At 42.3% G+C, this 118,832-nt stretch overlaps 1 protein-coding gene and 1 long non-coding RNA gene across 8 annotated transcripts; one reads left to right on the plus strand and one right to left on the minus strand.

Annotated features, from left to right (window-relative positions):
* Positions 1-27,571: 27,571 nt before the first annotated feature.
* Positions 27,572-31,289, minus strand: NPBWR1 (neuropeptides B and W receptor 1). Its single transcript, XM_067712339.1, has one exon. The coding sequence runs from the start codon at positions 31,287-31,289 to the stop codon at positions 30,297-30,299; it is 993 nt and encodes a 330-aa protein (XP_067568440.1). The 3' UTR covers positions 27,572-30,296.
* A 953-nt stretch (positions 31,290-32,242) lies between these two features.
* On the plus strand, positions 32,243-110,457 carry LOC137210457 (uncharacterized). 7 transcript variants are annotated; one of them, XR_010936532.1, is made up of 4 exons: positions 32,243-32,387; positions 44,378-44,543; positions 95,616-95,822; positions 108,647-110,457. It is a non-coding gene; the product is annotated as an uncharacterized lncRNA (long non-coding RNA). The 7 variants fall into 7 exon arrangements; XR_010936535.1 differs by lacking the exon at positions 95,616-95,822 and adding an exon at positions 107,377-107,594; XR_010936531.1 differs by lacking the exons at positions 95,616-95,822; positions 108,647-110,457 and adding exons at positions 55,978-56,527; positions 68,250-69,910.
* The last annotated feature ends 8,375 nt before the right edge of the window (positions 110,458-118,832 follow it).

A 118,832-nucleotide genomic window follows, 5' to 3' on the forward strand; every position in this document is an offset into this window, starting at 1 on the left:
AAGCATCCCACTCATCAGGAATGAAGTGAGATATTATGAAAATGGAAAAGGGTGATAAAGAACTGGATTTAAAGTAACATTTAAAGCTTTTAAAAAGCTTTTGTCAAATACAACCCAACTGGTTTCCTTGGTGGTGCAGTGATTAAGAATCCTCTTGTCAATGCAGGGGACACGGGTTCGAGCCCTGGTCCGGGAAGATCCCACATGCCGCGGAGCAACTAAGCCCATGCGCCACAACTACTGAGCCTGCGCTCTAGAGCCCGCGAGCCACAACTGCTGAGCCCATGTGCCACAACTACTGAAGCCTGTGCTCTAGAGCCCGCGAGCCACAACTACTGAGCCCGCGTGCCACAACTACTGAAGCCCACTTGCCTAGAGCCCGAGCTCCGCAACAAGAGAAGCCCGTGCACCGCAAAGAAGAGTAACCCCCGCTCGCCGCAACTAGAGAAAGCCCGTGCCCAGCAACGAAGACCCAACACAGCCAAAAAAAAAAAAAAAAAAAAAAAAAAAAATATATATATATATATATATATATATATATATATATATAACCCAACATTTTGAAACTTTTCTCCTTTCATCTGCTAAATGTGTATGAAATCTACAGTATGGGACTAAGAAAATACCCTCTAACGGTGAATTTTCACTTTATCCACAGAAGTTTAAAGGCTGACACAGCCAGGTGTTTATTTACAACAGTATATGTTGGCAAAAGCTATTTAAAAAGCCAGCTCATGTTAACTCAGTAGGACTGGATTTGTCATCACTCAGGACGTGCACAAGGCAGCCCAGATCACGTCTCTCGGCAGTTCTTTCTTTCTGGCTTAGAGAGGAGCCTGAGAGGGAGAAACAACCTTGCTGTCTTGTGAGCTCACTTCTGCTCAGCCCTGTCTACTCCCTGGGTTATGAGCCTTCTCTAGACCCTCTGTTCCCATGAGATTAGCATTTTCCAGAAGGAACCTTGAAAATGTAAGCAAAGGAAAATAAAGAAAATTCCATGAGTGCAAAGACATGGACGTGTTTGTACAGTACAGGCAATTGGGACGGCAGAGCAGGTGGAGAACACAGCCCTTATTATCTTTTCCTCAACATTATCTGGCTGAGCTGAGCTACTATCTTTCAGTTTAAATTGATTCGAACTTTGAGTCTGAGCTGATAACATCTTAAAACCAAGTGGAATCCTTGACCCTTCCTGAATCGGTTTATCTTTAGTTGTGGATAAACGAGTTGTCCTTCTGGGCTCCTGGCTGTTTTGCTCTTCTATCCTGGAGCCTTTTTGTTCTCTTTAGCCTAGCTCTTGCCACTCCAATAATAAAAGTAACGTAAAAATAATAACATCAAGTATTTAGTGCTGACTTTGTGCCAGGAATCATCCTCACTTTCCGGATAAAGAAAGGAAGACTTACTTAACTTGCTTCAGGTCAAAATCTGCCGAGTGGTAGAATGAGATGCAACCTAGATCTGACTGCGAGCAAAGTGCATGCACTTAACTCACTAGAGAACCCCAACTTCCTTGGCTTTGAGGTTGTCCTGGCAACCCCTCCCCCTCCTAGCAGGATCTGTGGTTCTCTGCAGGAGGCCTCACCCTAACCTCCGCCCTGCGCTGCTGACTTAGCAGCTGCGAAGGCCAGCAGTGTCTAATTATGGAGGGTGCTCAGCAAGGTCTCTATTACAAGGTAGACTCTTGCCCTTAAAAGGGGGGTGTAGAAGTGATCTCAGAGGTCTTGCTACCTAGAGCTCTTCAAAGAGGCTCAGCTGAAAACCTTCTTTGTGCTTTGAAAGCAGCTCTGTCTGGGCCACCACTAAGCTACTCTTGCTGGAATGTTTCCAGCACTTGTTCATTTCCAGAGTAAGGAATAACCAGACAAGGCTTTCCCTTGCTCGCCACTGACAGCTCTTCTCACTCAAATCCTTTCTCTCATCTGGAGGCATCTTTTACTTTTATTCTTACAACACGTGGAATTTTAAATACATCTCCATATAACACCATGTGCACACACGAGCCCCTCAAATTATCCTACCCTACCATAAGGTGAAAGTTATTTCATTTACAATATTTAAACAACACTTGATATATACCAGGTACCATATTCTAGGTGTCAGAAATATAATAATGAATAAGAAACATACCTACATGTGAGGAATTAATAGTCTAATGGTGAGGTAGGTCTGAAAACAGCTTGATATGATTTAAGATAGAATGACAGCAATGCTATAATAGAGACAAAAATAAAAGTCTTTTGTGGTGCACAGGAGGGGGGATTTACTTCTATTAAATGCAATGCAGAGTGAAAATGCAGTATGTTTTAGGCCAATTATTTGGGAAACTAGTTGTCTTCACGTAGCTGGCAGCTTCCAGCACAAGTGAAGTACAATTACTGGTGTAGATGGCGGGAAGTTGGGCAGAGTGCCTGGTGAGAGGCCAGCAACCATCACGAACAATTCATGATTAAAGACCACCAAGCGCCACTGAAGCTTCAGTTCCAAGGAAAAAGCACTTCTGTTGATTGCATGTAAAAGCATTACTTGAAAATGTTCTAGGATCTGTGGGTCAGGGCTTTGAAATGTCGATCCTCAGATAAATAACCAAGAGGGAAAACTATTACTCCTGTCTGGGACTTGTCAAATCACCTCTTGAGAGGTAAATTTTGTGTTCCAGAAAAGAACGTGTTCATTTTGCAAACAATATTCATGGGCAAAGTGGGAAGGTGACAACTGTGGCATAATTTGAGCAGTCCTCCTAAAAGCCCTCTGCCTCGCCGGGCCTCTCTTGCAGGGAAGTACCCTTTCTACCTTCTGAAACCCCACTGAAATTGAGGGCAGGGCTACGCTGGCATATTTTGAAGTACATGCCGGTGCCTGAGGGGCCGTGGGAGGAACACGTGGAAAGGAAACGTTTTTGGAGCACTGTTAAAAGTCTCAGCTCCCCCAAATGTCTACCCTTTATACCAGAGCACCAAAACTCCTTCCAATGAATGTGCACTTGACCACAAGCGCGGCTGCAGCATTTGGAGGATGTAACGCCAAAAGATTTTGTAAGCCAATGTTATTGTAGCGTACTTCTATTTTTAAGCTCTTTTGGTTGAATAAGTATTTTTCATAAAAATTTTAAGATGCCCCCTACATAGAGGCATTTCTTCACCTCTGGGGAGAAATAGCAAAGTAAGCAAACACAAAAGGAAGCATAATAATAGGTAAATGTCATTTCATAGAGTTAGGATTAATGTTAGGCTAAGGGTAGGTGTTATGATCAATGTTAGGGTCCAAACTAATTTAAATGCATTTTTATAAAATCAAAATATGCCACCCCAAAATACACCACTTTGGCATAAGGACTATTTTTAGCTGAAGACATTTGAGAGTCAATAGATGCAGAAAGATACCTTTTTTGAGCTTCCCTTATTCGACCAAAAGCAGAAACTTCTGAGAAATCAGGACTGCCATATATCCCCTCTGCAGGGATTTTTTTTTTTTTTATAGCCACATGGAGGACAGATGAGGTGCAGAGATGCACCTGCACAAACATACTTTACTCCATAATTTCCCCCATGTTTACCTACCCATAGTTTGTCACCCTTGGAAGCCTAAAACCTTTTCCTTTGTCTTGTCACTTCTCTACAAATGTATAGGTCTTTGGTAAGATGCTATAGATAGAAGCTCAAGTTCTAACCACCCTTTTACTCATCGCTCACCTGTATGTATGCGTGCTGCACATGTTAGTAAACTTCTGTTTGCTTCTCTCTGATGAATGTGTCTTTTGTCAGTCTGATTTGCAGGGCCCCAGCCGAAGAACCTAGGAGGGTAAAAGGCAAAACCTTTTCTTCCCCCACACATTCTAATCATATAAGAATTAATTTTTCCCCAGGTTTCAAGTTCGTAAGATCATTGTTTGGCTTGATTATTTTTAAAACTTTATTATTTTTCCTTTGAATTTTAAAACTGAATCCTTCGGTATATTTATCAAGCAGATTTGTGTACCTTGAAAAACAGTAGTTTTCTTATGCTATTCTGAGAATGTTTATCGACCAAAATCCTCACATCTAAATATATTTTACTGCTTTCATATTTATGCTAATAATTTATGCTGTGCCAGCCAGCATGTCCTGACACTGAAATTACACTGTCTTAAAGTTTTTTCCTCCCCTTGTATTTATTAACCCACCTGAGAGAAAGCCTCACAGCAACCTTGGTTGGGATGACAGCCAACTCCAGAAAGATGATCTTTCAAACTAAAATAAGTTTAAATGCTGTATAAATATCAATTTTACAAACTGATAAATTGCAAAGAAGATCTGAATAATGCATGTGAACATATTATATATCTTGCATTGAAATGTTCAAATACTAATTTATTAAATGCTACATGCAGTAGAAGGAGAAGGACACAATAATTTTTTTTTCTCTGACATTGTTCAAAAAGAGCTTTTTCAATAAATTCTTAAAGTAAGCTGTAAATTTCCACTTTTATGGAAAAACCATTTTTAGATAATGATCTTAACTCTAATTCATTCTGAAAAGCAATGAATTCACTGCTTTTAAACATTTAGTCATTAAGAAATATCTAAAATGTTCCATACTTATAAGAATTACAGTCTAATGGTCAAAATTCAAGCACTGAAAATCGGGGATATTTAGGTCTTGTTTTGCTCTGATCTATTACATCAAGATGAGTCATCAATTCACCCAAATAATTTTGCTTAACAGCAACACCAACAAAAATAATAACAAAATTACCTCTTCCCTGAAATATTCTTTCTCTTCTAAAGTTACTTCTCTATGCCCCCAACTATTAAATTTATCTTTTTTTATAAATTTATTTATTTATTTATTTTTGGCTGCATTGGGTCTTCGTTGCTGCGTGCGGGGTTTCTCTAGTTGCGGTGAGCGGGGGCTACTCTTCGTTGCGGTGCGCGGGCTTCTCATTGTGGTGGCTTCTCTTGTTGCAGAGCACGGGCTCTAGGCACGTGGGCTGCAGTAGTTGTGGCACGTGGTCTCAGTAGTTGTGGCTCGCGGGCCCTAGAGCGCAGGCTCAGTAGTTGTGGCGCACGGGCTTAGTTGCTCCGTAGCATGTGGGATCTTCCCAGACCAGGGCTCGAACCCGTGTCTCCTGCATTGGCAGGTGGACGCTTAACCACCGTGCCACCAGGGAAGCCCTAACCTAATAACATTTATATGTTGATTTTATATATAACTTTTGAGTGTTTCTGATTAGAATCAAAAAAGATTACATTTTACTTTTTTTTGTTTTAACTTGGTAGATTGTTATTTGCAAGGAGAGGACAGAGAAAAGAGACACTGGAATTCCTGTAACAACCAGGTCAGTTTTTTAATTTATTTTTTATTTTTTAAAATTATATTTTTGGCTGCGTTGGGTCTTCATTGCTGCGTGCGGGGTTTCTCTAGTTGCGGTGAGCGGGGGCTACTCTTCATTGTGGTGCACGGGCTTCTCATTGCGGTGGCTTCTCCTTGTTGTGGAGCCCAGGCTTTAGGCACGTGGGCTCAGTAGTTGTGGCATGTGGGCTCAGTTGTGGCTCACGGGCTCTAGAGCTCAGGCTCAGTAGTTGTGGTGCACGGGCTTCGTTGCTCCGCGGCATGTGGGATCTTCCTGGACCAGGGCTCGAACCCGTGTGCCCTGCATCGGCAGCCATATTCTTAACCACTGCACCACCAGGGAAGTTCCTAAACTTATCTTTTAGAATTCTCCCAGGGCTTTTCTATTCTAGTGAGCAGGTGCTTCAAATTCATCACTCTTACCTAGACCCACCACTCTCCTCATCTCCTTTGGGACAGAGAACAGAAACACAAAGGGGGTTTTGGATTTAAGTGTGCATATTAAAAGGAAGAATCTATTAACTTCTGACTGGAATAAGCACTTATTGAAGCTTGGAATGAAGGAAATATTAACTAGGAAGTTTTGCAGGAGAGAAAGGTATAATGATGTTGGATGACTTAGTGTTAGGGCATGAGCCCAAACACTTATTTTATTAGTAGTATATTTTTCAGATATATAGAAATATAATATAATATATATTAAATTATACACACCCAGACTTAACATTTTACCATATTTGACTTCAATTTTTAAGATATAAATAGTATCTAAATAATCGAATCCCAACCCTGTATCTCTTTCCTCTCCCTGCCTGTAGTTTACCACTATCCTAAAGTTAGTTTGCATCTTTTTTATGTATGTTTTTAAAACTTTGTACTATATTTGTATATATTCATATTGTTTACACCTTACATTTTTCTAAATAATTGGTGTCAGACTGTGCATCCTTGCATTACTAAGTTTCATTCACATAATGTTATGTTTTTAAGGTTCATACACGTTGATAAGAGTAAATCGAGCACATTCACACCAAAGGCAATGACTGTATTTGTTTATCCATTCCCTCCTGATGGGCATGTATATTATTTCTAATTTTGAACAACTGCAAATGATGTCACAATGAACATGGAGTATTTGTCATCCCTTTACTTTCATCTTTTCTGTGTAATTATGTTTTGTGTGATTTCCTTGTAAAAAGCATATAGCTGGATTCTCCAATTTATCCAATATGAGAATCTCTTTTATTTAGTAAGTTTTATCTGTTTACATTAGTGTACTTAGAGATGTATTCTGATTTTTCCTACCGTTTTAGTTTGTGTTTTCCACTTAGCGTGCACTAACTCCTTTTCATTGACTCGATCAGATTTTCACTAGTCTTACTTCTCCCCCTGTGATTTGGGAGTTATAAACTATATTTCTGTATCTATCATTGATACCCTTGACATTTAACATGGATATTTGATTTAACAAGTTCTAGTATCGTAACTCTTGTTCTTCGTGAATGTCCACTTCAGACGTGACCAAGGAAGATGGTGGAGAAGGAAGAACTTCCCAGAGGCTGGACCCAGGGGACACATTAGACAAGAGCATGTACCCCAGAGAGCAGACCCCAGCCAGGGCACAGGAGAGTCCTGACACCCACCCAGGAGAATCCCATTACTTCTGTGAACCTGGGACTGCCCTGCGATACTATCTGTCCTTTTACTGCATAGAGTTTTTGCTTCACTTACCTTGTCCTTGCTCTACCATCATATATTATGGGATGGGGGATGGCAGGTGGAGCACAGACCACCTGCCTTTTAGTTCATAAGTGCCAGGCTATGGGGAACTACATCAGGACCTAACAAAGAAGACGGCACAGAGATCCAGAGTTGAGCTGAGTGCAGCAGTCGGATGGGATTTGAGTTGTCTCTTAAGAGGAGGGTGAGGGTTTCACATGTGTACAGTGGAAGGCATGATGGGTACTGGGGGGTCTCTGGAATGGAAACCATCAGCTGCTCACCAAAATCCACACCAATAGTTCTGCAGTTAAACATGGTCCAGTGACTGCATTCTGTATATTGGACTGTGACCTCAAGGAATGTGGCCCAGAAGGTTCTTCTTTCTGTGCTCCCCCCACCCCCGCTTTTTCCCCTTCTACCTGTCTGGGGAGTGGCTGAGCCCCTGGTCACTGCACGGAAGAAAGTTGTTCCTGGCTATGGAAATGCCACGTGAGGCCACCGCAAGAAGGTGACCACCTGTGAGCCAGGAAGAGCGCTGTCACCAGAAGCCTCCCAGCCTCCAGAATTGTCAGGATATTCACTTCTGTTGTTGAGGCCACCCAGCCTACGGTGTTCGTTACGGCAGCTTGAGCTAACTCATCGACTGAGGGATATTCTCCTGAGCATTCTGCTGTGTCCATGTTTTACCAAGTTGATTCCCTGTAGCTGGTGTGAACATGAACTACGTCCAGTCCAGTGGGAGCGCCGCGTGCTCTCCGACTGGCATTATTGGGTGGTTCCTGCGATACTTGCCAGAGACTCAGGGGGGCCCGTCTGCAGCTCTCAGAGCCTCCCCCCAGAATACTCCTAAGGCCCTTCTTGTCTCAATTAACATTTGATGATTTCACGACAGCCACATATGTGTTTATCCAGTTGTGTATTTAATGGACAACTAAGAGATTCTAGGTGATCAGTTGTGTCTGATCTTGAAATTCAGATTGATTTTCCTGCTGATCAGTAGCAAATTCAGGGAGAATTAAATTTTCCAATTCAAATTATCTGCCCACCCATAAGCCAGGGTGGCTCAGTCTGCTTAATTATCTATGACTCACATCTGGCGTTGCCTGATATAACATCTCTACTGTGATATTGCACACGCCAAGAGCCTGAACATTTTAGAGTATCTCAGGCCAGCAGTTCTGCTGTCGACATCCCACGGATGGTTGTGAGGAAGGAGAGGCCACATCAGTACAAATACTTCTTGTGTGCTTCTTGTGGGATCGCGCCATGGAATCTAGGGCGTGCGTGCGCCGTTAATCTGAGTTCCTTAGTCTCTTCCCTTCAGTGAAATCAGCATTTTGCGTCTGGCATTCCAGTTTTAGGGTAAACAAGGAAGACCAGATTCAATTGAGGACTTCCACGAGTCACTGAGCTGCTTGCAAGTTCCAGAACTGTGGGAAGTCAAGAGCCCACCAGGAACCAGCCCAGATTCCTCCTGGGTGTGGGCAGAAGGTGATGTTTCAAGGGCAAGAAAGCTTGTAGAAGCATTCCACTTAACCTTCAGCCGTCAGGAGGAAAGCAACTGACACTCGGAGTCTAGGCCACTTACTTCAGAAATAATAGGCGTTTATAAGGGATTTCCCTGGCGGTCCAGTGGTTAAGACTCTGCGCTTCCACTGCAGAGTTCCGTCCCTGGTCAGGGAACTAAGACCCCACATGGTGCGCTGAGCAGCCAAAGAGAAAATAATGATAATTATAGTAACAATAATAGGCATTTATAAGCTACAAGGACACTGCATTCCCTTGGTAACTGTAAGATTTATACTCCTGAAAACTTAACATAAAAATCACCACTATAGGAAGAGAATTAGTGGTTTGGGGAAAAATAAGCCTCAAGTGGACGTAAGAAATGAGGCAAAGCGATAAATGCAACACACGGAACAAAAAGGACATCACCAGCATTTTGCACCTTTGAAAACAATAATGAAGGATGCAGTGCAGTTAATTTCCATTGACCTTCTCTTGTTAATTAGAAATTTGAAGGATCACTCGTCCCCAGAGTGTCATCTGGAGGCAGACAACAGGAACGCTAAGAACATCCTTGACTGTCAATCGAGTGCGTTAAAACATCACGACTCCGCTGTCGACTTCCGCTTTCCAGATCTCACTATGAGTCCAAGGACGCGCAACAACTTGAGTGAGAAGGCTGGGACTTCGGGTTCTTTTTATTTAACAAGCACTACCGAGTCCCAGGGGGATAAACCTCTCCTCTGCCCCCTCCCAATACTTTCCTCCCTGGCTTCATCTTCGACCCATTTGTGCCAGAGGACTTGGGCATAAACCCCCAGAACCTCCAGTCCCTCCTTCCTCTCTAAGGCATGGGGAACACATTCAAATTTTACCTCCTTCTTCCCCAAAGCCAAATTTAGAAAAACCCTCTGCTTCTGCTCTGCCATTCACCAGATTTATCTTTTAACAATTTTCTCAGTTGTTCCCTGGCGGTTCCAGTGGTTAGGACTCGGGGCTCTCACTGCTGAGGCCCGGGTTCAATCCCTGTTTGGGGAACTAAGATCCTGCAAGGTGTGAGGTGCTGCAGCAAAAATAAAAATGAAGTTTTCCCTCCCCTGAGAACAAGGAAAATAAAGGGAACAGTGAACAGGCTGGAGAAGAAGCATAACCTGGCCTGAAAGTTAATCACTTCTTGTTTTACTTTGTCACTCATTTGTAGTAACTAGATTTTTACTTTACAAAGCTAACCTCACTCCCTGACACGATGTAATTTACATTCGGCACCAGTCACCCCTGACTCTGTGTGAGTTACATCCCGTGCCTCTCACTCCTTAGCCTTATTATGTCCCCAGCACTTACATTCTATACACCCCTCGTAACAAATCACCCCCTATAGTTTTTGCATTTCAAGGTCACCGGTGGATAAACCAGAGGCAAAGGACACAATTACCAGACTGCCGGACCCCAATTACCGGGCAGCCTGACGCCACTTCTGACTGTTTTGAAATAACGTAAAGGAAAGGAAGAATGCAAGGCTTTGGATCATTACTTTGATTCTTATCATAGACCCTGGCCTGCGAGCCCCACATATAAAATCTTCCCTGATTCCCAAGGAGGGGGGGCACAATTCTTGAGGCGCTAACCTGCTGTGTCTTCCTTTCTGCCTGGCAGAAAAATAAAGCCATCTCTCTCTGCCTCCAAAATCCCTGTCTCCGTATTTCTGTTCGGCCTCGGTGCCCAGGGAAGCCGATATTTCAGCAACAGCAGCACAGCCAAAAAAATAAAATAAATAAAATTTGCCTTTCCAACTTAGTTTTCTTCTAATTTTATTTTTAAATTATTTTTATCATTCTTCTTTTTTAAATTTATTTCTTTTATTTTTGGCTGTGTTGGGTCTTCGTTGCTGTGAGCGGCTTTTCTCTAGTTGTGGCGAGTGGGGGCTACTCTTCGTTGCGGTGCATGGGTTTCTCATTGCGGTGGCCTCTCCCGTTGTGGAGCACAGGCTCCGGACGCGCAGGCTCAGCGGCCATGGCTCACGGGCCCAGCCGCTCCGTGGCATGTGGGATCTTCCCGGACCAGGGCATGAATCCGTGTCCCCTGCGTCGGCAGGCGGACTCTCAACCACTGCGCCACTAGGGAAGCCCAAGGCCCCAATTTCTGAACTGAAGAGCGTAGAGAAAAAAAGTTTTTCCTCCTCTACAAAAAGAAGGGAGAGAGAAGGGGAGGAAGGAAGGAAGGCAGGGAGGAGAGAGGGAAGAAAGGAGAGGATTCCAGTGAATTAAACTTTCATATTCTCCTAATAACCAAAAAGGGAAATAGTTACTAATATAGAGACAAGCAGGAGAAGATGCGTGAAACACAGTGAACTGAGAATGACATTTATGAGAAAGAGCCCCATGGTCGGGAGGCTACGTCTCTGCAGGTGTTTCCAATTTACATTCAGCTCCTCTTCCCGAAGTTCCATTCTACTGAGAGTTTATGGAGCTTTAAATGCATTTTCCCATAGAAACAACGTTATAAATGAACTTGGTTATGCAGGCTGGCCGTAGTAAATGTAGCTGTTTCTAAGAATGAGAATATTTTGGTTTTCTGTGTCAACACTGGAGAGCTACCTGTCTGGGAAAAAAAATAAAGACACTCTCTACTTCCTCTGAATAGGGGAAAAAGAGCACACCCCAAATCCCAAAAGAGGAAGTTAAAAATACCAGCCTCAGGGCTTCCCTGGTGGCGCAGTGGTTGAGAGTCCGCCTGCCGATGCAGGGGACGCAGGTTCGTGCCTCGGTCCGGGAAGATCCCACATGCCGCGGAGCGGCTGGGCCCGTGAGCCGTGGCTGCTGAGCCTGCGCGTCCGCAGCCTGTGCTCCGCAACAGGAGAGGCCACAACAGTGAGAGGCCCGCGTACCACCAAAAAAAAAAAAGGGGGGGGATTTCTAGTTCTGGCAAAGACCCTATTCCTACCAATTCCTCCCTTTTCCAACTAAAAAACCCAGATATAATAAACAAACAAGCATAGGAAGACTCTGGAAGGTAGAAGGAAGGAGGGCAGCCCAGGGACCTTGGATTGAGGACAGCACAGCAGCAGGTCCCCTGGGTCCCTTATCACCCAGACATGGCGCTCCAGAGCCTCTGGTCCAGAACTGCCAATGGCACAGACTCAAAAGACTCTGAGAAAAGCCTGCTCCACTGGCCGAAGGACTGGGATGGTCTAACACTGGAAAACCTTTCTGGCAATACCCACCCTACTTCGGGCAGACACCAGCAGGAAAACTGCACCCCTTCCAAACTGCTCCACACCTGTGGTTCCCGCAGGGCTGAGCAGGGAGCTATCTTCTGCCCCACACCCGTGCCCGTGGAAGCTGAGGGCAGCACCCTGTCCTTTCATGGTGCTGTCTGTGCAGCCAAGAGAGGGCTCATCCTCCATCCTTGACTCCCCTGCCAGGGCGTCCTCAGGGGGGGCTGCACGGGAGCCGCTGAAATTGTATGGCTCCCGCCCCAGTTACCAGCCACAAACTGAAAGACGTAAGGCATATTTTATATACTCCCGCTAAGCCTTAAACTAGAGTCATAACAATGCAATCATGTAGATAAGACAGTCTATTTCTAATTAAATGGGCAATCCTCGTCAAGGATCTCTCATGTACTTAAAACCTGGAGGTACCCTATAAATGCTAGTATCTTTCACAAGACCCTCGTCTAGTATGTAGCTGTTAGAATTAGGATTTTGCCATTTGGGATGGGAAAACATCCACAGTATTTTCTAAGAAAAGATATAAAATGCAGACTTCCAGAAAACAGCCTTTTGATCATAAACAAGCAATTTGCACTTTATCCTTGAGGATAGATCTCAGCCTCTTGAAGTAAAAGTGCTCTTTCCGATGAGTGGCAAGTTCTCAGAAAAATGTATCATTTATAAACATTAAAAGGCCTCTGTTGTTTGTTCCTCATGCTTGTAAACAGTGAGAGAAAGTGCTGGCCACAACTCATCATTCCCTTCCCTGTAAGTTTTTTGAAGGCCGTCAAATAGCACTGAGCCAGAGAGATGCTTTTTCACTCTTCATCTTTTCTTTGATCTAAAATTTAAAACTTAACACTAAAAGCATGAGCAACAAAGAAAAAGGAAATAAACTGTACTTCATCAAAATTAAAAATTTCTGTGCATTAAAGGACACTATCAGGAAAATTAAAAGACAACCCGCAGAAGGGAAACCATTTTTGCAAATCATATACCTGATAAGGGTCTAGGATCCAGAATATTCAATGTTTACAACTCACCAACAAAAAGACAAATGATCCAATCTAAAAATGGGCGCACTTTTAGATCCATGGTGCAGTCTATTTCTATGACCACCTTCTTTCAATGAAAATCTTTCTATTAATCTGCTACTCAGCTTCAGACTTCCCACATAAACGAAAATTTAGTAAATTACTCAATGCAAGTTTTAGAACTTCAAAAATGTATGTCACCGTTGAGCCTGACGGTGACATCAGGTGTAAATAGTACATACATACATACATAAAAGTGGGCAAAGGACTTGAACAGACATTTCTCCAAAGAAGATGTGCAAACGGCCAACAAGCACATGAAATCGGGCTCAATGTCATTAGGGAAACACAGATCAAAGCTGCAATGTGATACCACTTCATCCCCACTAGGAGGCTGTGATTTTTTAAAAGGAGATAATAACAAGTGTTGGTGAGAAGGTGGATAGATTAGAACTGTTAGACTCTACCATTAGGATGTAAAATGGTACCACCACTTTGGAAGAGTCTGACAATTCCTCAAAAGGTTAAATATAGAGTCACCATATGACCCAGTAACTCCATTCATTTTCACTCAAGAGAAATGAAAGCATGTCCACATAAAAACTTGTACCTGAATGTTCATAGTAGCATTATTCATAACAGCCAAAGGTAGCAAGTGTAGAAATCAAATGTCCATCAACTGATGAATGTGTAAATACAACACGGAACAGTGGAATATTTCTCAGCCATAGAAAGGAATAGAGTACTAATACATATTACAATGTGGATGAACCTTGAAAACGTTATATTGAGTGAAACATGTTACGTATTATATGATTCCCTTTGTATGTGACCCAAAAGTCACATATTGTATGATTCCCTTTATATGAAATGTCCGGAATAGTTAACTCGTTAGAGACAGAAAGCAGGCTGGTGGTGGCCGGGAGCTGGGGAAGAGGGGTGAAGGAAGACTGCTTAGTGGGTACAGAGTTTACTCTGGGAGATCAAAATGTTTGCAACTGGATGGAAGTGGTGTTTGCACAACTTTGTGAATGTACTAAATACCACCAAATTGTTCATTTTTAGGTTACATTTTTGTTACGAGGATTTCACCTCAATTTTAAAAAAGAATTCTAAATTAAATTGAGACTAAATTATGGTGAACCTTGAATGACATGATAAAGGTTTTAGATTGGATCCTGTAAATAATATAGACAACTCCTTAAAATATTTTTTAAATCGAAGTTCACATTTCAGAATGATTAATTTCTATGTCTGTACTGTTTACCCAAGACCAAAGCATCCAGTTCAGAAGCAGAGCGTTCAGTCAGCTTTGCTGTTCTGTCTAAACGAGGCTCCCCAGTTGTCAGGACTGATTTTTCTCCCATTTTTTCCCCCCATTAATGAAACCGATAAACAAGGAGGCTAGTTCTGTATTCAGTTATATGTGATCACAGAGGCTCTTTCAATCTTTAAAAAAGAATCATTTCATGAGCAGCTAAGATAAAAATGGGGTTTGGAAACAGTAATTTGTGATGACCTGGAGAGAGGATGAAGACATAGATGCAATTAGTGAGAAGCATAAAACTCAGGCCAGTGAGTCCACAGAGACGTGTGGGAACAGAGAGGGGAGCTGGCTGGAGTCAGAAATGAGTCAGAGGGACCCAGGGGACAGCCTGTAAGTCCTGACAGCTGCGGCCTGCAGGGAAGTGGGTGGGGCTCTGCCCCTTGAACATCCAGCTGAGGGACCTTGCTTCCGTAGGTCTCAGGCAATCGTAGCCATAACTCAAGACAAAAGCAGGTTTCTGGCTACTCGGCCAACAGTAGGCTCTGAATCCTTTAGGTTTGCCTGGGTTTACACAGTTCTCTACAGCTGTGCAGTTTATGTCTCAAATTATTCATGTTCTTGTCCTCAAACTGAGCGGAGGAAGAGGAAAAAAATTCCAAGGTGAGGTCCCGAGTACCTGTGGCTGGTGACCACAGTCAAACCCCAGCCTCCAACAGTGGCCCAGGGACGTGATGGGCTCCAATGTAGGGAACCTGTTTTTTTTACCTCGAACTCTTGTTTTTGAGTCAGAAGCCACATCCATTGTCATTTATTTCTGTATTTGTTTCTCTTATCAGTTTCTTTAACGCATTCATTTCTGTAAAGCCCCATAGGCTCTCAGTGGTAAACTCTCATCTCCAACACAAATGGTGATGTGTGCTCTAAACCGACAGATCGATACTAAATACCCAGCTTAATGCTCTAAAGTGGCTTCTTTGTGATTGAGTGACACAGCGTTTCAGCAGCTATTGAGATAAAACATGGTTACAGGTCTAGTTCCTAACCATCTCCACAGCACCTCTTACCTATCTCGATGACATGGCATTTCATCTGCACTTGGACGTGGCCCTCTCCACCACTAGACCATGAGCTCTCTGGAAGTAGGAAACCTTTCCTATATTTCTTCCTATATTGGTCAGCCTGGTGCAGAGGGGCAGAGAGGATGCTCAGTCAGTGAATATGAACCCCACGTGTGGTTCATGCGGACGGGGACCCTTCCTGCCTGCTGTATCTTCCATATGAGTTCAGACCTTGCCCACAGCAAGACCTCAGATACGTATTTGTTGAATGAATGAATATGTTAATTAAGAGATGCATACATTCAGCTTTTTTCACTCGTTTAAGCTTATTGTCAGTATTCAAATATCCAAATAGAAATCTAACAAAATAAATGGCCCCTTGGGTATTCTGCCCACGGATTGCCAAACATCTGCATGGTGGATATGTCTAGATATTTGCTATTATGAACGAGAATGACTGAACGGTAGACCTCCCTGGCTATCTTGATGTGGGTAGGTACAATCTTTTCCTTTGTGAGCAGTATTTGTTAGCCCTCCTCTACATAAAACTAAAAAAAAAAAAAAAAAAAAGGATTTCTAATCTAGCTCCTTTCTAGATGAGAGCTCTTCTGTGCTGGGGAAGTCAGCATGCTGAATGCACATGATTTCTCTGCTTTCCCTTCTTAGCTAAACTATCCTTCTATGCTGGGAAATGACCTGAAATTTCAGCTCATAATTCGCCTCTCAGAACTTTGTGTCACCAGGGGTGGCTGTGGCCTGGTTTCATGCCTTTAAAGTACTTTTGATCAGAAATGTTCATATGCCCTTTTGTACCACTGCAAAAGCAACGTGCTTTCACCCTTGGGAAACAATAACAAAAGTAAGTGGGAAAAAGTAGAGTCTCTTCAGCTATAAAAACATGCATTTTTACATTTTCATATAGTAAAAACTTGCTTATTAGATACTAGAGCAGGTATATTTTATTAACTAGCAGGTCAATAAAAGCACTATAAAGCAATGACAGATATTCAAACCTGTAATAGACTAGAGACATTAAGAAATTTAAAGTACCTTAGAATCATAGAAAAATATGTTATAAAATTGTTCGGGCAAACACTGTTTTAGCCAAAGCCTCAAGTTTCTCAAATGATTTATAGTAAACACTACTGTATATGTGTATATAATGCCAACCAAAACGCCTTTGTCTTATGCCAGGAATCTGTTTTCTGGTCTGCCAGAATGTTCTGATGAATAAAGTGTATAATACTAGTATATACAGATAATCAAATTGGTTTTATGTGTGGTGGATGCTAAAATGTTTGGGTTCTGGTGAAAAAAAAATCCTGTGTTCATCTTGCCAAGAAGTTCTTTACCCATCAGGAATGTTTCAGGAAAATCTAGAGCCTAGATCTCTTATTCCTTTGCATTTAGTTACTGACTATTTTTGATAAGAGCCTTTTGACTCTGAGCTTGCTTTATGGAGCTGTTCCAAAACTGTTCTCTTTACAAGGGAAATTTTCCTTTGCCAACATTAAACCAAATCTAGATGTTAGCTTGGTTACTATCTTATATATTTGGACAGAGGATTATAATTGGGACCAAAAGCAAAGGCATCTACAGATACTGTTTCCAAATACACAGTTTCCAGCATCAGTACTGTGAGCTAAACGAAACAAAGAAACAGTGGTTGCTTCATTGCTAGGGCAAAGGAGTTGTGACAACCTTGTGGGTTTGTTACTGTTGTTGCTTTTTTCTCCTAAACCTCCTTCCCTGAGAATTAAACAAAAAAACACTTACGTCATCAGGGTTGTTCAAATGTCAACAAATGTTTAACATGTCATATCTTCATACTTAACTTCCAACTGTTAAGTATAAGTCATCAAAGAAAACCAAATGGTTATACAGATGTTACGGATTAGAGTCCTAGATGTACAACCCAGCTCAGATTCATGGGGAGATTTCTTGACTCCCTAACTGTCAGAGTTGAGATTCACAGCTTACTACAGTATTGCTAAACTGCGCTGCGTTCGAGTATAATTGTCAAACATATGAAATCATTACTCTGGTGCAGATATAAAATGAAAGTTTCTTTTAACATATTAATCAGTGAAGGAGCCAGTAAGATGGTAGGTCAGGTCCAAAGCACTTGAGCACTTATGTGTATATACGCTATTGGATAAGAAAATGTTAGAATAAGATTGCTACGTTACATATAAAACCGGTGTCCACCCAACGAAACCATAGACCACAACCTCTGAGTTAACTGAACGAACAGAAATTACTTGTGTCTCTGCCAGGAAAAATCTACAAGCTAATCTTTGCTTCTGCAGAGGAAAATTGTCCAGACGATAAAATCAAGTCCAGCTCTGCACTGAAAGAGTAGCCAGATCTTTTGTTTATTCCCAAGTTTCAGATAAGTTTTCTGACTACTTATTTGTAGAGATTGTGTGTCTGGGTTTTTAAAATATTCAACTAACTTATTTTACCATGTTCCTAACCCTATGCACCAAAGGATGAGAAGTGTCCACATCACAGCGGCATCAATAACCCAAAATGATAAGTGTTGGTTTCAGAGAATTTAATCAAGATTCATTCATTCAACACATGTTTCTTAATAATAATAATAATAACAATACTAGTAACAGGTAACTTTTTTAAGCTTTATTTTATATCCGAGGACAGTTGATTTACAAGGTTGTGTTGGTTTCAGCTGTACAGCCAAGTCATGCAGATCCTCCTGTGTTCCAGATACCATGCTTCACCTCTGTTATCTCATTTGCAAAACTCTATGGAAGAGCTACTCTTGTGATCTTCACGGATTTTATTCATACCTGGTAAGTGGTGGAGCTGAAACACAAACCAACATCTGTGGGTGGGGGGACAATACGGAATCCACATCCCTAAAACCCACAGAGTGTCTCCTACATACAAGGATGGTGATTGATAAGACACAGCTCCTGCCTCCAAGGAGCTGCAAGTCAAGTGCAGGAGGTGAACGAACTGTGAATAGAAGATGCAAGCGCTATGATGTGCTGAGTACAGGTAAGAGGGTGCGAGCGTATATTGGAAGGACACTTTGTAAGGGGAAGGCTTTGTAAGGGGATGTCGTTATAAGTATCATTTAGTTTGGTACCGTGACTTGATTTTATTGCTGTTTGTTTTCTACACTCATCAAGCCCACCACAACTAAACCCAAAATTGCAACCCGTTACCAGCTTATCTCCTTTATTTATCCCTTAACTGGAAAAGAAGATAAGAGGGACTTCTCTGGCGGTCCAGTGGTTAAGACTCCACGCTCCCAATGCAGGGGGCACGGGTTCCATCCCTGGTGGGGAACTAAGATCCCGCATGCCACAAGGCTCAGTCAAAAAAGAACAATGTGAATAAGCACCCGGGTCTTGTAAAGGACCATTATTTTCATGTTATAATATAAAACCTTTTAATTTTTCAAATAAAAATTGATCATTGTAATACTTTGAATTTTAACCTCTAACACGATTTGGAAATGGATTATTAGACATTCCGTTTATATACTAATATCATCTTAAATTTCATAATATGGACCAGTATATCTTAGATTTTTAAAAGGAGAGAGATATCAGTTCAGAAATCACATTCAGCCCAAATGTGCACCTAAGGTACACACCCAGCAAGATTTTCTAATCTCTCTAGATCCTAATACTTTCAATTCAGAGTATTCCTTGAGATTCTTTTCACGGAACCTTCATGATAACACTTAAGCCTTCCCAGCATCTGTTAAAGTACTGGTCTCTCTGCATTTCTACTGGTCTCTCTGTATTCCTGGCCTCTTTGTGCCACCTAGTGAACGTTTACAAAGTTTTCATAGAGAAGGAAATCCAGGAAGCTTCCGCTGAAGATGTGAAATTTAATAATATTTAAGGCATATAATCTTTTTAAAAAGCCATTTATCTTTGCTATTACTGAATAAATATGCCCTTTCCGTAAAATTCATAGTCTCACAAATAAAGGTTTTATGAAACCTAAATAAACAGAAAATAATGTTGAAGTATTACAAAGGGGTTTTACCTTTATGAAAGAGCATTTCCATTACTTTTTACTTTTCTTCTTAAAGAGTTTTCTTAATATTCACACTCCATGTTTCTGTCTGTCATTCCCTTTACATGAATGCATAGCAATTTCAAATAAGATAAATTTCAGTTCTTTGCTTAACTGGGGAAGAATTTCTCATTTAGATTTTTCTCACGTTCCTAGTATTTACCCAAATGAGTTGAAAACTTTTACTCACACAAAAACCTGCACACAGATATTTACAGCAGTTTTATTCATAATTGCTAAAACCTGGAAGCAACCAAGATGTCGACAGTTCAGTAGGTGAGTGGATTAACGAACTATGGTACATCTAGGCACTGGAATATCGTTCAGCACAAAAAGAAATCAGCTTTCGGGGGAAATCGTGGTGGTCCAGTGTTTAGAACTCGGCAGTTTCACTGTGGGAACCAGGGTTCAATCTCTGGTCAGGGAATTGAGATCCCGCAAGCCACGTGGCACGGCCATGGAGGAAACTTAAATGCACGTTACTAACTGAAGGGAGCCGGTATGAAAAGGCGACACACTGTGTGATTTTACCTATATGACCTTCTAAAAAGGCAAAACTATGGAGACAGTAGAAAGATCAGCGGTTGCCAGTGTTTGGGGGAATAGGGGATGAGTAGGTAGAGCACCGGGAACGTGGCGGGGGTGGGGATGACGCTAATTCAGTAGGATTCTATAATGGTGGAAACATGTCATTACACATTTGTCCAAACCCATAAAATGGACACCACCAAGAGTGAACCATATGTAATGTCAGTGATGTGTATGTAAGTGCAGATCCTTCGGGGATCTCCAGGGAAATTGTTGCTTTCTCAGCACAGGTGCGACCTCTTCCTCTTTCTCTTTTCTTTCGTCCTGAAAGGAAGAAAGAAAAGAGGACGGCATTGGGGCAGCCACCTTGTGACGATGAAGTGGCAAGACAACAGCATATGCTAGGAATGGTGCAGGGAAGGGTTTAAAGGACCCCAGGACATTCACAGCATCATGGAATCATTGCATCAACTCTGAACTGCCGACTCCAGACTTATCAGAAAAATTGCCGTCCATAAAAGGAGTTATATGGAGACAAATGTTACTCACTTAGTTATCACTTATTAATTACTAATAGGCTAATCTATCTTATGGTTAATTACCAGGTTTATCAACATTCATATAGCAGAACAAAGAAGGTTATGTTTAAATTGACTGTATTTGGAAAAATCCAAATGTTTGAGATAACATAAAAATGATATCCAAGTATAGCTATTGTTAAATAAAAATCCTGGTGTTTAAATCCTGTAGACATAAGCGTAGAATGAAAATTTAAATTCCCTAGTAATTGTATCCAAACATATTCTCAAACTCCAAAGTATACAGAAGATTAACATAATGACTTGAACTTTTCAAGCCAGAGTTATCTTAATTGTGGATATCTAAGAATAACTCTGTGACTGTCAACATTTTTAATTTGGGGGGTTGAACTTTGTAATTTTTGATTTACTGTATCAGACATAGTTACATAGTCCTAAGAAAATTTTCTATTCTGAAAGAAACCTGGTGAAATTTCTTATATAAAAGATCCAATGGACTTGAAAAATTCTTTTTTTTTTTCTTACAAAAATTATCTCAGTGCTCCCTCTGGTGGCTTTTCTCAAAAATAGACTTTCATCTACTCTGAATTTAAATTGTTTTCAGGACTCAAACTTTCAAAGAAAATTTACCAAAACTCTAAACGATTGATATGAAAATTGGTATGAATGATAAAAGATGCCGTGAAGCTCCCCGAACCCTAACTGCCTGGATTTAAAGCTACTCAGTCATTTATCCCTCCATTCAAAAACATTCATTGAGTACCTGCTGTTAAAGATAAACTGAGGCATATTAAAAAATGTAAGAGTTTATTTGAGAAAAAATCCACTAGCATCAGGCAGCACCAAACCAGGAGTGGTTAGGACCCTCCCACCCATAGAAAAGACATGGAAACAAAGCAAGGAAGTTACTTGTTTGGTTGTGTAAGAGGTTACCTTATTGGGAAAGGTGAGCTGTGATTGTCTTCAGGGTTTGATTTCAAAACCTTGAGGCATTTACAGGCTTAGGTTTGGGTTTGCTCCCTTTAGGATGCTAAGGTACCAGAGCCATCCCAGTCTCATGGCCTTGTTTGTTTAATTTAACCCCATTATGTGACAGATTCCATTTTACGTGTATCACAGATTCAGGTAATTGGGAAGCACAAGCCTGCCCTCAGGGTGCTCTCATTCCAGTGGGGATGGCAGATAACAGTCAGGGAAATAAAGAAATAAAATACCTAGAAACTGTAACAGAAACAAACAGGGAGTTGAAATAGAGAACAGCAGTAAGTAGTAGGGCAAGATCTTCTGAGGGGACAAAGTCTGAGGACGAGGAGGAATTGGCCAGGTGAGAGCTGGCTGACATCGCTGGCGAGCAAAGAGCAGGTGCAAAGGCACCGCACAGAGAAGGGCTGGGGGGTGAGGGCAGCGCTGCAGGGCTGGGTGAGCAGAGTGGAACCATGCGGTCCCCCAGAACACAGCAAGGAATCTGGATTTCATCCAAACTGTGATGAAAATCTACTTAAGAGGCATATTCAGGGCAGCAAACGGAACAATTTACCTTTTCATAGAATCAGTCTTGCTGCTACGTGGATGGAAAGTGAATCAGAGAGAAGTCAGAGTGAAGGCAGGACATTGGTTACAGGGTGTTTCAGGAAAGGGTAGTGGCTTGTGCTAGGGTGACTTCAGGGAGGAGGGAGAGAGAGCGGGAGGGAGAGAGGAAGAGGGAAAAAGAGAGGGAGAGAGACAGGGGACAAGTGCAGAGCCCTGAGTCCTTATTCAAGATCTACTTTAAAGGCAGAACCAAAGCTGATAAACTGGACACAGATGCAGGAAAAGGGAAAGAAACTGAGAACAAACCTCCAGAAGGGGCGAGGTGTTGATTGGGGGGGAGGGGCAGAGGTTTGGGTGAAGCACAAATGTTCTCCTGGGGCTTGTTCACATAAGGCTGCTCTGAGACATCTGAGTACAATCGGTGGGGAGCAGTTAGACAAACAAGTCTGAAGATCAGAGGAAATGTTTCCTGGACAGGAAATCTGATCATTGTCTCCTGTAGACAGCGTATATATGGGTCTTGTTTTTGTATCCATTCAGCGAGCCTGTGTCTTTTGATTGGAACATTTAGTCCATTCACATTTAAGGTAATTATCGATATGTATGTTTCTGTGACCATTTTCTGAATTGTTATGGGTTTGTTTTTGTAGGTCCTTTTCTTCTCTTGTGTTTCCCACTTAGAGAAGTTCCTTCAGCATTTGTTGTAGAGCTGGTTTGGTGGTGCTGAATTCTCTTAGCTTTTGCTTGTCTGTAAAGCTTTTGATTTCTCCATTGAATCTGAATGAGATCCTTGCTGGCTAGAGTAATGTTGGTTGTAGGTTCTTCCCTTTCATCACTTTAAGTATATCATGCCACTCCCTTCTGGCTTGTAGAGTTTCTGCTGCGAAATCAGCTGTTAACCTTATGGGAGTTCCCTTGTATGTTATTTGTCGTTTTTCCCTTGTTGCTTTCAATAATTTTTCCTTGTCTTTAATCTGTCAGTTTGATTACTACGTGTCTCGGCATGTTTCTCCTTGGGTTTATCCTGCCTGGGACTCTCTGTGCTTCCTGGACTTGGGTGGCTATTTCCTTTCCCATGTTAGGGAAGTTTTCTACTATAATCTCTTCAAATATTTTCTTGGGTCCTTTCTTGGTTTTTCTCTGTTAACCAGAAGTTAGTCAAACGTCTGATTAAATTACAGTTAAACATGCCACAGTGATGCTGTGTACAGTATGTGTGTATGCATACATGTATATATGTTAGAGTGCACAGTATATGTGTATGCACACATGTATGTATATGTTATAGTGTACATTATGTGTGAATGCAATATGTGTGTATATGTTATAGTACACGGTATGTATGTATGCATACATGTATATATGTGTGTGTTGGAGTGCACAGTATGTGTGTATGCATACATGTATGTATAAGTTACAGTGCACAGTATCACACAGCACTTAATGTCAGGTTGTCCTGTCATTAGTCATGCTAAATTTGATTCCTTGATAATACCACCAGATTCCTCCTTTATACATGTATATCTTCTATCCTTGAAATTAGCAAGTAATCTTTGGAGCGATATTTTGGCATCACACAAATATCCTTGTTCCCAATAAATCTTCCACCTGATAATTTTGTTACCTATTGATAAACCTTGCTTGAGTCAATTGTTACAAAGTGGTTCATATTCTAACCGTAAAATGTGATTTTTTTCTAATTCTGTCCTTTCTTCTGCATTTATTAGCTGTTGTTCTCTGCACAGAAGAGTTTATGGCAGCTCTTTTCTTCATCATTGCAGAATGATTGAGTGCCATAAACACTGTAAGTAGAAGGTGAATGTAGCGAATTCAGGAATGAAGGGAACAGCCTTTGAGAAGGTGGAAGGAAGGGATCGGCAGCAATGGGACACGCTCCTTCACGTGACGGGACGGAGGAGGGAAGGTGTGGGGCTTAGAGGCTTGGATGTGAGGTCAGAAAATAAGTCCACTCCTAGCCACACCCTAAGGAAATGATAAAAGAAGATAAAACATACACGAACATGAAAATACCATATAGTAATAAAAAATTATTTAAAATAAGAATAGTAGGGCTTCCCTGGTGGCGCAGTGGTTGAGAGTCCGCCTGCCAATGCAGGGGACGCGGGTTCATGTCCCGGTCCGGGAAGATCCCACATGTTGCGGAGCGGATGGGCCCGTGAGCCATGGCTGCTGAGCCTGCGCGTCCGCAGCCTGTGCTCCGCAACGGGAGAGGCCACAACAGTGAGAGGCCCGCGTACCGCAAAAAAAAAAAAAAAGAAAAAGAGTAGTAAAGGAACAGCAATAGAGGAATGGCAAAGACTATTATATTTTCACTCTCTATAGAATATTGTCATTAAAAATTATAATTAGGAGACCTATAGGAAGATAGGAACCCAGCAAGTAAAAAAAAAAAAAAAAATCAGTATTTTTTGCTTGAAGTTTTCTGATTTAAAAAAAAAACTAGTACAGCTGCCACTGCAAAGCCTGATGTTCTGCATAAATCATCCTTAAGGGGACAGGCAAGTCCTCTCTTTACAAATGCTTTAAACAAGTAGGTTTATTTTATCAATGTGGCTCCTCCCACTGAGAATAACATAAAATTCATAAACTATTATTCATAAAGAGAATGTTTATTTTGAAGAATGTTATATTTCAATATACTAATGGCAGGGGGGGAAAAAGCACTTTGAAGTATGCCAGCAGGCCAAATAAATAATTCTTATATGACTTTTTTAAAAAGCTCTACTGTCAAGAGATGTCTCTGCCCTGGGAAGCTGAAATAATCAATACTTTGATATTTTAAAACTATTATTAGTTATTCAAATGATTCTAGTTTACTATTGTAAAATATAACTTAAACAATGATCCGGCAAGAAAAAGTGAATGCTTCTGAGTGAGGTCAATTAAAAGCAGGCCCAAATCGGTTATTTATGTAATGACAGGTGAGCAAACAAAATCTTGTCTGGTGTGTCAGCTTTCACCCCAATAAGGTCACGTATCCCAGTGATATGAGACGACAGGCATTTGTTCTCCATGGGGACATGTCAGCTGAGGGGCGTGCTGTCGCCAGGAGCCCCTCAGGGAACCTGGTGTCATGGGTCTCAAAGGCAGCCCGGCAGTATCTGAATAATCCTGCCACGTCAGCTGTGCTGGGCACGTGGGTGGTGCTGAATTACACAGAGATTCAGCTCTGCTTCGAGTGGGTTATGCTTTCTCGACAGACTGCATGTAGGTATCTCCAGGTACCAGAACGCTTGTCGTCAGAGAAAACTAGGATTTTCGATTGCTTTTCATTCCGGACGTCCTATGACATTTGGATGACATATCTACTTTTATACACTAAGCTTCTTCCAAGGAACTGGTTTCTGACTGAGTTCCTCTCAAGAAGTAGGTTTACTAAAGTTTCATCAACCTGTTATACACACACACACACACACACACACACGTGTGTGTGTATACATACCCATGGGACACATATGTATACACACATAGAGTGCAGTTTAAGGTGATGGCGTTCATACGTATTCTTGTTATTTTCTCTTAAGCCCCTGTTACGACAGTAGGGGAGTAATTTTTAAATGCACAAAGAGAGCTGGATCAAGGGCGGCAGAGACGAGACGTCAGCAGGTTGGAAAGGGCAGGTTCCAGGCAGCAGACGGGAGAAGTGCTAACGGGGGCGACGCGGGCTCCATCCCAGCTGATCTGCCTCCAAAGCCCCCGAGAGGCCCCAAGCCCCTGGGAGCCGGGGCAGCTGCAGGGTCCCACACAGGGGCTGGAAGCGTACAAGGAGAGCTGGGGTGCCACATCTGACCCCCGCAGCTGGGTGACTCCCCTCCCCCACCCCATGGGGGGCAGAAGTTCTTGCTCTGGAGAAACTGGACCCAGGTGTGTGCTGGACACAGGGAACCAGGCAGGAGAAGACAGGAACCAAGTGTGGGAACAAAAATAGGGAGGTGGAGTAAAGTCTGAAAAGAGAATGCGGGAAGAGACCCTTTGAACACAACTAGCGTCCAGAAGCGCCAACAGCACCCCTCCCCCCAAATCTCATAATCATCATGTCTAAGAGCAACGAATTAAACCACTAAGGTGTAAACCTGGCAACCTCTGTCCCTGCCAGGAGGGATTTCCCAAAAGAGAAATCCTGTTCTGGCGGGCGGGAGACATGCAGCTCATCCACGCTGACGTTTCTCAGAGATGCCATTTTCACTTTCCCTCCCTTTCCCCATCTTTTATTTTTTCATTTAATTGATGTGATATGATGTCTTTGTGTAACCTTGTGAGATACGGTACAAATAAATGTACCTTGCCCTAATTTTAAGGACAGTATCATCCATTGCAAAACGCTGTTCTGTATAAATAGAAGTGCCGATAACATTCTGTTCTACTTAAACGGCGCACCTGGGCCGCAGGTCCTTACGCACAAAGCATGCAGGTTACAACGTACCTGGTGCATTTGCAGTTGAACACTACGTGCAGCCAGCCCTGGCCAAGGAAATGTTATTCTCATATAAACTTTAACAACACCATACACTTCAAAGACTCTGAGTTAGGATTCAAGTTTTATTATTAAAACTTGTCTTCCCTTTGTACCACATGATGGAGTACTAGTAGGTATATCTTGCTTGATCCATGTTTTCTATGGTCTAATAATTTCAAATTATACATTGCAACCAATTTCATCTCTGCTGGAATGGGATGAGACAATGCCTAGAATAGGAACCAGATGGGCTCTGATTGGTCTTGATTGGTCTTTGTGGTCCTCGCCAAAACGACCCACTTCCTGTACCTCACTTTGTATATAAAATGGGAACCAAAGTACCAGACCCGAAGCCATCCTAGTACAAGAGCATTAAGGGGAGCGTTCTTCGATGTCTTCCTTAGGTGGATAAGCGGAGGTCACGGCCATCTAGGAGGAACATTGTTTGCTCTTGTTTTCCCAGCATGCTGCTGAGGAAAGGAGAGCTTTCTGGGTCTTTTGAGGGTCTTTTTGGTGAGACTCTCTACCTTGCACACGTGTGTGCCACATCTGTGCATTCTGTTAGCTGAAATAGTAATGTGTGTGCTGGCAACTTAAGCAATTTCTCTTCCCTTCTCACTCTCCACACAAGCTGCTCAAATTTTCAAGAAATGAATACGATAAAAAGCTTATTATTCTTTCTCTGCCCAGTGCATGTACTAGGGTTCTTGTGCTAATCAGCAGTTTGACATCATCTCCACAATCAACCAAAATAAGGGGGGGGGGATTTCATTCTTAACCTTATCCTATCAAGTACTTCTGTTTATGCATTGCTTACCCATTAGATAAGTTTTCCCTGAAGGCAGTATTTTTAAAATTAATGATGCATTGGGACTTCCCTGGTGGTGCAGTGGTTAAGAATTCACCTGCCAATGCAGAGGACACGGGTTTGAGTCCTGGTCCGGGAAGATCCCACATGCCGTGGAGCAACGAAGCCCGTGCGACACAACTACTGAGCCTGTGCTCTAGAGCCTGCGAGCCACAACTACTGAGCCCACGTGCCACAACTACTGAAGCCCGTGCACTTAGAGCAAGTGCTCTGTGACAAGAGAAGCCACCGCAATGAGAAGCCCATGCACCGCAACGAAGAGTAGCCCCCGCTTGCCACAACTAGGGAAAGCCCGTGCGCAGCAACGAAGACCCAACGCAGCCAAAAATAAATAAATAAAATGATTAAATTTATAATAAAATAAAAGTAATGATGCATAAATACTAAGGTGACTGAATTATGGATCCCATGTTCTCAGGAAATAGAATATTCACTCTTCACACAGACTGTTTCAGCTTTTATTTTAAACAGAGCTTCTGTGCAAGGGACTAGCAGGGTTTCTGCATTTCTCAAGAGAACGCCTAAGCACATACATTATATAACTGTACTAAGTTAAGTAAAACCAAATGGACATTTAAAAATATCAGAAGTGGTATAACCAAACAACACGGTTTACAGGAAGACTGCAAAAATCAAACACAGAGTTAAAAGCTTTGCAATGCAATGTTGTAAGTAAATTCTGCTTTGGCATGGCTGTCGGCATATTTATTCTACCTAGGACCCAAGTCCTAAAAAGGAAGTCTGAGACGTACAATCTGGGTTTCTACATGCTAATAAGAAGGCAACAACCTAGAAGTAATGATACAACAGTCCATCCAATAATTTAGAAAGCCAGGAGGAAACTGAAGTACTGGGTCCCATTTAATCACACACGCACACTAGGACGCCAGTCCACGCCTTGCTGTGTGGACAGCGCAGCCATGTCAGTCCTGTGTTTTTCCAGCTGTCTTCTTGGTAGATTCCAAGACAGCCAGGCTGACCTGTGGGAGGGATGATGCCGTGGACAGGTGGATCACATGGCTCTCCCCCGATCTGTGTTCAGAAGATGTCAAAGTACAGCCACGGAGTTTACGAAGGCAGATGAGGTTTCAAATCCAGATTATCACACTCGTCTGTGTTTGCGGCCGAATACCCACTTTACTCTCTGTCCGTTACCTTAGAGAATGTGGTAGTTACGCTAAGCTTACATTTTTTATTTTGAAAATATACGGAGGATTCACAAAATAATTTTGTGCCATAAAATCAATAGAATGTTTCCAAGAAATTGGAAGATACTAAAACGGATTCCAAGAGGCCTCTGAAGCCCACCAGCAGAGGACTGTTCAAATGCCATGATGTACATCATTCAAAATGCACTGGAGGTGGAAAACCATGTTTTGAAAATTTTACTATTATTTGTCACCCAAGGTAGGTTTCTAAATTTACATTTTCTAAACTGATAGCTGTGAAGTATCGCATTGTTCCTAACTACTCTGAGAGCTAAGGAAGCAATTCTTATTCATGAAAATCAGCAAGGGAGTTAGCTTCTTCCTTGGGAAAAACCCAAGGGAGAGATTTCCTTTTCATTTATTTTGTTAGAAGTATTTTGAAGATAAGTAATTGAGAATGTGGTTAATGGCCATCAAACTAAGTAAACAAATTCTGCCAGCAACACTCATAATTTTTATCACACATAACACTGACCCTGGGAAACAAATACTTTTAGAAATTTTCATTCCTGTTTGGAATTCATCCCAAAGGGAAAAAAATATCTTTTAAAACACTCATTAATGACTGTAGTCTGGTTAAAGCTCTGCCCTCAGGTCTGAAGTGTAAACTGCAGATGGCTGGGCAAAGCCAATGTCAGTCCTCTCTCTTAATTCACTTTTGTCTCCCAGAAGTAGAGATAAAATATAGGGTGCTGTCTGGTCTCCCTGTGAGACCAGACATCTCCCAGTTGCCGTCTGGGATGAAGAAATAAAGTACAAATAATCCACAGTTCCCTGTGGAAAGGGAACCAGGAGAGGTTATCATGAGGGCGTCGGTCATTTCAGCTCCCTGGGTCCCCTGAGGCTAACAGCAAGAGGAATATGAGGAAGAGGGGAACGGAGGATGCATACGCATCTCCTCATCTCATTAACTCGCCCAAAACGTGAGATTAGGGCACACATAAAGTTCTCGGTCTTCAAAAGCAATTGCACACTAAGAATTACAACGAACTGCTCCAAGCTGTACTAGGTCGACGGGGGCACAGGGGCGTTGGTGTGTGTGGCGGGGAGTGGAGCCCTCTGGAGAGAGAAGCGATGACAAGTAACCCAGCCACGGAAAGAGCGGTTTCGCAGGTGCGCTCACCTGCACACCCAGCGCTGTTTTTGGATGCTCGGCTCCCGCAGCTGGCTCCGCCAGGGGGCGCCGCAACCCGGCCGGGGATCCGACTCCAGGCCCTTCCCGAGCCCGGCGGCCGGGTCCCCGCAGGGACAGCGTGGGTGGGAAAGCGGAAAGGCAAAGAAAGAAGAGGCTGGAACAGGAAGGGGGTTGTCACCGTTCTTATCACTGCTGTGTAGGCATCACAGCCAATTTCCATCCTCCTGCATCCAAAGCCTCGGCCTCTGCTAGACGCGCGCACGCATAGACGCGCGCGTACACACACACACACACACACACACACACACACACACACACACACACACACACACTTACACACTCACTCCTGACCCGCCACCCGAGCTGTCTGTCTTCCCCGTCAAAGGCCCGGGCGGCCTTAGCATCTCTCCCCTCGCACCTCCGCGGCGAGGGAGCGCCGAGGGCTCCACGAAAAGCCGGGCTGCGGACGGCTGGGGCGGGAGGCGGGGGGAACCGGAAGAGGGTCTCTGCAGTACTGCCCCCTTTTCTCCCCTTCCTCCCCTCCGTGTCAAGCTCGGGGGTCGCCTCGGCGCCCTTGGGCCTTAGGGAGAGGGAGAGGTCTGTGCGCTCTCCGCCGCCTCGGCCGGTCCCCATGTCCTGCACGCCTCCGCACCACCTGGAGGGCTTGGCACACTGAAAGAGCGGGCGCAGCCAAAGCGCGTCCGAGTCCGCGGGGCCTGGTTAGGGGCCCGAGAACCTGCATCTCTAGAGAGCTGGTGGGCGGGGGGCGAAGCTGCGGCTCAGGGACCACCCTGAGCGCCGGGCCGCTGGCTCCCGGCGCGCCGGCTCAGGCGGCGGCGGCGCGACACGCCAGCAGCTGGCGGAGGCTCCTTCGGAAGCTGTCGTCCAGGAAGGCGTAGAGGAAGGGGTTGAGGCAGCTGTTGGCGTAGCTCAGGCTGGTGATGAAGTAGGAGACGGCGATGACCACCGGCGTCTGCGGGAGGTCGGTGGTGAGCGCCACCACGGTGCTCAGGTGGTAGGGCGTCCAGCAGAGGAGGCACACGGCCAGGATCGCCACCACCAGCACGGTCACCCGCTTCTTGGCGCGCTCCAGGGCCCTGGCGTGGTTGTCAAGGCGTATGGCGCGCAGCCGGCACAGCAGCGTGGTGTAGAGGACGCAGATGGTGGACACGGGGATGGCGAAGCCGAGCACCAGCGTGTAGAGGCGGCTCGCGCGCCACCAGAAGGCCTCGGGCTGCGGGAAGACCAGCACGCACTGGCGCCGGCCCTGCTCGTCGTCCAGCCGGGCGAAGATGGCGAAGGGCAGCACGACCAGCGTCACAACTCCCCACACGGCCAGGCTCACGGCGCGCGCGGCGCCGTACGTGCGGCCGGCCACCCGGCGCGACTCGGCCGTGGCCAGCACCACCAGGTAGCGGTCGGCGCTCATGACCGTGAGGAAGTACAGGCTGGAGAAGGTGTTGTACTGGTCGATGGCCACGATGAGCTTGCACATGAGCTCCCCGAAGGGCCAGCGCCGAAGCAGGAAGTCGGCGATGTTGATGGGCAGCACGAGCGTGAAGAGCTCGTCGGCCACGGCCAGGTTGAGGATAAACAGGTTGGTGACGGTCTTCATGCGGGGCGCCCGCAGCAGCACGAACAGCACGGCCGAGTTGCCCGCCAGCCCCACGGCGCAGATCACCGCGTACACGACGGGCACGGCCACGGCCAGAGGCGGCGGCAGCGGCGGCAGCGGGCCGGACGCGTTGGGGCAGCCGAGCGCGGGCGCGGGGCACGACGTGTTGGCGTGCTCCGGGCCCCAGGACGACGCGTTGTGCATCCTGGCCGGGGCCAGGGCCTCGGTCCCCTCGGCCGCCTCCCTGCGGGGCTCCGCGGTCCCGGGGACCCGACCCGCGCCGGGGCGCTCGCGGCCGCGCTCCGAGCCCGTCTCCGGCCTTCCCGGGGCGGCGCGCTTCCGCCGGCCTCTCAGCGCACGGGCGCCGCGGACGCCGGAGCCGCAGAGCGGAGCGGAGAACGCCGGCTAGGCTCGTCCACGACGGGCAGCACCGAAGGGCGGTTCCGAGGCGAGGGGGCGGCTCGCCGCCCAACCTGCCCCACGTGATCGCTCTCTGCCACCTGTTTTTTGTTTTGTTTTGCTTTGTCTTTTCCCGAGGTGGTAGATTCTTTTATTAATCTTCCATGGGAATCAACCTCCATCACCTCTCCTTCTTGGGCTTTAGATTCCCCATGTCTGAAATGAAGAGATTAGACCAAGTCAATTCTCAGTCTCTTCCAACTTGAACAACATCTAATCCTGTAACTATCTCGGTATCTCAGTTCCTGGTCAACACCTTTCTAGTTGAGGGCGGGGATTTAGGGTCCAGAGCTTGGAGGAGGCAGGGTTTTGTTCAAACAACCACTTTCTGCCACCTGTTGAACTCTTATTCTGACCCGCTGGCTCCAGCAAACGTTACTCTCAGGGGAAAAATACAAACCCACTGGCCCAGCTCTGGCCCCCGCCCGGCCCCCGGAGGCCCCGGTCACCCCAGCGAGCCCGGCAGCGGCCAGCTTCGGGGACCCGCGGTTCCGTGCGCCCCGGGTAAGAGCGGGCCCAACAGCAACCGCTGCCTCCCCCGGCCGGTCCCGGGACAGTCGGTCCTGCGGCTCCCGGTGCGCTCCGGGGGCGGGGGTAGGGGCGGGGGAGGCAGCGGCGCCCGCGGGCCGCGCGGCCCCGCCCCTTGCGCGCGCCGGGAGCCGGCCTCCCGCGCCTCGGCTCGTCCCGCCCCCAGCGCCCCGCCCCAAGCAGAGCAGCCGGGAACCGAGAACAGCCTCACCCGGAAATTAAGGACTAACTGTCTTCGTTCCGCCAGTGTGACCTCACTCCGTCTGAATTCATGAAAAGCGCTCCTGTTAAGAATTAAATGAAAGGAAAGCAAAGGTAAGGTGTTGCCGGGTCTATTTGAAAAGGAGCGCAAGGCAGTTAAGGCTCCCGTTCCAGTTTTTTTTAACACCGTACCCCCAGTGGGCTTATGTAATTTAAAATGTTAAGTTACATTCATATTGCAAGGCTATACAGAGGGAACGTGCACGCAGTCTTCAAATGCAACCCGTTTTCTATGACTCTGGCCTCCACAAGTTTATAAGGTTGTTAGGAACACGTCATGGTCGACAATCTGAGATACTTAAGGCTTGCTTTCTGGAAAAAAAAATATATTTATTTATAAATATATACATAAAAATAAAGTGTTTCCGATTCTGCCCTGAAGAGAACTACCCCGCGGTCGCAGCAGTGTCGCCAAGGCCCCGCTCCGGGAGCCTCCAAGTCTTCCTCATTTAAGAGGACCTCACCTTGGGCACCTCATCTCTGAGGACCGTGTGAAATCAGCTCAGTATTATTTCCCTCGAATTCCTGTTTTCGTCCTCCGCTTTCCTTTGGGAGAGCCAGCAAATTAAAGCACGGGGTTCTAGCCTGCTTCCCTCTAAGAAATTTCCCTTTCATGAGAGCAGGCAAAAGTCCAGATAAAGTGCATGTTTGATCCTTTATGAAGCCTTGGAAAAGGAGAGGGCTTGAGACACCGAGAAAGAGACCCAAAGGAGCCAGTGGAAGAAGCCTGGAAGGGGCAGCGGTACAAATGCTTTCCTTTACCCACTCAGTCCTCCTTTCACTAGAATCTGTATAATTTTGGCTTCCCTGCAGTTTCATGCGTCGTGTGAATAACATGTCAAGAGAGTCAATGTCCATGAGCAAAAATATGTGAGAAAACACCATACGATGTTAAGTGAAACCAATAAGAAAGATAGATACACAATATAATATATATAATGTATATATAATACACACATGTATATACATATGCGTATATCTGTGTGTATGTATGTGTATATACGTATATATATACATATGTATGTAGTTGCTTAATTGGCAAACATTTGGAGACTTTCTAGCTTTTTAATTATTGATTTCTAGCTTAATTGCACGTGGACACAGTACAAATAGTATGATTTCAGTTCATTGGCGTTTGTTGAAACATTGCCCAATAAATAGTTCTCTAATTATTTTATGTTTACTTGAAAATAATGTGTGTTCTGCATTTGTTGGGTGCAGTTGTTGGGTGTAGACTATTGCACCCTACAAACGTCAGCTAGTCAAATTTATTATTGTGTTGTTTAAATCTTCTCTCTGTCAGTATTTTTTATCTGATTGTTTTATCAATTTTTGAGATAGATGTGTTAAAAAATATCAGTCAATGATTGTGGATTTCTCTATGCTTCTAATTTTGTCAATTTTTACTACATAAGTTGATGCTGTTTTATTCGATGCACACAGATTTAAGATTGTCGTATTTTTCCGCGAAGTGGACTCTTTCACCATTGTAAAATATTCTTCTTTAACTGGGTTACGACTACTTCTTGTACGTAGCCTCCTTTGTTTGATATTATTACAGCTACACCAGTTGTGTCTCTCTTAGTATTATCATGGAATACGTTTGGGATCTGAACTACTGTCCATCCATCAGTGAGTTGATTGTGACAGTTTATAATACAAATTTTGCAGTTGGAATTATTTGTATGTGCTTTATGGATTACCCTTTCATTAATGGTCTTGATTTTTTCTAAAGTCAGTTTTATATAGCTGTCGTATACTAGGCATCATCTATCTATGTGTCATAAATTATACTAGATGCAAGTAAAAGATGTAGAAAGAGGAACTTGCAGGCCAAAAGATACTTAAAGGATATATAAGGTTATCGTAATGTGTAAAACGTAAGTACTCTCTAAATACTTGAAAAGATTAAGAATTGTTTGTTGTTGGGTCTTTTTAGCACTAATGGTACTTTTAGTTTAGTTTGTTCTCCCCTTCAACAACAAAAATGTGGCATCCATCCGTAAGCAGAAGTGCCTCTGTGGGATTTGTGGAACCAAGCACCATACACCAAGGGACCCAGAAGGAATCTCACCCACCGGTGCATCAGGCAATAGGCAGACAGACTGTGGCACCAGCTGTGGAACCTACAGGACACTGTGAGCTGGTTCCAGCCCCTCTTGGCCGCTGCCTGGGAGCTTCTGCAGAACACTGACGTGGGTGGTCACCTTCAGGCAAGAGAGCTTTTGCGGAAGTCAAGGTTTCCAGAGAAGCTCCAGCACTGCATTGGAGGGAAAAAACCCCACAAGCTCGGACACATTAGAGGGTAAAAGGAACAGCTTATCTTTGCTGGCATCACCCCACACCCAAGGCCGCACAGCTTAGGGCTAAACTAGATGGCCTGTGATTTCTCCCATGAGGGAAAGGGAGAGCCAGTGAGTGAACTCCTGGCTCCCTGAGCTGTGCAGGATGCTGCCAGAGAGACTCATTTCTCTCTTGCAGCATTCAGAACACTGAAGAGGGAGAGCCATGATGGAGGAAGGAGCAGATAGAGAGTGGGGTACGAGATTCCCTGCTGACTCCATTCTGGACTCAGGAAGCCTGCCCACGAGATGCAGGGGAAATACCACCCACAGATCCCCACTCCCCAAGTGACCCTCAGGCAGCCCCACAGCTCCTAGCGCTCTGCAGTGGGCTCCCTGTGCATACAGTGGGCTGAGCAAGCTCTGGTAGGCGGGGAGCACAGGCAGAAGGCAGGCCAGGGTCTGCAGGCAAAGGAGAAATCACAGACGTGGTCTGTGTGCCACCTTCGGGGAAACGGCAGAGGCTACCAGCAACCTGTCTGGTGCTTAGTAGGATTGAGAGAAGACACAGAAGCTTAAGACTTCTGCCATAAGAGGGGAGGGATCAAGAAATGAGAAGCAGGGGTATCCATCCAAGGTCAGAGAAAGCCTCAGACTCTACAGCAGGACTGATGAAAGGAATCGCTGCCCTGAAGGCCATTTAGTAAAAGCTGGAGGAGGTGACTGCTACTTCACATTTGAATCCAACAACGCAGAACTCCAAAGAACATGAAAAATCAAAGAAACATGAAGTCACAAAAGATCATGATAATCTAGTAACTGAACCCAAAGACATGGAGATCTGTGATTTACTTGATAACTCAAAATAGCTGTTTTAAGTAAACTCAGTGCCCTACAAGACAACAGAGAAAGACGAATGAAATCAAGTCAACAATATGCAATCAAAAGTGAACAAAAAGATTGAAATTTAACAAAGAGATAAAAACCATAAAAAGCAATCAACAGAAATTCTGGAGCTGAAAAATTCATGAGTGGAATGAAAAATGGAATAGAGGACACTAAATAGAAGAATCAGTGAGATAGAGGATAGGAACTTTGAAGTAACCTTATTTTTCTGAGGAGAAAACTAAGAATGAAAGAGAGTAAAGAAAGCCAACCTGATCTGTGGGACACCATCAGAAAAACTAGTATCTGAATTATTGAAGTTCCAGAAGAAAAGAGAATGAAGGGAGCAGAAAGGTTATTTACAGAAAGAATGGCGGAGAACTTCCCAAACCTGGGGAGAGATTTGGACATTGCAGTCCACAAAGCTAATAGACCACCCCATTATTTTAATCCAAACAGACTTTCCTCAAGACACATTATAATAAAACTGCTGAAATTCAAAGACAAAGACCTTAACCAAGGAGGTGGAAGATCTTGAAAACTACAAGACATTGATGAACGAATTTGAAGAAGACACAAATAAATGAATCTCTCATGTTCATATTCTAGAATAATTAATTTTATTAAAATGTCCATACTACCCAAAGCCATCAATAGATTCAATGCAGTCTCTATCAAGATTCCAATGGCATTTTTTACACAAGTGGAAACAGCAATCCTAACGTTTATATGGAATCACAAAGACCTCAAATAGCCAAAGCAATCCTGGGAAAGAAGAGCAAAGCAGGAGGTACTATACTTCCGGATTTCAAGCTATGTTACAAAACTGTATAATCAAAACAGTACGGTACTGGCATAAAAACAGACACATAGGCCAATAGAACAGAATTGAGAGCTTGGGCTCTCACACATATATGGTCAACTAATAATGGACAAGGGAACATAGACACTCAGTGGAAAAAAGATAGTTTCTTCAATAAATGGTGCTGAGGAAATTGAATAGTCACATGTAAAAGAATAAAACTAGGTCCCTATTTTACACCACAAACAAAAATTAACTCAAAATGGATTAAACACTTAAATGTAAGATGTGAAGCTGTAAAAATCCTAGAAGAAAACATAAGAAGAGGCTCCTTGACATGGGTCTTAGCAATGATTTTTTTGGATATGACACCTAAAGCACAAACACATTATATATATATATATAATGAAGTATTATTCAGCATGAGAAAGACAAAAATCCCATGATTTGCGAACACATGATGGACCTTGAGTGTTCTGGGCTAAGTGAAATTAGATGGAGAAAATTAAACACTGTGTGTTCTCACTTATAAGGAGAATCTAAAAAAGCTGAAGTCATAGAAGCAGAGAGTAGAATGGTGGTTACCAGGAGCTGTGCAAAGGGGGAAATGGGGAGATGTTGGTCAAAAAGTACAAACTTCCAGTTAGAAGATAATAAGTTCTGGGGATAGATAGTATTGTTATCAACTGATCATAGATTCTGCACTATATACTTAAAAGTTGCTAAGAGAATAAATGTCAGTGCTCTCAACACAAAAGATACAGTAATTGTATGACATAATGGAGGTGTTAGCTAACATTATGCCGGTAATCACATTGCCATATATGTGTAACGAATCAACATGTTGTATACCTTTAAGTTACAGAATGTGATATGTCAATTATACCTCAATAACACTGGAAAAAATTTAAAACCGTGGCTACAAAAAAAAAAAAGGTTTTGAAATAGATAATGATGATGGTTGCACTATGTTGTGAATATAATTAATGTCTCTGAATTGGTTACTTGAAATGGTTAAAATGTCATATTTAGGGAATTCCTTGGTGGTCCAGGGGTTAGGGCTCTGTGTTTCCACTGCCGAGGGTGTGGCTTCGATCCCTAGTAGGGGAACTAAGATCCCACCAGCCACACAGCGCAGCCAAAAAAGAAAGAAAGAAAATGTCATGTTTATATAATACATATTTTACCACAATAAAAAAAATTTAAGTAAAGGGATGGGGAAATATATACCAAAAGAAATCTGGAATAGCAATGGTAATTTCAGGCGTGGCAGATTTCAGACCCAGCTAGATTGTCAGAATAAGAAACGGCATTACATAAAGATAGAGGAGACAGCGCTCCAAGGAGACAGACCCATCCTGGATGTGTAGCATCTAACAATAGAGTCAAAATACATGAAGCAAAGACTAATAGAACCACAATGAGAAATAGGCTAACCCACTATTGTGCTTGGAGACTTCAACACCCCTGTGTCAGTAATTGACAGAAGAACCAACAAGCAGAAAATCAGTAAAGACATAGTTGAACTGAACAGCACCATTCATCACCTAGATCTAATCAGCACTTACAGAGTACTTACTCCAATAACAGGAGAATACATATTCTTCTCAAGCTCATGGTATATTCCCCCAAACAGAAAACATTTGGGGCCGTAAGACATACCCTAACTAATTTAAAAGAGCAGAAACAATATAAAGTTTTCTCTTGGACCAAAATGGAATTATACTAGAAGTCAATAACAGATGGCTGGAAAATCCCAAAATATTTGGAGATTAAACAACACACTTTTAAGCAACACATGAGGCAAAGAAGAAGTCTCAAGAGAAATTTTAAAATATTTTAAGCTAAATGAAAATACAGCTTCTCAAAATTTGTAGTATGCAGCGAAAGCAGTGCTGAGAGGGAAATTGCATGGAATGCGTATAATCGAAAGAAAAGAAAAAAGATCTAAAATCAATAATCTAAACTTCCACTGTAGGAAAGTAGAAAAAAAAAAGGAACATATTAAATCCAAAGTAAGCAGAACAAAAGAAACAATAAAAGTCAAAGTCAAAATCAATGAAACTGAAAACACAAAAATAGAAAGAAGTGATACCAATTCTCTACCACCTCTTTCAGAAAATAGAAACAAAGGAAACGCTTCAGAACTCATCCTGTGAGAATAGCATCACCCTAATACCAAACCCAGGAAAAGACATTATAAGGAAGGAAAACAACAGATCAGTGTGTCTCACAAACATAGATGAAAATTCTCAACAAAATATTAGCAAATTGAATCCAACAATGTATAAAGAGTATTGTACAACATGACCACGTCAGATTTATCCCAGGTATACAAGCTTGGTTCAACATTTGAAAATCAGTTAATGTACTCTATCACATCAACAGACTAATGAGGAAAAATCAAATATCTTATCGATAGAAACATCAAAAATATTTGACCAAATCCAACACCCATTCATGCTGATAAAACTCTCAGCAGGAATAGTGGAGAACGTCAACTTGATAAGGAACATTTATCCAAAAAACCCCCCTCCAGGTAACATCACATTTAATGATGAGAAGCTACATGCTTTCCCCCTAACATTGGGAACAAAGCAAGGATGTCCCCTCTCACCACTCTTTTTCAATATTGTACTGGAAATCCTAGGTAATACAATAGGAAGTCTGTCGTCTTACCTGCCCCTTAACTGCCTAAAGAACTCAGACAAAGGCCCTGGTCCAGGAAGGGCACTGTCACTGGAGATCTACAAAGAACACGGGTCGGCGCTGGGGGGGAGCTGCACAGGGCCGGGAGACCAGAGTCCTGTGTGTCCCACTGTCCCCGCGGGCCCAGCAAGCATCTGTCACCAAACATCTGCTTTCCCACCTCCGTGCGAACTGCCTTCTCCCCGCTGAAGTCCCCCCCGGGCACCCCCTTCTCCTCTCTCAGATGCCACATCTGTGGCCTTATATTACGGGGCCCCTGTATATATGTAATTACATCTGGTTTTCTCCTGTTAATCTGTCTCACGTCAATTTAATTCTTAGACCAGCCAGAACAACCTAGAAAGGGTAGAGGGAAATGCTTTTCTTCTCAAATACCACTCTTGGTATCAGTTTGCTTTTATAGCTTAGGAAGAGAAGATAATAAACACAAATTGGTCAAAATGTGTCTTCCTGTTGGAGCCCTGTGTGCCAAGAGCATCACTGAGACTGAGTGATGGGTGATGAAGATCTGACGCCTCAAGTCTGAGGGCATAAATGTATGCATAATGCGGGTTTGTTTACACAGATGTTCTTTGGAAGATAGTTCCCATAATAAAATAAGTTGCAACATTTTTCTGTGTTCATTTTTTGGGGATAAATCTTCTTAGAGCTGCTTGGTTTTTACTGTTTTAAAATGAAATGCTTTTGATTATACTAAACATATGACTAAATATATGACATCTGATTTCTGTGCGTCACGCTGCTGAGAGATTCACGAAAGGAAACAGTCATCAGGGCGAAGTGGTCACCGAGTTTATTAATCAAATCTTGGGGGAAAAAGCAGACGAAGAGTGAAGCCTAATGTAAATTATGGACTTTAATAATGATTTATCGATACTGGTTCCTCAGTTGTAACAAATGTACCACACTAATTCAATATGTCAGTAACAGGATGATTCCTCATAATCATATTGGAAGGCAGGTCAGTAGCACACAGACTCACATGACAATAGAATTAAAGTCCTGGAATATGGTACCTACATGGACAAGGCACTTACCCGCCAACTCATGGGCAATTAGGCATTATCCCAGGTTGGCGTGTGACTCCACCAGCCACAGGAGGCTGGGTGCTTCTGTGACCTGGCTGACTCATCGGCACTTTATCCAATAGAACGAATGCTCTAATGCTTAGTTCGAATAGTGAATCTTAAAGTTTTTATGTCTTCTTTCATCCAAGGTTTATAATTGTTCCATTTAAAATCCTGTGGTGTTATTTATTCATCTTCCTCTCTTCTCTCACTAATAGTGGCCCCAAGCAGTCCTAATTTCTCAGTCAGCTCCCTCTGGTTGTAGCTGAATAATTTATTTCCTTTACTTCCTGATGGCCTGGTTCCGGTTCTAGCAGAGTTTGCTGGAAGAAAATACCACCAAAATGTTGTCTGAGACTTGTCTGCCTCAGAGTGTGGAGGAATGCACAGCATATACAACAGTCACTGAGGAACCGTAATGCATGAGACGATGTATAGGATACTGGGAAATAGGACAGCGAGAAAGCAGCTATTGTACAAGGCAAAAGAGTTCTGCAAGTTTGTCGTAGATCATAAGTGAAAAACGGTAGAACAAGGAAGTGAAGGCCGAATAAGTTTCTTTTTTTTTTTTTTGGTACACGGGCCTCTCACTGCTGTGGCCTCTCCCGTTGCGGAGGACAGGCTCCGGACGCACAGGCTCAGCGGCCATGGCTCACGGGCCCAGCTGCTCCGCGGCATGTGGGATCTTCCCAGACCGGGGCACGAACCCGAGTCCCCTGCATCGGCAGGCGGACTCTCAACCACTGCGCCACCAGGGAAGCCCCGAATAAGTTTCTTATTGCAGGTCCTCTCGGAATCCTTAGTATGCTAACGTAAATCAGGAACTCCAATTCAAACAGCAGTAGGCAGAATTCTATAGACTTTCACTACCTGAAAACACTTTTTCATGTGGATGCTTCCAGGAGACAAGCATTCTACAGAACACACCTAAGAAAATGCAGCGAAGAATAAAGTACCAAAATAAAGACGAAGTAGTGCTGAGGCAAAGTCTGGTGGAAGTCCATGAGAAGACTTGTTCTTGCCGACCAGGGGAAATCAGGGGAGGCGTCACTGAGGAGGTGGCATTGTAGCTGGTTTCCGAAGGATATAATGAGGATAAGATGTGGATATGGACAGTCCTGGTCAAAGAGCACAAACAAACAAAAGAATGAGGCGTGAACGTGCGTGGTGTTCCTTGAGGAGAGAGAATTTTGACATTCCTAGTCCAGAAGACCAGGAGGTTGGTGCCCCATTTACCAATGATAGGGAAAAAGAAAAAGAAAACTTTTGACCAGAAAGAACTAGAAGACGAAGGAAGTGGCATGTGAGAGATGAAGGTAAGGGATTATTTTGAACTTGTTAAATTTGTGATGAAGAGGTTCTTGGTGAAGTTTTCACGAGACAATTTCTGGAGATTAGGACAGAGCCCTAAGGAGACAATAAGGTTTTGAGGGATCTTCTCCTATCCAACATCCAGAAATATGCGACTAGCTAAAGTAGCCTCTTAGGGAGTAACCCTTGTGACATTAATCCGTATATCTGAGAAAACAAATGACTTGATGCAGATATCAGAATCACGTCCATCTTTACGGTGGCAGAGAATGAGTTCTGATCAGCCTCTTACAGATGAAATGAACTTTCATCTTTGAGGTCGTTATATGTCAGCCTCTTAAAGATGAAATGACCTTGTTTGTGTCTCACAATTTGCAGCACAGTCAGACAGTAGGGTTTCAGCAAAATTATAGCAAAATTTAGTCCTAACTGACATCTCTGTCACCGTTCATGTTATTTGAAAGAAAATTGGTGTGCCTTCTCCGGCCTGGCAGGTGATGGGAAATATTCATCTACATCAGTTCATGAGCAGTAGCTAATGGATTGGCTGAATGCATGGTAAGGGATACAGAAAGGACAGGATTGGAGGACTAGTGACGGGGAAGTTTGGGGTATCCACATACCTCTGTAGATAGATCTCTCAAATGGGGTTTGTGTCTGTATTAGTTCTGTGTTGCTATCTAACAAATTACCCTCCAAAACTTAGAGGCTCAGAACAACAATCCAGTAATGGCTTAGCTGGTCCCCTGCTTCACGGGCTGGCAAGGTTGCAATCAGGGGTCGGAGCTGCTGGCTCAAGTGACGGCTCTTCTGGGACAGGATCCCCCTCCTGGGAACATGGTTGTGGGCAAGACTCAGCCTCTGAATCTGGAAGCCTCAGTCCCTCACGGGCTGCTGGCCGTGGCCCACGCTTCGCCACATGACAGGTCGTCCTCTCCGTCGGGGCACGTGTGCAGGCGGAGTTCCTCGTCGTGTCGGTGGCATGTCACCGGTTTCCCACATTTCGTTTCCTCAAAGCACGTCACTGGGTCCAGTCCCCACTCAAGGGGAGGGCGCCACATGAGGACGTACACGCCCAGAGGCAGGACCCCCGGGAACCATCCTAGGAGGCTGCCCACCACACTCTCGTGTGAAGACTCGTCCCAGGGTATCCACTGCTGAGGAGGCGCTCCGTGACTTCAGTCAGCATCCTTCCACAGCCCCACAGGACCTTTCCGTGGACGAGAGAAAATTGTCCATGGTGATAAGGATGCCATTCATGGGCTCAGCAACACACACTCCTCCTCGCCAAGGCCGACCCCTCTCTCTGCGGCCTTGTCTGCCAATAGCAGAGAGAAATAGTTTAGCCCAAAACAGGCAACAATTCTCCAGGAGGGACAACCAGCTACCTGGTTGCAGGTTGGTCACTGGTTCGGTTCCATCATGGAGGAGGAGAGATTCATCCTCACTGGGTGTTGACTTTACAGTCAGTCTTTAGGGAGCAGAATTTGCGGCGGCAGACGACTGAATGTAAGGAATTGTTCACATGGTCTGTGACAGGTACAGTTACCTTTGGGACTGTTTGGGGCCGATTCAGAGAGGTGAACGTAGACTTCTTCTCTGTACTTTGACTGTCAAGCACCCAGGAGGTGCTCAATACATGTGTAATGGAAGAATCGATAAACTCAAATTACTGTCTCAAAGGATGCCACTGAGTGAGTGACGAACCTTCTCGGGGATGCTTGTCATTTCAGGTGTTTCAAAGAAGATGTTTCAACACGAGGGAAGTCTTCAGATTTTCGGTTACTGAGCTGGGTAGTGGAGAAAACTCTGAAGCAAGGATGCCCTCAGATCAAACCATTTATGTGCTGCCTGTGCGGCACGCACTCAGAGGAGGTCCTGGCTGTTCATCATCATCTATGTTTCTCCATGGTTCCCCTCGGCCAGCCTGGTAACATGCAAGGCTGCCTGTAGGACTGGCCATTTTTACGGCTTCACTGTCAGCTCGGCTTGCAGGCAACGTAGGCGTGGCTGGAGCTTCTGTAACTTAAAGGTCACGGAACTTTAATAAAAGACCAAAGGCTGTTATCATTCATCTGCTTTCTTTTATGGCCCTGTGCGAGAAACACAGAGGTAATATTGATAATTCATGGAGGTTCTTATTTAGCTGCTTAGAATATAATGCTGAGAACTGGAAAAGGTGTACGATGGCATGATAACCCTTGTATATGGATGGTAACCTACTACTCAGAACTTACCGTCTCTAAGCAACGTGAGTGTTTTTTCCCTCTTTGCTGTGATTTGAAAGAGTTCTGCTGCCGTGCTCTCTAGGTAGGCTCTCCTCAGATGACCTGCCTCTTCCCAGCATTGCACAGGTCTGAAGAATCAGAGACGGTGCCAGGCACACACCTCAGCTGCCCCCGGAAGAGCTCTGGGCACCGCGGCATGATGCCCTGAGACCACACTGCGCGAGAAGTTCTGAGAAGCCAGCGCTCTTGGCAACGGCTTCATTGGGAAAGCATCATGTGCGTGGAGGATCTCCCCCACCCCCATTTCCCGCCTGCGTTGTAGGTGCCCGAGGGAAACAATCAAGAAATCCTGCAAAATGTTTTTTCTAAAGTTCGACTTGTTTCAAGACTAGCTCGTGTTAAAAAATGGTCGAGAAGTCTTACATTTTTTTAACTTTTTATTTTATATTGGAGTCTAGTTGATTAACAATGTTGTGTTAGTTTCAGGTGTGCAGCAAAGTGACTCAGTTATACATATACACGTATCTATTCATTTCCCATTTGGGTTGTTACATAATATTGAGCAGAGTTCCCTGTGCTCTACGGTAGGTCCTTGTTGGGTATCCATTTTAAATACAGCCGTGTGTACATGTCAATCCCAAACTCCCTAACTATCCCTCCCCCCGACCCTTCCCAGCTGGTAACCAGAAGTTTGTTCTCGAAGTCTGTGAGTCTGTTTCTGTTTTGTAAATAAGTTCATTTGTATCATTTTTTTTTTTAGATTCGGCATATAAGCAATATCATACGATATTTGTCTTTCTCTGTCTGACAAGAAGTCTTACATTTTCGACGATTGAAACCAAGATGGATATTTTCATGTCACTGCCTGTGATAGCCGGAAGGAAAGTGGGCGTGCTTGGAGGGACGGCGGCAGAAAACTCATTCTGGTAAGACACTCAGGTTGATTGGATGTTTGTGTAGTGCCGGGTTTGCCTGTGTCAGCTCGTCTGAGTCTCAGCTTGGTGCTGTGATTACCTCCCATCCTCCCGATGAGGACACTGTGGTGTAGAGAGCATGGGTTGAAGGTCACAAAGTGGTAAGCGGGTGTGGGAGAGTCCAGACCACACCAGCCCTTGCTCCTAATTACTCCTCCAGACTGCTTTTCCCCTTCAGATATTGCCGTAGAAGGCCAGGAAGCAAAATATGATATCCAGGGACCCTTATAGATAAGTCATACGTGGGGAAATTCTTAGAACTAAAAAATTATAGATCATGCAAGAAAGCATTGAAGTTACATTCAGTAAAGCTGTCCAACTTGCCAAATAGTTTTCCAAACTGCGGACACTTTTGTTTACCAGCTAACACTTAAAATTTCAGTTCCTTTTTCTTGCGGTACACGGGCCTCTCACTGCTGTGGCCTCTCCCGTTGCGGAGCACAGGCTCCGGATGCACAGGCTCAGTGGCCATGGCTCACGGGCCCAGCTGCTCAGTGGCATGTGGGATCTTCCCGGACCGGGGCACGAACCCGTGTCCCCTGCATCGGCAGGCGGACTCTCAACCACTGCGCCACCAGGGAAGCCTCTGAGATTTCACTTCTTGATAGTACTCAATAGCTCTTGATAGTATGTTAGTGACATGCTAACCGTCTTGCATCCCGATTGCTTCAAGCCAGTTTGTGATAAACCAAGGGGATGACGTCATAGAAACCCAGGGGCTGCTCTGTGCCCACTTGTCTCTTCCTGCTGAGCTGTCCATTTTCTTTTCATTTACCAGGCCAGGGGCAGCTGCTGATAAGGTACAGGTATAAGGCAGCCTCTCTAAAATATCACATTCTCAATTCTCTGATGAAATTTAATTTTCTGAAGAGTTTTTTCTTTTGTAGACACGTTCACTTAATTTAAGTTAGAATTTGTACTGCTGTATCACAAATGAATCCTTCATGTAATAAGCGTTTATTGCGTGCCAGACATTCTCATATGGTCAGTTATAGTCACCACGGCTAGCATAGTGTGAAATAATTTTTTCCATTCATATTTTATGATCTTCCTAGCAAAGCTTTTAAATAATTAAAGTTTATTTCAAATTAAAATGAAGTTGAAACATAAACTCCAGTACATGAATTTGTAATGAGTCCGTAATTCTTAGGAAATAGAATGTCTCCATTGTAATTAGTCTATTCTTTTAACTTGAAACTAAGAAGAGGAGCTGTCTACACTTCAAGTTTGCTCAAGGCACACTCCAGACAGCCACTCGGGGATTTTCGTTGAGATACACTTCAGAGTATGTTCCAGGCCCAGCCGTAATCAAACGGCACACTCCGTTTGAGAAGTCCTTTGAGGAGTCTTAACAAGAGGACCATGAAAGGTGTAGGTAATGTTTAGGAAAATTGGTAAGAAGTAAGAAAAAACGTATCCTACAGCTAGCCTCAGTGGAGGAAAAGGAGGCATCACCTCCTACGGGCCTGAAAGAGTGAACAAGGGCCGGGTTCCCTGGACACAGAGAGAGCAGTCTCAGGGTCAGGGCCGTGCAGCTGGACCACCCTAAGGGAGAAAGATGCAGCTGGACCTCCTGGCTCCACAGGGAGGAGACCCCAGAAAACACCCCTCAGTCCCTTCCTGTCCTCTGACCTCTGCACAGCATCCCACTGGCCAACCTCAGTGGGAAGCCAGAGGGCAAGGGGGGCTGTGGATGCAGCCCACAGAGGTCAGTGTCCCTGGACCCACACACTCTAGAGCATGGGGAGAAGGTGGGAGGGGGGTCAGAGAGGGCTGAGCAGAAAACACTACGCGGTACTTCTCTGTCACTGTGCGCTGCAGGAATTGTAAGAGCCTCATGAAATGGGGCCACTCAAAATGTGGTTGAGAAAATTAGTATAATACTAACCTCTTGGGTTTTCTTTTTCTTTTCTTTTCTTTCTTTCTTTTCCTTTTTTTCTTTTTTCTTTTTTTTTTTAGTGAAACAAGTAAAGTGTTTATTTGGAGGAAAAGTAGTACGGGTGAATAGACACACACAGATGGACTCAAGAGAGAGTCATGCCTTTGTGGTAGTTTGAATCACTTATGTGGGGCATTTCTTCTGGGTTTCCTCTGGCCAATCATTTGGGTTTTCTTTTTCTCTTCTTACTTCCTTTGCTCTCAAATTAAGATAATTCTCCTATACATTCTATGCTGAAGTATTTGGGAAACAGATATGAAAATATTTTTTTGATCTACCTAAATAATTACTCTAATTCTCTCCTCTTCACAAATTATGAGTGAAAAATACCAGAATAGTTTAAAGTAGCACAGGCCACATTGGAAATACAATTTTGAAGAAGATAAGGGGTATGTGTGAGACGAGAAAAATGCCTCTTGTTTCTGTGATGTAAGTGTCCCATGGCATTTCCTGAAAACCGTGTGCCGAATAAGTGAATATGAATGAATGAAGGCATTGGGTAGGAAACACGACACATAAACGTGTGAGGCCAGGATGCCACTGCTCTGCCAGGAGCAGGTCGTGCCCGTCTCCTGTCATGTTTCTTCTCTGACTGCCCCCATCCTCTCGTCACCCTACTTAACTTGTTTACGCGTCTGGCTTTCTGACCAAACTGTAAATTCCGTCAAAGCAGGCGCCGTATCCTCTCAGGAGGTAGTAACTCAATTCATGTTGTTTAAACAGTCAACAAAGCAGGAATTACAGCAATAGTTTAATAGTAAATCTTAAAAATAGGTGAAATCAGCTAAATTTAAGAGGCCCAAAACTCATAGAATTTTCACATGTTCCAAATGCCAAAAAGAATGAGGGAGGGGAAAAAGCCTTCATTCCCCACCTTCTTTATTCTCTCGTTAAATTATTTTTATCTTACTAGGAGCAAATAGTGTTTCTTTCTTTTTTTTTTAACTGGTGTTTTCTTCCGTTTCCAAGTTGTACAGATGCTTGCATTACAATACAGGGCACCTATAACAATATTAAATGTATTTACATTATATATTGATAAATATTGGAATTCCCATAATGCTTTTTATGGAAATCTTAGTGAAGTTCTAGAAATGGGAGCCACTTAGCATTGGTAGATTACTCTCTGAGGACACAGTCCCGATTCCGTGATCCTTTAAGCCTGATCAGGCATGGGCAAAGGTTTTCCAAGCAAGGCGTCTTCATTTCTTCTGCTTAATTATGCATCTGTGTAGCGGCTGCAGAAGCCTACAAAGAGTTTTACGTTCATAGTTCGAAAGGAAAATGCTTTCTTAATACTCACATTTTTCATGGCAAATATGACTTTTTAAAGCTTTTGATATTGAACATATTTATCAACTTCTGACAAGTATGTTGAAGATGAAAGTGTCTAAAGTGATGGGAGAAATTTTCACACATTGAGGTGTGGGGAAGCCGTTCTAGCTCGTATGTGATTTCTCTTGAACTTTATGCTCATGGACAGCCGGTCTTCTGGCCCGTCAGACATGTACTGTACATCTGCTTTAAGCATTAAAGAAAAGAATGCATTGATAAGTCCAAATGGATGCTGTACAGCAGAAAGTAACACAACATCGTAAATCAACTATCCTCCAATAAAAATTAAAAAAAAAAAAGGAACTAGGCAGCTGGCTGTACTCAAACCTGGAAGAGCTGAAAATGTACAAATTAAAGATGACTCTGAAAGAGGAAAAGGCCAGAATCCTACTACAACTAATCACCTTACATATTGATCTTTTGATCTCTGCCCATGGGCATGAGAATTTTCTACGTTATTCATTAATACCTTCAACAAGCGTTTACTGAGTCTCCTACATGCTGACGTTGTTATAAACGAAGCACATGCACAACTTTGTATTTACTTTTCAACTGAATGTGATAACACACGTTTTTGTCAAATGAAATAAACAAACGAAAAACACAAAATGGAGTAACCGTGGTTCAGGCATCGGAAATGGAGCCCAGTTGTCACTGTGAATATTGGTTTCAGACACATTCCTGCATCACTGAGAACTTGAATTTTGAACTGTGTCAAAGTCGGAACACCACCAGCTGCCCTCAAAGCAGGACCTGCCCGCAGCCGCCAGCTGCCACCTCAGGGTCTCCAGGTCTCCCCTTGAGTGTGCAACCACTTCAGACCCCACCCGATCCTTGCCTAACAAGCACCCTTGCTGCTTGCCAGCTCCCATCCTAATTCTTGACAAACAACTTACTTAACATTGTGGGTTCTGCCTTTGTAAGCTCCCCCCGTTTTGTAGTCGGGAGAACACAGTTCAAGTGCTTCTTGAACCTGTGTCTGCCGGGCCTATAGTTCTCAGTGTGACTCAGATAAAACTCATTTCTATTATAATAATAGATTATTTATGGGTTATTGGTGTCGACAAAAGTCAGCGGGTTGTGGTTTCATTCGTTTGTTTGCTAAAAGTAAAAAACACATAGAAACAAAAAGCCCTGTGGCAAATACAACTTTTATCCTGTCTGCTATCAATTTGGAGAATGGTTTCTATAACTTCAACGTCTAAGTTTTCTCACTTTAATTTTTAATCAGCATTATTTTTATGTTTATACAGTAGACCGTGAACCAAAAATTAGAGCAGAAGTAGGTTGGTGCTTTTGAATAGAGCTACTAATTTAACGGTAAAATGAGATTTGCCTTAATAAAATTTTGATGAAAACATTTGAGTTCATGTACTCTGTTATAGAAGGAAAAATTTCAGGCTTTTGCCTGAAATATCTTATCGAAATTTCTGGATGCATTTGTAAGTGGAGGTTTTACCTTATTTTTTTTTTAACGTCTTTATTGGGGTATAATTGCTTTACAATGGTGTGTTAGTTTCTGCTTTATAGCAAAGTGAATCAGTTATACATATACATATGTTCCCATATCTCTTCCCTCTTGCGTCTCCCTCCCTCCCACCCTCCTTAACCTTATTTTTTAATTACCCCTTTGGTGTTTAACAGCCCTCACTCTCAGGAAAATAATTTAAATCTGCTTAACTACTTTCATGAAAGGTAAGCTGAGTTTCTCCTGGTTTATCTTCACTAAAATTATTTATTAGATCATACTTATTCTTGTCACCTAAGAAAATATGAAATTATTCCAAGGCAAACTGACCGAATGCACTTCCGATTCAAAATGCACTCATTCTTCCCTTATCTTTGAGTGACTCGGGTTAGTAGATAAGAAATGCAATGGCTGACGGTAGGCTGTCTGAAAGCAGGGCTTTCTCTCTCTCATCCACTGGTGTAACCAGCCATAGGGTTTAGAACAGCCCTAGTAATTGTCCAATTATACTTTTTGAACGAATGGATCAATCAAAGCAGGTTGTCTTTGCCTGTTTTGGCTGCTTAAATTAGAACACCACATACCAGGTGGCTTATAGACAACAGAAGTGTAGTTTTCACTTGGTGGCTGGGAAGCCCAAGATCGAAGTACCAGCAGCCTCGGTGTCCGGTGAGAGCCCAGTTCCTGGTTTATACAGTTCAAAGCCGAGTGTCCGCTACAACCTCACATGGCAGAAGGGTGAGGGATCTCTCAAGAGCTTCCTTTGTAAGGGCACTAATCCCAGCCCCTCCCAAAGGTCCCACCTCCACATACCATCACATTAGGGGCTAGGTTTCAACATACAAATTTTCAAGGGGCACAAACATTCAATCTATAGCACAGATCTTTCATAAAAGGCTGTTTCGTCGTAATTCTCTAGAAAGCAAACATTCAAGTAATAAAGCAAATAAGGGTAAATGTGGATGTTTATAGAGTGTTTCCAACTCAAATGAATCTCAGATAAGTAGATGATAGATAGGTCAATTGATAAATATTATGTTATAATAAAGTCATACCACGGTCCACACACCAAGTCTGATCAGGGTTGGGGAAAGAGAGGAACCTTTGGGGATGTTTAACCGATTAGTACATAAAACTAACTTTGACTTAGATCAGTTTTCCACGCTTTGGTGATACGATTCACCTACAGGCTTATTTAAAATATCTTCCCAGGCTCCTCCGTAAAAAGTCTGTTTGATTGTACCTGCAGGGATCCCAGGAGTCTGCATTTTTATAAGCTCAGCAAGTGATTTTTATAATTGGCTAAGAGAGCAAAGTGGCTCTGTTTTCATAGTTGCTGGGAAATAGTTAATACAAAAGCAAGAGAAAATATAAATAAGTATGAAATAACAGAGCTGCAACTGTAAAAATAAGAGCTGTAAAAAAATGTTCAGTAGCTGCCCCTTATCTGCATGGGATCTGTTCCAAGACACAGTGGATGGTACCGAACCCTCTATATATTGATGCTGTATCTTTTCCTATACATACATACCTGTGATAAAGTTTAATTTATAAGTTAGAAACAGATTAAGACCTCACAGATTTGAACTCCAGTAAGAAAGACTCAAATCAAAGTTTGGAGGGGATTTTGGGGGAAGTCCTGTTGGACACACACAGGCTGGAGCTCCCTGGGCTGTGCCCATGCAGCCTGTCCCCCAGGCACTGCGGGCCGTGGCTTGCTGGTGCAGGACCCGCTGAGTTATCTAAATTGTAAGGAATGACTCAGAGTGCAGGTCCCCCACTGGGACCCACTCAGGTCCCCCTTGAAGTTGGGCATGAGAGGCATGGGGGTGAAGAGAAAGAAAGCAATGGGTTACGACCAGTCTGGCTATAACTCTGCAAGAACCGTGGGTGTGGTCACCAGCAAGCAGAAGTCACTGGAATCAAATAGATACAAAGTCTCTGAGGTTTCAAAGATGGCCGTACAGCTCCCAGCCACAGGTGGGGCTCGTTGAGAGGCACACTCTGAGTTTACAGGGAGCCCCTGCCTTCCCCCACCCCAGGGGAAGGGAAGGGAGGAAACAGGACTCACAGAGGACAAGCCTGGCTCCGACACAGCCTCAGTGGTGGCTTCAGCCAGCCCATGGGGGCTCTGAAGCTGGCGTGATGGTGGAGGAATTGGTACCCTTGCACTGGCCGTAGGGACATGGCTGCACCAGGAAGGGCAGCTCAGGGCTAACTGATGCTGAGGGCTAACTGCTGCATCATTCCCGGTTACCAGGAAAATCAGTCCTTCAGTTCTAGATGGAGGTCCGGGCAGTGCCTGCCAGGGTCTACTTTACCAGGAAGCCACAGTCTAGACTAAAAGAACCTGTGACTGGTTGAGCCGTAAAATGACCCTTGAATCCCAGCCTACATGGGCAGGAAATGAGCTCAAGTCCACAGGGAGGGGAAATTCCAGTTCCGAGATTGAGTAGATGTACGTTTCCCTACTGTTCCCACTGAGTATAACTAAAAACCTTGGACGTTACATAAAGCATACATAAGAAAACTCAAAAATGTAGAGAGCAAGCAGACCAGCTAGGGACCTTTTGACTTGAGGAGCACAGGGCAGTTCCCTGGCTTTTCTTCTTGCCTCACCTGTGGAGCCAAAGAAACAGGCAGCCTGGAAACACCAAGAGGTGCAGATCCAAAAAGTCCCCCCACCCCACCAAGTAAAAGATCTGCTCTCTCTTGTTAAAGGACAAGGAAAACTGTGATCTCTAAGGACAGAAACTTTTAGACAATAATCATTCTACTCTAGCCAAACACCGCAGGAAAAGGAAAGCGAGGAACTCAGCTTCCTGGTCCCCACCAGCCTGTGACCGGGCACCCCTCATCCCCACAGTGCGAGAACCAGGGACTTTCATGACTGCGTGCAGGTCATGAGACCCCAACACAGTGTCCCTGGACCCCACGAGGGGAGACTTGGCGTTCAGCCCGACCCAGCAGTAACCAGGAGACCCAAACCCTTTGGGAGACCAAATGGGGAGTTTGGACTTCTTCCTCTGCTGGCAGTGTCAAGGAGATGCACCCCCCCCTTTTTCTTGCCAGAGAAGTGTCAGAAAAAAAACAACTAAAACCCAAAGCTTAAATAAGATCCAGAGTTTCATAATATAATACAAAAATGTCCAGCTTTCAATAGAAACTTACTCATCACACCAAGAACAAGGTCTCAAGCTGAAAGAACAAAAGACAGTAAGTGGAAGCCAGCAGCACAGCGACAGAGATATTAGAATCAGCCTACAAAGAACAGGCAGCCGCGATAAAGATAATTCCAGGAGCAATCACAAGACACTTGAAATAAGAGAAAAACAGAAAGCCTCGGCAGAGAAAAGCAGCCCAGTGGGAATTTTAAAACCGAAATAAATACAATAATGGAAATAAAAAGCGCTGTTGATGGGCTCAACAACAGACAGGAGGGGACAAAGGAAAGAACCGGTACACGGTAAAATGGAAAATTAGAAAATTTCTAATCTGAACAAAAGAGAGAAAATAGGTTGAAAGATAAACAAACAGGGGAGTGGTAAATCAGAAACTTGGGATGAACACACACACACACACACACACGTACACTACTATATATAAGATAGATAAACAACACGGACCTACTGTATAGCACAGGGAACTCTACTCAATATTCTATGATAACGTATATCTAAAAGAAAAGAATCTAAAAAAGAATGAATATAGGTATATGTATAACTGAATCACTTTGCAGTACCCCTGAAACCAACACAACATTGTAAATCAACTATACTCCAATAAACTTTAAAAAATTAACGTTAAAAAATTGTTTTAAGTAATAATAAATAAATAAATAAACAGAGCCTCAGGGCCCTTCTCCCTGTGGGATAAGAACTACAGCTCCGCACAGCACAGGGAGATCAGCTCGGTGCTTTGTGACCACCTAGAGGGGTGGGATAGGGAGAGTGGGAGGGAGACGCAAGAGGGAGGGGATGTGGGGATATACGTGTGCATACAGCTGATTCCCTTTGTTATACAGCAGAAACTAACACTCCATTGTAAAGCAATTATCCTCCAATAAAGATGTTAAAAAAAAAAGTTAAAAATAAAAAATCACTACAGCCCTTACATTCCCATCACCTAGTCTCAGAAAGGAGAGAAGAAAGACGTGGGGCTGGAAAAGTACTCAGATAAGTAACGGCTAAAGCCAAGCGGGCAGATCATTGGACCCTCAGAATATTTGGTCGCTCTCTGGTACAGGTCCGCAGTGCAGCACGTACGGACTCACAAATCACGACAGACGATGAGTGATGCTTGGCTCTGCCTCAGGTGGCGCTGGTGGGAATGACTGGTGGTGATCGACACGCACACTTCGTGTACAAGAAGGACGTAATGAGTCAATGCCTCTCTCCTACAATTTGACTTTTATGATCTGTAATCTACTTTTTGGCCTTGAAAACAGCTGCTTCCCCCTCGCCGTCTTTCACTGTTTCATACATTCCAGTCAAGGTAGAAAGAAGACAGCAACCCGGTGGTCAGAGGGAGCCAGGAGCAGAAGCGCCATGACGCGGCTTCCGGCTCAGGAGCCGTCCGAGCGCTGACCTCACGGGCGGTGACCCTGGGCAAATCGCTGAACATTTCTGAGCCTCCGTTCCCTCATCCTTAACATGGGCACCATCAGAATGCCAACCTCGCTGGACAGCTGTGCAGGTTAGATGAGACAGTGAAAATTCTCACTGTGATCAGCTCCAGCAGTCAGGTCTATGAGAGGAAGGTACAGTGTTGGAGCTCGTTATTCATTCATTCATTCTTACTCCCCGGCTGCATCCTGGAGGAGCTCACAGTCTCGTCAGGGACCCGGACAAACAGACAGGCACGGTGATGAGCGCTGGAATAAGACACGGGCGTGGCTAGAGCCCCAGGCAGGGACCCACCGGAAGGGCTAGAAATTCTATGTGGAGCCGCTCCTTGAACTGGCACAGCAAGGTGGGGGGCGGCACTCTCCATGTCGGGAGCAGAATGGGTCAAAGCAAGAGAGAGCGTGGACGCACAGGGAAGTGGAGGGATTTGGCTTGGCCAGAGAGTGGGAATACCAGTGGGAGAGAGGCCAGAGGTGAAGGGCTTTCATGCAGTGACGAGGGATGGTGTTCCTTAGGCAAAGGCAAGGAGCTTTTGTATTGTGAATATTGTGAATCAACTATACTTCAATTTAAAAAGGAAATATATTTAAATTCTTATATTAAATTTCAGTAAATTATATGCTTCCAAAAGCTCTTGGTGTTGCATTTGTCTTCAGATCGCTTGGTCTGTGGGTTCACCTTTTTGATAATTGCTGGCATTTCTCTGAAGGTTACAAAGGAAAAAAGTTCTTAAAAAGTTGATGAGTCTGTCTTCTGGGGCTCCAAAGGGAAATTGAGACTGTCGGTAGTTTAATGACAGTCTAGCTGCCCTGTACAAGGACAATAAAAATCATGTGCTTCCCTCATCAGACAGGTTTTGACTGGTTACCTGCTGCCCTTCCAAGGAGCTCTGAAGCAATCAGGGAGCCTGTATCAAGCAGAACGTTCATCTCTGATCCGTCAAGTGGCTACCATTAAGCACATATCTTGACATTTACTTTAAAGGTGGTACCCACAGCATCCTGTCACTCATTTGATCAAAACCTGCTCTAAAGGGTTTATTTTAACGGCACACATTGGCCTTAGCATCCAGCACTTCCCTGTTTCAGACTCACAGATGGGGAAAAGGTAAAGGACATCTGGCTTCTTTATAATTTAATTCGAGTCAGCAATCATTTATTCAGTGCTCACTGTTGCAGCCTCCAGCCCACGTAGGTCTCTTTCCCCAGCTCCTTCTTACCTCTCACCAGACTCCCCCATCAAAGTGCTGCTCTTTCTATCCTCTTAACTTAATGGAACCACCATTTAAAGGATCATCATTTTAGACCCACAGGCGTGGAAAACAGACTCGTGGTTGCCAAGGGGGATGGAGTGGAGGAGAAATGGATTGGGAGTTTGGGATTAGCAGATGCAAATTATTATATGTAGGATGGATAAACAACAAGGTCCTTACTGTATAGCGCAGGGAACTATATTCAATATCCTGTAATAAACCATTATGAAAAAGAATATATATATATGTATAACTGAATCACGTTGCTGTACAGCAGAAATTAACACATTGTCAATCAAAGTATACGTCCATAAAATAAATTTTTAAAAAATGATCCTTGTTTACTTCACTCCCCCCTCTCTGTCTATATCTAATCAATTATCAAAATGTGCTGATTTTCTCAAATGTCTTGCCTTCTCTCCAGCCAACTACCCACTCTCAGGCTGGGTCTGTTGCAAAAGCTTTATGATCCTTCTTGGTACTGTCAGACTAGACCTGCTGGATTCTGGCCTTAGCACTAGTCTCAGGTCATCAGTACAACCCCACCTCTGCCCCTGCCACTGTCCTCGGCACCCTTTCTCGGTGCAGGGCAGTTTCCCGGCAGGTAACACCTCCTTGACGGGAACCCGACCCGTAAGTCACATCATTTTACTGCTTCCAGCCTGCACCACAGAAAGGCTTGTCATTTTCTGTACAAATCATGCTGCTTTTTGTCTCATTTATTGGTTCATATAAGAAATATTTATTAAGGTACCTGCTCTCTGCAGGTCTGGAAATGTAATGGCGAACCGAATGTCTACACAAGGTTACAGTCTGTTGGATGCCTCTGGAAATCCCAACTCCTCACCACAAATCATGGGTCTTACTCGTTGCTGGGCATCACCTTCTAGAAGAGACTTCTGACCAACCAGGCTCCCCGCCCCCACCTGCTTCACACCTGTCTCTTCCCCCGACTGCTTCTTTCTGCACATGTGAATACAAGAACAAATAGAGCTGCTCTGCAAGACCTTATAATCCGTGAGAGAAGATGAGAAATATGTGCATGTCCCCATAAAAATGCAGAGAACAGTCAGAGAAACACAGCCTCCCTGTACTAGATAACAGAGAGATTCCCTCAAGAAACATGCCCTGGGCACCTGGTGTGAAGCATCTCCTGGTGCTTGGTGACAAGAAGAGTAGGCAGCAGCCCATACATCCGAGGAAATCACAGACTGACGTGGGGTTCAGAAGTTTTCATAGGGAGGAAGCATTTGAGATGGAGAGAATTTCCAGAAAGGAGAGTGAGGAAAGGGTGAGCAGTGTGGGCGTCAACAACTGGTGAGTGGTCCGTGGCAGGGGCAGACCAGGCTGGGGTTGCTGCAGGGATTAATTTCCCTGGAAGGGGAAAGGATAGCCAGAGAATTGATGTCTTAAACAAGTAACCAATCTTTTAGGAGAAGGTGTAACCTCAAATTGACTATATTTGTTTGATTCTGTTTGCATTTAAGTTTTCTGAGTCACGAGGGGATAGTCACAATTAAGAGTGTGTGTCCAGGCAACAGCTAGGGATGTCAACTTACCGTGAATCATTCAATAATTTACTAGTTCAATCTGAGTTTCAAAACATTTTTTTTCTTCTCTCTGTGCGCCAAGCATGGATTTAATACACAATTACTGATGAATTTATTTTAGTTCTAGTAATATAGATCATACGCTTTCTGAGTCATGTAGTTTCATCCTTTTTTTTAATTTTTATTTTTTGCGGTACGCGGGCCTCTCACTGCTGTGGCCTCTCCCGTTGCGGAGCACAGGCTCCGGACACGCAGGCTCAGCGGCCATGGCTCACGGGCCCAGCCGCTCCGCGGCATGTGGGATCTTCCCGGACCAGGGCACGAACCCGTGTCCCCTGCATTGGCAGGCGGACTCTCAACCACTGCACCACCAGGGAAGCCCATCCTTTTTTTTTTAATCTTTAAATTTGATTTGTTTAAAAGTTAAAGAGGGGTGGAGTCAAGATGGCGGTGTGGGAAGATGCGGAGTTAGCTTCTCCCCACAATTAGGGTGCCCGCCGGCCGCTGGGGGGAGACTCTGACCCCCAAGGAGTCGGGAGGAACCCCAAAGTGAACCAGTAGGGTATAGGGGGAGTGAGGGGGGAGGAGGAGTGGAGGCCAGGCAAGATCCACGTCCCTGAGGCGGGGGAGGTCAGGAGAGGCATGTGGGAGGGGCCATCCAAGAGGAGCAGGAGAGGGGCATAGCCCCGCCCACTCAGGCCAGGGGGGCTGCTGAGCTCGCAGGCGGGTCCCCTGCCCTCCAAGCCCTGACCCGCACCGCATTGGTCCTGGGGGCATAAGAGGGAAGCCAGGGAGATCAGGAGAGGCAGGTGGGAGGGGCCCTCCCAGACCGGAGGAGCAGAAGCAGAGAGGAGGGTATCTGCCCCGAGCACTCGAGCCCAGGAAGCCTGCTGGGCTCGCAGGTGAGTCCCCCGCCCTCTGAGACCAGGGTGGGGGGCACCCTGAGCCCCTTCTGCTCCTTGGGCCTAAGCCCCACTGCCCGCAGCCCCCAGGGCCTTTTCCAGCTCTGTGGGTCCTGAGCATTGGCCCCACCCACCCCCCAAATCTCGCCATTGCTTAGGCCCCGCCCTCCACAGCCAAGACCTTCCCCCCCACCTTTTTTTTCTTTTCCCTCCTCCTCTTTTTTTACTGTTGTGGTACTGATGTACCTTTTGGTTGTTGATTGATTGGTTGGTTGATTCATCTATATTTTTATTTTCACATTCTTACTAACATATCTGTTAGTTTCCTAGTCTAATTTTATTTTTTACTTTGTTATTGTTCTTTTTTTTTTTTTTTTGCCACCCCACGTAGCTTGTGGGATCTTGGGTCACGACCCAGGTGTCTGGCTGAAGCTCCTGCAGTGAGAGCTCCAAGTCCAAACCACTGGACTAACAGAGAACCTTAGACCCCAGAGAATATTCATCAGAGTGAGGTCTCACAGAGATCCTCATCTTAGCACCAAGACCCAGCTCCACCCAACAGCCTACAAACTCCAGTGTTGGAAACCTCAGGCCAAACAACCAGTAAGACAGGAACACAATCCCACACATTAAAAAAAAAAAAAAAAAAAAAGATGGCAAAAAAATGTCACAGATGAAGGAGCACAGTAAAAACCTACAAGACCAAATAAATGCAGAGGAAATAGGCAATCTACCTGAAAAACAATTCAGAGTAATGATAGTAAAGGTGATCTAGAATCTCGGAAATAGAATGGAAACACATATTGAGAAAATACAAGAAATGTTTAACAAAGATCTACAAGAACTAAAGAACAAACAAACAGAGATGAACAACACAATAAATGAAATGAAAAATACACCACACGGAATCAATAACAGAATAACTGAGGCAGAGGAACGAATAAGTGAGCTGGAAGACAAAATGGTGGAAATAACTGCCAAGGAGCAGAATAAAGAGAAAAGAATGAAAAGAATTGAAGACGATCTCAGAGACCTCGGGGACAACACTAAATGCACCAACATTTGAATTATAGGGGTCTCAGAAGAAGAAGAGTAAAAGAAAGGGTCTGAGAAAAAGTTTGAAGAGATTATAGTTGAAAACTTCCCTAACATCAGAAAGGAAATAGTCACCCAAGTTCAGGAAGCACAGAGAGTCCCATACAGGATAAACCCTAGGAAAAACACACTAAGACACATATTAATCAAACTAACAAAAATTAAATACAAAGAAAAAAATATTAAAAGCAGCAAGGGAAAAATAAAAAATAACATATAAAGGAATCCCCATAAGGTTATCAGCTGATTTTTCAGCAGAAACTCTGCAGGCCAGAAGGGAGTGACAGGACATATTGAAAGTGATGAAAGGGGAAACCCTACAACCAAGATTACTCTATCCAGCAAGGATCTCATTCAGATTCAATGGAGAAATTAAAACCTTTATAGAAAAGCAAAAGTTAAGAGAACTCAGCACCACTAAACCAGCTTTACAACAAATGCTAAAGGAACTTCTCTGGCAGGAAATACAAAAGAAGGAAAAGACCTACAAAAACAACCCAAAACAATTAAGAAAATGGTAATAGGAACATACATATCAATAATTATCTTAAATGTAAATGTATTAGATGCTACAACCAAAAAACATAGACTGGCTGAATGGATACAAAAACAAGACCCGTATACTTGCTGTCTACAAGAGACACACTTCAGACCTAGGGACACATACAGACTGAAAGTGAGAGGAAAAAGATGCATGGAAAAAGATATTCCATGCAAGTGGAAATCGAAAGAAAGCTGGAGTAGCAATTCTCATTTCAGAAAAAATAGACTAAAATAAAGACTATTAGAAGAGACAAAGAAGGTCACTACATAACAATCAAGGGATCAATCCAAGAAGAAGATATAACAATTGTAAATATTTATGCACCCAACATAGAAGCACCTCAATAAAAGTGGCAAATGCTAACAGCCATAAAAGGGGAAATCGACAGTAACACAATAATAGTAGGGGTCTTTAACACCCCACTTTCACCAATGGACAGATCATCCAAAACGAAAATAAATAAGGAAACACAAGCTTTAAATGACACATTAAACAAAATGGACTTAATTGATATTTATAGGACGTTCCATCCAAAATCAACAGAATACACATTTTTTTTACCTTTATGGTAAATTTATTTATTTTTTATTTTTGAATTTTATTTTATTTATTTTTTTATACTGCAGGTCCTTATTAGTGATCAATTTTATACACATCAGTGTATACATATCAATCCCAATCGCCCAATTCATCACACCACCACCAGCACCCCCCCACCGCTTTCCCCCCTTGGTGTCCATACGTTTATTCTGTACATCTGTGTCTCAATTTCTGCCCTCCAAACCGGTTCATCTGTACCATTTATCTAGGTTCCACATATATGTGCTAACATACGATATTTGCTTTTCTCTTTCTGACTTACTTCACTCTGTATGACAGTCTCTAGTTCCATCCACGTCTCTACAAATGACCCAATTTTGTTCCGTTTTATGGCTGAGTAATATTCCATTGTATATATGTGCCACATCTTCTTTATCCATTCGTCTGTCAATGGGCATGTAGGTTGCTTCCATGACCTGGCTATTGTAAATAGTGCGGCAATGCACATTGGGGTGCATGTGACTTTTTTTTTTTTTTTTATTAATAATATTGTAGTGTTTTTATTCCAGTCTCCATTCTGTGTGTTTATATGTTTTATAATAATGGGATTGTCTTGTTTCTTGGCCAATTCCATATATCATTAAATATTAAAAGTATTTTTAAAAGAATTATTCCATTGTATTGACATGCCATAATTTTAATAAACTTTCAATTGATATAATATATACAATAACCTGTACAAATCATAAGCATACAAGTAGATGGATTTTTATAAAGTGAATACCTGTGTGACCAACATCCACATCAAGATAAAGATCATTACCAGTACCAAGGTTTCTCTTGTACCCATTCTCGGTCATCAACCCATGCCATAATCCCTATTATAATTTCTATCACTATAGACCTCTCCCCTTTCCCTCTTGACTTTTTTACTTCAGAAACTTCAAAAAAACTTTACAAAAATAATATTACAACAAATCAAACAACATGGTTGTACAAAATAGTTAATTCAATTTCATCACTAAGCTTACCTCCCTGACAGAATCAGTTTTAACAGTTTGATATGAATCCTTCTACACCTTTCTCTATTCTCAAACATACACATAGCTCTGGTTTGTTTTTTAGGATCATGCCACATACTACACTCTATTAACTAAAAACTTTAAAACACATAATATCGCATGGCCATCATTCCAGGCCACTACATATAGATTTAACTTTTCACTTTTTAATAGTTGCACATTGGTCTTTAGAATGGATAGAACATAACTTGTTCAACTATTTCCTGATTGGCTTCCAGGTTTCTTCTACTTTTTTGTGACTACAAACAACAAGGCAAAACACATTCTTGTACTAATGTCCCCCTACCCAGTAATGGCAACCCAGTGCGATTATTAGGCCAAAAGTATGTGTATTTAAAAATTTCTAATAGTTATTACCAGGTTACTTTCCAAAAACAGTTGCAATCCACACTCACCAATAATATGTTTCCCATATATCCACCAGCACGTTCTTTTAATTTTGGTTAATCTAATGGGTGAATATTTTAAATTTCTCCTGTTCCTGGACGGGGGAGGGAGTGGGTGAAGAGGGGGTGAGGAACCTTAAAGTCTGAGCCTTAGTTATGAGCTGAGCTGCTACCATGCATATCCCACCTGTTGAGGTGACAACTGGATACCTACTTAACTCCTTAGCTGCCTTTCTGAAAAAGAAACTAATGCCAGGGGCCAAGAGCAGCCAAGTCCAAAAGATACCTTCATCATACCTATCCTGAGGATGGCTGCCCCATATCATTACCATGCTTCCTTCTTTATCCCTGCATCAAATAAACAGAAGTCTTTTTCTTTTTGAATAGCTTAGTATTTTTTTTTTTTTACAGGCATACCTTGTTTTATTGCACTTTGCTTTTTGTGCTTTGAAGATAATGCATTTTTTTACATATTTAAGATTTGTGGCAATCCTGCCTCAAGCCAACACCATTTGCTCACTTCATCTCTGTGTCACATTTTGGTGATTCTCACAATATTTCAAACTCCTATTATACTGGTTATGGTATTCTGTGATCAGTGATCTTTAATGTTACTATGGCAAAAAGGTTACAACTCACTGAAGACTCAGATGATGGTTAGCATTTTCTAACAATAAAAGTATGTTTTAATTAAGGTATGTACATTGTATATTTTTAGACATAATGCTATTGCACACTTCATAGACTACAGGATAGTATAAACATAATTTTTATATGCACCAGAAAACCTGGTGGCGCAGTGGTTGAGAGTTCGCCTGCCGATGCAGGGGACGCGGGCTCGTGCCCCGGCCCGGGAAAATCCCACACGCCGCGGAGCGGCTGGGTCCGCGAGCCACTGCCGCCGAGCCTGCGCGTCCGGAGCCTGCGCTCCGCGGCGGGAGAAGCCACAACAGTGAGAGGCCCGCGCACCGGAAAACAAAACAAAACAAAACAAAAAAAAACCAACAAAAAAAACCACTTGTGTGACTCACTATATATGATATTCACTTTACTGTGGTGGTCTGAAACTGAACCCGCAGTATTTCCCAGGTAGATTGTATTTCCTTCGTCTGTTGGTTGAAACTCCCTAAATACAAGGGCATTGTAATAGGAACAAACAGACCTAGTGCCCAGATGTGGGTTTCTAGTACTGTTTACCAATAAAAGGAACCAGGGCTCCTTGAATAAATGGCTGAGTCTAGGACTGGGGTTGAGAATATACCACCTGAGCATGGAACATCTTCTAATGCCAGAAAGTAAGGAACTGCTAAAAACAAAAACAGCAAACTATGTAGTATGTCAAAACGGCAGAGCAGCCAACATAAAGAGCTCCCAATGGCCAAAGGTGGAACAATCTGAGCAGGAAAATAATTTATGTTCAACAGGAACACGCCATGGGCTACCTATTTGAGCCGGGCTAGTTAACTGACAGCAATCAAGAGCTGCTTTCTTCTTTCCTTAAATTTTAGTGTTTACCTTTACACAGCTGTATAGATAAGTATACAATATTGAATACATTGTTGTATTATTATTTTGAATAAAGTGTTATCTGTTAGATCAATGAAGAATAAGAAAAATAAGTTTTAACTTCACCTTCACTTATTCTTTCTTCAATGCTCCTTCTTAATATGGGTATGAATTTCTAACCTATATTATTTTCCTTCTCTCTAAAAAACTGCTTTAATATTTCTTGCAAGGTAAGGCTACTGACAACAAATAACCTCAAGTTTTGTTTGTCTGATAAAGTCTTTCTTTCTCCTTCACTTTTTTTTTTTTTTTGGTTAGGTTGTTTATTCGAGATGTTTCCTGTTTCTTAAGGTAAGATTGTATTGCTATAAACTTCCCTCTTAGAACTGCTTTTGCTGCATCCCATAGATTTTGAGTCGTCGTGTCTCCATTGTCATTTGTTTCTAGGTATTTTTTGATTTCCCCTTTGATTTCTTCAGTGATCACTTCGTTATTAAGTAGTGTATTGTTTAGCCTCCATGTGTTTGTATTTTTTACAGATCTTCTCCTGTGATTGATATCGAGTCTCACAGCGTTGTGATCGGAAAAGATACTTGATACAATTTCAATTTTCTTAAATTTACCAAGGCTTGATTTGTGACCCAAGATATGATCTATCCTGGAGAATGTTCCATGAGCACTTGAGAAAAATGTGTATTCTGTTGTTTTTGGATGGAATGTCCTATAAATATCAATTAACTCCATCTCATTTAATGTATCATTTAAAGCTTGTGTTTCCTTATTTATTTTCATTTTGGATGATCTGTCCATTGGTGAAAGTGGGGTGTTAAAGTCCCCTACTATGAATGTGTTACTGTCGATTTCCCCTTTTATGGTTGTCAGTATTTGCCTTATGTATTGAGGTGCACCTATGTTGGGTGCATAAATATTTACAATTGTTATATCTTCCTCTTGGATCGCTCCCTTGATCATTATGTAGTGTCCTTCTTTGTCTCTTCTAATAGTCTTTGTTTTAAAGTCTATTTTGTCTGATATGAGAATTGCCACTCCAGCTTTCTTTTGGTTTCCATTTGCATGAAATACCTTTTTCCATCCCCTTACTTTCAGTCTGTATGTGTCTCTAGGTCTGAAGTGGGTCTCTTGTAGACAGCAAATATATGGGTCTTGTTTTTGTATCCATTCAGCCAATCTGTGTCTTTTGGTGGGAGCATTTAGTCCATTTACATTTAAGGTAATTATCGATATGTGTGTTCCCATTCCCATTTTCTTAACTGTTTTGGGTTTGTTATTGTAGGTCTTTTCCTTCTTTTGTGTTTCTTGCCTAGAGAAGTTCCTTTAGCAGTTGTTGTAGAGCTGGTTTGGTGGTGCTGAACTCTCTCAGCTTTTGCTTGTCTCTAAAGGTTTTAATTTCTCCATCAAATCTGAATGAGATCCTTGCTGGGTAGAGTAATCTTGGTTGCAGGTTTTTCTCCTTCAACACTTTCAATATGTCCTGCCACTCCCTTCTGGCTTGCAGAGTTTCTGCTGAAAGATCAGCTGTTAACCTTATGGGGATTCCCTTGTGTGTTATTTGTTGTTTTTCCCTTGCTGCTTTTAATATGTTTTCTTTGTATTTAATTTTTGACAGTTTGATTAATATGTGTCTTGGCGTATTTCTCCTTGGATTTATCCTGTATGGGACTCTCTGTGCTTCCTGGACTTGATTAACTATTTCCTTTCCCATATTAGGGAAGTTTTCAACTATAATCTCTTCAAATATTTTCTCAGTCCCTTTCTTTTTCTCTTCTTCTTCTGGAACCCCTATAATTCGAATGTTGGTACGTTTAATGTTGTCCCAGAGGTCTCTGAGACTGTCCTCAGTTCTTTTCATTCTTTTTTCTTTATTCTGCTCTGCAGTAGTTATTTCCACTATTTTATCTTCCAGGTCACTTATCCGTTCTTCTGCCTCAGTTATTCTGCTATTGATCCCATCTAGAGTACTTTTAATTTCATTTATTGTGTTGTTCATCGTTGCTTGTTTCATCTTTAGTTCTTCTAGGTCCTTGTTAACTGATTCTTGCATTTTGTCCATTCTATTGTCCATTCTATCTCCAAGATTTCGGATCAACCTTACTATCATTATTCTGAATTCTTTTTCAGGTAGACTGCCTATTTCCTCTTCATTTGTTAGGTCTGATGGGTTTTTATCTTGCTCCTTCATCTGCGGTGTGTTTTTCTGTCTTTTCATTTTGCTTATCTTACTGTGTTTGGGGTCTCCTTTTTTGCAGGCTGAAGGTTCGTAGTTCCTGTTGTTTTTTGTGTCTGTCCCCAGTGGCTAAGGTTGGTTCAGTGGGTTGTGTAGGCTTCCTGGTGGAGGGTACTAGTGCCTGTGTTCTGGTGGATGAGGCTAGATCTTGTCTTTCTGGTGTGCAGGTCCACGTCTGGTGGTGTGTTTTGGGGTGTCTGTAGACTTATTATGATTTTGGGCCGCCTCTCTGCTAATGGGTGGGGTTGTGTTCCTGTCTTGCTAGTTGTTTGGCATAGGATGTCCAGCACTGTAGCTTGCTGGTCGTTGAGTGAAGCTGGGTGCTGGCGTTGAGATGGAGATCTCTCGGAAATTTTTGCTGTTTGATATTATGTGCAGCTGGGAGGTCTCTTGTGGATCAGTGTCCTGAAGTTGGCTCTCCCACCTCAGAGGCACAGCACTGACTCCTGGCTGCAGCCCCAAGAGCCTTTCATCCACAGGGCTCCTTAATTTGGGATGATTGGTTGTCTATTCAGGTATTCCACAGATGCAGGGTATATCAAGTTGATTGTGGAGCTTTATTCCGCTGCTTCTGAGGCTGCTGGAAGAGATTTCCCTTTCTCTTCTTTGTTCTCACAGCTCCCAGGGGCTCAGCTTTGGATTTAGCCCCGCCTGTGCGTGTAGGTCGCCGGAGGGCGTCTGTTCTTTGCTCAGACAGGACGGGGTTAAAGGAGCCGCTGATTCGGAGGCTCTGGCTCACTCAGGCCCAGGGGTAGGGAGGGGCACGGAGTGTGGGGCGGGCCTGCGGCGGCAGAGGCCGGCGAGACGTTGCAGCCTGAGGCGCGCCTGTGCGTTCTCCCGGGGGAGTTGTCCCTGGATCCCGGGACCCCGGCAGTGGCGGGCTGCACAGGCTCCCCGGAAGGGCGCGTGGCCAGTGACCTGTGTTCGCACACAGGCCTCCCGGTGGCGGCAGCAGCGGCCCTAGCCGCTCTGGGCGGCCCTAGCCACGTCCGTCTCTGGGCTCCGCACCCCTAGCCGCGGCTCGCGCCCGTCCCTGGAGCGCTCTCAAGCAGCGTTCTTAATCCCCTCTCCTCGTGCACCAGGAAACAAAGAGGGACGTAAAAGTCTCTTGCCTCTTCGGCAGTTCCAGACTTCTCCCCGGACTCTCTCCCGGCCAGCCGCGGTGCACCAACGCCCCGCAGGCTGTGTTCACGCCGCCAACCTCAGTCCTCTCCCGGCGCTCCGACAAAAGCCGGAGCCTCAGCTCCCAGTCCCGCCCGCCCCGGCGGGCGAGCAGACAAGCCTCTCGGCTGGCAAGTTCCGGTCGGCCCGATCCTCTGCGCTGGAATCTGTCCGCTTTGCCCTCCGCACCCCTGTTGCTGTGCTCTCCTCCGCGGCTCCCAAGCTCCCCCACTCCGCCTCCCGAAGTCTCCACCCGCGAAGGGACTTCCTAGTGTGTGGACACTTTTCCTTCTTCACAGCTCTCTCCCGCTGGTGCAGGACCCGTCCCTATCCTTTTGTCTCTGTTTAGTTTTTTCTTTTGCCCTACCCAGGTACGTGGGGGGTTTCTTGCCTTTTGGGAGGTCTGAGGTCTTCTGCCAGCGTTCAGTAGATGCTCTGTAGGAGTTGTTCCACGCGTAGATGTATTTCTGGTGTATCTGTGGGGAGGAACGTGATCTCCGCGTCTTACTCTTCCGCCATCTTCTGTGCATGTGACTTTTTGAATTATGGTTTTCTCTGGATATATGCCCAGTAGGGGGATTGCTGGATCATATGGTGATTCAATTTTTAGTTTTATATGGAACCTCCATACTGTTCTCCATAGTGGCTGTGTCAATCGACATTCCCACCAACAGTGCAAGAGGGTTCCCTTTACTCCACACCAGCTCCAGCATTTGTTGTTTGTAGATTTTCTGATGATGCCCATTCTAACTGGTATGAGGTGATACCTCATTGTAGTTTTGATTTGCATTTCTCTAATAATTAGTGATGTTGAGCAGCTTTTCATGTGCTTCTTGGCCATCTGTATGTCTTCTTTGGAGAAATGTCTATTTAGGTCTTCTGCCCATTTTTGGATTGGGTTGTTTGTTTCTTTAATATTGAGCTGCATGGGCGGTTTATATATTTTGGAGATTAATCCTTTGTCCATTGATTCATTTGCAAATATTTTCTCCCATTCTGAGGGTTGTCTTTTCGTCTTGTTTTGCTGTGCAAAAGCTGTTAAGTTTCATTAGGTCCCATTTGTTTATTTTTGATTTTATTTCCATTTCCCTAGGAGGTGGGTCAAAAAGGATCTTGCTGTGATTTATGTCAAAGAGTGTTCTTCCTATGTTTTCCTCTAAGAGTTTTGTAGTGTCTGGTCTTACATTTAGGTCTCTAATCCATTTTGAGTTTATTTTTGTGTATGGTGTTAGGGAGTGTTCTAATTTCATTCTTTTACATGTAGCTGTCCAGTTTTCCCAGCACCACTTATTGAAGAGGCTGTCTTTTCTCCATTGCATATCCTTCCCTCCTTTGTCATAGGTTAGTTGACCATAGGTACGTGGGTTTATCTCTGAGCTTTCTATCTTGTTCCATTGATCTATGTTTCTTTTTTTGTGCCAGTACAATATTGTCTTGATTACTGTAGCTTTGTAATATAGTTTGAGGTAGGGGAACCTGATTCCTCCAGCTCCGTTTTTTTCCCTCAAGACTGCTTTGGCTATTCAGGGTCTTTTGTGTCTCCAAACAAATTTTAAGATTTTTTTGTTCTAGTTCCGTAAAAAATGCCACTGGTAATTTGATAGGGATTGCATTGAATCTGTAGATTGCTTTGGGTAGTATAGTCATTTTCACAATATTGATTCTTCCAATCCAAAAACATGGTATATCTCTCCATCTGTTGGTATCATTTTTAATTATTTCATCAGTGTCTTATAGTTTTCTGCATACAGGTCTTTTGTCTCCTTAGGTAGGTTTATTCCTAGGTGTTGTATCCCTTTTGTTGCAATGGTAAATGGGAGCGTTTCCTCAATTTCTCTTTCAGATTTTTCATCAGTAGTGTATAGGAATGCAAGAGATTTCTGTGCATTAATTTTGTATCCTGCAACTTTACCGCATTCATTGATTAGCTGTAATAGTTTTCTGGTGGCATCTTTAGGATTCTCTATGTATAGTATCATGTCATCTGCAAACAGTGACAGTTTTACTTCTTCTTTCCAATTTGTACAGAATACACTTTCTTCTCAAGTGTTCAAGGAACATTATCCAGGATAGATTATATCTTTGGTCACAAATCAAGCCTTGGTAAATGTAAGAAAATTGAAATCATACCAAGTATCTTTTCCGACCACAATGCTATGAGACTAGATATCAATTACAGGAAAAAAACTGTAAAAAATACAAATACATGGCGGCTAAACAATACGCTACTAAATAACCAAGAGATCACTGAAGAAATCAAAGAGGAAATAAAAAGTACCTAGAAACAAATGACATAGAAAATACACTGACCCAAAAACTATGGGATGCAGCAAAAGCAGTTCTAAGAGGGAAGTTAATAGCAATACAATCCTACCTCAAGAAACAAGAAAAATCTCAAATAAACAACCTAAACTTACACCTAAAGCAATTAGAGGAAGAAAAACAAAAGGAACCCCAAAGTTACCAGAAGGAAAGAAATCATAAAGATCAGATCAGAAATAAATGAGAAAGAAATGAAGGAAATGATAGTAAAGATCAATAAAGCTAAAAGCTGGTTCTTTGAGAAGATAAACAAAATAGATAAACCATTAGCCAGACTCATCAAGAAAAAAAGGGGGAAGACTCAAATCAACAGAATTAGAAATGAAAACGGAGAAGTAAGAACTGACACTGCAGAAATACAAAGGATCATAAGAGACTACTACAAGCAACTATATGCCAATAAAATGGACAACCTGGAAGAAATGGACAAATTCTTAGAAAAGCACAATGTTCCGAGACTGAACCAGGAAGAAATAGAAAATATAAAGAGAAAAATCACAAGCACTGAAATTGAAACTGTGATCAAAAATCTTCCAACAAACAAAAGCCCAGGACCAGATGGCTTCACAGGCGAATTCTATTCAAACATTTAGAGAAGAGCTAACACCTATCCTTCTCAAACTCTTCCAAAATATAGCAGAGGGAGGAACACTCCCAAACTCATTCTATGAGGCCACCATCACCCTGATACCAAAACAGGACAAGGATGTCACAAAAAAAGAAAACTACAGGCTAATATCACTGATGAACATAGATGCAAAAATCCTCAACAAATTACTAGCAAACAGAATCCAAGAGCACATTAAAAGGATCATACACTATGATCAAGTGGGGTTTATCCCAAGAATGCAAGGATTCTTCAATATATGCAAATCAATCAATGATACACTATATTAACAAACTGAAGGAGAAAATCACAGCAAGATCCTTTTTGACCCACCTCCTAGAGAAATGGAAATAAAAACAAAAAGAAACAAATGGGACCTAATGAAACTTCAAAGCTTTTGCACAAGAAAGGAAACCATAAACAAGATGAAAAGACAACCCTTAAGGATCTCCCTGGTGGTGCAGTGGTTAAGAATCCGCCTGTGGGGCGAGAGAGAGTCATGGACATATACACACTAACAAACGTAGTAAGGTAGATAGCTAGTGGGAAGCAGCCGCATGGCACAGGGATATTGGCTCGGTGCTTTGTGACAGCCTGGAGGGGGGGGATAGGGAGGGTGGGAGGGAGGGAGACGCAAGAGGGAAGAGATATGGGAACATATGTATATGTATAACTGATTCACTTTGTTATAAAGCAGAAACTAACACACCATTGTAAAGCAATTGTACCCCAATAAAGATGTTAAAAAAAAAAAAAAGAATCCGCCTGTGGATGCAGGTGACACGGGTTCGAGACCTGGCCTGGGAAGATCCCACATGCTGTGCAGCAACTAAGCCCACGTGCCACAACTACTGAAGCCCAAGAGCCTAGAGCCCGTGCTCCGCAACAAGAGTAGCCACCACAATGAGAAGCCCACGCACCACAACGAAGAATAGCCCCCGCTCGCCAGAACTAGAGAAAGCCCACGTGTAGCAATGAAGACGCAATGCCGCCAAAATAAATAAATAGAATGAATAAATTTATAATAATAAATAAAATAAAGAGATGTAAATCTAAAAAAAAGAAAAGGAAAGACAACCCTTAGAATGGGAGAAAATATTTGCAAATGAAGCAACTGACAAAGGATTAATCTCCAAAATTAACAAGCAGCTCGTGCAGCTCAATATCAAAAAAACAAACAACCCAATCCAAAAATGGGCAGAAGACCTAAATAGACATTTCTCCAAAGAAGATATACAGATTACCAACAAACACATGAATAGATGATCAACATCACTAATCATTAGAGAAATGCAAATCAAAACTACAGTGAAGTAGCACCTCACATCAGTCAGAAAGGCCATCATTAAAAAACCTACAAACAGGACTTCCCTGGTAGCACGGTGGTTAAGAATCCGCCTGCCAATGCAGGAGACATGGGTTCGAGCCCAGGTCCAGGAAGATCCCACATGCTGCAGAGCAACTAAGCACGTGTGCCACAACTACTGACCCTGCACTCTAGAGCTCGCGCGAGCTAAAACTACTGAGCCCACGTGCCACAACTACTGAAGCCCGCTCGCCTACAGCCTGTGCTCCGCAACAAGAGAAGCCACTGCAATGAGAAGCCCACGCACCACATCGAAGAGTAGCCCTCACTCGCCGCAACCAGAGAAAGCCCACTTGCAGCAATGAAGACCCAACGCAGCCAAAAATAAATAAATAAAATAAATAAATTAAAAAAAATCTACAAACAATAAATGCTGGCGAGGGTGTGGAGAAAAGGGAACCCTCTTGCACTGTTGGTGGGAATGTAAATTGATACAGCCACTATGGAGAACAGTATGGAGGTTCCTTAAGAAACTAAAAATAGAACTACCATATGACCCAGCAATCCCACTACTGGGCATATACCCTGAGAAAACCATAATTCAAAAAGAGTCATGTACCAAAATGTTCATTGCAGCTCTATTTACAATAGCCAGGACATGGAAGCAACCTAAGTGTCCATCAACAGATGAATGGATAAAGAAGATGTGGCACATATATACAATGGAATATTACTCAGCCATAAAAAGAAACAAAATTGAGTTATTTGTAGTGAGGTGGATGGACCTAGAGTCTGTTGTACAGAGCAAAGTAAGTCAGAAAGAGAGAAACAAATACTGTATGCTAACACATACATATGGAATTTTAAAAGAAAATGATTCTGACGAACCTCTGGGCAGGACAGGAATAAAGATGCAGACATAGAGAATGGACTTGAGGACACGGGGAGGGGAATGGGTAAGCTGGGACGAAGTGAGAGAGTGGCATGGACATTTATACACTTCCAAATGTAAGATAGATAGCTAGTGGGAAGCAGCTGCATAGCACGGGGAGATCAGCTCGGTGCTTTGTGACCACCTAGAGGGGTGGGATAGGGAGGGTGGGAGGGAGACGCAAGAGGGAGGGGGTATGGGGATATATGTATATGAATAGCTGATTCACTTTGTTATAAAGCAGAAACTAACACAACATTGTAAAGCAATTATACTCCAATAAAGATGTTAAAAAAATAATATGTGGCCTTGATGGACAATAAAGAAAAAATATATGAACAAAAAGGCAAATATAAAAAGCACCCCTCATACTATTCATCAGAACAAACTGCTCCTAACTTTTTGGTGTATATTATTTCAATCTTCCTGAACTTCTAATGACTAAAAAGTCAACATTAGTTCCTGGTAAGAACGCTATTCACTCCATTAACAGGGCAAAGAAAATGGTCAAATAACCAGAACTCCAATTTTGCACCTTCAGAAGGTATTGGTGGCCATGTTTCCCCAATTCTCATGAGGAACAGGTACCCCTGCTGGTGCTGACAATAACCCAGAGAAGAAGGAAGGCTGCAGGCCACTCCTGCACGTCTGCCTGGACACACATGGGTACCCAGCTCAGGAAGAGACATGGATGAAGAGAAGGGAGAATCCTTTCTCAAAGGCAGTCAGGACACACGTGTTCCAGGTCACAGGGGAGCAGACAAAAGTATGACTCTATTAATGAATCCTTCCCACTGAATCCCGCTGAGCTCCTGGCTGCGCAATTGTCTTAACTATGAACTTTAGGAACCTGAGAATTAAATTCACTGGAAATTCCAGTGTGCAGAGAACTAAGAAACAGGAACAGGGACTTCCCTGGTGGCGCAGTGGATAGGACTCAGCGCTCCCAATGCAGGAGGCCTGGGTTCGATCCCTGGTCGGGGAACTAGATCCCACATGCATTCCTCAACTAAGAGTTCACATGCCACAACTAAGGAGCAAGCCTGCTGCAACTAAGACCTGGTGCAACCAAATAAATAAATTAATTTTAAAAATAAATAAAAGGCTCCTATACCTTTAAAAAAAGAAAAGAAACAGGAACTGAAAAGTGTAAGCCAAATTACTTTGCGTTTCCTCTTTGTGGACTGATTTCTAAAAATATGGAGAATGGTGTGGTGAGAGGTGATGACAGTATAAACAAGAGGGGCTGAGCACAGAGGTGGAAGGACAAACCGATGTGAGAGGCATCAGGAGGGAGAGCTGACGAGAGGGAGGAGATGAACAGGCGGACTGAAGACCAAGAGAAGAATAAACACAATCGACCACAGAGTTTCAGATGCAGTAAAGGCTCAGACGTCAACGTTATGTATCTTCTTTGAAGCATTATATTTATTTCTACCTAAGAAGGCAACCTTGACTTATGGGACTTTTCAAGTTAATAGATTTTGGTTAATCCTGGCCAGGTGTCTGTTCCTGATACCATTTGGATTCTGGGCAAACTGACTTAATCTCATTATAATTTAAAGCTTGTTGCTAGGTAACTACGTCCAAGGTTCTTTCTGATCCCTAGATCAAGATATCCTTGCCCAAAAGTCAGTAAGCTAATCTGTTTAGATATATGCACATGTCATTTATGAAACTATCTCTGCATGAACAGAGTCAGATATTCTCCCACAGAAGCTGAGTGTTCACCTGCTGGTAACCTTAGTCATCTTTTTAAAAACACGAGGATGCCAAAAAAGAAAAAAAAGATTCCAAATGTAGAAGAAAACATAGCACAAGGAACAGAAAGAAATTCCTCACAGTATGGCATTAGATGGTTTTTGAAGTTATTGTAAATTGTGTATTTTTTGTATATTTCACTTTATAATTGCTTGTTGCTACTATGTAACAGTACAGGGTTAAGCATTAAAAAACTGTTTCTTGGCCTTAAAAACCAAACAAAAAACCTGAGGAAATAGAATAGGCCCCTCCCACTGAATGGCCAACAACCCTCTGTCCTTGGCTTCAGAGTTACAAAAGTGTGAAGCAGCGTCCTGTGAGCTGAAAATACAAACTCCTCGCCTGCACCTCCTCGTGGAGGACATAGGAGGTCAGAGAGAGAGGGTACATTGGAGCAATCTGGCTCCCAGGGGGTGAGCAGCCCAGGAGGGTGAACGTGGAGATGGGCTCTGGACGATGGAGTTGAGCACAGGGACTCTGGTCTATAGGACACAGGAAGGGATGGGGTAACTGAGGGAGAAACACAGCACCTAAAGGACACTTGAAAGACAGCCTATTCATACCATTAGTTGTCAGCCTCGTTCTAGGTCTTGTGTGGGTGATTACTGTTCAGCACCATGAGTGAACTCACGTACGGTGCACGTATTGCTCCAAAGATATCACACAGTGACCACATATGATGCTAAACACTTCCTGTGAACTTATTTGACCAATAAATAAATAAATGTCACAAAACTGTGGTGTGTCTATAAAGACGATAGAGAAAGGTGTTCAGTGCCAGTGATTCTACTGAACCCATCAAACAGGAACGCTTTGGGGACTTCCCTGGTGGTCCAGTGGTTAAGACTCCGCACTCCCAAAGCAGGTGACCTGGGTTCAATCCCTGGTCAGGGAACTAGATCCCACTTGCTGCAACTAAATAGCCCACATGCAGCAACGAAGATCCCGCGTGCTGCAACTAAGACCCAGAGCAGCCAAATAAATAAATAAATATTAAAAAAAAAAAAAGGAACGCTTTGGAAGAAGTCACCAAGATGGGACCCTGCATTGAAACAGACTTCAGTGACTTCCCTGGTGGTGCAGTGGTTAAGAATCCGCCTGCCAATGTAGGGGACACGGGGTTCTATCGCTGGTCCGGGAAGATCCCACATGCTGCAGAGCAACTAAGCCCGTGCACCACAACTACTGAGCCTGCGCTCTAGAGCCCACGTGCCACAATTACTGAAGCCCGCACACCTAGAGCCTGTGCTCCGCAACAAGAGAAGCCACGGCAGTGAGAAGCCCGCGCACCGCAAGGAAGAGCAGCCCCCGCTCACCGCAGCTAGAGAAAGCCCGCGCGCAGCAACAAAGACCCAATGCAGCCAAAAATTTTTTAATTAAAAAACAGGCTTCATAAACCATATCTGAACAAAATGTACTTGAGATGTGGCACATTTGGGGCAATAAACAAAATGAAATGAGAACAGGGAAATGTTTCCCGTACAATTCTGGTGGTGCATTCAGTCACTCCCTTTCTTCCAATGTTATTTTTCTCGTTAAAATCCGATCTATGGCACAGTTCAAGTTCTCTCCCATCCAACAGTCACACACGGGAAGCAATAAGCCGCAGGTACCCTGGGGGACACCAAGTGAAGACTCTCAGCGTTCCAAGCTCCATGTGACACTGCAGTCAACAAGACTTGTCAGCCGCTGATGGCACAAATCGGACACGCTGCCCGGTGGGGCTGGGTGAAATATGTGGACAATACCTATAAGAGTGTTGGAACTGAGCCATACCATTTTTGCCTGTTTTATGGGGAAAAAATAAAAACAATTCAAAAATTGGGCTTGAGGGGAAATCACTTCTTCCCTGGACATCTGCAAGCCTGGGTGGCAGCTCAAACTATTCTAATTGTTCAGCTAAATCTGGTTTGCTCCCAGTGAGACAAAGCCTTTTAAATTCAACAATGTTCTTGCCTGAAAGCTCAAAAACTAATCATCTTTTTCACGCTGTTGCCAATGGCTTTAGTGTTTTGTCAGAAGTGCATCCTTCTTCCAACAGAAATCTGCCAACAAACACACAAACAACCCTAAATGATTGAAGAGCTTCATTTCATCCTTATTTAAGTACCACAGGAAAAAAGTCTTCAATTTTTAAAATATACTTATGAGAAACTCATCTATCTGATGAGTGAAATTAACTTTCTTCCCCTGAAAATTCTTGTTGAAAGTTAGTTAATTCTGGGCTCAGTACTGAACTTTTGGGGGGAATTTCCCACGCTTCTCCCTGGCTGTGTTGTCCTTGTGCAGCACTTGCTCGCCTGGGGCAGGAATGGAGAAAGAAGACAGCTGGGGCGCTGGGGCCTCGGCCTTTAGAGGAGCAGAGGGGACTAAAGGGCCCCTCTTGTCTGGAGGGCTCCCTCCCCCATGCTGTGCTCCCAAAACTCAGATCCCGAAACCAGAACCTGCCATGCCGTTCTTCAGTTTGACTGCACACGCACACGCGCACACAAACACACGCACACTTTGGCAAATACAAGCACATCCCTTGACTACTCACTAGGTCTACTTAGGTAGCAATGAATGTTGACGTTTCTTCCTGTTTTGCAGTTACATGTGCCTATAGCCAAAAAGCCAGTGTGACAATGAAGTAGAGCAGTCATTCTAAGGTGTATTCTGAGTTCATAATTAATCATTATTTCTATCCCTGGCGTTTCCCAGCATCTCTCCCTCTGTTCACTCCCTTCTCAGATATCTTCACCAAAATACCCCTTATAAAGGGCTTAACTTGAACACGATTGTAGTTTTTAGAAAATCATCTCTGTAAACTCATCCCAGTTCATAGTTTTTCACCAGTTGAATGATTTTTGACTATTAACAAAACAAAAACAAAGCACAAACAAAACAAAACAAAGCACCTTTAACCACATCAGTAGAAACCCACAGGAATTAAGTCTTACTACACCATGAATCAAAAGCAGACTGGGGGCTTCCCTGGTGGCGCAGTGGTTGAGAGTCCGCCTGCCGATGCAGGGGACACGGGTTTGTGCCCCGGTCCGGGAAGATCCCACGTGCCGCGGAGCGGCTGGGCCCGTGAGCCATGGCCGCTGAGACTGCGCGTCCGGAGTCTGTGCTCCGCAACGGGAGAGGCTGCAACAGTGAGAGGCCCCCATACCGCAAAAAAAAAAAAAAAAAAAAAAAGCAGATTGGGACAAGCTGAGTTCCTCCAAAAACAAGAGCGTGTGATGCTGTTGAATTATTTCAGTGCACCAATCACCCAGATTCAGTTTCATACCAAATAAATTTTTCTACTACCTCAATATTTATCTAAACATGTTCTAATCCAAACTCTTCTTGTGTTAACAAAAATTCAGCTGAGTAAATTGAAGATTCTAATGGGCTTTATTAAACAATTCATGAATCAGGCAGCATTCCATCCAGCAAGTAGAGAGGAGCTCCAAGGAGCTGCAGAAAATGAAAGTCTTTTATAGGCAGAAGGCGGCAAAGAGCGCACTGTTTCAGGCTTAGGGAACCTACCTACAGGGGATAAAAGGGGACTATGTGGCAGATACCTCATTGGTGCTGACCTGAAAATTCAAGACTGACCAGTTGAGACTACAGTCCTGGGGGAGGTTGTAACTGCAGTTAGGTTAGGTGTTAAGTCTTGGTTTGCTGATGTGACGCTGAGCACAGGTCACTCTGCTTAGGGCCTGTCATGTCTTTTTTAACAATTATCTTTCATTAAAACAGCTTCCCACCCACTTCTGGTAACCATATTGCTGTTATTCTGTTCAACTAAGATAAAAATGTTGTAAATATCTTACTTTTCCTTCATATTCAATTTTTTGTCCTAATTTTTTTCTTTTTTGAAAATGCCTTATTTACCTCTATCTTTGTTTCAGTCCCTTTTCTCTGTAAGATTATATTACTGGAATAGTTTTCCAGTGGGCTACCCTGATCCCAGATTGCATCCAGTGTGCCCCCCAAAAAACCCCAAAACTACAACTCTGTGTTCTTTTTTTAATACATTTATTTTTATTTATTTATTTTTGGCTGGGTTGAGTCTTTGTTACTGCACATGGGGTTTCTCTAGTTGCGGTGAGCAGGGGCTAATCTTCGTTGTGATGTGTGGGCTTCTCATTGCAGTGGCTTCTCTTGTTGTGGAGCGCAGGCTCTAGGCACAAGGGCTTCAGTAGTTGCAGTACACGGGCTCAGTAGTTGCAGCACACGGGCTTAGTTTCTCCACGGCATGTGGGATCTTCCCGGACCAGGGATCGAACCCGTGTCCCCTGCATTGGCAGGCGGATTCTTAACCACTGTGCCACCAGGGAAGTCCCAACTCTATGTTCTGAATGTCACATCTCTAACCCCAAAATGAGTCCCATTATTTATTGGATTAAATCCAAAATACTCAGCTTGACCTTTGGGGAGCTTTCATAATACCCTCCCCCTTCCTTTCTGTCCATTGTTCACACTGGTCTTTAGATTTCATCTGACCTGACAAGAAATACCGATCAGGGAATTCCCTGACAATCCAGTGGTTGGGACTCTGTGCTTTCACTGCTGAGGGTGTGGGTTCAATCCCTGGTCAGGGAACTAAGAACCCACAAGCCGCGCAATGTGGCCAAAAAAAAAAAAAAAAAAGAGATGCCAGTCATCCTTTTAAGCATATGTCATACTCAATGTCATCTCTGTGCCAACATTCACTATAACCTATTGTTTAGAGAGCTGCCTCTCCTTAAAGGGCCACATAGCTCCACCAGTAACTGTGATAAGCTTTCTTGAACCTTTTAGAGCTCTGAAAGTAATTTGTGGAGCAGATCACACACCTGTGCCTCTAATTATTCTTACATTCTAACTTAAATGTTGACTTCTCTTTGCATTAAATTTGTAAGTTCTTTGGGACAGGTCTGTTTCTTAATGAGAAATAAGATAAACATGCAAAGAAAACAGTAACCTTCCTATATAACAGCCATAACCTACTATAAAATGTAATAGGAAAAGAATCCCATTTATTTAGCAAAACAGGAGTATACCTAGGAATGTAACTAAAAGTAAGCATGCAGGCCATTATAAAGAAAGCTTTGTTGAAGTACAGCAAAGAAGACCAGGAAAAATAGCGAGAGACAGGCCATCATTATTGCAGGAGGCACAATACTCTAAAAAGTCAATGCTTTTTTTTTTTTTTTTTTAGTTGCGCAGCTTGTGAGATTTTAATTCCCCGACCACGGATCAAACCTGGGCCCATCAGCAGTGAGAGTGTGGAGTCCTAACCACTGGACCGCCAGGGAATTCCCAAAAAGTCAATGCTTCCAACAAATTAATCTCTCAGCCTAAAGACTCCCAAAAGTCTCCATATTTTGACATGCTGTTTCTAGCTCATTAAGAAAATAAAGCAAATGGCAAGAACAGCCTGAATACTTTTTTGGGAAAAAAAATCATAATATAAATGAACTTGCTATAGCAGATAAATATTTAATAATTATTCAATAATTAAAACAGCGTTGTCTTGGAATAGCAATAGGAAAATAAGAAAAATGAGTCAAGAAGCAGAATTAGGCATAATATTATAAAATAAAGTAGCATTTCAAATTGATAAAGAAAAGATGGGCTGTTTAATGTATGGCTGAGTAAACAACTTATACTAAATATAAAAATAAATATCAGATAGATTAAAATCTAAACATTAAAAAACAAAACTAACACTTCAACCTTTTGAAATTATGGTAGTGGCAAAAACAAATTTGAAAAGGACTGCACGTTCGTCATGAAAGAAACAGTTTATAAAGTATAGTGTAACAGTATGCCACAGCCTTCACCACCAGAAGGAGTAAGGTACGTTTATTTGTACTGACATTTAAAGTTTCCAAGAAACTAAAAAGAATAAGGTAGACTTATTTGTACTGACATTTAAAGTTTCTAAGACATACTGCTGCATGGAAAAAGCCAGTGAGATGAATGGACATGAACCTCAATCTCATTTATGATTCTATAATGAGACCCAGGGATCGTTTAATGCACAGTGAATGAGCGAGGCTGTTAGGATGCTATAGGCAATAATAGTGAACACTGGTTGCCCAGGGAGGGGAGGAGGGGTGGGCGTGTAGCCAGGAGATGGAAAAGTAGAGAAGACCTTCATGTTTCACTGCAAGTTCCTCTGCAGAGTTTAAAACTGTGACATGATAAAAAGGAGAAATATGTGTAATTAATTGATACCAAAGAAATACAGGAAAAGCGCCATTGTCTTTTAGTAGAGATGGCATTCCTAGAAACATGCAAACCTTTAAGAGGAAAACACATTGGATAACCAACAAGGTCCTACTGTATAGCACAGGGAATTATAATTAATATCCTGGGGTAAACCAGAATGGAAAAGCATACAAAAATGAATGTATATATACGTATAACTGAATCACTTTGCTGTACAGCAGAAATTAACACAACATTGGGAATCAAGTATACTTCAATTAAAAAAAAAACAAACGAGGGACTTCCCTGGTGGTCCACTGTTAAAGGCTCCACGCTTCCACTGCAGGGGGTACAGGTTCAATCCCTGGGTGGGGAACTATTCTCCTACATGCCTCGTGGTGTGGCCAAAAACTGTAAATAAATAAAACTAAAGGAAAATGCTGTCAGATTTGATCACATAGGAATGCAAAGTCTTTCTAGGTCAAAAAAAGAAAACACACACAAACAAAGTTAAAACACAAGTTGTACCTGCCTGACAGAAGTATTTTAAAATGTATAACAGATGAAGGATAAATAGTCATAATATATGAAGAATTATTATGAACAAGAAAAAGACAAACTATCCCGTAGAGAAATGGGCATCTGATAGAAAAGACAATTAACAAGACACAATCACAAAATTACAGGTGGAACATACAAAAAGATGTTCAACCTGTCTAGTTATAAGAGAAATGCATGTTTTTTTTGTTTGTTTGGTTTTTTTTGCAGTACACGGGCCTCTCACTGTTGTGGCCTCTCCTGTTGCGGAGCACAGGCTCCGGACGCGCAGGCTCAGCGGCCATGGCTCACGGGCCCAGCCACTCCACGGCATGTGGGATCTTCCCGGACCGGGGCACGAACCCCTGTCCCCTGCATCGGCAGACGGGCTCTCAACCACTGCACCATCAGGGAAGCCCGAGAAATGCATATTAAAATAGTAAGTTTGCCCATCAAATATATAAGAATTTTAAAAAATATTGATAATATTCAAACTCAGTGAGAGCTGAGGTTAGCAGTCACTCTCAAAAGTGCTTCTTGTGAGTATAAATTAATATTATTGTGTATATGCTGGCAAGTAATTGGAGGCAACCTAAATGTTCACTGACAATGTGATGGTTAAACAAGTAACTAGGAGATGGTGCAGTCAGTGAAAAGGACACCTGTAGGCATTGAAAGATCTTCATGTTACATTGCTAAGTGAAAAACAAATCACAGGACAATGTGTGTCCTGTACTCCTGCCTATGTTGGGAAAAGACACTCAATCTATACATAGTGTTATGGGCTGAATTGTGTCCCCCAGACTCATATGTTGAAGCCCTACCCCAAAAACATCAGAATGAGACTGTATTTGGAGACAGGGCCTTTAAAGAGGTGATTAAGTTAAAACAAGGCTGCTAGTGTGGGCCCCAATCCAATCTGACCAGTGTCCTTATAAGAACAGGTAATTTGGACACACAAAGAGATACAGGGGAGAAAAGACCATATGAGGACATGGCAAGAAGATGGCCGTCTGCAGGCCAAGCAGAGAGGCCTCAAGAGAAACCAGACTTGCTGACACCTTGATTTTGGACGTCCAGCCTCCAGAACTGTGAGAAAATACAGTTCTGTCGTTTAAGCCCCCCAGTCTGTGGTGCTGTGTTATGGAGCTGCTGCAGAGTAATACTAATAGTAAAGATTTTAGGAAGATACATACCCAGTGGAAAATAGAGGTTGCTTCTGAAGCTCTGGAATAAGAAGGGGGAAAGGAAAGAGATTGAAAAGTATATATATGTATATATAGTTTACATATGCTTTCATGTTGCTAGAAATGTTTAGAGCAGTTATTTCTTTTGTAGTCTTTTTTAAATTGAAATATAGTTGATTTACAATGTTGTGTTAATTTCTGCTCTACAGCAAAGAGACTCAGTTATACACATGCAGACATTCCTTTTCATATTCCTTTCCCTTATGGTGTATCACAGGATATTGAACATAGTTCCCTGTGCTCTACAGTAGGACCTTGTTGTTTATCCATTCTATATATAAAAGCTTACATCTACTAACCCCAAACTCCCACTCTATCCCTCCCGTCTTTCATAATTAAAAAAGAAAAAAAAAAAAAAAAAAGGATCACTCTGGCGAGTTGGGGAACATTTGTTGATGACACACAAAGCAATACTTTAACCCATTATACAATGTTCTTAACAGAATAGATGCAGACAGTATGTTTTGAGTTTAGTTATACAGGAATGTCATAAAGTTTATATATGGAGTATGTATTTTTGAAAAGACTTAAAATATAGGTCTATTTTCAGAAGGTACATTTTCAGAAAAAGAAACCTCACAGCCAGTGTAATTTTAAGTCCAAAGACTGTTCATTTTCCTTGCGGCATCTCCATTACTGCACCAAGCCACCACCACATTTTGCTAAATCTAAGTTTTTCCAAATTAAATAAACAACACACAGACAAAGTCAGAAACATTTCCACCCCAGAGAGGGCAGCAGAGTCCACAGCAAAGCTCTCTGGCTCGACCCTCCACGGCCACGGATACTACCTGCCAGACGCAGATTCTGACAGGTTGTCTTACCCAACGGCTGGCTTCAAGAACTTGCTTTGCACTCAGGTCACTGAAGGACAAATTCAAGAAAAAGAAGCAAAGGGATGAGGAAGTCGCCCCATCTCCCAATTCTGAAACTTAAAATTGTCGGCTAGAAGCGTAAAAACTCTACCATCAAAGTGTTCACTAGCTGGACCGTGTTTTAACCCGGCTCCACCATCCACGCTCTGCCATCTGCATCCCGCCCATCCCTGGGATTAGGGTTTGGATCCATATTGTGACATATTTGTTAACCTGAATCTTATTATGTGATTTTTGCCAGAGAAGAGTCTGCCCTGAGAGGAATGATGTTGGAGGCTCCAAGCAGAGGAACTACGTACCTAGAATTGAGCTGTAAAATGACGCTCTGGTTGCTGTGTGGATGACAGACAAAGGAGGTGGGGGGCAAGCAGGCAGAAGAGTTAAGCATCTATTAAAATAGTCTAATGAAGAAGACGGTGGTGACTTAGACCAGAGCATAGGAGGGGAGAGGTGAGAAGCAGTCAGATTCTGGATCTTTTGAAGGTGGAGCCAAGAGAATTTCCTGATGATTGGATTTGAGGGGTGAGAGTAAACGAAAAGAATCAAGGGTGAGTTGGAGTTTGGTCAAAGACAAATGGAAGATTAAGTTGTTGGATGCAGGGGTCTTGGAGAATCAAGAGTATGTTTGGGGGACTTCCCTGGAGGTCCAGTGGTTAAGACTCTGCTCTTACACTGCAGGGGGCACAGGTTTGATCCCTGGTCTGGGAACTAAGATCCTGCAAGCCACACAGTGTGGCCAAAAAAAAAAAAAAAAAAAAAAGCGTGTGTTTGGGCATATTTTGGAGATTTCACATAGAACACTGGATATATGATTAGAGTTTAGAACCAAGGTCTGAGCTGGACATACAGATTTGGGAGTGGAGGCTGTAGAGTCGGTGTCTGATGCCAATGAGTTGGGTGTGACAGAGGTGAGGTCCAAGGTCAGAGAGACGAGGAGGGACAGCAGGAGAGGTGAGAGGAGGGAGAGCGTGACACCCTAGAAACCCAGATGAGGAAGAGGCTTTGAAGAAGGGAGGTGACCAAGCAGCCTTGTCCACTGTTAGAGCAGGACGGGACAGGGAAGGGCCATTGGTTTCCCGCACTGCAGTCACTGGGCACCGTGATAAATGCGGTCTCCAGGCCGTGGTGGTGCAAAGCACTTTCATAGGATGACGAAGCACATTGCAAAGCGCTATCTGCTGTGTTTTTTGTTTACATCACAGGATGAAGCACATTAATTGATAATACTATCCGGAATCAGATTACTACCAGATTTCTGGTAAGATATTGATACGAATCTATGTCGGTGTGATAAAGAAGCGATACATATACATTGAAATATTTTTAATTACCTTGAGAGGAAACCATGGAGCCATCGATAAAAATCACAGAATCTTGCCAAAAGTTTATTTATTTATTTATTTATTTATTTTCGGTACGCGGGCCTCTCACTGTTGTGGCCTCTCCCGTTAGCGGAGCACAGGCTCTGGACGCTCAGGCTCAGCGGCCATGGCTCACGGGCCCAGCCGCTCCGCGGCATGTGGGATCCTCCCAGACCGGGGCACGAACCCACGTCCCCTGCATCGGCAGGCGGACTCTCAACCACTGCGCCACCAGGGAAGCCCAAAAGTTTATTTTTATCTTAGGAAAAAACCTCCTTCCTATTAAACCTTTACCAAATCCATGAAAGAGCACAAAATTGGCTGCCTGATACCTCACCTCTCAGCAATATTAGGTACAATTAGCAAATGCTCTGAAATAGATGCAAGACCTGGGAGGAGAAGCAATAGCCCTGAATAATCTCCAAACTGCATAATCAGCAAGCATTACAAAGCACCTGCAGTCCAGAGAAAGGTGGCCTGCAGATCCCAAGGCCTGTATTTCTGCATCACCTTTGCCAGGAGCAAGCCGCCTGAACTCTGACAGGCTGCTGGCCCTTCTGGGCCTCCAGTTCTTCACGTATAAAATGAGTGGGTCCGAACAGAACCTCCAATTCTAAAACGCCATAAGCCTGTACCAGCATAAAAACATTGGTGTCATTCAGAGCAATCTTTGAGGGTATATAGGAGTGAACTCCATTCTTCTATATGTATTTTTAAACTCAGAAGATCATTCTCGGATTCAAACTTGACACTACTGATAGCTTTCTTTCCCAGTACCCTATTCTCTATGCAAATGGACTGACTCAAGGACGCATTGAACTGCGATGACGCAGTTGAGTTGCAACATGCAGGGAAGACTCAAATATTTACACCTTTCTCTTCCTCCCCAGAACCAGTAAATTCAGAAGGTTTAGTAACAATGAAGGATTATTGCACCCAACAGTCGTGAGCATGGAAATGGTGACGCCGTCCCCACGGGGTCTTCAGGGGCTATAGCACCAAATGAAATGTTTAGTGTGCTTTTCCAGCAAAGAGATCCTGAACGTAATATTTCAAGCTTTGCCTATTGATGTAGCAGAACTGAAAGAAAAATCAAATCAAAGTGAAACAAAAAACTCATTATAGATGAAAGGCAAGGGTCAGATGAAGGTATCTTTGCCTTCCAGAAGTAAGTTACAAAATGCAGATGCATGGTTTATAAACATTTACTTTTCTCATGAAATAGAATCAAGAAAATCATGCATAACAGAAATGCAGATCAGCACTCTAGACAATAAAAATCTGAAGAAAGAACACTGTTGGCTTTCAAGTCTCATTAGATGTCAGAAGATATTTATTAGCAAAAATAACAAACCAGGGCTTCCCTGGTGGCGCAGTGGTTGAGAGTCCGCCTGCCGATGCAGGGGATACAGGTTCGTGCCCCGGTCCGGGAGGATCCCACATGCCGCGGAGCGGCTGGGCCCGTGAGCCATGGCCGCTGAGCCTGCGCGTCCGGAGCCTGTGCTTCACAGCGGGAGAGGCCACAGCAGTGAGAGGCCCGCGTACCGCAAAAAAAAAAAAAGAAAAAAAGAAAACCACTACTTTGCCTAGCATTTTAAAAATATAGCTTAACGAGACTGAAAGGCAGGTCACCTTGCCCACTCCCTGCCGGGCACCCATAAAGTGTTCAGATTCCATCGTGAACAAAATAGGAAGTGGTGGGTGTGCTTCAGTCGGGGTAGGACATGACTCTCATCAACAGCACATGTATCCTCTGGTTATAGATGACTAGTTAAAACTCCTAACATTTCTATGCCTTTTTTTAAAAAAATTTATTTTTGGCTGCATTGGGCGTTCTTTGCTGCATGCGGACTTTCTCTAGTTGCAGCGAGCGAGGTCTACACTTGGTTGCAGTGCACGGGCTTCTCATTGCAGTGGCTTCTCTTGTTTCAGAGCACAGGCTCTAGGCACGCGGGCTTCAGTAGTTGTGGCATGCAGGCTCAGTAGTTGTGGTGCACGGGCTTAGTTGCTCTGCAGCATGTGGGATCTTCCCAGACCAGGGCTCGAACCTGTGTCCCCTGCATTGGCAGGCGGATTTTTAACCCCTGCGCCTCCAAGGAAGCCCTGAGCCCCCAGGGAAGCCCTCTGTGCCATTTTTAATTAGAGTAAACTTCATAGACATTACCTTGCTTAAACATTCATTCAGAACAACCACGTGTGTTGAGAGTTTGCTATGTTCTAGCCCCTCATAAGGCACTGGTATGTATATATACAATGGAATCTTACTCAGCCATAAAAAAGAAATTCTGCCGTTTGTGACAACATGGATGGACCCAGAGAGCATCATGCTAAATGAGATAAGTCAGACAGAGAAGACAAACACCGTATGATCTCACTTAATGTGGAATGTAAGACAACGACAGCAATAAAATGAACTCATAGATACGGAAAACAGATTGCTGGTTGCCAGAGGCGGGGGTGGAGAGCTGAAATGGGCGAAGGTGGTCAAGAGGTACAACGTTTCAGTTATAAAATAGATAAGGCCTGGGAATGTAATGTACAGCTTGTCGACGATAGTTAGCAATACTGTATTGTATATTTGAAAGTTGCTAAGGGAATAGACCTTAAAAGTCCTCATCACAAGAAAAAACAATTGTACCTGTGTAGTGTTGGATGTTAACTAGAAATACTGTGGTGATAATTCATAATATATACAAATATTTTATCACTATGTCATTCACCTGAAATTAATATGTTATATATCAACTGGATATCAATTTAAAAATAAAAAGATTGGAAGGAAAATCAGAGAAGGGGATGAGAGCTGGCAGTCTCGGGGGAAGGAATGAACGCCCACCTGTACTGATTCCTAGACTAGTGGGATGGTCCAGAGGGAGTTTGCAAGGTAAATTATAAACGATACAGCAAGTGTGGGAGAGTGTAAATATTTTATTCTCTATTAGCACAACGCTGAAAAACAAATTTTCTCTACATTTGATTACAGAAACTTCTCCTCTCAAAAATCGCTATATACAAATAACCAGAGGGAATGGAAAGAAACTAATTTTTTAAGAGCAATCAATCACTCATTGTATTCTTCTTTCATTCATAACCACACAGTGAGCACTGAGCACAGCTCTGTTCTCTGTGCTCGGATGCTCAAGTGGATAAACACGAATTCTAGAATCCAGTGGAGCCGAGGAGCGTGAATCACTCAGAACAGGAGGGCAGTGGCCTGAGACGGGCACGCACCTTCCTGGGGTGCAGGTCACCTGGAGGACTAGAAGAGGGCCCAGGGGGTCGAGCCCAGGACCTCGGGGCAGAGACTGTGGCTGGAGAGCCCCTTGCACTTAGGGCGGGGTGCCGCCCAGCAGAAGGCACAGCATCCACCCGGGCTGCACTTTGGGAAATCAAGCTGACACAAGCGTCAGGAGGACAGAGGAAGACGGGTACAAATACACTGTGGTGGTTCAAGCTGCGAACCTCAGGAAGATAGAGCCCCTGCCCACCTCCAGAGGGGTCTGAGCTGACACAGAGGAAGCTCTGAGCTGGATCTCACTGTGCCCAGCGGAGAAGCACCTGCTGTCCAGACACAGCGGCGAAGGCTTATAGCTCTTATATTTGGTGTTCTCCAGACACTAGTAAATTTATATATTTGTGTATAAAGAAATACATATATCTTTCTATCCTTTTTTTCCTACAAGACTTGAACCATTCTCTGCATACTGTATTTTTAAAACTTAATTAATTAATTTACTTTTGGCTGTGTTGGGTATTCACTGCTGTGCACGGGCTTTTCTCTAGTTGCGGCGAGTGGGGGCTACTCTTCATTGCAGTGTGCAGGTTTCTCACTGCAGTGGCTTCTCTTGTTGCTGAACAAGGACTCTAGGCGTGTGAGGTTCAGTAGTTGTGGCATGTGGGCTCCGTAGTTGTGGCTCACGGGTTCTAGAGTGCAGGCTCAGTAGTTGTGGCACACAGGCTTAGTTGCTCCACGGCATGTGGGATCTTCCTGGACCAGGGCTCTAACCTGTGTCCCCTGCATTGGCAGACAGATTCTTAACCACTGCACCACCACGGAAGTCCCTGCATACCATCCTATAATTTTGGGGTTTTTTTTAACTTAACGTGTCTTAAAATGTTTTCCATCTCAAAAATATAAATTTATGCCACAATATAACAGCTGTATTATATTACAGGATATACCTGGATCAAAATTTTCCTGATTATTCATCTATTGTGAGGAATACAAGTTGTTGTTTTCTATTTTCACTCTCATAAACAAAGACATGATGAAAAACCTTGCAGTTTTCCCATTATTTCCTAAGATTAAATTCCTAGGATTGAATTTACCCTGGATCAAAGGATGTTTACTTTTGAAATTTTGATACATGTTCATATTGCTCCCTGGAAAGGTCGATCCGATCTTCACTCTCACCAATAGCATGAGATTTCCCATAAAACCATCTTGGATGCTTGATGAAACACTCCCACCTTGAGATACTAACACCTGCTATGTCACACATACACAAGTGTATCAGTTTTCTTCTCAGATCATTCATTTATCATTTTTTTGATATGGTCTAAACATATACATAACGTTTTGATTAAAAGCAATTTTCCAGTGTAAAAATCTATACACAGACCAGAGGGCAGACAGCAGAAGCAAGAAATACAATTCTGCAGCCTGTGGAAGGAAAACCACATTCACAGAAAGATAGACAAAATGAAAAGGCAGAGGACTTTGTACCAGATGAAGGAACAAGATAAAACCCCAGAAAAACAACTAAATGAAGTGGAGATAGGCAACCTTCCAGAAAAAGAATTCAGAATAATGATAGTGAAGATGATCCAGGACCTCGGAAAAAGAATGGAGGCAAAGATCGAGCAGATGCAAGAAATGTTTAACAAAGACCTAGAAGAATTAAAGAACAAACAAACAGAGATGAACAGTACAATAACTGAAATGAAAACTACACTAGAAGGAATCAATAGCAGAATAACTGAGGCAGAATAATGGATAAGTGACCTGGAAGACAGAATGGTGGAATTCACTGCTGCAGAACAGAATAAAGAAAAAAGAATGAGAAGAAATGAAGACAGCCTAAGAGACCTCTGGGACAATATTAAATGCAAAAACATTCGCATTATAGGGGTCCCAGAAGGAGAAGAGAGAGAGGAAGGACCTGAGAAAATATTTGAAGAGATTATAGTTGAAAACTTCCCTAACATGGGAAAGGAAATAGCCACCCAAGTCCAGGAAATGCAGAGTCCCAGGCAGGATAAACCCAAGGAGAAACATGCCGAGACACATAGTAATCAAATTGACAAAAAACTAAAGACAAAGAGAAATTATTGAAAGCAACAAGGGAAAACTGACAAATAACATACGAGGGAACTCCCATAAGGTTAACAGCTGATTCCTCAGCAGAAACTGTACAAGCCAGAAGGGAGTAGCATGATATATCTACAGTGATGAAAGGGAAGAACCTACAACCAAGATTACTCTACCTGGCAAGGATCCCATTCAGATTTGACGGAGAAATCCAAAGCTTTACAGACAAGCAAAAGCTAAGAGAATTCAGCACCACCAAACCAGCTCTACAACAAATGCTAAAAAACTTCTAAGTGGGAAACACAAGAGAAGAAAAGGACCTACAAAAACAAACCCATAACAATTCGGAAAATGGTCATAGGAACATACATATCAATAATTACCTTAAACATGAATGGACTAAATGCTCCAACTAAAAGACACAGGCTCACTGAATGGATACAAAAACAAGACCCATATATACGCTGTTTACAAGAGACCCACTTCAGACCTAGGGACACATACACACTGAAAGTGAGGGAATGGAAAGAGATATTCCATGCAAATAGAAATCAAAAGAAAGCTGGAGTAGCAATACTCATATCAGATAAAATAGACTTTAAAATAAAGATTTTACAAGAGACAAGGACGAACCCTACATAATGATCAAGGGATCAATCCAAGAAGAAGGCATAATAATTATAAATATATATGCACCCAACATAGGAACACCTCAATACATAAGGCAACTGCTAACAGCTATAAAAGAGGAAATCAATAGTAACACAATAATAGTGGGGGACATTAACACCTCACTTACACCAATGGATAGATCATCCAGACAGAAAATTAATAAGGAAACACAAGCTTTGAATGACATAATAGAGCAAATAGATTTAACTGATATTTACAGGACATTCCATCCAGAAACAGCAGATTGCACTTTCTTCTCAAGTACACACGGAACGTTTCCAAATTTTTAAGAATTCCTCTTTAGGAAAGCTGATTATATCAAAGCAGTGCACAGTATTAAGCAAATTACTACAGTGATAAATTCTTCCGTTGCAAAAATTCTATTCTTTAAACCCTCTGTGTTAGTTAAATCTGGGGAATCATATCCGGATGCATGAAGGTGCTGGTGGGTCTGTGAGGCTGTAGGCAGGCCTCCCTTCACATGGTTGGGCTGTAAAAATGACCATGCACACTGAAACCATGCTCAGTCCCATAACATCAAAGGGGAAAGTATGATTGTTCTGTGACTTTTTAAAGTTTTTGTCAAAATATTTAAAACTCTTGGACTTCCCTGGTGGTGCAGTGGTTAAGAATCCGCCTGCCAATGCAGGGGACACGGGTTCGAGCCCGGGTCTGGGAGGATCCCATATGCCGCGGAGCAACTAAGCCTGTGCACCACAACTACTGAGCCTGCGTGCCACAACTACTGAGCCCGTGAGCCACAACTACTGAGCCCGTGAGCCACAACTACTGAAGCCCACGCACCTAGAGCCCATGCTCCGCAACCAGAGAAGCCACCGCAGTGAGAAGCCCGTGCACTGCATCGAAGAGTAGCCCCTGCTCGCCACAACTAGAGAAAGCCAGGGTGCAGCAACAAAGACCCAACACAGCCAAAAGTAAATAATAAAAATAAATAAATAAATTTATTTTTTAAAATAAATAAATAAAGCTCTTACTGTTATAAAGGAAAATGAAAAAAATTTAAACATTGTTAATGCTAATATTCAAATATGAATTTATATTAATTATACTAATATTCATTTAAATCCTAATGAATCCTAATTTTAAATATTAGGAACATTGAGAATAGAAATATTTTATTTCTTGAAAAACTTAAGAGCAACTTGAACACTGTATAACTTACAGAACAAAGGGAGCATATTTTCCTTGCTTTGGTCAATTATACTCCTTTCTAAATGGATCAGCTTCCAATATTTTATAGTTTGTGCCTTTGATGTCATGAAATATCGTCAAGAATTCCCTTAACGTGAAGCTTTCTGCCAGCGTCACGGTCTCTGAGACATTGTCGTCCTTTTCTCACAACCATGGTCCTTGTTTACGTTGATAAGTTCCTCTAGGCTGCACGACTAGAAGCTCTTGGGGCAGCAGGGTCAACATTGCTACGGTCCGGTTTCACTTCTATAATTCCATTGATGTTTCATTCAGATTTCACTTCCAGCATGGTCAGTTTTTGCTTCTTTGCTGCACTTTTGTCGTCGTTGGCCAGTTTCCTTTTCTGTGTCGATTTTCAGGAAATGTCACAGGGGTTTACAAGTGGGAGACAAGGAGGCAACAGAGCTACATGCTTTGCTGCCTGTGTGTGACCTGAGTAACCGCTCAGGGGCTCATCACCAAAGGACTTTGAAAGATGTGATGACACACACCTGCTATTTATGTAATGACATACACGCTGAAGACCTAGCAGTTAAATTTGTACTTTATCCACTTACAATTCATGTATGGTGGACACTGACGTTTCAACTGAGTTGTTGGGGGACTGCTTTATTGAGCTGAACGGGGGATAAATGAAGATTCATGCATATCAGGACCAACCAAGACAGGGGCTGCCTGTATTGTTTTTACTTGCACATGCCAATGACTTGGAGGAAACTTAGGGAGAGAATAGGACCTAAGACCCGCCTCCTGTTCCCTACATTATGTCTATGCAAGATCTTTCCTTTACCTATTTGCTACAGTAGCTAAAATCCCACTGATGGTCAGCCACCCTTTGGTGTTAATACCCTGCCCTCCTTTGATAAATATTTACTGAGTTCGTCCTGTTCCGCCCACAAGGAACGTAGTGGAGACGAGCAGAGAGGGATCTAAACGGAGCTTCCATTCCAAAGGAGAGAGTCAGAAAACAAAATGAGCAAATAAACCTGAAGCATGACTTCTGCCTGTGAAACTTGCTTTGGAGAAAGTAGAGAGGGCGACGTGATAGAGCTGAAGCCAGAGTGTGTGGGAGGAGGCTGTGTACGCGTGAAGGGGAGCAAAGGCCCGCTGAGATTTCAGATGAGCTGCGCCCTGCTGATGGGAAGAAGCCAGGTTTCAGAAAATGAAAATGCATTTGGAGTGTTTGAAAGAAAAGCGAGGAGTGCGGCTGGGGGCCCCGAGTGAGGCAGGGGGAGGAAGGGGACGTGGGATGGCAGAGCTGGGCCAGATCTCGGAAGGCCTGCAGGGCGCCAGAACGGAATGGGGTTTTATTCCACTTACAATGGGAAAAGGTTGGAAAGTGTTAGGCAAAGGACTGGCGTGATAAGAGCTTTGTTAAGATGGAAATATGTCTGGGAAGGGTGACAAGCTGCTGCCAGTTGGAAATAGAAATGGTAATTCTGTAGCTGAGCCGCGGAATAATTTGGGACGAGGGGTGCCAGCCACACCGAGGAGGATGAATTGGAACGCCTCCGTGCAGGGATGCGGTGCTCCGGGACACCCAGGACCATCAGGAGGACAATGGGCACCCCTGGGCAGGAGGCCGACCCACGCTGCCAGGTGCTCTCCGAGCCCGGTGATCCGGCCTACAGCAGCCAGTGTGCTAGCGGTATAGACACTGCCTGCTAAAAACGGCAGTTTTCTACCCTGAAGGTTGTCATTGCCCGGCGTCCTTTTTCATTTCTTATCTATTGTCGCTAACCCAGATCCCCTAAACCCAGCAGAGAGAAGTAGCTAAGAAAGAAAGAGGATGCATCGTGAGAGGCAGGAGGAATTGTTACTTTGCTGTGTTTCCAAGATCTTGGAAGGCAGTTGAATCTTTCCTTAACGCCTGGGGTCCTGGAAGTAAACCTGGAGTTCTGAAAACTGAAAGAAATCAGATTAAGAGCCCTTCCTATGATATTGTGAAATAAGGATCTTTTGTTAACAGAACCTCTTTGGGTTGGGGGATGGAATAGACAGGCTTTAAAGTCAAACGGGCTTAGATTGAAATTCCAGGGGTAAATCATTTTATGTCTGAACCTCCGCTTCCTATTTGTATGGAAAACGGGTTTTATAATCATACTGACCCCCCATGCTCCTCGGCAGGTGAGATGAGGCAAATATATAATATGTCAAAATACGGAATCCATGGAAGTTTCCGGCTCCGATATGAGCGCAGATAGATTAGTCATCTTCCTCCCCCTCCGGCCGTTCCCCTCCCCGCCTCCCTCCCTTGAATGGGATGCATGGCAGGCCCAGACCATCTGAATTTTCTTCAGTATTAAAATATTATTATAAGGTGCCAGGATAGGAAAAAGAGGAAAAGGAAAACAGTCAGTCAACAGGAACATGCAGCGCGGAGCGGTTCTGGGGGAGCTGGAGGGCAGATCCAGGCGCCGCTGTCTTCCAGCGCTGGTTGGTGTCGCTGAGCCGGAGCCGTTTGCTAAAATGATGGGATCGCACCCCACCCCGGCCCTGAAGCATCAGCCATCAGTTCCCTGTGCACAGCACACTCTGGCGCAGCTGTTCCATGAACGGGGAAGAGGGCCCTCCAGGCAGACTCGCAAACACATTCTTAATTTTTAAAACATCAAGTGACTGTGAAATGGTATTGAATGCTAAACAGAACATATATCTGTATTATATATATATATATATATATAATATAATATACATATTATATATATTATATGTCCTTAATATAATATTTTTATATTATATTATATTATATTATATATAATATATGTCCTTAATACCAGAACATATATCTGGTATTAAGGATAAGCGAAGACTCCTTACAACTTAGTAATAAAAACAAATAACCCAATGAAAAAATGGACACAAGATTTGAACAGATACTTCACAAAGAAGATATACAATTGGTCAGTAATCTCATTAAAAGCTACCCAGTGTCATTATTCATTAACGATATGCAAATTAAAATTGCGTAAGATGTCACTGCACACCCGCAGTAGCAAGTGCTAGCAAGCATATGAGGAGTAACTGAAGCCTCAGACTGTGCTGGTGGGAATGTGAAAATGGAACAACTACTTTGTAAAATGACCCCACGCTTCCTTCAAAAGGGAACCATACACCTACCCTAGCAATTCTCCTCCTGCGTATACGCCAAGTATCCATCAATAGGAGACTGGAAAAACATACTGCGGTGTATACATAAAATGGAACACTAATTAACAATAAAAAAAAGGAACAAGCTCTGAATACACACAACTACTGGAGGGGAACCTCAAAAGCATTATGCTGAATGAAAGCCTAACAGAAAAGAGTACCAAGCGTATGATTCCATTTACATGAAGCTCTGGAACAGGAAGACCTAACCTGGAATGTAGGAATGAACATAGTGACTGCCTCTGGGTGGGCAGGGACAAAGATTGGCTGGAGATGAGAAGGGGGGGCGAGTGTCTCAGGTGAAGAAGCTCTAAATCTTGATAGAGATTTGGAATGCATAGATGTATGCATTCATCAAAACTCACAGAATAGTAGACAAGATTTGTCTATTTCATTGTGTGTAAATTTTACCTTAAAAAAATGTAAACAATATAGAGTTTAGGGGAATTCCCTGGTGATCCAGTGGTTAGGACTCTGCACTTCCATTGCCGAGGGCATGGGTTCAGTCCCTGGTCAGGGAACTAAGATCCCACAAGCCATGCGGTGTGGCCAAAAAAAATTTAAATATATATTTTATATATATATATGTATATGTGTGTGTGTGTATATATATATATATATATATATATATATATATATATCTTAGGGAAAGTGTACTGATTTCTGCAACTTACTTTGAAATGCATCAGAAAATAAGATGGGTTGATGGATAACAGAGGGATGGACAGACTGATAATAGGCAATAAAGCAAATAAAATGTTAATGGTAAAATCTAGGTTGTGGGTAAACAGGTTTATAGTGTAAAATTCTTTCAACTTTTATGTGTATTTAAAACTTCATAATTAAATGATGAAAGAAATGAACTTGAAAGATTTTCTTATACTTCTTGTAAGTTTAGAATTAATGCAGCACTATATTATTAACATCCATCTGGAACTGTCTACGTCTTCCAGATCTGGGCCATATTTGGCATTGCCAATCATGTTCTCACCCAGGCACCCCTCTTTATATTTGCACAGTTCATCGTCCCCCCCCCCCCAAGCCCCCGTGCTCTACACTCCATTCAAATCTGTCAAGAGGCATCATGGTGATTATTGATCATGCCTCCATCTTTGTGGTCATTTTGAAACCATATACCTGTCAATCCTCTACCCCCAAACCAGGGCTGTGGTTTTCCAGGGCTTTTTACTCCATCTGATCTCTGTGCAGAGGCTGGGAGAATAGCAGTCTCCTGGGCTGGTCACTAGGCAGCATGTTTGCCCAGGTGCCTAATTTCAAGAGTCATCCCATTGAGATTATTTTTAGCCACATAAATTTTTCAGCCACAGCCACCTTACACACGAGATGGCTCCCTGCTCCTGCTTTTCTCAGTAGGACCTTCTAATGAGACTATGCTATGGTGTGCTTAGGGTACCACAATTAGAGGTAAAATGAAGAGAGAAATCCAGGCTTTCTGATTTCACAAAGGTCCTTCCAGTGAATCCCCACCGATCTCAGTTCTGTTAATCTCATTTTAAAAAGAGACAGAGTAGAGATAAGGGAAAAGTTCTCCCTATTTGTGGAAATGTTTTATAGGAATACATTTACTCTTCTGAAGCACAGTAGGATGTCTGTGTGCTTAGAAGGCTGGGTGTCTGCTGGCCCACGAAAGCTATCACTAGAAGGAATTAAATGGTCTGAATGCCAACAGCCAGGTGCCGTCAGGATTCTCAGATAAATAGATGTGGATGAGGGAGAAGGTCAGATAGGAGAGGAGGGGGAGCAGGATAATGAGAATGAAGGTTAAATCTTGATTGTAAACTTTTCAATTCTGTAAGGCCATTTTCTAAAATTCTGTCATGTTGAAATGTTACCTTATTAATGACCATGAGCACGTCTCAAAAGATTCCAAACTTCTCCGTACTCTGGTCTTTCAAAGATAGTTTTTAATGCAGGTTCAGACATTCTCTGTGATACTGGAGAGAGCCCTGTTGGGCAGCAGGGCCCACGACCATTACCAATGCCCCGGGGAACCTCCAGTTGGGCTGCAGCAACTGGAATAATAACACCGAGCATTCTGACCTAGCCTGCAACCTCCCTTTGGAGCCCATGGGCCACCTGCCCACCTGTTCCCGTGCTTTCTATCAAGGCTACTTTCTACAGTAAGTGCTCTTACCTCCACCTTTGGTCTCTTTCCTCTTGAGTCATCACCTTAGTGTAAACATGATTTTCAACAACTGGTTAATTCTTTGCATTATACCTTACTTGTCCATTTTTGACCTTAGACCATTGTTTCCCTGTGATATTCCCATGACTTTACCTATTCGTATTCACACATCTACCAATGTAGATGTTCTTGTCTATGAGATTGGATAGAGGGATTCAATATAGGGATTCAAGGTATAAGGGAAATAACATAGAAGACTAGTTCATCTCTCAACTCAGAATCTTACTAGATGGGTGGCTTTAAAAAGTACACAACCTCTGTTTCCTTTTTAAAAGTGAAATAATACTATTCTGCCATCCTCTAAAGGTTAAGCTGATGGCCAAGTGACAAAATGTTTGTAAATTAGTTTGGGTCCCCCTCCCCCGTCCCGTGCAGATGAGACAAGGATTTAAATGCAAAGAGTGTATTTGGAAGGTTCTGGAAACACTGGTAGAGAAGGGAAGAAGTGACACCGGGAGGAGAGAAGTGACACAGGAGAAGAAGTGACACCAGGCAAGAAAATTCTGGGGAAAAGTACAAAACGCAAGTCTCAGAGTCATCCAACCCAAGACGCAAGGAAGCTGAATTGTTGGGTATGGAATGTTTCCGAGGGACTTATCCCCCAGCAATACAAAAACAATTGTTTCTATCCCACCTGAGAGTTCCTTTGTAGATGACCAATAAATGGAAATCAAAGCCACACTGAGCAGCAGTGATTTTTAATCAACTGTAAGAACTGTTTACATTAAGCACTGGTTTAGAGGATTTACTCTGGGTCTTTCAGGGTAAACACTTTACAACATTCTTTCAGTACATGTGCCACTAACCATGTACTAAAAAAGTTCTGCCCTGGGATAAGTGAGGGTTAGACAGGTAGATGTGTAATTTATTGTAATTTTCTGTCTGAACTGGTACACTTTTGAGAGTGAGAGGGGGTGATATTAATGGGTTATTTGTTTTATTAAGTCCATCTGTTGATGGACACTGGGTTGTTTCTAGTTTTGGGTTGTGAGTAAATCTTCTTTAAAGATCTGCTATACTAGTATTTGTGTGGACATAGGGATTTATTTCTCTTGGCTAAATACGAGAGTGGGACTACTGAATTGTATGGTAAGCATTTAATATTTTTTAAAATTTTTTTAATGTATTTATGGTTGTGTTGGGTCTTCGCTTTTGAGCGCGGGCTTTGTCTAGTTGTGGCGTGCAGGGGTTACTCCTCGTTGCAGTGCATGGGCTTCTCACTGCAGTGGCTTCTCTTGTTGCAGAGCATGGGCTCTAGGCACACGGGCTTCAGTAGTTGTGGCGCACGGGCTTAGTTGCTCCGTGGCATGTGGGATCTTCCCGGAACAGGGCTGGAACCCGTGTCCCCTGCACTGGCAGGCGGATTCTTAACCACTGCACCACCAGGGAAGTCCTAAGCATTTAATTTTTAAAGACTTAAACTTTTCCCAGAGTTGCTCTACCAATTTACATTCCCACCAGAAATGTATGAGAGTTACAGTTGCTTTGTGTCCTTGCCAGCATTTGGTATTGGAAGCCTTTTTAAATTTTGCATTTAGTAGGTATGGAGTGGCTTCTCATTTTGATTTTATTTTCCTAACGACTAATAATCACGAGCAGATTTTCATGCACTAATTTGCCATTTACTTCTCAGTGAGATGTACTTTGTTATGTTTAATCTTTCTGTTTCTTTTACTTGGGCTTTGACCTGTTCGTTTTATGGTTTTCATCATATGACAAATATTCAGCCGTTATCTCTTCAAACATTTTTTGTCTGAACCCCTTCTCCCTCCTTTCTAAGACTGATTATATGTATGATGTATATTAAGCTGTATTATGTTGCTCTATTCATTTTTGTAAACTCTTTTCCCTCTGAGTTTCATTTCGGTTATTTTCAATTGCTTTGTCTTCAATTTCACAAGCCTTCTTTTCAGCATCTGACGGTGTCTTACATGCTGTTAATCTCATCCATTGTTTTTTTTCATCTCAGATGTGATATTTTTCACATCTGGAAATTTAACTTGGATCTTTTTACAATGTGCATTTCGTTTCTCTAATCCCCTTGAGCATAAGAAGTATATTTTTAATAGCTGTTTTAATATCTTGTCTGCTGACTGTATTAGTTACATCATTTCTGTATCTGCATCCTGGTTTTTTTCCTCTTGGTGTTGGGACATGTTTTACTGCTTAATTTTATGTCTGGCAATATATGATTAGATGCCAATGCTGTCAGTTATATGCTATTGGATGTTGGGTTTTTTAAAAAATTCCTTTAAATATGTTAGGGTTTCAGTTCTAAAATGCAGTTAAATTACTTGAAATCCATGTGATCCTTTTGGGGCTTACTTGTCTAGCTCTATTAATGCAAACTATGAATGTATGATACCTAGCTAAATAGTCTGTTTAATCTGATTTCAATTATAACCAAATAGCTGGGGGGGCGGGGAAAGGTGGTCCTGAGAGCTAATCCAATTCCCTTTATTCCATCATGGCCAGAAGTAGAAATCTATGCAAAATCTTTTTTGATAGCAGTTCCATGAGAATATTTAAGTTCTCTTATCAACCTTCAAGTACATAATACAGTACTGTTAACTGTAGTCACCATGCTATGTACTAGGTTTCCAGAAATTATTCATCTTATAACTAGGAGTTTGTACCCTCTGAACAACCTCTCCCCATTTCCCCCACCTACTGCTACTGCTACCACCACTGTTTCTATGAGTTCAGCCTTTTTAGATCCCGCATATAGGTGAGATCATCCAGTATTTGTCTTTCTCTGATTTACTTTGCTTAGCATAATGTCCTCAGGGTTCATCCACGTGACCATAAATGTCAGGATTTCCTTTTTCATGGCTGGGCTGTATTTCACTGTGTATTATTACCACATCATCTTTATCCGTTCCTCCATCAGCGGACACGAAGGTTGTTTGCATATATTGCCTATTATGAATAATGCTGCTATGAACATGGGAGTGCTGATATCTCTCAGAGATTCCGTCTTCATTTCCTTCGGATATATAGCCAGAGGTTGAATTGATGAATTATGTGATGGGGTTTAGTCACTTGTATTTCTTTAGTTACCTGTTAGTGTCATTTTGTCTTATTTCCTCCTTTTGAGTTCTTCATGCTTTTCTTAGAGATTTGTATGAGCTGTTTAGCTAATAAGCATCCAATCATTTTTTATAAATATTATTTCCTACTTTATTCTCTCATTTTATTCACAATCAATTCACAACCATTGCGATGTATAGACATTTAGATCTTTTTTAGTCAGATCTCCCTACCCTTTCCTTTCAGAGGCCTGCCATCCCTTTGATGCTTAGAGACTTATTTACCTACCTCAGTGAATGGCTCAACAGCCAAACCAGAAACCTGAAACATACGTTATTATGTAAAGGCCCCTTGTTTGTTAAAAATCATTATAAATATAAGTTTATTGTTAATGCCTAAACTAGTAGTAGGCGTGGTTGGCACCAGGACACCACAGAGACAAAAGTAAACAACATCCAGCCAGTCACCCTGCCTCTCCCAGTGTTTCCCTCTTCACTCCCACGTCCACCATCCTAGTTCCCATCTGCACCTCCTGCCTCTATTCATCTATGCATTGCTCCCTGATTGCCAGAGTGATTTTCCAAAAAGCCAAAACCGTTTCTGCCACTCCTGTGTTTAAACACCTTCAATACCTCCTTGAAGATGAAGTCTCAGCAGTGTAGCTTGACTTTGTTCATAGCTCATCTCTCCCCTTTGATTTAGTCACGCCCTAAATCCCACCGATTTTGCACACAAATTATTCCCTGTGGTGTTGGGAAAGTTTTAAATATCTTTTCTATTTAAACAATTTTTCTTCATTTAATACTACTGTCCTCTCTCATACACTCTACCCTTTGTCATAGCTGCAAACCTCCTTGGTTCCCCAAACAAGTGGAAATCTAACAAGTCCTTTCCACATTCTGATTTGCTTTCCCTTGAAGGAAGGATGGACGTGCAAAGGCAGTAATAAATGTATTCCCTGTCTACATTATAATGAAATACACAAGAGTCTACAGTGCCTTTTTTTTTTTTTTTTTTGCCGCATGACTTGAGGGATCTTAGTTCCCCCACCAGGGGTCGAACCCACGCCCCCTGCCGTGGAAGCGCGGAGTCCTAACCCCTGGACTGCCAGGGAAGTCCCCACAGTGTCTTTTTAAATTTGCCTTCTCAAGGGTGAGGAAATATGCATGATGGCAACCACATATCAAGTCAAATGAAGTAGTCACTCTCTTAAGATGAACTTCACGGTAATGATTATTTGTGACGGAAAATTGCACGCGTTTTCGTTCATAATTTTGTTGCGCCCTAACTTACAGCCTCTGGAGGGGCAATTCATAAATAATCCAAACGATGAGGGCGAGCATTCAGCCTCAGTGTCCCTGGCTCTTCTGGGTGAAGGTACTGATTCACGTACAGGTTAGGCTGCTAAGAAGCAGAACTGCACTTATCATGCCTGGCCAGTGGCTTCTGTGGGGCAAGTTTGCTGGGTGCTGAATTACCCCAGCACAGATCTAACTGCAGCTAAAAGCAAACCTACAACACAACCCATCCTTGCTTATCCTTTACAAATAAGAGAAATCAGACTGAAATTCCTATGGTAGTTTCTCAGCCTAAGAGCCTTGGTTCTTTATTGGTAAACACTGAATTTTGTGCACCTTTCTGGGTCAGAATGTCTGTAGCTATAAGCAAATTCCAGAAGGGGTTAATGATCCCCTAAAATGCTAAAATCTATAGTTTGGTAACCGGAACTCTGTTTCCTGTATAAACCCTATCCCACCTGACCCCCAAATTGAAAAGTATTCTATCTAATCTTCAACCTGAATTTACTCTTCCTGTTGTCCTTATCCTTCATTTGCCTGTTTATTTTGAATAATAAATACTGAATTAATTTTGTTGTGGCTTAATATTCAAATAAAAATCATGTGATTGACTTGAACTCAACATTTTAAAACATTTGAAGGTTTCTAGCTAATAGTGACCCCTGGTGTTACTTTGAAAAATATGCAGTATGCTATTCATATCTTTAAGATCATCCTTGAGATCTTTAAGATCATCTACTGATGGTCTACTGGCCGGAGTGGGCAAACTGTATAGAAGGCTCCTCCTTCCTGGTGACCCATGGGGTAAGTAGCAAATTTATCCACGTGAAATTAGATTCTGTGCACTAAACATACAAAAGAGCAGCACTGTATTAGGTAATACCTGCACATGCTATTTTAAAATTTTACAATAAAACCATTTGGGAAATAAATTCATTTTATCAACTCAAAACTATTAAAGCAATAGGAAAAATAAAAAGTGATTATAGGAATTCAGACTTATCTAATCTAGTGGAAGGCAGTATCTAAAAGGAGAAACAGAGATATTTTTCAAGTGCCTTAAAATCCACAATTATGCAGAATTAGGTGTTCCCCCAAGAAGAGCAAATTTAAGAAATCAGTTGTCTACGTAATAATATGAGATAAATCTAAGTAACTCATACTGAACACTAGAACATTTATCTCTGGATATGCTATTGTAATGAAAACAAAATGTTCACCTCAAATCCTTCATGGATGTATAAACATAATTTGTTTAACTTGTCTTCTATTAATGAACAATCCATATTTTACTACTACAAATAATATTTCAATAATTATTCTTGTTCATGTGTTCTTGTTCAGTTCCCATACGTGCAGTTATGTCTATAGAATAAATTAGAATTGACACTTTTATGGTAACATTAATCACAATGGATTGTCAAATTGCCCTCCTTTGAGGTTGTAATACACTTACACTCCCAGAAATAAATATGTGCCCACTTTCTCACCTCCTTTCCAACACTATTTTTTACTTAAATACTACGTTTTGGAGATATATATAGCTCTAGTTCATGCATTGAATAGTATTCAATTGTATAACTTAAATATACTGCTACTTATTTATCCACATCTCCACTAGTGGACAATTATGTTTTTCCCATGTCACTTTATCCTTGTCAGAGTGCCTCGTCCATGATAAATGTTTGTTGAGTGAATGAATAAACTAATGAATCAATGAGTAACAAAGAAACTAATTGCAAAGTATGTTAGACATCTGGTATGGATTATAGTTGAGAATCCCTACTACAAATTGCAGTGTCAAAGGGATGCCCAAAAAACTCCAAGCCCAGCTACCTGCTGTCTTTTCAAGACCTTAGAGGTGGATGGGAAGGGTTGGGGAAGAATAGCCTTTCACTGCTTTTAAGCTCTGTGTAATTTTTCAGTTTTCATAATTGGCATTAATATCCTCAATTATCACTTAATCGAAGTGTATATTAAGGATAATTTTTCTACTCTTAAATGTAAACAGTACCTTATTAGTGATCTTTTGAATTGTAGGGACACACCCAGCTAGCTACGGGCCACCACAACCTGAGTGTGGCTTATATTTACTGAATCAAGAATAAATCCGGCTAGGTTGCTTTGTTGTTAAAACGAGACCAGTTATTTGAAGCTCAAGTTCGAGTTCATATATTCTGATTCACCAGCTGGTTTTTATATCATGACAAAGGGACAGCTTCCACATAAGAACTTTTACAACACTGACATTCCAGTGATGGCAAGTTTTGGCATAGGACATTATTTAATATGTGGGAACGATGCATTTTGTGCTGGGGCAAAGGAACACTGAAATGTGGTCGACTGAGGCCAAGCTTAGAAATTTCTGATTCCATGGCAAAATGCCACACATCCTTCTTGCTGGTATCTAGCTTCCTACTATGGGAATAGAATTCACTCCAAAAGTTTTACAATTGTAGGTAGGAGAGAACATTTTAGGAGTATGTTAAAAGACAATAGTTTTGTTTCTCTCCTGTCCTATATTTTAGAATTGTACTTTATCTTAATGATTCTACATCCTCTTATTATTTACCTGTCTTTCAAAATAAAATTGTGCACCAAGACTTTCCTGAAAGAGCCATTTCCGGACAATTTTTCTTTGAGCTGAGTTCATGTTGACTAGGCAAGCTACAAACTTAATACATTATTCATTTGGGAAGCGTTAATTAAATGCAAGACTAAGCATCTAGGACTTCCCTTGTGGCGCAGTGGTTAAGAATCCGCTTGCCAGTGTAGAGGACACGGGTTCGAGCCCTGGTCCGGGAAGATCCCACGTGCCAAGGAGCAACTAAGCCCGTGCGCCACAATTACTGAGCCTGCGAGCCACAACTACTGAGCCCACGTGCCACAACTACTGAAGCCCACGCACCTAGAGCCCGTGCTCCACAACAAGAGAAGCCACTGCAATGAGAAGCCCACGCACCGCAACAGAGTAGCCCCCCCTTGCCACAACTAGAGAAAGCCCATGCGCAGCAACGAAGACCCAACATAACCAAAAATAAATAAATAAATAAATTTAAAAATAAAGTATGTTATATTATTAAAAATAAATAAATAAAATACATGTATCTACTAATATTTCCATAATCTTGAGACAATTGTCTTGCCATGAAGTATACTAATGTCCTGGAAAGGTATTCTTATTAAGAACTAAGAAAGTGCAGAAGTTTAAAAGTTACTAATTATATAAATAGTCTGCTACTAGTGTGTTTGGTTTTGAGAGAGCAATAATCAGCCCAAGACTGAGATAGCAACAAATCTGCTAACACAAATTATTCATGCTATTTAGAATTTTAAATAGAATTTGAGGAAAAATGGCCACTTAAGTAAGCCTGAGCTTGTATATAAAGCACCTACCATGATACCTCACACACGCTCATTCCATTTTCTTAGTTCCCTCTCCTTCTCTGAAATCAGTGGTGTACCCATTTAAAAAAATTTTTTTATTGAAGTATAATGGATGTACAATATTATATAAGTTACAGGTGTACACTATTATAATTCACAATATACTTCATTCATAGTTATTATAAAATATATGCTATATCCTTGTGTTGTACAGTATACCCTTGTAGCTTTTTTTTTTTTTGAGTTACGCTGGCCTCTCACTGTTGTGGCCTCTCCCGTTGCGGAGCACAGGCTCCGGACGCGCAGGCTCAGTGGCCATGGCTCACGGGCCCAGCCGCTCTGTGGCATGTGGGATCTTCCCGGACCAGGGCACGAACCCGTGTCCCCTGCATCGGCAGGCGGACTCTCAACCACTGCGCCACCAGGGAAGCCCCTTGTAGCTTATTTTATACATAATAGTTTGTACATCTTAATCCCCTACCCCTGTATGACCCCTCCCCCTTCCGTCTCCCCAGTGGTGACCAGTAGTTTGTTCTCTATATCTGTGAGTCTGCTTCTGTTTTGTTATATTCACTAGTTTGTTGTGTTTTAGATTCCACATATAAGTGAGATCATACAGTGTTTGTCTTTCTTTGACTTATTTCACTTAGCATAATACCCTCCAAGTCCATCCATGTCGCTGCAAATGGCAAAATTTCATTCTTCTTAATGGCTCGGTAGTATTCCACTGTACATATACCACATCTTCTTTATCCATTCATCTGTTGATGGACATTTAGATTGTTTCCATAACTTGACAGTTGTAAATAATGGTGCTATGAACATGGGGGTGCATGTATCTTTTCAAATTAGTGTTTTGTTTTTTGGGAGTATATACTCAGGAGTGGAATGACTGGGTCATATAATGATTCTATTTTTAGTTCCTCCATACTGTTTTCCATAGCGGCTGCACCAATTTACATTCCTACCAACAGTGTACAAGTGTTCTCTTTTCTCTACATCCTCACCAGCATTTGTTATTTGTAGACTTTTTGATGGTAGCCATTCTGACAGGTGTGAAGTGATATCTCATTGTGGTTTTGATTTGTGTTTCCTTGATGATGAACGATGTTGAGCATCTTTTCATGTGCCTGTTGGCCATCTGCATTTCCTCTTTGGAAAAATGTTTATTCAGGTCTTCTGCCCATTTTTTAAAAGTGGGTTTTTTTTTTGATGTTGAGTTGTATGAGCTGTATATATATTTTGTGTATTAACCCCTTATTGATCATATCATTTGCAAGTAATTCCCTTATTCAGTAGGTTGTCTTTTTATTTTATGGTTTCCTTCGCAGTGCAAAAGCTTTTACGTCTAATTAGGTCCCATTTATTTATTTTTGCTTTTATTTCCTTTGCTTTAGGAGACAGGTTAAAAAAATATTGCTATGATTTATGTCCAAGAGTATTCTGCCTATATTTTCCTCTAGTAGTTTTATGGTTTCCACTCTTACGTTTAGGTTTTTTAGCCTCCTACAATAAACAATTATCTGGCCAAAAATAACAACAGATTGAGGAAACCTGGCTTGGATTAACAAAAGATTTTTTTGGGAGAAGTATTTTTTTGGAGCATTGTTTAAGATTGCTGGCACATAGTGATAATAAAAGCAGACTGATAAAAGTTATATTTATTATTGTTAAATAATTAACATCGACAGTGCTCTACCTTATTGCCTGCACCCAGGGCCAGTCATTAGATTTCCATTAGATTTCTCCTTCTAAAGGACTGCCACTTCAAGTGAGGGCTAAATTAGATTTCTGCTTTCAAAGTACTTTTAAAGCACTTCAGTGATAGTTAATGTGAACTAGAGCTTAGCAACAGGTGATTCACGTGGCTATGTTTTTCTGTTTACTACTTATTTGACTTTTTTTTTATAAATTTATTTATTTATTTTTGGCTGCGTTGGGTCTTCGTTGCTGCGTGGTCTTTCTCTAGTTGCGGTGAGCGGGGGCTGCTCTTCGCTGTGGTGTGCGGACTTCTCATTGCGGTGGCTTCCCTTGTTGCGGAGCACTGGCTCTAGGCGCGCACACAGGCTCAGTAGTTGTGGCGCATGGGCTTAGTTGCTCCGCGGCATGTGGGACCTTCCCGGACCAGGGCTCGAACCCGTGACCCCTGCATTCACAGGCGGACTCTCAACCACTGCGCCACCAGGGAAGCTGCCCTCATTTGACTTTTAAAAATATAATTTTAAAATGTTGTGAACTTTTTATTGAAATATAATTCACATACCAAAAATTCACCATTTTGGAACTTCCCTGTTGGCCCAGTGAGTAAGATTCCACACTTCCAATGCAGGGGGCCCGGGTTCGATCCCTGGTCAGGGAACTAGATCCCGCATGCCAAAACTAAGGCCTGGTGCAGCCAAAGTAAATAAATAAGTATTTTAAAAAAACAAAGCAAAAATTCACCATTTTGAAGTGTGATTCAGTGGTTTTTAGTATAGTCATAAAGTTTTGTAACAATCACCACTATTTAGTTTCAGAATATTTTCATCATTCCTATTTTCATCATTCCCCAAAGAAACATGCACATAATCTTTTAAAAAAATATTTATTTGGCTGTGCCGGGTCTTAGTTGTGGCACACGGGATCTTTTTTAGTTGTGACATGCAGGATCTTTAGTTGAGCCACGTGGGATCTAGGGATCGAACCCAGGCCCCCTGCATCTGGAGCGTGGAGTCTTAGCCACTGGACCACCAGGGAAGTCCCAAAACATGCACATAAGTATTCATCTCATTCTTCCCTTTCCCTAGCCCCTAGCAACCACTCATCTACTCTCTGTCTAGGAAAGTGCCTATTCGGCACAGTTTATATAAGTGGAATTATAGAGTATGTGACTTTTTCTGAGTAGCTTCTTTCACTTAGTATGTTTCCATGGTTCATCCATGTTGTAGCAAGTATCAGTACATTCCTCTTTATTGCCAGATAATATTCCATTGTATGAATAAGCCACATTTGGTATAGCCATTCATCAGTTGATATTTGGGTTGCTTTCACTTTTTGGCTGCTAAGGATCCTACGAACATTTGTGTCCACATCTTTGTGTGGACGTAGGTTTTTAATTACCTTGGGTATATACCTAGGAGTGGAGTTTCTGGGTCATGTGGTAATTGTCACGTGAGGAACTGAAATTCTTGCATCACATGTATTCTACTGTGTGGATGTGCCACATCTTGTTTATCCATTGGTCAGCTGGTGGATGTTAGGATTGTGTCCACTTTTTAACTGTTACGAATAATGTAGTACGAACATTTGTGTACAAGTTTTTGGTGGCGACGTGCTTTTGTTTCTCTAAGAATGGAATTGTGCGGCTCTATGATAACTCTATGTTTAACCTTTTGGGGAACTGCCGATCTGTTTTCCAAAGTGGCTGCACCACTTTACAATCCCACCAGCAACATACAGAGTTCCAATTTCTCCACAGCCTTGCTATCGCCTGTCTTTGATTTTAGGCACCCTAGCTGATATAAAGTGGTATCTTCTTGTAATTTTGATTTGCATTTCCCTAATAACTAACAAAACTGAGGATGTCTTCATGTGCTTATTGGCTATCTGTATATCTTTGTTGAAATGTACATTCAAATCTTCAGCCCATTTGAAAAACTGGGTTGTCTTTTTATTATTGAGTTGTAAGAGTTCATTAGAGAGTCTGGGTACTTGTTCTTTATATGATATGTAATTTGAAAATATGTTCTCACCTTCTGTGTAGTCTTTTCACTTTTTTTTTTTTTTTTTTTGCAGTATGCGGGCCTCTGACTGTTGTGGCCTCTCTCGTTGCGGAGCACAGGCGCTGGACGCTCAGGCTCAGCGGCCATGGCTCACGGGCCCAGTCGCTCAGTGGCATGCGGGATCTTCCCGGACCAGGGCACGAACCCGTGTCCCCTGCATCGGCAGGCGGACTCTCAACCACTGCGCCACCAGGGAAGCCTTCTTTTCACTTTTTGATGGTATCCTCTGAGGTATAAGTTTTTAATTTTGATGAGGTCCAATTTATCTAATTTGTGTGTGTATGTGTATTGCCTGCATTTTTGGTGTTATATCTAAGAAACCATTGCCTAATGCAAGGTCATAAAGATTTACTCCTATGCTTTCTTGTAAGAGTGTTATAATTCTCGCTATTACGTTTAAGTCTTTGATCCAGTTTGAGTTAATTTTTGTAAGTGGTATGAGGTAGGAGCCCCACTTCGTCTTTTGCATGTAGATATCCAGTTGTTCAAACACCGTTTGTTAAGAAGGCTATTCTTCCTCCATTGAAGTGCCCTGGTACTCTTTTTGAAAATCAATTAACTTTAACAGTTTATTTCTGGACTCTCAATCCTTTTCCTTTAATCTGTCTAACCTTATGGCAGTACCACACTGTCTTGATTATCATAGCCTTGTCATAAGTTTTCAAACTGGGAAGTATGAATGCTCCACATTTGTTCTTTTTCAAGATTCTTTTGGCTATTCTGGTCCCTTGCACTTCCATCTGAATTTTATGGTGAGCTTTTGCCAGTTTCTGCAAAAAAACCTACCTGGGATCTTGGTAGGGCCTATGTTGAGTCTCTAGATCACTGTGGGAAGCATTGCCATCTTAGTAAGTCTTCTAATTCATGCACAGGGGATGTCTTTAATTTCTTTCAACGTTTTGTAATTTTCAGTGTACAAGTCCTACATTTCTTTGGTTAAACTTATTCCTATTATATGCTTTTAAAATGGATGCTATTAAAATGGAATTGATTTCTCTATTTCCTTTTTTAAATTTATTGCTACATTACAGAAATCTAATAAAAATGTTTTTAAGTAAACAGTACCACTGAGGCAGACACGTGAAATAGGAAAAGGATGTTTCTTAATCACTTAGTGTGGACTGTTGCTTTTTTTGAATGTGTACTATCTGCTCTGTTGAAGACATCCATTCCATAACTTCTTTAAAAAGCCTGGATGAACTTTCAGGAAACCTGTGATTCTCAGCTTATTTCTTGGTGCCGTTGGACATTTTTCAAAATGATAATCTTTTTTTTTTTGACAGGTAAGAAGTGATTTAGAGAGAAACACACTCCACAGACAGAGCGTGGGCCACCTCAGAAGGTGACAGCGGCAACAAAACAACAATCTTCTTGAAACAGGAGTAAAAGGTACTCTCGGGAGCCTTGTGTAAAAAGGAAAAGACAAGCATTTCACACAAAGATCTCTCTTGGGTCAGCTTCTAGGAACTGAGAGGTATAAAGGGAGGAAGGGGAAAAGGGGAAGAGGTAAAAGGCCTATAATATGAATGTGACAAGATGTAAAATAAAGAAACTTGGGAAATTCTTTTATGTTTTAAACGTACCTAGCTGTGTGTACTGACAAACACTTTATTAATTTCAAGAACTGATGGAGTTGCATTTTTCAAAATGTATCGAGTGGCCATTATATAATTATTGTTCTGGGCCAACACAACATGTCTTGAGTTGCCGTATATCTTACATGCCCTTTTTTTTTTTTTTTTTGGCTCGCTGCATGGCTTGCGGGACCGTAATTGCTCTGACCAGGGATTGAACTGGGGCTCTCAGCAGTGAAAATGCGGATTCCTAGCCACTGGACTGCTAGGGAATTCCCTACGTAATATTTTTAAAATTTTAACCTAGAGAGTTAATGTGGAGTAGCTACAATAGGTATTGCCAACACCATTTTAACAGGAGGAACTTCAGATCATAGATTTTCCAAATCCAAATGAGATCTCAGGTTTTCCACCTCCTAAATGCCAACAACCTTATGAACTAGTTATGTAGAAATATACACATATTTAAAAAAATTAGGGCAGGGACACATAGTTTTAGAGGGCAGGAGCTCTCTGTGCTCCCCTTTGCCTGGCAAAACAATAAAGCTATTCTTGACCAGAGGGCAGACAGAAGAAGCTAGAAGAACTACAATTCTGTAGCCTGTGGAAGGAAAACCACATTCACAGAAAGATAGACAAAATGAAAAGGCAGAGGACTTTGTACTAGATGAAGGAACAAGACAAAACCTCATAAAAACAACTAAATGAAGTGGAGATAGGCAACCTTCCAGAAAAAGAATTCAGAATAATGACAGTGAAGATGATCCAGGACCTCGGAAAAAGAAGGGAGGCAAAGATCGAGAAGATGCAAGACATGTTTAACAAAGACCTAGAACAATTAAAGAACAAACAAACAGAGATGAAGAATACAATAACTGAAATGAAAAATACACTAGAAGGAACCAATAGCAGAATAACAAGGCAGAAGAACTGATAAGTGACCTGGAAGACAGAATGGTGGAATTCACTGCCACAGAACAGAATAAAGAAAAAAGAATGAAAAGAAATGAAGACAGCCTAAGAGACCTCTGGGACAACATTAAACGCAACAACATTCGCATTATAGGGGTCCCAGAAGGAGAAGAGAGAGAGAAAGGACTTGAGAAAATATTTGAAGAGATTATAGTCGAGAACTTCCCTAACATGGGAAAGGAAATAGCCACCCAACTCCAGGAAGCGCAGAGAGTCTCATATAGGAAAAACCCAAGGAGAAACACACCCAGACACATAGTAATCAAATTGGCAAAAATTAAAGACAAAGACAAATTATTGAAAGCAACAAGGAAAAAATGACAAATAACATACGAGGGAACTCCCATAAGGTTAACAGCTGATTTCTCAGCAGAAACTCTACAAGCCAGAAGGGAGTGGCACGAGATATTTAAAGTGATGAAAGGGAAAAACCTACAACCAAGATTACTCTACCCGGCAAGGATCTCATTCAGATTCAACAGAGAAATCCAAAGCTTTACAGACAAGCAAAAGCTAAGAGAATTCAGCACCACCAAAACAGCTCTACAACAAATGCTAAAAAACTTCTTTAAGTGGGAAACACAAGAGAAGAAAAGGACCTACAAAAACAAACCCATAACAATTCAGAAAATGGTCATAGGAACATACATATCTATAATTACCTTAAACATGAATGGACTAATGCTCCAACCAAAAGACACAGGCTCGCTGAATAGATACAAAAACAAGACCCATATATATGCTGTCTACAGGAGACCCACTTCAGAACTAGAGACACATACAGACTGAAAGTGAGGGGATGGAAAAGGACATTCCATGCAAATGGAAATCAAGACAGCTGGAGTAACAATACTCATATCAGATAAAATAGACATTAAAATAAAGAATCTTACAAGAGACAAGGAAGGACACTACGTAATGATCAAGGGATCAATCCAAGAAGAAGATATAACAATTATAAACCTATATACACCCAACATAGGAGCACCTCAATACACAAGGCAACTGCTAATAGCTATAAAAGAGAAAATCAACAGTAACACAATAATAGTGGGGGACTTTAACACCTCACTTACACCAATGGACATATCATCCAGACAGAAAATTAATAAGGAAACACAAACTTTAAATGACACAAGAGACCAGATAGATTTAATTGATATTTATAGGACATTCCACCCAAAAACAGCAGATTACACTTTCTTTTCAAGTGCACATGGAACGTTCTCCAGGATACATCACATCTTCGGTCACAAATCAAGCCTTGGTAAATTTAAGAAACTTGAAATCATATCAAGCATCTTTTCTTACCACAACGCTATGAGATTAGAAATCAATCACAGGGAGGAAAAACATAAAAAACACAAACACTTGGAGGCTAAACAATACATTACTAAATAACCAAGAGATCACTGAAGAAATCAAAGAGGAAATCAAAAAATACCTAGAGACAAATGACAACGAAAACATGATGATCCAAAACCTATGGGATGCAGCAAAAGCAGTTCTAAGAGGGAAAGTTTATAGCACTACAAGCCTACCTCAAGAAACAAGAAACATCTCAAATAAACACTCTAACCTTACACCTAAAGGAACAAGAGAAAGAAGAACAAACAAAACCCAAAGTTAGTAGAAGGAAAGAAATCATAAAGATCAGAGCAGAAATATATGAAATAGAAACAAAGAAAACAATAGCAAAGATCAATAAAACTAAAAGCTGGTTCTTTGAGAAGATAAACAAAATGGATAAACCTTTAGGCAGACTCATCAAGAAAAAGAGGGAGAGAACTCAAATCAATGAAATTAGAAATGAAAAAGGAGAAGTTAAAATGGACACTGCAGAAATACAAGGCATCATAAGAGACTACTACAAGCAACTCTATGCCGATAAAATAGACAACCTGGAAGGAATGGACAAATTCTTAGAAAGGTATAAACTTCCAAGACTGAACCAGGAAGAAATAGAAAATATGAACATATCAATCACAAGTAATGAAATTGAAACTGTGATTAAAAATCTTTCAACAAACAAAAGTCCAGGACCAGATGGCTTCAAAGGTGGATTCTATCAAACATTTAGAGAAGAGCTAACACCAATCCTTCTCAAACTCTTCCAATAAATTGCAGAGGAAGGAACACTCCCAAACTCATTCTATGAGACCACCATCACCCCGAAACCAAAACCAGACAAAGATACTACAAAAAAAGAAAATTAAAGACCAATGTCACTGATGAATATAGATGCAAAAATCCTCAACAAAATCCTAGCAAACAGAATCCAACAACACATTAAAAGGATCATACACCATGATCAAGTGGGATTTATCTCAGGGATGCAAGGATTCTTCAATATATGCAAATCAATCAATGTGATACATCATATCAACAAATTGAAGAATAAAAACCATATGATCATCTCAGTAGATGCAGAAAAAGCTTTTGATAAAATGCAACACCCATTTATGATAAAAAATATCTCCAGGCATAGTGGGAACCTACCTCAACATAATAAAGGCTTAGATGAAAAACCCACAGTAAATATCATTCTCAATGGTGAAAAACTGAAAGCATTTCCTCTAAGATCAGGAACAAGACAAGGTTGTCCACTCTTGCCACTATTATTCAACATAGTTTTGGAAGTCCTAGCCACGGCAATCAGAGAAGAAAAAGAAATAAAAGGAATACAAATCGGAAAAGAAGAAGTAAAACTGTCACTGTTTGCAGATGACATGATACTATACATAGAGAATCCTCAAGGTGCCACCAGAAGACTACTAGAGCTAATCAATGAATTTGGTAAAGTTGCAGGATACAGAATTAATGCATAGAAATCTCCTGCATTCCTATACACTAATAACAAAAGATCAGAAAGAGAAATTAAGGCAATAATCCCATTCACCATTGCAACAAAAAGAATAAAATACTTAGGAATAATCCTACGTAAGGAGACAAAAGACCTGTATGCAGAAAACTATGACACTGATGAATGAAATCAAAGATGACACAAACAGATGGAGAGATATACCATGTTGTTGGATTGGAAGAATCAATATTGTGAAAATGACTATACTACCCAAAGCAATCTACAGATTCAATGCAATCCCTATCAAATTACCAGTGGCATTTTTTACGGAACTAGAACAAAAAAATCGTAAAATCTGTATGGAGACACAAAAGACCGCGAATAGCCACAGGAGTCTTGAGGGAAAGACACGGAGCTGGAGGAATCAGACTCCCTGACTTCAGACTATACTACAAAGCTACAGTAATCAAGACAATATGATACTGGCACAAAAACAGAAATATAGATCAATGGAACAGGATAGAAAGCCCAGAGATAAACCCACGCACCTATGGTCAACTAATCTATGACAAAGGAGGCAAGGATATACAATGGAGAAAAGAAAGTCTCTTCAATAGTGGTGCTGGGAAAACTGGACAGCTACATGTAGAAGAATGAAATTAGAATACTCCCTAACACCATGCACAAAAATAAACTCACAATGGATTAAAGACCTAAATGTAATACTAGACAATGGGCATCATCAGAAAATCTACAAATGACAAATACTGCAGAGGGTGTGGAGAAAAGGGAACCCTCTTGCATTGTTGGTGGGAATGTAAATTGATACAGCCACTATGGAGAACAGTATGGAGGTTCCTTAAAAAACTAAAAGTAGAATTACCATATGAGCCAGCAATCCCAGTACTAGGCATATACCCAGAGAAAACCATAATTCAAAAAGACACATGCACCCTAATGTTCATTGCAGCACTATTTACAATAGCCAGGACATGGAATCCACCTAAATGCCCACTGACAGAGAAATGGATAAAGAGATGTGGTACATATATACAATGGATTACTCAGCCATAAAAAGGAACGAAATTGGGTCATTTGTAGAGACGTGGATGGATCTAGAGACTGTCATACAGAGTAAAGTAAGGAGCAAAACAAATATCGTATATTAATGCATATATGTGGAACCTAGAAAAATGGTACAGATGAACCGGTTTGCAGGGTAGAAATAGAGACACAGATGTAGAGAACAAACGTATGGACACCAAGGGGGGAAAGCGGCAGGTGGGTGGGTGTTGGGATGAATTGGGGGATTGGGATTGACATGTATACACCAATATGTATAAAATGGATAACTAATAAGAACCTACTGTATAAAAAATAAATAAAGTAAAATTCAAAAAACAATTAGGGCACATTTGAAAATGACAAGTGATTTCAAATGAATCCCTTCAACAGTACAAAGATATAGAAAGTTGTGAATGAATTAGTATTTATCTGATGAATTCATTTTGAGAGAAAGCGTAGCACTATGGATTAAAAGGAGAAGGAGTATTTTGTAGGACTGCAAGGGGCTGTAGAGATTTAGTCCTTTGTTCCTCAAGGCCATCATCTGCATTAGAATTCCCTTTAGACCATGTTAAAAAAGTCTTGGACCCTGTCACTGGTATATATCTAGTGTATTAAAGAGTGGATAAACTTCTAATACTCCATTTTTTCATATAACGAAATTAATTTAAGTAACAATCATGAAATAATAATAATGGCCAAAAAAGAAAGAAACACTGAAAATTTTTTTTAAGACTGAAAGTTTTTATTGAAAATTCATATAATCAAAGCAGTCAAAACTAAAGTTAAAAAATAAATATTACAGAAACAAAAAGGAAAACAATTTTTCTATAGTTTTCATATCTGCCTAAGAGTTTTTTTTTTTTTTTTTGCAGTATGCGGGCCTGTCACTGTCGTGGCCTCTCCCGTTGCAGAGCACAGGCTCCGGACGCGCAGGCTCAGCGGCCATGACTCACGGGCCCAGCCGCTCCGCGGCATGTGGGATATTCCCCGACCAGGGCACGAGCCCATGTCCCCTGCATCGGCAGGCGGACTCTCAACCACTGCGCCACTAGGGAAGCCCAGCCTAAGAGTTTTAACATTAACCTTTTGTTAAGAGATCAACATGACATTTCGTGTAAATAACTGTCTAGCAAGTAATAAGTGAATTTTAATAAAACTGAGAGATCAAAAGATATCTTACGTAACTACTAAATCATACTGCTGATGTAATGCTTTCTTACTTGATTTTCGTTTTAAGTGGAACAACAGGCAATTAAGGATGAATTCCAATTTCAAAAGATGTTACTTAAATTCTGTAAAACATTTGCTGTGTACACTAAATTTGGCACTTACCAAGGGGCCCCACGGAATGACTGAATGAGATGGTAGGATGGAGTCCAGAGCCCACCACTCCCTTCAGTAGAAGGGACAGAAGAGTGACTGGAGGGGGTACCAACAGTAGGCATGGATAGGTTTGCAGATTACTTGGCAGGAGAGCGGAGTTCTTTCTCACAGCTTCCACTTCTTCGTGATGTCGGAGGTGAGATTACTGACCAAGAGAGAGAAATTGCAAAGGAGTGGGGATTAGGGCTTTAAGAGCAGTGCAGTTTGATGGCGAGCAGAGTTCACTACTAGGGAAACAAACACAGCACAGATGGCTGAGGCAGGAATGGACACCAGGTTTCCAGACACCCAGTTTAGTGCTCTCTTTAATAAACCATATTAAAAAGGATGCCTACTGGGAAGAGTTTTACATGTATGGGCAGCAGGTAGGGTTCACTAAAACAAATGGATGATTTGAGGAAGCAGTAGTTTCTGCTTTTTTTTTTTTTTTTAATAGATCTAAGACAACCCAGTTCTACTTTTTGACGTTTTAAGTTCTTTGTCAAAATAATGAAAGACAGGAGCTCGATGTGAAAAAAATGACTTTTGTCTCAATCTATTGGTTTAAATCTGTCGGAAAATGAAGGATGCTGTATTTTCTTGTGGGTGTCGCATTAGAAACAGCTCACAAAGCTCCTCGCTAGCTCTGAAGATCCTCACTTGTAAATTAACTGTCATCATCATTAATAACATGTGAGTACCAGCAGAGCAGCTGACCGGGGCAGCTTTAAGGTCTGTAAATAGCACTGGACAGATTAACTGAATAATGCCAGAAGCCTCTAAGTATCGTACGTGACCATATCTTACACACCAAATAGCTATGGTCTTCAAAACAAAGTCCGAGACTTTTTAAAGGGGCTAACTTTTGAAAATGGAAAATTATGATTCATACTTTAAGTCATGTCCGTCGTGGTTACTGCTGTTTGAACATAATCTAAAAAATCAGGCTAATGACATGAAATTGTCTGAGAAAAATCTGACACAAATGGAGAATGAAATCCCCGATCAGGCAGAGTGAACAAAATTAAGTTGTGTACCGTGATCTTCCCAGTATCCTGATGTATTTTTGGTTAAAAGATTAATGTCATAAACTTGCCACTACGATGATTTTTGAATAATGCCCTGTCCGAGTTTTTGAGATACTTGAGGGCAGAAATTTTCCACAGTACCTTACCTACTCAACCTTCAACTTGAATATTTGCATAATTTATTACATTCAATATTTTATTAATTGCTAAGTGCCCAGCTCTCTATAAAGTTCTAGGAACTTAAAAATGAGTAATTCATAGTTCCTTGTCTTAAAGGTTTCAGACTTAGATGGGGAGCCAACAATTTACAGTTGTGTGATACGAAGCAGAGGTGGTGGAAGGGGGAGTGATCGCTATGTTGTCTAGAAGCTGGCAGCTGGCTGAGGTCCAAGCTGTTTTAAAGGATGCCTCTGAAAGATGAACAAGAGTGGAAGAACATCCCTGGATGATGAAACTCATACCAGGCGTGTGTAAACGTGACAAGTGCCAGGAGATACCCTAGAGGTGGGTTGGGACCTAAGAGATTCTTATGCTAAGAAGCATAAATTGTATGTAAAACACCAAACAAAATCAGTGAAGGTTGTAGGTAGTTAGAGACAGGATGAGGTTGGTCTTAGATTGAGTAAATAACGAAAGATAAGTTGGGTGGTGAGCTGAGGTAGCAACTAAAAAAAACTGTAGGGCACTGTCAACAAATGTGAGCGCTCAGCACTGTACAGCATGCATTTGGGGAAACAGCTCCATTAAAGGACTTACATTTCAGCAGGTCAGATAGATGCTGAAAGGTACAAGGATCTAGGGGAACTACGGGCATGTCAGGGAAGACTCCCTAAGCAAGTGACAGTGAAGTTGAGACTTAGAGGAAAAAGAGGTGTTAAAGGCTGGATCTGATCTGAAGTATTTAGGGTGTTTAATAGACTTTTCCTACTCCTCTTACAGACTCAGAAAGAGAACCACTGTCTTTTGCAATCATGGGAAATCTATCAGAGGACCTAAAATGTTTATCAAATTAACGAAGTAGTGTGATGAGAACAAGATCAAGTCTCTTATCTCCGCGCCCACAGCACCTTATATTTTCATCATTTGCATCCGTATTATAACTACTTGAGAATTTGGAAGAGGTCCAAGTAAAAGAACAGATTTAAGAGCCAAGAGGGAGACACTACAAAGGGAAGGGGGAGAAAAAAAGATTTAAAAGTGTAACAGGGCAAATGGTTTAGAAGGTTCAAATTAAGTCTCAGCGTCGCCCATTTAATACAATAATTTGGGGGTCCTTATTAATCTGCAATTTCAGCAAGAAAAGTACAGTTGGCAAAAATGAGACTGTGGATCGAGGACTTCCTATCAAGAAGCTTGGGTGAGAAGGAACGCTGCATGAGGATTGTTTGTTCTTGTTTTCATTTATTAAGGGAGAGTGCAGAGGGTTTTCAATATCCTTGGTTTGAAGGAAAATCGACACACGCAGCATCAGGAAACTGTAACAGTGTTTTCTCTAGATAGTTAGATATATGTCAAAAAACGAACGTTGATACATTTTCACTTATCGCTAGGAAAGGACATGAGGCATATCAACTCTTACTATTTACACTCTGGAGAAGAGGAAGATGAGGATTGAATTAGGTTTTGTTTTGTTTTTTCCCCCAAATAAAGAAGTCGGGCAAGTAACATTTAAAACATTTTATTTAATAGATTATCATTGGCATATTCCAGTCCTGATTTTACACTCTACGGTGTATTGAAGTTGTGCTGCCGAACGTCACCGATAACTAAGAGGAAAGTCAAGCACCAATATCTTCTCTAGAGGCCTAATCCTGTGCTCCGCTTGCCAATTTTCTGGCTGAATCCCTTCTGACCACTTACTTTCTTTATGCTGGTTACCATGCTGTGCCTGATAAAATCAGCTCCTTTCTTCATCTTGCCAGTTCACACCTTCCCCCAAGGCATAACAACGGTTTAGCCTCTTAATTTTCAGTTCCCTGCAGTAGTACCTTGTTGGGGTGGTGTGATAAAACTCCACCCTTAAAAAAAAAGTAAAAATCACTCTCCAAAAACAAGACCTCTCCAGGATCGGCAGGAGTGCAAACTTAAGAATCAAGTGGTAACACGTCTTAGCCCATCTCAGCCATGACTTTCAGATACCGGCTCAGCGCGATGGAAACTGAAAATCCGTAATGCTTACCAGCTGTTCGACGTTTTCTTTCAGTTCCTACCATTACAAACGACGGAGCGCAGATTTCGCTTGCCCGTAGCGTGTGTTCTGCTAGGGCGCCCTCGAAAAGGGTGCTGACACGCCTCTTTACGCAATCGCAACTCAAAAGCCCTCTAGTGACTCAGCGGTAGCACCTCCAAGCTGTTACTCATACCAGAGATTCCTGGACCCAACAGGAAGCCTAGAAGTCTTACGTATTTACTCTACCTGCAACTCCCGCTCCTCAGACTTGAATACTTGCGCGCTGCGGCTCCATTGCCCGTGACTCACCGTCTTCACAGCACCAGGACCCCCGACACTGCTTTCCTTAGGGGGCTCCTGCTAACCCACTAGAGAGCTCAGGCTCGAGCTGAAAAATGCGGTGGTCGCGGCGCTTCCGACCTCCTCCCCACCGACCCAGCCTTAACTGCCTTCTTTCCCTTCCCTGATCTGAGCCTGTGCCGCCAGCGCCTT

Source organism: Pseudorca crassidens, chromosome 17 (assembly GCF_039906515.1).
Source record: "Pseudorca crassidens isolate mPseCra1 chromosome 17, mPseCra1.hap1, whole genome shotgun sequence".
Classification (NCBI taxonomy): Eukaryota; Metazoa; Chordata; class Mammalia; order Artiodactyla; family Delphinidae; genus Pseudorca; species Pseudorca crassidens.

Excerpts from the sequence above, each read along its gene's own strand:
- NPBWR1 (XM_067712339.1), bottom strand. The coding sequence starts at position 31,289 with ATGCACAACGCGTCGTCCTGGGGCCCGGAGCACGCCAACACGTCGTGC.